The sequence below is a fragment of the Zalophus californianus genome, chromosome 1 (assembly GCF_009762305.2).
Source record: "Zalophus californianus isolate mZalCal1 chromosome 1, mZalCal1.pri.v2, whole genome shotgun sequence".
Taxonomy (NCBI): domain Eukaryota; kingdom Metazoa; phylum Chordata; class Mammalia; order Carnivora; family Otariidae; genus Zalophus; species Zalophus californianus.
In genome coordinates this window covers 71217223-71332598 of record NC_045595.1, presented here as the reverse complement: position 1 = coordinate 71332598, position 115376 = coordinate 71217223, and the positions used below count along the sequence as shown (strand labels likewise).

Genomic DNA, 115376 nt, shown 5'->3' with positions numbered 1-115376 from the left:
AATCCATGCTGTCAAACTCTGGGCTTTGCCATGACACGAGCAATTATACTCACTTTGCCTAAACTAATTCTTGTTACTTGCAACAGCATGCATCCTAACCAGTGCACAGGACATCCTGGCACATGGCTTTCAAGCAAACGTGTAACAACTTGGTTCTGATTTACTTTCTCTAATAGTCGCCACAAGGCTCTAAGGAGATGACAGTAATGATGTTATAAGCAAATGTTAGTACTATTTAGCAATAGAAGGTAGAAAAGGGGGGCGCCTTGGGTGGCACAGTCAGTTAGGCGTCCAACTCTTGGTCTCGCCTCAGGTCATGATTGCAGGTCGTGAGATCGAGCCCTGTGTCGGGCTCCACACTCAGCAGGGATTCTGCTTGAGATTCTCTCTTTCTCCCTCTCCCTCTGCCCCTCCCCCCCACATACTCAAGCTCCCTCTCCCTCCCCCCTCAAATAAATAAATCTTTAAAAAAAAGGGAGGGTAGAAAAAGGAAAATTTGAGAGTCCACTTGAGAGACTGACTCAGGCCTTCCCAAAGCTATTGTTTAAGGATGTTGATAACATGGAAAGATACTAGAAAGAGAAACAGCAGGGGGATGGGGACTCAAAGAGTTTTCATGAACTGACTTTGGTCATTGCAATATTAAGACTGCATGTGAAAGAAACAGGAACAGTATGGCCTCCGATCATTTTAACTTAAAATGAAAACTCTACCTTGTTGTATCTCAAAGACAATTAGTCATCCTTGAGAAATGGCTTCCTTTCTCTGAAAGTAAGTTGGCCCTTAGTACCAAAGAACACTGACCCTATAAGAGTGAGGATTATGCCTCAACTCTTGACAGGAACAAGTTACATATTTTTCTAGTTAAAACCACAATGAGAGGCTATGTCACACTCACCAAAAAGGCTAAAACTAAAAAGACTGGTGGTACCAAGTGTTGACCAGGTCATGGAGACTCTGGAATTCTCATTCATTGCTGGTGGGACTGTAAAATGGTATAATTATTTATAAAGTTAAACATATCATATGACTCAGCAATTCCATTCCTAGGTATTTACCCAAGAGAAATATGTCCACAAAAAGACTTAGTCAAGAATAGCACAGCTGCTGTATTCATAATTGGCCAAACCTGGAAACAACCAAAGTGACTATGAAACAGTGTATTCAAATGATGGTGTATTCGTACAATGGAGTAAGACTCAGCAACGAAAAGAAGCAAACCGGACATGTGCAACATTGTAGATGAATCACTGAAATACTATGCTAAATGAAAGAAACCAGATTTTTATTTTATTTTTATTTTTTTAATTCTTTTTTTTTTAATATTTTATTTATTTATTCATGAGAGACAGAGGGAGAGAGAGAGGGAGAGAGAGAGAGAGAAGCAGAGGGAGAAGCAGGCTCCCAAGGAGCAGGGAGCTCGATGCGGGACTCGATCCCAGGACCCTGGGATCATGACCTGAGCCGAAGGCAGACGCTTAACCATCTGAGCCACCCAGGCACCCAAAAGAAGCCAGATTTTTAAAAAATAATGTTTGATTCTATTGATATGAAATATAAAAAAAAAAGCAGAACAAATCTGTAGTGATAGGAAGCTGACCAGCGGTTGCCTGAGGTTAGAGGTGGAAGGGATTATCTAGAAAGGGGCACAGGGAAATGTTCTGAGAGGACAGAAATAGTGTACATCTTGACTGGTGGGGATTGCATGTGCATATATAATTGCCAAAATTCACAAACTGTTACTTAAGACGTTGTTTTGTTTTATGTAAATTACCCCCTTGATAAAGTTAATTTTATCGGGATGCCTGGCGGCTCATTCGGTTAAGCATCTGCCTTCAGCTCGGGTCATGGTCCCAGGGTCCTGGGATCAAGCCCTGCGTCGGGCTCTCTGCTCAGTGGAGAGTCTGCTTCTCCCTCTGCCCCTCCCCCTGCTTATGCTCTCTTTCTCAAATAAATAAATAAAATCTTTATTTTTTTAAAAAAAGAGAAAGTTAATTTTAAAAGAAAAACACCATGGGGCATTTTGAAATGTCCCAATGGCCCCTCTCCTCCTCTGCCGTGCTGTCGAATGGTTTGTTACCGTCTTCCTCCCATCTGGTTCTGTGATGTGTTGCAGGGGTGGGGTAGTGCATTTTCATCTCCATCTTCCCTTGGGAGCTCAGCACAGTGTGGACCATAGTATGTGTTCAATAAATGCTGGCCGCCGTGAAGATGCTGGAACGTGACCGCCGAGTCCCAGAAGATCTTGAAGGATTCACAGGTTAGAAGACAAAGAGGCCGAGTGTGGCTGTGAAACCAGCACCGGCCGAATGCGAGACTGTTGAGCAGCCGTGGGAGGGAGAGGTGGGCGAGTGAGTGCTCTGCGCATGACAGCGGAGACCCAGCACTGAGCAGGCCACGAGGGACCGACCTGCGGGTGAAGAGCCGAATCCGCCGACCCACTCACGGTGCCGGAAAACAAATGTCAGAAAGCGCTTAGTAATGAGAGCCGCCAGGTGGTTACTGGGCTAGGTACCTGGGAGAACCCACAGCTAGCTGATTGGTTTCTGGAAGGCATAAATGACTAATTGCCTAACAACCTCCAACCACGTAATGATACAGCCTGAGGTTGAACTATATTAAAATTGCCAATATTTGACTCTGACCGACAAAAATTTCATATGAGTCAACTTACAATTTTATATTTGACAGGTCACTTGCATACAGGTGTCGGTGGGTCCTCAGAACATCTGTGTCTTAGGTAAAGCAGGTGTCCACAGCCCCATTTATCTGATAAGGACAGTTGAGACTTCATTAAGTATTAGCGGTTTGTGCAAGGTTATACCACGAGTCTTGGAATAGCTTGGGCTGCCATCATGCAGGTCTTCTTACCCTGGTCTGCAGTTCCTCCAGCCTAGCCGACTGAAAACATCAGTACTGGGAGGGAAAGAAGCAGGTGGAAACTTCATAGGGTGTGGGGATAAAGTGGTACAACATTTCCAGAAATCTATTTGGCATATATATGTAGAGCCTTAAAAACATTCATTCCCTTGGATTTGGGGATGCTTCTCTTGGGAGCCTGAGGTTCATGCACAAAGATGTTAATCCTGGTCTTATGTATAGTAGGAAAACGAAACAAAAACAACCACAGAGGTGCCTGGCTGGCTCAGTCTGTAGAGCATAGAACTCTTGATTGCGGGGTTGTGAGTTCGAGCTCCGCATGTGGCATAGAGATTACTTAAAATAAAAACAAAAATAAACAAAAAAACCCTGCATCAACCTAAAACCCTAACAGAAGAATGGTTAAATAAATAAGTCCATTGAAAGAGCCTTTAGAAATGAATGCACTACAACCCACTCCCTCCCAAGTTTATTCTAAATCAGAATTGATTAGCACCATCATTAATGATTTAATTTTGTATTTTTAACACTTCTCAAGCTGTGCTGAATTGCGGTTGCTAAATTGGCTATTAAATTGAAGATCAGTTGTTAAGGGGCTTTCTAAAATTACATAATGGAGAAAAATAAGTTGTCTATGAACACACAAATGCCACTGAAAACTGTGAGGAATTCTTACTAAAACACGTTGATAGTATAACTTGGAGTTGACAAAAGGCAGAGCAAACCAGACTGTAAAGAGTGGTGGGATCATGGGGTGATTTTTGTTTTCTTCGTTGTTTTGTGAATCTCCCCTAGTCTTCTATAAGGAGCAGGAAATACATTCATAATCAGGAAATAGCAAATATCTTTAAATCGAAGACAAGAGCAGGCAGTGGTTTCAAGGAAGTTGGAAAAACCAGGATCCTCATGATTAGTGGAGAATTAACATCTTCAGGTCCCCTTATGAAGGCGGACCAATGGCCCCCAGAGCAATTGCATAGCAACCATTCGGGGACTATACCCATTGTCTGTCTCCTTTTGAAGGGAAGCAGAGTCCTCTTTGGCCACCATTTCTCTCATTTATGAAAGATTCCATGGATAAAGTAGAAAAAAGAGCCTCTCCCCTCTCCTGATAACTTCACAGAAGGAATACTGATTCTGGTAGAAAACATTAGCATAAAAAGCAAATTATTCTTTATATTTGTATGTTACTTTATTACCAAAGACAGGTGGTACCCATCCACTTCTCAAAGAGGAAGGCTGACCTTCTGACAACCTCACCTCTGGGCAGAGCTGCAGCCAGAGTCCCATCCCCTTACTCCAAAGGTCAAGCAAACGAAACCAGGAGCTTCATGCAGACCCTCCACTGCATAAGGAAATAGGGTGTCCTCCCTCTGTCCCACCTCTCCTAAAATGCACAGTCCCAAAGCATGGGTAAGCCACTCATCAGCAAGTTGCAGCCACTGGGGAGCATTCATGAAGGAGATTGTCTACAGGAAGCCTGCAGTCTACTTGAGACATGGCAAACACATAGGAAATCAACAAAATGAGAGAAAACTCTCAGGCCAGGCTTCACTGCCTGATCACCATATGTCTCCGTGCGCGCACGGGCCAACAGCAAACCTCACCTTGCCAGTCATATTGGAGCAAACATCATCAGCAGCTATCAGTCTGCTCAGTGACAATCCACCATATGGTAGTTTTTCCAGAAACATGCTCGACAGGAGGAGGAGGAGGTAATGAGGAGCCACCTGTGCAATTCAGTGCCAAATTCTCAAATGCAGGCTGGAACGGAGGACAAATGTCTGGAATGGGCCAGCGAATGCTAGCAATGGTTCTTGTCCCTTAGTTATGCACAGACTTCTCTTTTGGGTTTCTGAGGGACATGGCGCAAGGCATATAAACGGGATGAGGGTTATAATAAGCCAAGTGGGCAGACATGAACCAAAGGCAGCCCTGAGGTTTTTGATTTTTGGGGTGTTTGGGTTTTTGCTTTGGTTTGGGTTTTTTTCTTTGGCTAAGTGCTGGCTTAAAGTGCTGTTTGCACCTGTTTGCCCGTGCCCTAACCTGCCAGGCCCAACCAACTTTCGTCCCAGCCTGTTTCACGTTCCACTGACCTGTACCAAATGCCCAAACAAGCTTAATCTCACTTAGTCTAGCCTCACAGCAGCCCTGGGAGGAAAGCTGTGTCCCTTCCACTTTGCAGATACGGAGATTCATGCTCACAGTGGCTGCGAGGCGCCTGGACCCCAAGCCAGGGCTGCTGACTCTGAATCCAATGCTCTTTCCGCGCCGCTCTTTTCTTGACTCTCCGGATATGTTTTCTCTCACTTTTTCCCCATGTCCAAGTAGAGGGTGATTCTGTATGCACAACAAAGAATGCAGATTAAGCATGCATATTCATACTTAATTTTACTTTAATAGAACAGTGAAATTGATCTGACCTGTTTAATGAGAATCACAATTATTCTTGGGCTGCCTGGCAAGTAAACATAAATAAATGGTAAATAGTTTGTCCGGTATCAAATTGAAAAATAACAAAGATGCACTCTTTTGTGCCGGGCATTGTGATTAGTGCTGAGGATGTCAGGATAAAGGCCATGAAGAGCCTGCATACGTCAGAGGACTTGCTATGTGCTTGGCATGGTGCCGAGAGTTTTCCATGCTTTAACTTACCAAATCCTCATGGAAGGCATGGCTTGACAATGTCACCATACAACTTCCTAATCAAATGGTGGAGCTTATTTTACCACCCTCTAGAATCTGGGCAGGTCCTGTGAACTCATTAACCAGTAGAATATGTAGGAATTGATTATGTTCCAGTTCCAGGCATAGCCTTTAACGGCCCTGGCCCCTCGTCCTGCCTCCTGGAATGTACGCTGCAGTGCTCCCTCTCAGAATCCCGCTGTCTTGCTCTGAGAAGCCCAGGCCACATGGAGAGGCCACATGCAGGCACTCCATTTGACAGCCATAGCTGAGCTACCCGTCAGCAGCCAGAATCAATGGCCAGACATGGAGAGAACCTTCTAGGACGTCCAGCACAACCAAGACTTCACATGACTCGAGCCCTGGTACCCATCTGATTCCAATTGTGTGAGACCCTAAGGGAGAACTGCCTGGCTGAGCCAGGTCAAATCACGAGAACCGTATGAGATAGTAATAAATGCTTGTAAGCCCCTAACCTTTGGGGTGGTGCTGCAGATGATAATTGGAAAGGAAGTATAGGTATAAGTTTTCATCCTCATTTTACAGGTAGGGAAACTGAGTCCCAGAGGGGCTCAGAAACTTCCCAAATTCACAGAGTTAGTAGATAGCAGAGTTAGGATTCAAACCCAAGGCAGCATGACCTTGACCGGAGTTTCCACACATAATTTCTTCCCTCTAGAATCTCCCAGTCTGGGAAGAGAGACAGCTAAGCCTGAAGTGTGGTGCATCAGACGTTTGCAGCAGAGGTGCAGGACTGGGTGCACACACAGGAGTGAGGGGCCCACCTGTCTTTGCCATGTTGTCTTGCCACCTCTTCAGCCGCATCTAGCACCTTCCCCTCCTTTGGACCCCCGTGCTCAAACCTCAATAAACTTCATGCCCTCTGATACATCATGCCTCTGAGTATTTCTCTGAACTCACTTCTCCAACCACCAATAGCTCATTATCCTTCCATGGGTGGTTAAGATGGCCCCTCCTCCAGGAAGCCTTCCCTGAGTTGACAATCACAACTCCCTCTGTTACCTGACTCTATTCCCCCATATTGTTATGTGCTCCAAACTCCCTGGGTGAGGGAGTTCCTCTTCTATGAATTGTTCTGCCTGGCATGTGGAAGGGTCATGACACATGAGTCACAGATAACTAGGTGAATCCACTTTCTCCCCCTCCTCCCCCTCCCAGTGAAATTATCCCCCAGTAGCTCCTTCAGTTATTCAGATTGCCTGACATTCTATTACAGATCCAAGAAGTCTTTTATTTCACCCTTAGAAGTGGAGTCTTCTTGTTTAAATACATAAGGATATAAGGAATAATTACTTTTGAATGTTTGGTGGAACTCTCCAATGAAACCATCTGGACCTGGAATTTTCTTTGTCTTTCTTTTGTCTTTTTTATTGTTATGTTAATCACCATACATCATTAGTTTTGGATGTAGTGTTCCATGATTCATTGTTTGTGCATAACACCCAGTGCTCCACGCAAAACGTGCCCTCTTTAATACCCATCACCAGGCTAACCCATCCCCCCACCCCCCTCCCCTCTAGAAACCTCAGTTTGTTTTTCAGACTCCATCGTCTCTCATGGTTCGTCTCCCCCTCCGATTTACTTCCCTTCATTCTTCCCCTCCTGCTATCTTCTTTTTTTTTTCTTAACATATATTGCATTATTTGTTTCAGAAGTACAGATCTGTGATTCAACAGTCTTGCACAATTCACAGTGCTCACCATAGCACATACCCTCCCCAATGTCTATCACCCAGCCACCCCATCCCTCCCACCCCCCACCACTCCAGCAACCCTCAGTTTGTTTCCCGAGGTTAAAAATTCCTCATATCAGCGAGGTCATATGATACATGTCTTTCTCTGATTGACTTATTTCACTCAGCATAACACCCTCCAGTTCCATCCATGTCGTTGCAAATGGCAAGCTCTCATTCCTTTTGATGGCTGCATAATATTCCATTGTGTATATATACCACATCTTCTTTATCCAGTCATCTGTCGATGGACATCTTGGCTCTTTCCACAGTTTGGCTATCGTGGACATTGCTGCTATAAACATTGGGGTGCACGTACCCCTTTGGATCCCTACATTTGTATCTTTGGGGTAAATACCCAGTAGTGCAATTGCTGGATCATATGGTAGCTCTATTTTCAACTATTTGAGGAACCTCCATACTGTTTTCCAGAGTGGTTGCACCAGCTTGCATTCCCACCAACAGTGTAGGAGGGTTCCCCTTTCTCCACATCCCCGCCAACATCTCTCGTTTCCTGACTTGTTAATTCTAGCCATTCTGACTGGTGTGAGGTGGTATCTCATTGAGGTTTTGATTTGGATTTCCCTGATGCCGAGCGATGTTGAGTGCTTTTCCATGTGCCTGTTGGCCATTTGGATGTCTTCTTTCGAAAAATGTCTGTTCATGTCTTCTGCCCATTTCTTGATTGGATTATTTGTTCTTTGGGTGTTGAGTTTGATAAGTTCTTTATAGATTTTGGATACTAGCCCTTTATCTGATATGTCATTTGCAAATATTTTCTCCCATTCTGTCGGTTGTCTTTTGGTTTTGTGGACTGTTTCTTTGGCTGTGCAAAAGCTTTTTATCTTGATGAAATCCCAATAGTTCATTTTTGCCCTGGCTTCCCTTGCCTTTGGCGATGTTTCTAGGAAGAAGTTGCTGCGGCTCAGGTCGAAGAGGGTGCTACCTGTGTTCTCCTTTAGGATTTTGATGGACTCCTGTCTCACGTTTAGGTCTTTCAACCATTTGGAGTCTATTTTTGTGTGTGGTGTAAGGAAATGGTCGTTTCCTTCTTCTGCATGTGGCTGTCTAATTTTCCCAACACCATTTGTTGAAGAGAGTGTCTTTTTTCCATTGGACATTCTTTCCTGTTTTGTCAAAGATTAGTTGACCACAGAGTTGAGGGTCCATTTCTGGGCTCTCTATTCTGTTCCATTGATCTATGTGTCTGTTTTTGTGCCAGTACCATACTGTCTTGATGATGACAGCTTTGTAATAGAGCTGGAAGTCTGGAATTGTAATGCCGCCAGTTTTGCTTTTCTTTTTCAATATTCCTCTGGCTATTCGGGGTCTCTTCTGGTTCCATACAAATTTTAGGATTATTTGTTCCATTTCTTTGAAAAAAGTGGATGGTATTTTGATGGGGATTGCATTGAATGTGTAGATTGCTCTAGGTAGCACTGACATCTTCACAATGTTTGTTCTTCCAATCCATGAGCATGGAACGTTTTTCCATTTCTTTCTGTCTTCTTCAATTTCTTTCATGAGTATTTTATAGTTTTCTGAGTACAGATCCTTTGCCTCTTTGGTTAAATTTATTCCTAGGTATCTTATGGTTTTGGGTGCAATTGTAAATGGGATCGACTCCTTGATTTGTCTCTCTTCTGTCCTGTTGTTGGTGTATAGGAATGCCACTGATTTCTGCATTGATTTTACATCCTGCTCCTTTACTGAATTCCTGTATGAGTTCTAGCAGTTTTGGGGTGGAGTCTTTTGGGTTTTCCACATACAGTATCATATCATCTGCAAAGAGTGAGAGTTTGACTTCCTCTTTGCCGATTTGGATGCCTTTGATTTCTTTGTGTTGTCTGATTGCTGTGGCTAGGACTTCTAATACTATTTTGAATGGCAGTGGTGAGAGTGGACATCCCTGCCGCGTTCCTGACCTTAGGGGAAAAGCTCTCAGCTTTTCCCCATTGAGAATGATATTCGCTGTAGGTTTTTCATAGATGGCTTTTATGATATTGAGGTATGTACCCTCTATCCCTATACTCTGAAGAGTTTTGATCAAGAAAGAATGCTGTACTTTGTCAAATGCTTTTTCTGCCTCTATTGAGAGGATCATATGATTCTTGTTCTTTCTTTTGTTAATGTATTGTATCACGTTGATTGATTTGCGGATGTTGAACCAGCCTTGCAGCCCAGGGATAAATCCCACTTGGTCATGGTGAATAATCCTTTTGATGTACTGTTGGATCCTATTGGCTAGTATTTTGGTGAGAATTTTTGCATCCATGTTCATCAAGGATATTGGTCTGTAATTCTCCTTTTTGATGGGGTCTTTGGTTTTGGGATCAAGGTAATGGTGGCCTCCTAAAATGAGTTTGGAAGTTTTCCTTCCATTTCTATTTTTTGGAACAGTTTCAGGAGAATAGGTATTAATTCTTCTTGAAATGTCTGATAGAATTCCGCTGAGAAGCCATCTGGCCCTGGGCTTTTGTTTGTTGGGAGATTTTTGATGACTGCTTCAATTTCCTTAGTGGCCATAGGTCTGTTCAGGTTTTCTATTTCTTCCTGGTTCAGTTTTGGTAGTTGATACATCCCTAGGAATGCACCCATTTCTTCCAGGTTATCTAATTTGCTGGCATAGAGTTGCTCATAATATGTTCTTATAATTGTTTGTATTTCTTTGGTGTTGGTTGTGATCTCTCCTCTTTCATTCATGATTTTGTTGATTTGGGTCATTTCTCTTTTCTTTTTGATAAGTCTTGCCAGCGGTTTATCAATCTTGTTAATTCTTTCAAAGAACCAGCTCCTAGTTTCGTTGATCTGTTCTACTGTTCTTTTGGTTTCTATTTCATTGATTTCTGCTCTGATCTTTATGATTTCTCTTCTCCTGCTGGGTTTAGGCTTTATTTGCTGTTCTTTCTCTAGCTCCTTTAGGTGTAGGGTTAGGTTGTGTATTTGAGACCTTTCTTGTTTCTTGAGAAAGGCTTGTATTGCTATATACTTTCCTCTCAGGACTGCCTTTGCTGTATCCCAAAGATTTTGAACAGTTGTGTTTTTATTTTCATTGGTTTCCATGAATTTTTTTAATTCTTCTTTAATTTCCTGGTTGACCCATTCATTCTTCAGTAAGATGCTCTTTAGCCTCCATGTATTTGAGTTCTTTCTGACTTTCCTCTTGTGATTGAGTTCTAGTTTCAAAGCGCTGTGGTCTGAAAATATGCAAGGAATAATCCCAATCTTTTGGTATTGGTTGAGAACTGATTTGTGACCTAGGATGTGATCAATTCTGGAGAATGTTCCATGGGCACTAGAGAAGAATGTGTATTCCATTGCTTTGGGATGGAATGTTCTGAATATGTCTGTGAAGTCCATTTGGTCCAGTGTGTCATTTAAAGTCTTTATTTCCTTGTTGATCTTTTGCTTAGATGATCTGTCCATTTCAGTCAGGGGGGTGTTAAAGTCCCCCACTATTATTGTATTGTTGTCAATGTGTTTCTTTGCTTTTGTTATTAATTGCCTTATAAAAGTGGCTGCTCCCATGTTAGGGGCATAGATATTTACAATTGTTAGATCTTCTTGTTGGAGAGACACTTTAAGTAGGATATAGTGTTCTTCTTCATCTCTTATTACAGTCTTTGTTTTAAAATCTAATTTGTCTGATATAAGGATTGCCACCCCAGCTTTCTTTTGGTGTCCATTAGCATGGTAAATGGTTTTCCACCCCCTCACTTTCAATCTGGGGGTGTCTTTGGGTCTAAAATGAGTCTCTTGCAGACAGCATATTGATGGGTCTTGTTTTTTAATCCAATCTGATAGCCTGTGTCTTTTGATTGGGGCATTTAGCCCATTTACATTCAGGGTAACTATTGAAAGGTATGAATTTAGTGCCATTGTATTGCCTGTAAGGTGACTGTGACTGTATATTGTCTGTGTTCCTTTCTGATCTATGCTGCTTTTAGGCTCTCTCTTTGCTTAGAGGAGATATTTCAATATTTCTTTTAGGGCTGGTTTTGTGTTTGCAAATTCCTTTAGTTTTTGTTTGTCCTGGAAGCTTTTTACCTCTCCTTCTATTTTCAATGACAGCCTTGCTGGATATAGTATTCTTGGCTGCATATTTTTCTCGTTTAGTGCTCTAAATATATCATGCCAGTCTTTTCTGGCCTGCCAGGTCTCTGTGGATAGGTCTGTTGCCAATCTAATGTCTCTACCATTGTAGGTTACATATCTCTTCTCCCGAGCTGCTTTCAGGATTTTCTCTTTGTCTCTGAGACTCGTAAGTTTTACTATTAGATGTCGGGGTGTTGACCTATTTTTATTGATTTTGAGAGGGGTTCTCTCTGCCTCCTTGATTTTGATGCCTGTTTCCTTCCTCACATTAGGGAAGTTCTCTGCTATAATTTGCTCCAATATTCCTTCTGCCCCTCTCTCTCTTTCTTCTTCTTCTGGGAATCCCAATTATTCTAATTTTTTTTTGTCTTATCGTATCGCTTATCTCTCGAATTCTGTCCTCGTGATCCAGTAGTTGTTTATCTCTCTTTTTCTCAGCCTCTTTATTTTCCATCATCTGGTCTTCTATATTGCTGATTCTCTCTTCTGCCTCATTTATCCTAGCAGTTAGTGCCCCCATTTTTGATTGCACCTCATTAATAGCCTGTTTGATTTCGACTTGGTTAGATTTTAGTTCTTTTATTTCTCCAGAAAGGGTTTCTCTAATAACTTCCACGCTTTTTTCAAGCCCAGCTAGTATCTTTAAAGTCATGATTCTGAACTCTAGGTCCGACATCGTACTAATGTCCGTATTGAGTAGGTCCCTGGCAGACGGTACTACCTCTTGTTCTTTTTGCTGAGGTGATTTTTTTCGTCTTGTCATTTTGTCCAGAGGAGAACAGATGAATGAGAGAACAAAATGCTAACAGGTTAACAACATCCCCAGCAAATATACTCTATACAAATCAGAAAAGACCTGAAACCAGGGGAAAAGAAAGGGAAAGAAAGAAAAAAGAAAGAGAGAAAAAAGAAAAAGAAAAAGATAAAAACAAAAACAGAACAAAACAAAACAAAAAAACAGAATATGATCAAATATGATCAGGGTAGTGCATAGATCAGTGCCACACACTAGATTTTGGGTGTATTTTGGTCTGTTAGAAGAAAGTGCCTGCTAAAATTTTAAAGGAAGAAAGACTTATATATGTCCAAAATAAGGGTTGATACAATGAAGGGATGGAAGATGAATGTAAAGGTGAAACTTATAAAAGGTTTTATAAACGGAATTGATAAGAAGTTGTTTGAAAGAAGAAAGAAGAAGATTTAGAAAAAAGAAAAGAAAAAAAGATGGGAGAGACGTGATCAGGCAGGAGACTAGAACAAAGCCATACACTAGTGATTTAGGGTATATTTTGATCTGTTAGAAGAAACTGTATATCAAAATTTTAGAGAAGAACTTATATATATATGCCAAAAATAAGGGTAACTACTATGAAGGGATAAAATATGACTCTAAAAATGAAAAATAAAAAATGTTTTTTTAAAAAAGGGATTGATAAGATGTTGGTTGAAAAAGGGAAAAAGAAAAATAAAAAAAACAGTTAAAAATTAACTTTGAAAAACTAATGAATCATGGTAAAAAAGCCATGAATTCTATGTGCAGTATTCCCCTAGCGCTGGAGTTCTCCCGTTCTTCCTTGATTGGTAAACTTGGTCTTGGCTTGCTGGCTGTTCGTGCAGATCTTCTGGGGGAGGGGCCTGTTGCCGTGGTTCCCAAATGTCTTTGTCGGAGGCGGAATTGCCCCACCCTTGTGAGTCCAGGCTAAGCAAGCTGCTAGGGTTTGCTCTCAGGAGCTTTTGTTCCCTGCAAGCTCTCGGCACAGCTTTGGAGGACCAGGGTGAAAATGGTGGCCTCCCACTCTCTGCCCGGAGGAGCTGAGAACTCGGGGTTCCGCTCCTCAGTGTGCCCCCAGAGAAAATCAGTCAATCATCCCGTCTCCCCGGTCTCCGGCCACACTCCGTGCTCACCCGGCCTGTGACCGAGCGTTTCTATCTCTGGCACCCGACACCGTGTGGAGTCTCCAAACCCAGCAGATCCCTGCGGTGCACTCCCGTGCCGCTCCTCCTGGGGAGGGAGGGGAGTCTCCCCAGCTCTGCTGCTTGTTGGGACCCTGCTGGAGGAGCAGTGGCCCGAGTGGGCCGGGGATCACATTTTATGGCCGCCCCGAGCTGCAAGCCCGCGCCTCGGCTCCGTCTCTGCAGCCGGCTTCCCCGCTCCGATACCTGGGAGCTCTGCCGCACTCAGGCACCCCCGGTCTTTCTGTGACCCCGAGGGTCCTGAGTCCACACTGTACCGCGAGGTTTCCACCTCCTGCTTAGTCACTGGAGCGACGTCCCTCAGCGGAGCCGACTTCTAAAAGTTCCGATTTAGTGCTCCGCGGCTCTAGCACTTGCCAGAAGCGGCCGACGGAGGCCCCTCCCCCGCCGTCTATCCTCCCAAATATCGCCTCGGATTCACTTCTCCGCACGTCCTACCTTCCAGTAAGTGGTCGCTTCTCTGTTCAGAGAGTTGTTGCTACTCTCCTCTTCGATCTCCTGTTGAGTTCGTAGGTGTTCAGAATGGTCTGATCCCTATTCAGCTGAATTCCTGAGACCAGACGAAATCCAGGTCTCCTACTCCTCCGCCATCTTGCTCCGCCCCCTTGTCTTTTATTTTTAAGTAATCTCTACACCCAACATAGGGCTCAAACTCACAACCTGGAGATCAGGAGTTGCATGCTCTACCAACTGAGCCAGCCAGGCACTCCTTGAAGTAATAACTTAAAAAAAAAAAGATTCATTTATTTATTGATAGAGCACGTGTGTGCATGTGTGCGTGAGTGGGGGAAGGGGGAAAGGGAGAGAGAGACTCTTCACGCAGACTTCCCCTGAGTTCAGAGCCTGATGGGGCTTGTCCCCACGACCCATGAGATCATGACCTGAGCCGAAACCAAGAGTCAGACACTTAACCAAGTGAGCCACCCAGGCGCCCCTGGAATAATAACTTAAAAAAAATTGTAACATTTATTACTTGAGCCAAACACTATTGGAGGCACTGTCCGTGTATATTATCCCATTCATGTCTTACAGGTGCCCTGAGGGTCAGTTCTGTTGCTCCTCTTTACAGATAAGGAAATGGAAGCTCAGAGAGGTTGGGTAACTTGCCCAAGGACACATATCTACAAGAGATGGCACTGGGAGCCAAACTCTGGTGGCTTAGTTCCAGAGTCCTGCCCCTTGGCCACACAGCAGAGACAAAGGTTTCAGGGTCCCACCCAGAGCCAAGGACCAGATTTCTTGTTGGCCCTCAGTAATGAGCATACACTGCTCTCCATCCACTGGGTTTCAGCCACTCTGTTCCACTCAAGCCTCCTTAGTCCCTGCCATGGCCCTTCAGCCTCACAACTTTTGCCTTCTCTCTTGTGGTCCTTTGGCTTCTGCTTCCTTTCCCTGTTAACTGCTAACCCCTCCCAGTGCCTCGCAAGTCAGACTCCTCAACAGAGAGGATCTGATGGGCTTCTGTTGGGCAAAGCTCACATGTCAGGCTGCTCCAAATGCTGCTGGCCAAACCCTTGGTGGGCTGCTCCTGGCTCATGGGCCATCCTGGTCCAAGTGGATGTGGCCAAGAGGTTAGGGACACCTGATGTTCCCCAGAAGGGCCTGAAAGTCTGGCTGGTTCTCAGAGCCTAAAAACTTCTAAAACTTCAACTCAAAAAGGATTTAAAAGGATTAGAAGAGTGTCACGGACATGGATGCTTTTGCCTTCCTGCCTCAGGTTGGGTTGCCTTAACAAAATACCATAGACTGGGGTCCTTAAACAGCATACATTGCTTTTCTCACAGTCTTGGAGGCTGGGAAGTCCATGGTAAAGGTACTAGCCAATTGTTTCTGGTGAGAGCTCCTTTCCTGGCTTGCAGATAGCAGCCTTCTTGCTGTGTTTTCACATGGCAGAGAAGGAGGGAAAGAACTCTCCGGTGTCTCTTATAAGGGCACTAAGGCCATGGGCACTAATCCCTCATGACCTCATCCAACCCTAATTACCTCCCCAAGGCCCCATCTCCAATACCGAAACACTAGAGGCTAGAGCTTCAATGTATGAATTTGTAGGGGACGCAAACATTCAGTGCATAACACTGCCTAATATTCCTTCCCTTTTCTGGGACCTGCACCCTGATTTTCCTTTTGGGAATCACCCCTCCCCCACTCAGTTCCTGTGGTCCTGGAGAACTACCCACACACAGCTACATGGGTAGGTAGAAATTGCCCTGTCCAATAAAAATATCTACTCCCTGGATATAATGATTGTTTAAAAGATAGAGCCATGACCCATATTTGGACCAATCAGAAGGCCTGCTGTAGACTGAATTATGCCCCTCCAAAATCATATGTTGAAACCCTAGCCCCCAATGTGACTATATTTGGACATGGGGCCTTATGGGAGATCATTAAGGTTAAATGAGATCATAAGGGTGGGACCCCAATCCCATAGTACTGGTGTCCTTATAAGAAGAGGAAGAGACCCCAGATCTCCCCCACCCAGCCCAACTCTCTCTCTCACCCCCTGTCCCCATGCAGAGGGGTGAGGACGTGTGAGGACTCAGTGAGAGGGTAACTGTCTACAATCCAGGAAGAGGGGCCTCACCGGAAATCAGCCCTGATGGCCCCTCGATCTTGGACTTCCAGCCTCCAGAACCATAAGAACATAAGTCCTGACCGTGCCTGATTTGAGCACCTGGATCTACCTGAACTGGGTCTCATGTCTGCATACCGCAGTTACACAAGCCAATGAATTCTCTCTGCTTGAGTTTCATTTCTGTCACTTGCAACCAAAAGCACTGTGACTGATACAGAGTCAAGTCTCATTTTATTATATTCTTTCATTATATCTGACCAGAGATATCATCATAATTACACTGGTGTAAATGAGTTGTGGTCAGACAGTAACAGTCCAATTGAAGCCTTGGAACCTACACTCCCTCGGGGCAGGTGAACAGAGAAGAACTTGGAAATTCTTGAATTCTCACCGGCTACTTGGAGACCGTGCATCTGGTTGGCTTTCTCCTAGAGGGTGAAATCTTTAAGGGGGGTTATGGAGTTCTTTGCCTAAGCCCTTGCTCCTCCAAGGGGCAGCTCTTCTCACCAAAAGGCATCACCCAGTGTAGAAATCTCCATGTGCATGGCAGCAGGTCAGATCTATGGAGGCTTTGCTTGACACCAGGCAGCACATGGCCCTTGTACGGCCAAGCATCTTGCTCAAGCTCTTAATTGATCATGATGCAGTGATTAACTTAGAGTGGCTGCCAGCAGGGATTATTTCCTGTCTGGGCTGGATGGCCACATCAGCCAATAGCAGTCAGAGAAACCCAGCAAATTCTCAACTCCAGTGGCCTCAGGAAATGACAGTGGTTCTCAAACTTCAGCATGCATCTGAATCATGTGGGGGGCGGGGGGAACTTGCCAAAACACAGATTGCTGAGCCTCACCCCCAGAGTTTCTGATTCAGCAGTTCTGGGTGGGGCCTGAGAATTTATATTTCTCGCAAGTTCCCAGGGGAAGCTGGTGCTGCTGGTCTAGGGATGATACACTGAAAATCACTGATTTAGAAGATTGCTGGAGAATTGGATGAAAGCCCCTCAAAGGAGGAGAAATTATTCAGTGCTTGGTTTTTGGGTTTCCCTGAAACCTTCACTCCAACAAAGACCCCCCCTCTATCATCTCCGTTGTGGGTTCTGAAGCCTTGGAAAAGGACGGGAGTGAAAAATGTAAATTTACAGAAAAAACGATATGCAATACCAACTTCATGCTAGTGGGCATAGAGCTGGGAATGTTACGGAATGGTTGTGTGTCTGTCTGTCACAGCCGCTCCTAGGTACATTTACCTTTGTTTCATGGAGAAAGAAGTAGAGGTAGCAGGGGCGCCTGGGTGGTTCAGTCGTTAAGCGGCTGCCTTTGGCTCGGGTCATGGTCCTAGGATCCTAGGATCGAGCCCCGCATCAGGTTCCCTGCTCCGCGGGAAGCCTGCTTCTCCCTCTCCCACTCCCCCTGCTTGTGTTCCCTCTCTTGCTGTGTCTCTCTCCATCAAATAGATAAATAAATTCTTAAAAAAGAAAGAAAAGAAGTAGAGGTAGCAGGCAGTGTTATCTAAAGAGAAGACAGATAATGGAGTTAATTTTTTTTTTTTGGTCATGAAAATTACCAAATGTATACAAAAGTAGAGAAAATAGCATAATGAATCCCCAAATGCCTCAAACTTGGCAATGACAGGTTCTCCAAGTTGAGTGTTCATCAGAATCACCTGGGAGACTTGTCAAAATAGAGATTGGGTGAACATCTCCACATTCTAGAATTATCAAGACTTTGCCACATTGATGGCAGTCTTCCAATTGTACAGCACCGGTATCCTATAATCTCTGAGAGGCAGATTTTTTTGGTCATTCACAAATGAAGTTAGAAGTTCAGCCACAAGGACACTCTGCTCAAAGGGAACACTGATAACATATCTCCCCGTGGTAGCCCCGATTGGGCCTGTCTTCATTCAGAAAATAACCCTGTGTTGGGCTCTGCACTCAGTGTGCAGTCTGCTTGTCCCTCTCAGGAACAGAGGTTCCTTCCCCTGTTTTCTCTTTCTCAAATAAATAAGTAAAATCTTAAATAAATAATAGATAGATAGACAGACAGATAGATAAATAAATAACCAACCAACCCAGAAGGGAAGCAACACAGTCTGACACTTGGATAACTGTTTCACAACTTCTAATGAAAGTAAAGGTGGGCTCACCCTGTGACCCAGTAAATCCACTCATAGGTATTTACCCCAGAGAAAGGAGAGCTTAAGTCCACCAAAACAAACAAAACTTTCCAGAATGTTCACCAGAGCTTTATTAGGTACAACAGGAAGATCTCAAACGCAGAGCTGAGTGAGAGAAGCCGGACACAACTGAGAATATTCAGTACTATTTCAAGTATAGGGCCAAAAACAGGCAAAACGAATCTATAATGACAGAAAGCAGGATATTGTGGTGGCCTCAGGCTTGGGGGTCAGGGGGGTGCTATGAGGGAAGGTAGACTGGGAAGAACCTCGAGGCATCTTTGGGGGGTATTGGCACGTTCTATTAGTTGAGCTGGTGGTGGTTACACAGGTGTGCACATAAAGGAAAATTAATGGAGGGGAACCCGGAGGGTTTGGGCATTTCGGGGCGTGTAAGTTACACTTCGGGCAAGTCCTCTTCCCACACATCCGCAGCCACGCCCACACCAAACCCCAGGAGGCCCAGACCCAGCTGCGGCCCCCGCCTTGCCCAATTCGGAAGGGCCCGGCCCACCGTCCAGGCCAGCTTCCGCGCCTCGGCGAGCGCAGGGAGGCCGCGCCCTCCCGGGAAATCGCCGGGCAGCCCCTCCCCGGCCGGGTCCCGCCCGGGCCGGACCGGGGTCCCCGGCGCGGGTCCCCGACGCGTGCGCCCCGCCCCCACCGGCACCCGGCGACCGCCCGCCCGGGCACGCCCCGCCCCGGCCCCGCCCCCGGCCCGCCCCGCCCCGCTTATCTGGCCGGTCGGCCGCGGCCAGGCAGGCGGCGGACGGGCAGGGGGGCCGCGCGATGTCGCACGGAGCCGGGGTCGTCCGCACCACGTGCAGCAGCGGCGGCGGACCGGGGGCCGGCGCGGGGCAGCCGGGCGCGAGGCCCTCGGAGGGGCTGCTGGACCCCGTCTACCCCCGCACGTACTCGGCCCTGCTGAAAGTGGCGCAGATGGTAAGAGAGGCCCGGGGCGCGGGGCCGGGGTCTCGCGGAGAGGCCTGGCGGGAAGGGGAGCCGGGAGGTGGCGCGCCGGGCGGCTGGAGCCGGGCGGAGCCCGCCGGAGCATCTCGCCGCGGGCGGGGCGGGGGGACTGCGCCGCCACAGTCAAGTTCGGGGAGGGCTTTCCTTCGGAAAGTTGGGTGCGCTGCCCGCGCCCTGGAACTCAGCCCCGACGCCGCCCTTGCACCCACGGACGCAGGTCTCCAGGGTCCCAAGTTTTTTCCAGCCACCCCTCTGCGGGGCCCGACCCGCTTTCCGACAGAAACCACAGGCAAAAGTTGCATTTCCTCTTCCTTCCTCTTCTCCGGGCCGCGCCGCTTCGAACCCGAGCCGCGGGGTGGAAGAGTCGCCCGGGCGGCGCGCTGAGGCGGCGGAACCCGTCCTTCTCCCCCTCGAGGCCTCCTCTCCCCTCCCAACCCAGAGAGCAGGGCTGCCCTGCTCAGGGCGCAGTTTCGCAGAAGAGAGGAAGTCCGAAGTTCTCAGTTCCCTGGTGGGGAAAAGGGATGGGGACCCTGAGGGGCAGCTGCCCTGGACCCCTGCCCCCTCAAGTTCAAGGGAGGGTCCAGGTCTCAGGGGGCCGCTGGAACGCCGAGGATCGATGGGGAAGGTCCGTTTTGAGGAGCCTGTGCACTAACTTGTCCCCTCGCTAACCGTTTGGAGTATCCAACCCTGTATTTACTGTTTTTTCCTATGTGTACATACCTATGATAAAGTTTAATTTATCAATTAGGCGTAATAGGAGATTAACAACGACTAATAATAAAATAGAACAATTATAACTATATACTGTAATAAAAAATATGTAAATGTGGTCTCTTTCTCAAAATGCCTTATTGTACTGAACTCACCCTTCTTGTGATGATGTGAGGTGATAAAATGCCTGACCGATGAGATAAAGGGAGGTGAATGATGTGGGCATTGTGACCTAGCTTTAGGCTGCTATTGATCTTCTGACTACTCAGCAGAACACAGGGTCATCTGCTTCTGCCCTGTGGTTGACTGTGGCTAACTTAGCACAACTGTGGACGGGTGGGGGGTGGGGGGTACTACAGTACTTATTTGGGGGAGCCAGAGTCACCTGAAGTGGGGGTCACCTGTGGAGCCAGGCAGGCTAAAAGTCTGAGCCCTGAGTATGTGTGGTGCAGGAACCTTCCACCAAGGCTGATGTCTGGCCCGTTCTCAAGGTCCCCACTCTTCTTTCTTCCCAGCTTTTTCTTCTTTAAACAAATTTTCGTCTTAAACACCTTTCCCATTAGTTTGACGTGTTTTGTGCCGCTAGGTTGGGCTGTATGTGACTCCACTCATTGTAATGTTTGCGGCAAAAATGGTGGGTGGCGGGGAGTGGTAGTTTGGAAGAGGGGTGTGGAGGAAGGAATGTGGCATAGGAACAAGATTACACATCCAGAAGCTAAGGTGGGCCAGTCGCAGGGTGCTGGATGCAGTGAGAGCTGGTTGTGAATCCATAGCACTGTTGTTCTGGTCTGTGTAGAGGGGGCTGTCATTTCCTGCTTAGGCCAGATCAGAAGGGAGGGGGACTGAGTTCTCTTTTCTCTAAGAAGAGTGTCTGGATGGACCAAAAATTAGGAAGTGTTAGCTACTACCAACAACAGCAAATTGTGCTGAGGAGTGTTGGTTTTGAGCAGGCATTTTTTGGCTCAGGGTAAGACTGCTAATCAGCCAAATAGAGGGGACCAGCCCACCTCTTTGTCCTTAAAAGGTGGGCGGGGGTGAGACAGACCCTAATGGAGCACTGGAAGACATACCATGAATCAAATAATGAGTTCGGTGGACAAAAATTGGAATCAGAAGCCTTCATCTGGTCCTTGAGTTTGATGGACAAAGGTAATGGGGTCAAGAAGGCTCCATGTTGGTCCAGGAGTTTGGTGGATAAGGGTTGTAGAGAAGAGAAAGCTCCATTTCATTGAAAGCTCCTCAGCTAGCCTCTTGCCTGTGTCCCTTAAGTCACAGGGCTTGTTGTTCCATAGAAGGGAACAAAGACCTAGAGAACGGCTTCTCTGTTGTGCCTCTCTTAAAACCAGGCTGTTGGGATTCTTACCCCTTCTTCCTTCCCTGGGGAGGCCCCTGTGATTGCAGGCTGGTTTGAGCAGACCCCTTGGAAGTGAACTTGCCCTTGCAGGGTGGTCATATTGAAAGGCTCTTTAGGGTTGTCCACCTGGGCCTCTTGTCTAACTCTTTCCCATTCTCCTCCTCTTCCTCTTTTCTGGGGCCTGCATGGACATTTGATATTCTTTCATCTCCTTTGCCAGAAACATTTGCATAGCCAGGAGTTAACAACATTGGGGAAGGGCAGATGCAGCTGAAGTGGTACCACCAGTGGGCACTGTATCCATGGGGCTCCGATTTTGACCACTGATGTCTCATTTGCATCCCCAATAGGCTGACCCGTATGTCCTAGACTTCCCATAAAGTGTTTTCCTCCGTCTAATCGACAGACCTGTCAACATATTACCTTAAGAAATAATTGAAAAGGCTGTTCCCTTTTCAATAAGGAACAACTTCCTTTCTTTGCTTTGAGTCTCTCCTGGGTCCACCACCACCAGAAAATGAGGAGAGATAATGGAAGGAAAGTGAATTTCTCAGTGAATGTTGGTACTTTTCTCTTTAACGAATCTTTATAATCTTGTGGCCCCAATAGTTTAGTTTCTTAGGTCTTCCTCTTTAGACCAGAGACTGTCACATTTGTTGGCCCTATAGGAGTGGGTTTCTTTGTTGTTGTTAATAGGTCTATTTTTTGAACCTTACCATTGTTCTTTGTAAGGCACTAGGGAGAGATGACTGGGTGCCTCAGTTGGTTAAGCGTCTACCTTTGGCTCAGGTCACGATCCTAGAGTCCCGGGATCGAGCCTGGCAGCGGGCCCCTTGCTTGGCAGGGAGCCTGCTTCTCCCTCTGTCTGCTGTTCTCCCTACTTGTGCGCTCCCCCGCCCCCCCGACAAATAAATAAATAAAATCTTTAAAAAAAATAAATGATGTACTAGGAATTCCATACTATACATCATGTATGTGTCATTAACTGTTTTTAAGGATCATGTGAAAGAACATGTTTTGACAAAGAAGAAACTGATTGAGAGGTTGAACTAGTAATATCCCACAGCTGTCAGCAGCAGAGCTGGGGCTGACCCAGGCCTGACGGGCTTCGTGTGCCCAGAGACCCTGCAGAGTTGTTGCTTGTTAATAGATCTAGGGAAATCAGTGCCCACTGAGGTACCTCTTCACACCCAGTAGGATGGCAGCAGTAGGAAAGACATGATATCAGGACAGAACAATGTGGAGGACGTGAAGAAATCAGAGCCTTCATACATTGCCAGTTGGCCGGGGGTGTGTAAAAGGGTGCAGACACTTAGGCGAATAGTCTGGCGGTTCCTCAAACAAACATGGAGTTGCTGTATGATCCAACGGTTCTGCTGCTAGGTAGATACTGAAGAGAAGTGCAAACACTTCTCTTAAGTATATTGTGTGAAAACACACAAAAACTTATACACAAAAGTTCATAGCAGCATTATTCATGAGAGCCAAAACGTGGAAACAACCCAAATGTCCTGATGAGGACTGGACTGATGAATGGATAAATAAAATGTGGTGTATTCATGGGATGGAATCTTAGCAGAAAAAAGTATAAAGTACTGACACAGGCTACAACATGGATGATCCTTGAACACACGCTAAATGGAAGAAGCCAGAAACAAAAGACTACATATTCTTTTTTTTTTTTAAAGATTTTTGTTTATTTATTTGATAGAGAGAGCACAAGCAGGGAGAGTGGCAGGCAGAGGGAGAGGGAGAAGCAGGCTCCCCAAGCAGGGAGCCCGATGCAGGGCTCCATCCCAGGACCCTGGGATCATGACTTAAGCCAAAGGCAGACGCCTAACCGACTGAGCCACAAAGGCGCCCCAAGAGACTACATAGTCTATGATTCCACTTAACATGGCATGTCCAGAACAGGCAAATTTCTAGAGACAGAAAGTCAATTAGTGGTTGCTTAGGGCTGGGGAGTTCGGGAGCAATGGAGAGTAGCTGGTAATAGGTAGGTGGTTTTTTTTTTTTTTTTTGGATGATAAAAATGTTCTAAAATGGTCTGTGGTGTTGGTTGCCCAACCCTGTGAATATACTAAAAACCATTGGATTGCACACTTTAAATGTGTGAACTGTATCTCAGTAAAGCTGCCAAAAGGAAATCTAGGGGAGAGTTCAGAGGGGGGTACTCTGCATGACACCACTGGGTGTGGGAGGGCCACAACACAGGAAACTCCCTGGCCATCCTCTCATATCCACTACTAGAGGAAGAGATGTCCCCCTGCAGACCTCACAGAATCTGAGCCTGAGGAGGGGGGTGCCCTGAGGTCTGAAGAGGTCCAGATGGCCCTGTGTGTGACCTCGCCAGCATTCCTCATCAGTTCCGCAGACATTTATGAGTGCCACGTTCATCTTCCTTTCTGCGGGAGCAGGGGGCTGTGACAGAGCCCTTGCCCTCAGGAAGTCTGTGGTTTCACTGACGAGACAGACAAGTCCCAAAATTGACTGGTCGGGGAGATAAAAAAAAGTCTGGTTGCCTGCACTAGGAAGGAAGGAGAGAGGCTTGAAGGTGAAGGTCACATCTGAGTTGAACCTTGAGAGCTGAGTACAGGTTGGTGAGGTTGCGAGTGCACTCTTACCTCTGGAAGGCCTTTGTTCAGTATGTTTAAGTTGGAGATGAGGGATGGATCGGGGGCGTTGGAGGGGAAGAGAATACAGCAGGACGTGAGGACTTGGGCAGTACTGACATCTAGAAAGAGGCATCATCTCATTTCCTGGGTATCTGCTATGTTCTTATGTGAGGCGTGTGGAATACAGCGGTTAACAAGACAGACCCTTTCTGCGTGTGCAGAGAAATGGGGGCTGTGACATTTGCAGTACCATATGGAAGGAAAATCAGAGTGTAGTTTCACAAGCTGCAAAGATGGAAACTTAAACGTCCTCCCGAAGTTTCATTTATTTACTCAGCAAACATTTGAGCACCTGTTGTATGCTAGAATACGGTGGAAAGAAGAGTAAATCAGGCAGATCAGTCCCTGTGCTCCTTATACTCAAACAGGGAAAACAAACATTAATAAAATGATTATTAATCTGTAACTATAAACCGGGACAAAAGCTCGGAAAAAGAGGTATTCAGTGTCATAGAGAATTAACTAGAGAGTCTGACCTGTCTGCAAGGTAAGGAAGGGCTTCCCTAAGGAAGGGATATTTGAAGGAAGAGGGAACAGCATTTCCAGAAGAAGGAAAAGCACAGACAATGACTCAGAGTCTGGAAGGAGGAGTATTGCTGTGGTTGGAGGGGAGGAAACAGAGGTGGGAGTGGTTTGGGTGAGACTGGAGAAATGTGCAAGGGCCAGACTCTGAAGGCCTGCCAGATCATCTGGAGGGTATGGTCCTTCATCTAAGAATATCAGGGAAGCGTCCTGTCACCATCAACCCACCATTTAAGTGGTGGTTTTCAAACCAGGGCTGTACCGCCCCCTAGAGGTTATTTTGGAACTTTATGGAAACTTTTTTTGGTTGTCACAGGGATTGGGATCGTATTATATATACATTTTATTCATTTCAGGATAGTAATGAGGGCATTGCCAATATTTAATATCCTAAAGAGATGTTTTATCTGAAATAAGATTCAAGGAGCCTGGGTGGAAGCTGAGTGGGTGTGTGAATCCAGGGAGAGTACAACTCAGTTTTCTGGCGTGAGAGAGCATTCTAAGTACCCTCCAGCAGGCCAAGGAGATTATGAGCTTCACTCTGGAAATTCAGAGCCCAGTTCCCAAATAGAATTGGACTGAGGGGGGAGCCCAGCCTCTGGTATAGCTGTGAATAGACTTATACGTGGAGAATGACCCAGCATAACCCAGAGCTGTCCACCCCTCTTTGTTCTGCTTTGGGTCTGGGTAGCAGGGGAGCACCAATTTGGTTCCCAAATGCAATCTGCACACCCCTGTCCTCTTTCCTGGAAGCCAGAGGGTTAAAGGCAGCAAAGAACCTCACTGCCAAGATCCCTGTACTCCCGGCCCAGTCCTGATCCAACAACAAGAAACTGCTTTCCATCAATAGCCAAACAAATAAAAATAATAAAACACAACAAGTTATGGGCTTTATTCCCGATGACAGAAGTAATGCTTGCTCGTTGTAGAAATTTGGGGAAACACAAAAAAGAAAGTAGACTCTCCCACTCTCTGTTTCCCAAGATTAGTCTTTAAAGTAAAATTTTATACCATTTCATAGTAGACATCTATAATTTGGGGTGTTTTTGTTTTGTTTTATATAGAAAATTAGGATGGGGCACCTGGGGGGCTCAGTCGGTTAAGCGTCGGCTTTCAGCTCGAGTCATGATCCCGGGGTCCTGGGATCGAGCCCCGCATCGGGCTCCCTGCTCTGCGGGGAGCCTGCTTCTCCCTCTGCCTGCCGCCCCCACTGCTTGTGCATGCTCTCTGTCAAATAAATAAATAAAATCTTGGGAAAAAAAGGAAAATTAGGATGATGTATACCTATTTTGTAAAATGCCTTTATTTTATTTTTTTTTGTTTAATATGCGATGAACGTTTTCTTGTGTCACTTCATGTTTGCAGTTTGGTTTTTCACAGCATCATTGTAGCCAGTCATGGCTGTACCACGGTCTGTGGGACCGGCCCCCTCCCCCTTATTGTGGCTCGAGGGCTTCCAGTTCTGCCTATGTACAAACAAGGCTGTGGTGAACTTCCTTGTGGAGAAGTCCTGGCGTAAATAAACCCTTCCTCAGGATAAATGGCAGTGACCTTTTGCAGAGAGAGAAATGAAGTGCTTTGTGCCCTTCGGAGCATGATGACATTAAGCAGGGATGTAAACGTTTTAATATCTAGAAATCAATGGGTATCCCTTTATCATCCAGGATGATATTCAAGGAGACAAATGTGATGGTGATAACATTTTAAGTCGTAATAGTATTTTTGGTGTCTGATGGTTTGGGAAAGGAACAGTGCCATCGAGGGGCTAGAAGGTTCTGTAGTGCTTTTAAATGCACTTGCGTTTAAGTAATGGCAACAGCATCTGCATAAATTTGAAGAATGATAGTACCACAGCTTATTTATTCAGGCGGCAGAGCATGTGCATTTCTTAACTACTGTCAAGAATTCCCCTCCAGGGCACCCCACAAAACACCTGCCCCCAGATTGGAAACCAGTGGCCAGAGGAGAGGGTGCTGATGAAGACACCAGATGGGGGTCTACCAGGCTGCGGGGGCCGGGGCGGGGGGCAGCACAAGTGGGTGCGTGTGTGGTCCCCCGTGAGTCGGAAGAGAGTCCCCCGGGTTTTCGGGCATTACAGCGGGTATTAAAGACCCTCCAGGGCAATCCTGGGCCTCACTCGGGGGACTCCCTGTGGAGGTCAGGGTGTGGAGGCAAATTCTGGGGTCAGGGAAGCGCTCCTCTCTGCTCCCTTCCTCCCAGGCCCTCGCCCTCCCACCGTGCTCCCAGCGCTTCCTGCCCAGCGCCACTGGACCTCCGTCTGTTTCCTCCCCCTGCCATCTGCCCCAGCGTGCTGCCCATGCAAGCCTCCCTCCGACCCGCCGCCTGCCACAGGCGCGCCACCTCTGTCACCCGTTTGGCTCGGGGCTCCCTCTCCCGCCGCTCACTCTCCAGCATTCCTCACTGGGGCCTTAGCAACTCCTGGCCCCCGAGGCCTGGCACAGAGCCCGGTACTGGCTCCGGCGGGGGAGGACGGGGGAGGACGGGAGGACAGGAAGGGGGAACCTCTCCCCGCCCCATCCCAGCTCCCCTGCGGCCACAGAGAAGCTGCTCCGCCTCCTGCAGAAAAAGCAGTTCACCTGGTCTGTGTTTTAATCAGCAATGATCGGGACATGGCCCTTCCTTTTCCCAGGCAGCCACACTCTTTTCTTCCTTCCTTCCCTTCCTTCCCTTCCTTCCCTTCCTTCCCTTCCTTCCCTCCCTTCCCTCCCTTCCCTCCCTTCCTTCCCTCCCTTCCCTCCCTTCCCTCCCTTCCCTCCCTTCCCTCCCTTCCCTCCCTTCCCTTCCTTCCCTTCCTTCCTTCCCTTCCTTCCTTCCCTTCCTTCCCTTCCTTCCCTTCCTTCCCTTCCTTCCTTCCCTTCCTTCCTTCCCTTCCTTCCCTTCCTTCCCTTCCTTCCCTTCCTTCCTTCCCTTCCTTCCTTCCCTCCCTTCCCTTCCTTCCCTTCCCTCCCTCCCTTCCCTCCCTTCCCTCCCTTCCCTCCCTTCCCTCCCTCCCTTCCCTCCCTTCCCTCCCTTCCCTCCCTTCCCTTCCTTCCCTTCCTTCCCTCCCTTCCCTCCCTTCCCTCCCTTCCCTTCCTTCCCTTCCTTCCCTTCCTTCCCTTCCTTCCTTCCCTCCCTTCCCTCCCTTCCCTCCCTTCCCTCCCTTCCCTCCCTTCCTTCCCTCCCTTCCCTCCCTTCCCTCCCTTCCCTCCCTTCCCTTCCTTCCCTTCCTTCCCTCCCTTCCCTTCCTTCCCTTCCTTCCCTTCCTTCCCTTCCTTCCTTCCCTTCCCTCCCTTCCTTCCCTTCCTTCCCTTCCTTCCCTTCCTTCCTTCCCTTCCCTTCCTTCCCTTCCTTTCCTTCCCTTCCTTCCCTTCCTTTCCTTCCCTTCCTTTCCTTCCTTCCCTCCTTCCTTCCCTCCCTTGACAGGGAAGGAAGAATTGTCTGTAAAGCTGTTTCCATGTATTACCCACGGAAAGGATCACCGTGGAACTTAGGAGAGGTATCATCCTGAGTTTTAAAGATGGAGAAAACGCAGTTCCTTCAGAAGGGGATGGGAAGGCGGAAACAGAGGAGAAATGAATTAAATGCTTCCAGTACAGAGTAAGTTGGAACCTTCTGGAAAGCATGGAGAATTACTAACTACCCTGTGACCGCAATGTAGGTTTACTCACTCTTCCTCATAGGTTTTCTTTATTCCCCTAAGAAGGCGACCGCAATGCTAGTGATTGTGAAGAAGTCTTTTTTTAACTTTTCCTCTCAAGTGATAAAAGTGGTACTTTAATAATAATAATAATAGTGTTGATCACTATTCACGTAGCAGCCGCTGGGCTAGGTGTTTTACATGTGTTACCTCATTTAATCCCCATGATAAGTAGGTCCTATTGTCATCAGCATTTTACAGATGAGGAAACGGAGGCAGGGAGGTTTGGTAACTTGCCCAAAGTCACAGCCATGAAGAGTGAAGCTGGGTTTTGAACCAGCCAGTTGGCGTCCAGATCTTGAGCTCATAAAAGGACAGTTTGGGGTCATTTCATTCTCATTATCAATACACCATGAGGATCATCCCGTGTCATTAAACCTTGTTTGAAAACGATGTGATATGTGCACACGAGGCCATTGTTTGGCTGTACATAATTGATTGCGTTGGCTCCGCGTTGGTGGGCAGGCTGTAGCAGATCTAAAAGGAGGTGCTGTGAGATGCAACAGCAGGTGCTAGTGACAGTTTCACCCTTTGCCAGAGATGAAATCAGCCAGGGTAGGGAAAACCCCTCACTGGGGTATTGAACAGTATGTGTGTAGTATTTTAGAAAGCATATTTACATGTCACCCACAGGGCTGCTGGAAGGCTTAAGAGAAAACCATCGTTCTTATTCTCGTTTGTAAGTCACAAGCTCCTCCTGGAAGGGTTGGGAACAGAGAGGGGGACTAAGGTGTGAGTATCTGCTGTACCATGTCAGGCAATTGTACGTGCAATGTCCCTTTGTTTAACCCTTTCAGTGACTCTGTATTATTTATCTTCCCCTTCTTTTGGTTTGAATGGAGGCTGAGAGGTTTTGTAACTTGCCCAAGGTTCAAAATATTCATTAAATTCTGGAGCCAGCATTTGAACCCATGTGTGGGCAAGGCCTAGCCTTTTGCCACCGTGGTGTGCCATCTCTCCATGTAGGGTGAGCAGGCTCCCAGGCTAGCCCACTGTGGCAGACACTCCCCAGGGTGACCCCCAGTGAGTCACAAGCTTGTGTAATTCCATCCTCTTGAGTGTGGGTGGGCCCTAGGACTTGCTTCTAACCAATAGAATACAGCAAAGGTGATGGGAAGTCTTTCCCGTGGTTATACCATGTCATATGCCAAGGTGAATGGATGTTGCAGATGTAAGTACGGTCCCAGATCAGTTGGATCTGAGTTAATCAAAACGAGATCATCTCCATGTGAAAGTCCTTAAAAGAGGTACTGGGTCTTTCCCAAAGATGGAGATTCTCCTGCTGGTCCTGAGAAGTCAATTGCTTTGGGAGTGGGGCAAGGGCCTGGCAGAGACCCACATGGCAAGCACCTATGGGTTGTGTCTAGAAGCTGAGAGCAGCCCTCAGATGACGGCCAGAAAAACAGAGACCTCCGTCCTACAGCTGCAAGGAACTAAAGTCTGCCAACCACCATGTGACCTTCGAAGAGGACCCCAAGCCTCAGATAAAACCCCAGGCTAGCCAACATCTTGTCTGCAGCCTTGTGAGACCCATAGCAGAGGATTCCCACCTGAGGCTCCTGACCAATGGACGCTGTGACAGGATAAATAAATGTTGTTTTAAGCTACTTAGTTTGTGGTCATTTGTTACACGGCTGTAGATAACTCCTGCACCCACAGAAGCCACTCTTGCAGCTGCTCCCTGGCAAGGGAAGATGGGACAACAGCAGTGCCATCCTTATAATAATAATAACCGTATAATTTTTATATGGGCGATGGTCATACGTCACTGAATTCCTGTGCAGTACATCTGCTGAGCTCTTACTCTGGACGTTGTGCTACGTGCTTGATAGGCAAGAACTCACTTGTCATTACAGCATTTCTGGGAGGTGTCAGTATTCCCATTTTACAGATGGGGAAATATGCGGGGCCTTCTCTGCAGCCTTTAGGCTTGTAAGAACTACCTCCATCTCCCAGCGTTCCTCTTCTCCTCCATGATCCTTTCCGGAGCCATTCTAAAAAATAAAAGTCCTGATCCAAACAGAAAGTATGACTGTGTAATTGCTCAAATTATGTTTACTTTTTAAAAATAGATAACATGATCAGGGTGCTTGGGTGGCTCAGTTAAGTGTCCAACTCATGGTTTTGGCTCAGGTCATGATCTCATGGGTTGTGGGATTGAGCCCTGCATCAGGCTCTGCACTCAGCTGGGAGTCTGCTTGAGATTCTCTCTCACCCTCTGCTCCTCCGCCCACCCCCACCCTCTCTAAAATAAATAAATACATCTTTTAAAAAAACAGATAACATGATCAAGATTTTAAAAGTATAAAAAGTTATCCAATTTCCACTTTCCCTCCCTAGAGGCTACCGGTGATACCAGTTTTTTGTATATCCTTCAGGAATTATTCTGTGCTTCTGCACGTGTGTGTGTGTGTGTGTGTCCACACGCATATGTGCGCATGTGCGTCTCCTTTCTCACCCCTGATGGGAGCATACTTATACTCACTGTTCTGTACTTTCATTACTTAACTTTCCATCTTGGAGATAATTCCACATCCATCCAGAAAGTGTTATTTTCTGTAACAGCTTCATTGCCTTCCAGAGAATGGATTTACCATTGAACTAGTCCCCACTGACAGCACTTAGGTTATTTCCCATCTTTCGTTCTCTCAGAGCTGTGGCAGATACCTTTGTACATAACATAGTTTTACATGTATACGGGGATATCAGAAGGAGAAGTCCTTAAAAATAGAATTCCTGGGCCAAACGTTGCCCGCTCTTGGAAATTTTTCATCTATCCTCAAACTCAGATTTGCAAACATCACCTTGTGATCTTCTCCCACAGGGCTTCAGGGGTCTTCCACATCCACTGACATTGAGAAAGACTTAGCGTTCGGAGTTCCGTGTAACATTGAGATATTAAGAACCTGGGAAAGTTTAGGGGACAAGAAAACTTGTGTGACCAGCATTTTTCTTAGAATTTCCCAACATCCATCACAGGGGGTGTTGAAGTCAGCTTCCGTAGTAGTAGAGCTAGAGATGGAGTTCTTGTGCATTTGGTCAGTTCTGAGTGAGGGACACAGGTAGGGGCAGGAGAAGGAGCTCGACAGAGATGGGTTTTAGAAGTCTAAGCCTCCGTCTGATCTTTCAGGGATCTCTGGAAAGTGAGGTGCACCAGATTCTCCTGTTTTGAGGCAGTGGAACTGGGCTTTTGTGCCCTTCATTGACTACAGACCTGGGGGGTGGGGGGAAGTAGCTAAACTCCCAGGAACCTCTGAGCCGGACAGCTGCAACTGTCCAAAGGGAAATCATTAGCACACGGTTGTACGTGGGCGGAGTTAGCAGCAGCGCCCCCTGCAGTACCTGGGAAGTGGTGCACGGGCCTGGATAAAGGGAGCGCCATTGAGCCGCGCACCAATGGACTGCCTGCTTGTGTTCCTTCGGAGCCCGTCTTTCTGATCTCTGCTGAGGCTCTAAGCTGATGCAGTCTGGGGACTTAACAAACCGGACTGCAGACTCCTTCCACCCGCAAAAGTGGTTTATCAGTATTCTTGCCCAGTCACCCTCTGGATCTGCAATGCCAGGCTGCTCAGCCTTCCAGACCACCCAGGACTTTTGGTGTTGCTTTTTGAGGCCCACTTAACCAGTCCTGTTATTTTTTTTTCCGTTTCCTATTTGAAACAAGAAGAGGGGAAAACAAATCAATGTATACTGAATGAAAAGTAAGCTCAATAGGGAAAAACATTATTTCTGTACCCTTTTATAAGAGAATTACAAGCAATGTCATGGTAGTATAGATAACTTGACCCTGTTTTAACTCCTTGGAAAAACTTCAGAACAGAACCACAGGAAATTCTGGAGAAAAGCAATTTGACTTCAGAGATGAGGCCTCATTGACACATACTGTTGTAAGTTTCACATGGAAAAGGTAAGAGAGGCTCCACTAAACCTTGTATTGACGTGACACTGGGTTTACGAGGGTTCCATAAATATCACTGTTAGTGAGCAGTGCGTCCTGTTTATTGACTGCTGCCGAAGTCAGAGGAAAGAACTCTGCAGCATAATGTGCATCCCCTGGGTCTAATAGAGGCCTCCTTGCTGACCTACTGTCACCACTTGTGGTGACATCAGTCCCATATTTAGAGATGTGATTGCCACTTCAACATACAGTTGTGTTAGTGTGATTTAGGGATGAAAAATTGTTTCCCATTGTAGTGGGTTGAATGCCGGCCCCCAAAATAGATGTCTGCATCCTTATCTTTGGAACCTGTGAACGTTACCTTATTTGGAACAAGGAGGTTTTCAGATGTAATTAAGGGCCTTGAAATGATTATCTGAATTACCTGGGAGGTCCCTAAGTCCAAAGACAAGTGTTTTGATAAGAGAAACACAAGGGAGAAGGTGATGGTGACTGCTGGTTTGAAACCCCCTCCTAGCTTCCCAGGTGTAATCTGAAACCAGCCCCTCCCCCATACTGGGAGGGCAGAGGGAGCAGAGGAAGGAGGCACATTTAATAAGCAAAGGGAACTTACCTACGAGGCTTGTCTTGGGCAGCAGCAAGATGAGTGGATTCTGCACCTGCCCACCACACCTTAAAAGTTTACATCAAGGCCTTAACCGGCTTCAGTCACATATACCGTCCAGATGTTCTCAACACATCACCATCTGAAGGCTGTGTCCTCGGAGCAGCCTCTGGGAGCGGGAAAGGTAAGTGGAACCCACGTTCCAAGGACAGGGAGGGGGCAAGGACCTCCGAGTGCCTGGGTCCCGCTCGCAGGTCAACTGGCGGTCACATCTGTTTGATGACCTTCTCCAACAGTGATGTGAAGATGTGGCGGAGATTGCAGTGATGTGGCCATGAGCCCAAGAACACCAGGACAGCCACCTGAGGCTGGAAGAAGCAATGAATGGATTCTGTCTAGAGTCACCAGAGAGAACTCAGTCCTGCTAACACCTTGGTTTAAGCCCAGTGATACTGATTTCCACTTCTGACTTACAGACTTGTGAAAGAATAAATTTCTGTTATTCTAAGCCACCAACTTTATAGTAATTTTTTACAACAACCACGGGAAACTAGTACAACCAGTTCAAGACTTTCCATTGTGGTCAGATTCTAAAAATCCTCGGCATCATAGACTGTAGACGTTGAATATTTTCTCCTTGTAGAAGCATTGCTCGTCACTAGAACAGTGTTTCAGAGAAGAGATGGCCATCCTAGGACACTCTGGATGGCAATTACATCTCAAGCTTCTTTATTTTGGTACATCTTTTTCCTTAATAGCTTATTCAAAAAGAGAAGCGGTCCTTGAAATTCTGCTGAGAAAAGCAGAATCATAAAGAGAGCAAACATGAACATCGGACAGTCATTCTCAGATGGCAGGGTAGAGACAAAAGATGAAGAGTACATTCCAGAAGAGCTGCTTCTGGCTTTCTGCAGGCATCAAATGAAGTGTCCCCAATTCCCCCAAACCATTAGATTGTCAAATAAATTTTACAGCATTCTAGTAGAATTTTTAAAGATAGGATATTGCAGGCCAAAAGTATGTCTTAAGGAGGTCAAGTTAGCTCTGCTTGTGAAATAGTTGCAATTTTTAAAAAATGTTTGTAGGGGCTCAGTCATTAAGCATCTGCCTTCAGCTCAGGTCATGATCCCGGGTTCCTGGGATCAAGTCCCGCATTGGGCTCCTTGCTCAGCAGGGAGTCTGCTTCTCCCTCTCCTTCTGCCCCTTCCCTTGCTTGTGTTCCCTCTCTCCCTCTCAAATAAAATAAAAATTTTTTAAATCTATAAAAATAAAAAAATGTTTGGAGAAGTGCCCAATGACTTAAGTCTCTAAATTATAAATACTTTTGTACTTTTTATTTATAAATAATTCCAGATTTACAGAAACTTTGCAGGAACAGAGAATTCTCCATATACCTTTCCCCGCAGGTTCTCAACTGTTAACCTTTTAACACACTTGTCTTATCATTTTCCATACACACACACACACACGTTATTTCTTCTTTGAATCAGTTGAGAGTAAGCCACAGACATCATGCTCTTTTGTCCAGAAGTACTCCAGTGTGCATTTCCTAAGTCCTACATAACTTCAGTACAGTTACCTAAATCAGGAAATTATTGACACCAGCCCTATTATCTCCTCTACCAGCCTTATTCAGATTTCGCCAGCTGACCCGTTAATGTCCCTTTTCTCCTCTAGGATCCCATCCTGGATCACGAGTTATATTCACTTATCCTGTTTCCTTAATCTCCTTCAATCTGGAACAGTCCTTCTTGTCTTTCATGACCTTGACATTTCCGAAGAGTCCAGGACAGAGCCACCCCATCATTGGACATTAAAGTTGGTTTGGAGGGCAGTAATTTGTAGCTATAGTTGATGCAAAAGAAGAAGAAGGGGAAGAAAACATGTTTGGATCATGGCACACATCTTATCTCGATTTTAGTGCTTTTGTTCTCACAACAGACCCTTCTATAAACTTCCTATCTGAAGTTAATAGTTAATAGTTCACATGGAGCTTAATTGCATGTCCTAGTCAAAAAAAAAAACAACAAAAAAGAAAGACTTAGCTCAAATGTCACATCCTTGGGACAATGGCTAAAATTAATTGAGGGCTCATCACCTACCAATTCCTAGTCTATGAATTTGACATGAATGTCCTCATTTAATCTTCCCGACAGCCCTATCATTTAGGTACTACTGTTTTTCATATTTCATTGCAAGCATCTGAATTCACAGTAATTATGCAGTCAGTTACCAGGGTACCAGGTTCAACGCGATGACAGATATATAGCTGTTCACTCCAAACTCACGCTCCCTCCTTCACGGTGCGGGGTGCTTCCTGATTGGCAGCTGTGTAGCCAGACATTTCCTGCCGTCTGTGTCGTCTGTGTCCGCGTCGCTCTGTCACTAGTTCTCACCACTGGAGTCAGAGTAGAAGAGGTATTTGTTGCTTCCTGCTGGAGGCTCTTAAGGGGCAGGATTCTCTCCTCTTTCTTTTTCTGTCAGCTATATGTGGAGGCTCCAAGACCCTATTTCTCATCTTTTATAGATCAGGAAACAGAAATAAAGCCAGGGGTAGAGACTGTCTGCCTCCATGCTGGACGGCTCCCTGTCCTGCCCCTGAGGGGCCTTTTCCAAGACCCTAGTGGGAGGTCGTCCCCCTCTAACCCCATCACCCTGTCCTGTCGCCCGGTCCTGATTCCTTCAGAGCAGTTCTTTTTTTTTTTTTTTTTTTTTTAAGGTTTTATTTGACAGAGAGGGAGAAGCTGACTCCCCGCTGAGCAGGGAGCCCGATACGGGGCTCGATCCCAGGACCCTGGGCCGGGTGCCTGGTGTTCTGGTTTCCACTGACTCGCCTAGTCAAAACAGCAGGGTCCTGCTCCAAAGCAAACAGAGAAGCCAAGGGATGAGGGAAGTGTCTGTCAGTTCGTCAAGCTGTCAGGACAGGACTCCGAATTTAACACAACGCCGGGAAACACTGAATAGTGGCATTTACTGTATTGGATTAAAGGCTAAAAGAATCAAAGGCCAGATGTGGCAACCTGAGTGAAGGCAGACGCCCAACCGACTGAGCCACCCAGGCACCCAGTTTTGTTTTTAATGAGTGAAAGTATATTTTCTTGCCAAAGCCCCTGGTAATAGCACTCCTTTCAAAAAAGTCAGCCCAGATGAAATGCTTGAGACCTGGATCTTCCTTGGAAGATGTGGTAATGCGGCGTGGGGAGGTGCCCGTGGAGGGCTGGGGGCGGGGGTGGGCCCCAGTGTGGAAAGGGCCCCTGTGCCAGGCCTGGAAGCACCATGGTGCCTGGGGTGCTAACTTCAGGCCAGAAAGTGGGGAGGGGGGGGCTCCCTGCAGAGGGAGGAGAGGCAGAGGAAGACGCAGGTGGGATGCCAGCAAAGAGAAATTAGGATCCTGGAGTTTCTGATAAAGTCAGAGTGGCCTTTCTTTCTTATTTAGTTGCGGTGAGGTTTCCACTGACTCACCCAGTCAAAACAGCAGGGTCCTGCGCCAAAGCAAACAGAAGCCAAGGGATGAGGGAAGTGTCTGTCTGTCAAGCTGTCAGGACAGGACTCTGAATTTAACACAATGCCGGGAAACACTGAATAGTGGCATTACTGTATTGGATTAAAGGCTAAAAGAATCAAAGGCCAGATGTGGCGAGCTCGCTTTTGGATTTCTATTTCTGGCTCAGATGCTAACCCTGGGGTGTGGCCTTTTGCCTGGCAGGGTGCTATTTCAAGGGACTTCATCAGATAATTAGTGCCTATTCGCTCCCAGCTGGGACCGAGGCTGAGGCTCCAGGGATGAACAAGGCACATCCACCTCTCCCCTGGGGGCAGAAAATCCAGACCCTGAACAGGTGTCATGTTTCATTACCTCTGAGGCACTGCTGTTTTAGGCACTGCTGAGAAAGAAAGAAAATGGTAATTCTTTGACAAATCTCTTATTTAGAATTTTTATTTTATGCTCAATGGAAGTGTTCTTTCATTTTTATTATTTACTTATTTAGGTGAGAGGAAGAGAGAGGGGAGGGGAGGGGCAGAAGGAGAGGGAGAGGGAGAATCCTAAGCAGGCTCCATGCCCAGCGTGGAGTGCGACTTGGGAGTCGGGGGACCCTGAGATCATGACCTGAGCCGAAATCAAGAGTCAGACACTTTAACCAACTGAACCACCCAGGCACCCCTAGAAAAGTTCTTTTAGACTTGATTAAATTGAAATTTTATATGCTTGTGAATATATAAAAAGAAAAATTTGATGAAGGAAAATGAATTGCTTAAGATATTCCTACAACCTCTTTACCGTCAGAGCCTTCCTCTTCTAAATTCCTTTTTTTTTTAAGTATTTTTTTAATGTTTTATTCATGAGAGTCAGAGAGAGAGAGAGGCACAGGCAGAGGGAGAAGCAGGCTCCCCGCTGAGCAGGGAGCCCGATGCGGGACTCGATCCCAGGACCCCGGGATCATGACCTGAGCCGAAGGCAGACGCTTAAGCATCTGAGCCACCCAGGCGCCCCCTTTTTAAGTATTTTTACACACCCCATTTTTCTTTGTGCCATCGAGAGGTGTGAGCAATGGAGCATTCCTTAGAAGAGTCCACAAAAGAACTAAAAGCCATCGGTGCTGGGCTCATAGGCTGGTTTTTGACTCCTGCTCTGGCAGTGATGCTAAACCTCCCTGACTCCCCATTCTGCCATCTCAGCCCCACAAACCTCTGGTTCTCGGGGCTTCAAAGAGTGCGCCACTCCTGTCTCTGGAATGTTCTTCCATTCCACTGACACCCTTCCAAATATTGTGATGCCGGCACATTGGCAGATGGCAGGCAGAGCTAACTAGATACTGGTCTGGCCGACAGTATTTGTAAGTTACAGCCCCAACTCGAGGGAAGTAAAAGTGAGCAAGACTGAGCATCTTTGAGTCAGTGAAGGGTGGTTAGCGTAAGGGTGGTGAGCATCACGAAGCATGAAGTATAGGCCCCTGGGAGCACAGATAACGGGTCCTCTCTAGTCCATAGTCAGACTTTCCTGGGGAAGGAACCTCCTCTGAGTATGGGAAGGGACAAGGTGGGAGTGTCCTGGAGGAGGGAACAGCCTTTGCAAAGGCCCAGCATTGAGAGAGAAGGTAGAGGGTTTGAAAGCTTCTCGGTCAGTCCACAAAATGGGCTTTTTGGTCGTGGTAGAATATGGAATTGCTGCTAGCCACAGAAATTAAAAACAAAATTCACCCATGGCCCCACCATTCCACAAATTCCACAGATGATCTATTTTGGTCCTTGGCTGAGTATGTACATGAAGTTTGCGGAGCTGTAATCCTACTGATTATAATCATGGATTCTGCTTCCTCTCTTTTTTTTAATTACAAAATTCAATATTTAGTAACATGTCTCTGTTGCTCTACAGTCTTCATAATTGTGCATAATATGTACAATCATCTAAACGGATGTTCTTTAATTTACTTAACCATTCACTTTTGAACATGTGGGTTGTTTTTGAGCTTTTAGCCGCTATAAATGATATTACATTGAACATTTGCAGAGGTTGGCAAACTATAGCCCCCCGTCCAAATCTGCCTGCCACCTGTTTTTGTAAATAAAGTTTTATTGGAACACAGCCAAACTCGTTCACTTATGTATATTGCATATGGCTGCTTTTGCACTATGATGGCAGAGATGAGTAGTAACAGAGATTGTATGGCCCTCAAACAAAGATTAATTTGTTAATCTCTCAGGGTGCCTGTGTGGCTCAGTCTTTTGAGCATCCAACTTTTGATTTTGGCTCAGGTCACAATCTCAGCATCGTGAGATTGAGCCCCACGACGGGCTCCATGTTAAGCCTGGAGTCTGCTTAAGATTCTCTCCTTCTCCCTCTGCCCCTCCCCACTTGTGCTCTCTCTCTCTCTCTCTCACACACACACACACACACACACACACACACACACACAAATTGTCAATCTCTGTTTTACAATGGGTACTAGAGCTTTCTTCTGGTTAGCATTCATTTTCTTAAGATAAATTCCGAGAGAGAGGATTATTCACTCAGAGCATAGGTATGTTATTTTGTTGATTTCAGAATGATTTCTAATTTACAGCATGTATATGGTCCATAGAGATAGTGAAATGTCATGGGAGCAAATGAATGAGCTAGTTCATTGACCATTATAAGTTATAATAACTAGAAGCTATTATTAAAACAACTTTGGTCAATTTTGTCTGTATTCAGAGTTTACTGGTTTACATCTCCATTATAACCTTCTTTTCATTCACAGCATTTCTCCCAGCTCTTAACTGTATTAGTGTAACACTAGCTTCTGTAGCAAAGAGACCCTCAATTCCAGTGCCTTCACACAATAGCCCTTGCTCTTCCTTGTTCTCTGGCTAGGCACCACTTCTCACCTACAGCTCTGCACTTTGGAAGGAGTACAGATTTTGATATCACTTAGCCATCTCTGCTACAGTTGCTAGTTTAACATTTTAAATTATTTTAAAAACATATAATATACATATATATAATATATACTCAATATATAGCATATATTATGTATAATTATATATATTCACATAGTTCAGTTCAGAAATCACAAAGTCTAGGGCTGCCTGGGTGACTCAGTCCATTAAGCATCAGATTCTTGATTTCGGCTCAGATCCTGATCTCAGGGTCATGAGATCCAGCCCTGCATTGGGCTCCACACTGGGTGCAGAGTCGGCTTGAGATTCTCCCTCAGCCCCTCCACCCCTCCATTCACGTGCTCTCTCTCTCCAAAAAAAAAAAAAAAAAAAAACCCACAAAGTCTAAAAGGGTAAGTTGGGAAAAGTTTCTATACACCTCTGTTCCATGGCCACCCTTCCCTGTGGCAACATTGTTTCTATAGTTTGCTTATACTTACTGTGGGTATCTTGCTTTTTAAAGTTTTTATTATGGGAAATTTTCAGCATAAGCATGCTGAGAATAGTATAATGACCCCATACCTACCCATCACGCAGCTAGAACAATTATCAATACATGGCCACTCTTGTTTCATCTATGTCTCTGATCTACCCCACGGATTATTTTGGAGCAAATCCTAGACTGCATATTTCAGTATGCATTCTTTTTTAATAACAAACACTTACATTATATTACTATTGTCACAACTTAAAAAACTAACAGTAATTCTTTAACATCATCAATATCCAGTCTGTTCAGGGTTCTTCAATTGTGTGTGTGTGTTTAAACAACTGGTTTGTCAAAATCAAGATCCAAACAAAAACCACACATTGTATTTCATTTATATGTCTCTCATTTCTTTTATTTATTTTTAAATCAATTTTTTTTTTTTTTGAGAGAGAGAGCTAGCATGCATGCGGGAGTCGGGGAGGCAGAGGGAGAGAGACAATCTTAAGCAGGCCCCATGCCCAGCATGGAGCCCAACAAAGGGCTTGATTTCAAGACCCTGAGATCATGACCTGAGCCAAAATCAAGAGTCGGACGCTTAACTGACTGAGCCACCCAGGTGCCGCTCTCAAGTTTCTTTTAATCGGTGCATTCCTCCCCCTCCTTCTTTTTCCTTATAATTTATTTCTTGAATAAACCTACTCATTCATTCCTGTGGTTCATTCCCACTGAGTAAATGTGTCTGAGTTCATCCTTTTGGTGTCATTAATAAGTTCTCCAGTCCTCTGTATTTCTTGCAAATTGGCAATTAGATTTAGAGGTTCATCAGATTCAAATTTGTTTGTTGCAAGACCACATCATGGGTGGTGATGTGTATTTCTATCAGGAGATACATGATCTCTGTTTTCATGGTGTTAAGATCGATCAGTGGGCTTAGGTGTTATCAGCCTGATCCCTCCATTATAAGGTGGGCACCTTGCTTTTTTTGATACTTTTCACCTTGCTTTTTTAATTTAACCGTATATATTAGAAGTCACAACATGGGGTTCTATAATACATAATTTCGTATTTGCTTCTTTCCTCACTCAGTGTCTGCCCCACAATTGCCAATTCGGGCAGGGGACATGTTTCAGAGTCTGTTTCCAGGAAACTCTCTCCACCCCCTCAATCCTAATGACCAACCTAAGCTTTTTCGGTTCAATTTTTATTCTTAAGTTTGCATTCACTTTGCAAGTTTGTACCTGCCTGTTCTTCGTAATGACACTTCAGCACTGCATTCATAGTTCCTATTTGGTGCAAATCTCGGCTCTTCCCCTTCCTATTTGACATTTCTTACTAAGCCCCCTTCTGTTGCCTTCTTCCTTTAGGAAGAGGTAAAGTACAAATTACTGAGATAATAAATATTCAAATTGCACAGACCGTCTGCCCCTGAACAGATGTCTTCTTTAAGTCAATATCCATCTGTGTTCCTTGGGCCCAAGGAGAAAGGTGAAGAAAAATAGAGGTCAAGCATTTCTCCCCACTGGGAAGAAAAGGGAAGCTGATGAAGTGGTGGTTTCTATAGTCTCTCATTCACACACAGAAAGAGACTCTTTCCAGAAAATTCAGTGAAGGAAGAGGCGGTGATAACCCAAGAATGTTATAATACATGGCCTACAGCTTGTTCACAATAATAGAATGTTCCATGGACCCGGTGAGGGTCTTATTTTGCACTTAATACATGTAGATCGTGTAATTTGTGCCCAGCGCTGTGCTCAGTGCTTTTCTAATATTACCTCAGATGAGATAACCCTCTAAATGGGGTACCGTTTGTCATTCCCACTTTCCAGATGGGAAAACTGAGGCTCTGGGAGGGTATGTAGCTTTCCCAGGTCACACAGCGAGTTAAATCCCCACTGCTGGAGTGAGATCCTGGTTTAGTCACCTAATCTCTTTGTGCCTCAGTTTCTTCATCTGTGAAATGGGGATGATGATATCACCTGGCCACTGGGTAGATCCTATTTGAAGTATTTGAGCTCTGAGGAAATGTTAATTATTCTATTACCTCCTCTCAGTGCCTAGTGAGATCTTTAATCCTTTCTCCAGAAATCGATGGCATCTGTTGTGGTTTTTTTTTTTTTTAAGATTGTATTTATTTATTTATTTATTTGACAGAGAGAGAGAGAGACAGACAGACAGACAGCGAGAGAGGGAACACAAGCAGGGGGAGTGGGAGAGGGAGAAGCAGGCTTCCCGCGGAGCAGGGAGCCCGATGCGGGGCTTGATCCCAGGACCCTGGGATCATGACCTGAGCCGAAGGCAGATGCTTAATGACTGAGCCCCCCAGGCGCCCCCAATGGCATCTGTTCTTAATATTCATAATAGTCCTATTTCCTACAAGGTCTTCTTCCTCTTTTCCCCTCTGCGTGTCCCCTTCTTATTTCTTGGAGTCCGTGCTGGTCTTTTTTTTTTTTTCCCTTGGGAAGTTGTTTTTATTGGGATATAAGGGATGGGCTGGCAAAGGTCATGTGGGTTATGCCCCCCACCAGGTAAACGTCCATTCTAATCTTCCTGGGATAGCTTCTGGAGCTTTTTCTTTTTCTTGGAGCTGCTGCTCTTGCTACCAGCAGCCTCTTCAGGTCCACTGCTGAGTGGCTCCTCCTTGGAAGAGAATTTCCTCTTTTTCTTGGGGATGCTCCTATTTGCTGCCTCTTCAGCATCAGTAAGTGGTTCCTCTTTGGGGGCACATTTCTTCCTTTTGGGAAGACTTACACGGGCAGCTGTCTCTTCAAGATCACTACTAACCAGCTCCTCCTTGGAAAAAGATTTCTTTTTCTTGGGTTTGGAGACAGGGACAGATGGGTCTTCCATTCCATTCTCCTGTGGAGTCTCCTGGGCTTTTTGCTTTTTCTTCTTTTTGGGTCTTTCCCTTGTCTCTTCACACTCCTCTGGGGTACTGCTGCTGTTTTCTGAAGATGCGAAGGCCAGGGCGGCCAGCCGTTTCTTCTCCTTCTTCAAGCGTTTCTTCTCCTGCTTCTCCAGCTTCCTGGCCATCTCAGCCACCGCTTCCTCTGCCTGAACCATTGCCTCCTTCATGACATCCAGATTCTTTCGTGGAATCTCTCTGGTCTCATAGAAGGACAGCTGCTCCTCAACTTGCTCTCGAAGCTTCTCCCCAAATACACTTAGGCGCACCTCAGAGAAGCAATCAATTCGCGAGGCAATACTGCATTTGTTTGCCAGGTATTGGGAGATGTGGCCTTTGTTCTTGGCAGCTGCTCGGCCAATGAAGGTGGAGTGGAAAATGAGTCCATATTTTGGGGTGTTACCCCTTGTCTTCAGGGCTCTGGAAATCTGGTCCCTTTCCTGGGCCCTGGGAATCACTCAGACACCAGGACTGGCCACCGTGCTGGTCCTTTTGATAGGAAAGTTAGATTGGCATAGGTCAGTGTCAGAATGTGGAGAAAACTCACTCACCCTCATTCAGGATATGCAGAGCTTTTATTTTGCACTTAGCTATCCAGCATTGAGCATGTCATATGTGCCAGGCTCATATTCTTGACCCAACAGAGAGGTGTTGCGATGATGAAGAAAGAACATAGGCTTGGCTCTTGCCTTTGCCACCTGTAAGCTGAGTAACCCCGAGTCTATCATGCTGCTTTTCTTGGTCCCAGATTTCTCTCCTGTGCAAGGGAAAATGTTCAATATCTCCCACTGTTCTAGGTGTTATGTGTATGGACGTGTGCGCTGGGTCAGAATGTGAATCACTGGGCAAGTTCAAGAACACCTGGGCACTGGTGTGGGTGAGCTGCGAGTGTTGGGGGCTGTGCCATTCCCACAGCAAGGGCATTTCTGGAAGGTTTTTCTGTCGTTACCGATAAAATTCCAGGGCAGAGAAAAGGTCAGATTTCTGAAAAAAGCACCGTGGAAATGCCTCAGTGAGGTCTTTACAAAGTGTAGTGAGGACTGGGGCCTCTGAATTTTTTTTCTCATCCCCAGGCCTCCCACTCTGTGGTTTGGCAGCATCATTGCACCATCTCCCTGCAGGTGTCTTTTTTGGGGTTTTTTTTTTTTTTTTTTTTTTTGGTAATAGCTTTGTTGAGATATAATTCACATACCAGACCATTTAAGGTGTTCAGCTCAGTGGTTTTTTAGTATATTCAGAGAATATGTGCCGCCATCACCACAATTAATATCAGAACTTTTAGAAGAGTTCTGTCTTTTGACAAATGCATAGAGTCATGCCTCTATCACCACAGCATGGTAGAGGACAGCCCCATCACCCCCCAAAATACCCTTGTGCTGTCCCTTTGTAGTCAGTCCCTCTCCCCACATTGTAACCCCTTGCCTTTCCATGTAAATTTTAGAATCAGCTCGTCAATATGTACCCATAAAGCCTGCTGGGGTTTGGTTGGGATTTCGTTGAATCCGTATATCTGAGAGAATTGGCATGTTAGCAATGTTGCTTCTCCCAATCCATGAACATGTTATACCTCTCCGTTTATTTAGGTCTTCTCTGATTTCTTTTATCATTACTGTAGTTTCAGCAGGCTCTAAAGTTAGATTTATACCTAATAAATATTTTTTCTTTTTTTTTTTCGGTGTTCCTGTAAATAGTCCTATGTGTTTCTAATGTTCAATTTCAGTTGTTCATTGCTAATATAGACAAACACATTTGATTTTTGTATATTGATCTTGCAACCTATGACACTGCTAAGCTCATGTATTAGTTCTTGGATCTTTTTATGGAGATTCTTTGGGATTTTCTACATAGGTAATCCTATTGTTTACAAATAAAGAAGTTTTATTTCTTCCTTTTCAATCTATATGTCATTCATTTCTTTTTCTTACCTGAGTGCAGCTTCCAAAAGTACGCAGAATAGGAGTGGTGAGAGATGACAGACAGCCTTTCCTTTTCCCTAGGGGGAAAGCATGCAGCCTCTCATCACGAAATCTGATGTTATCTGTAGATTTTTGCATATGTGCCCTTTATTGGGTTAAGGGAGCTCCCTGTTACCCTCATTTGCTGGAAGTATTTATCACGAATGGGTTTTGAGTTTTGTCATGTACTTTTTTGGCACCAATTGATATGCATGTTTGGTTTTTTGTCTTTGGTCTGTTAATATGACATACACATTGATTTTTAAATGTTGAACCAGCCATGCCTTCCTGGAATAAAGTTTAGTCACTTGTTGTGCATTTATATTTTTTTTATATATTGTTGGATTTGATATGCTAATATTTTGTTGAGGGATTTTGCTAGCCTAGAAAAAGTTTATCCATAAGCTTACTAATGATTCCACCCACTTTCAGTCTGTCCCTTCTGAGTAACCCCGTGGGTTACTCAGAATCTTTGTCTCTCTTTCCTCTTCCTGCGACTGCTGTTCTTTTTGGCTTTACGTATTTCTCACTTCTGCCCACATGTTAAAAAAACAAAACACAACATGAGATTCTGAGCTCAGTTCAGAAACAGGATTTAGGAAGAAGCATTTGAGCCCAGGTCGCTGGATTGAAGTTGAGGGGCCTCGCCTTACTGAGGTGCTAAATGCCCTGTTGCCACGACTGCCCTCGGAGAGCTGTGTGTTTGCGTTGGGTTTATCCGAGTGGGCCCTTCCCCATGGGCAGGTGCGTTGGGGGCGGGGCTTTGTTTAGGCCACGCCCTTTCTGCGTCCTTCAAAGGCATCTGGACCAGGGCCTAAGCAGGGCTGCTTCCTGGGAACTGAAAGGCCCTCTTTGTCTTGTCACCAGGGGGCTTTTGTGGTGGGAAGGAGGACTCACAGTGACCCTGCAGGGCGGGTAAGGGGAAATGCGGAGAGTGGCTGGGTGCCAGCCTTCCTAGGTTATTTTTAATGAGTGAAGGCCAAGCGGGTGGAGAACCTTCTGAAGGGAGGTCTTTGTTTTCAACTGGCCACGAAGATGACTCAGGAGTGAGAGAACAGAGGAGAATGCAGACATCGGAGTAGGGCCTACTTGACACCTGCCTTCTGAAATGACTTCGCTGAACCTGGTGATGGAGGTCACAGTAGTGGCTTTGATCCGGGGACAGGGTAGCCAGAGGAGGGAGGCAGAAAGGGCGAGGTGTCCACACACCCCCTGCTCTGGCCTTTTGGAAGGAGGCGGTTCCCCATGGCAGGCTTTGTGCTCTCTAGAAGTTCAGGCAGCCAGAGGGCAGGCGGGAGAGGGCTTCTCTGGGGGGTGGGGTTGGGGGGGTGCTCTCCAGAAGGGGGTCAGAGAGCAGGAGAGGGGACAGCTAATGGCCTGCAGAAGGGGTGTGAGGCCTAGAAGATTTTTCTTTAATCCATGGTTTCATGTGTGGAAGTGTTTGGACAGATGGAATTGAGAATTTTGAGCATTTTGTCAGCACTCTGAGGAATCTGAGGCAGCTACCTCCCTACCGAGCTAGCAAGGGGAGTTTCCTCTTGGAACTCTCCAGCTGCATGGACCTGGTGGTTGGAGATGGGGGTCTGCTTCCCGCATCATCATGCAGGCTGGGTCCTTGTGGGCCACCTGCTGACCTCCTCCCCCACCTGTCCCCTCTGGTTGGTGCTCTGAGTCTAGTCCTCATTGTCTTGCTGGAACTGACACAACCTCCTCCTGACTGACCGGAGTCTCCTCTCCCCCATCTCCAGTCCACCTGTTACTGGATTCCATGTCCAGAGATACGGTTCTGCCCGTGGCTCTTTTCTGCTCAGTAACCTTCACTGGCTCCCCATTGCCCATCAATAATGTCTACTTTCTCAGCCTGGAATCTGATGCCCACCCTCCCTGCCAGCTTCGTTCCCATCATGCCCCTTTACATGTGGGTGGGGTTTGCTCCAGATGGATGCCTCACCTAGTCCCAAATATGCCCTGTGCTTTTGCACCCCTAGGCCTTCCTCTGTCATGCTCCCTCTTCTGGAAGGCCCCATGTTCCCTTCCCTGTATGTTCAAATCCTACCTCCTACAGAGTCCTTACAAGGGCCATGTCTGCTTCTCGCAGAGGACATGCCTGACCTTCTCCCTTTTCCAAGACCCTTCCTCACAAATTGCACCTCCTGGACTGCATTTGTCCTGTTTTCTTTTAAGGTACTTGTGTCCGGGTCTGAAGCTCCTTACCCTTTAGGACAAGGCGTGTGTCTAAGCTGTCCCTTATACTGTGCACATCTCCAAGGGCCAACACCTTGCATTTAGGTGAATCACTGTTTAAGAGCTGCTCTGTGCTAAGAGCTTCTCAAACATCCCATTTACTCTTCCCAACAAATCCCTGAAAGGACTTTTAATACCTAATCTTTGTTGAGTGTTTACTAGAGATGTTCCAGGCTGTTCTAAACGTTTTGCCCAAATCGGCTCATTTAATCCTTATATCAACTCGGTATGGTAGGTTTTATTATCCCCCCTTTTAAAGACGAGGAAACTGAGTCCCAGAGTGGTTGACTGGCCCACTAATACTTGTGTTTGCTGAGTGACTATTGGACCTGTAGAGGTTGCCAGCCATGCTTTAGTAGCCCCACTCAGCTGTACTTACTCTGATTCGGCACCAGCCTTTGGCCAACACTCAAGACTCCCTTCTCTCCTCCTCCCCTATGATGATCAGACCTCCTTAACAACTGTGGTTTTCCATCAGTGACACATGCTTACAATCCCTTAATGGTTCTTGTATACTTGCCTTGTCATTTTTTATCCCAGACTAATTTCTTCTTCCCCAGGCTGGCACTTCTTTGGCATTACGCTGCCTGGGTTTTTAATCAAGGCCTCCCACGCCCACATTCTCAGATTCAGCAGGCACTCACTTCTGGCACCTGGCCCAGAGCTGGATGCCAGGCCTCCTGCTGAGACTGGCCCCACAGCTTCTCCAAATATTTACTTCCCCAGGACAGCCGCCAAAGTCTGGAGCAGCGTAACCAGTTACCCTGCATCACGGTTTCCTTAGGATTGTCTTTGGCAAAGGGGAGACCAGTGTAGCCTTGTATCCCTTGTGCTGAGCGCAGGGCTGGCAACATGGTTGGTCCTTCCTAAATAATCACTGAATTAATAGCTTTATTCTTCTCTCCATTTTATTTTATTTTTTAAAGATTTATTTCTTTTAGAGAGAGAGAGAGGGCACACGAGCACAAGCAGGGAAGGGGGGCAGAGGGAGAGGGAGAGAGAAACCCAAGCCAACTCCCTGCTGAGCATGGAACCCAACGCAGGGCTCCATCCCAGGACCCTGAGATCATGACCTGAGCTGACATCAAGAGTCGGATGCTCAACCGATTGAGCCACTCAGGCGCCCCTCTTCTTTCCATTTTAAAAAACTAGGGTTGCCTGACTGGGAAACCAGGGTCGTTCTGAAATCAGATGTATGAGTTAGCTTTTGCTGTCTGACGAATAGTCATAAACCTTTGGTGGCATATAACAATAAGTGTTTATTGCTCACGTGACTGAGGTCGGCTGGGGTTGGCCCTGCTAATCATGAACTAGACTTGCTTCCAAGGCTGGGGGTTGGCTTTTGTCATCTGATGTGGGCTGCGTTCCGCTGGGGTCACTGGAGTGACTCAGCACTGTCCACATGTCTCCCATCCTCTGGGCCCCTCAGGCCAGTAGATTGAGTAAAGAAAAGGGGTAGGAGGGCGCCTGGGTGGCTCAGTCGGTTAAGTGTCTGCCGTCAGCTCAGGTCATGATCTCAGGGTCCTGGGATCGAGCCCTGCATCGGGCTCCCTGCTCAGTGAGGAATCTGCTTCTCCCTCTCCCTTTGCCCCTTCCTCTGCTCATGCTCTCCCTCTTTCAAATAAATGAATAAAATCTTAAAGGGGGGGGATGGGAAGATGGCATGGCCATAGAGCACACATTAGGCAGTATGAACGCATCAAACCCAAAACCTACGTGTGCAGCAGCACGTGGAATGCATGTAGATATATTTGGGAGTTGGATCTCGTTTTCAAATGAAGTCGTACTAGGAAGCATACATAGATGATTCCTACAAGCTGAGCTGCTCAGGGCATGTGGAGCTGGTGGTTCTTTGTCCTTCTACTTCTTCCTCATGGATTCACGGCAGCAGGGCGGCCCAAACCAAGAGCTCTCAAAAGTTGCCTCTGACCATCACTGCCATTTTGCATTTACTTCAAGCAAGCTTGGGTCTCCAGATGCAGCGGTTTTAGCTCGGTCAGAGCCTCTAGGCTACAGATGATTGAGGATGAGCATCCACTCAAGGATGCAGGATGGAGGTGGGCTCTATGTCATCCCCACCACGGCGGATTCATTATACGATATTTAGCGGTGAGACTCTCAGGGGTGACAGCTACCTTCCCGCTGAGCCTGGCCCGAGAACATCTCTGCTGAGGGGACATTTAAAAGCCTGAGTCCCAGGTGGGGGTCACAGATGTTGGCTGTCTCTCATCTGCACCCATCGCTGCCCTCTGGACAGATCTCTACTTCCCTGTACAAAGAACCAAAATCCGAAACCCAGAACAATTCATATGCCACTTTTAAAACAGACCAAGCGGGGCCTCTTCTGTTTTTGTTCCTAGTCCAGCTACCCTGGTAGCATATGAAGTTACCCCAGAATTTCGTGGCATAAAACAACCACTTCTTTTCTGGAATTCTGTGGGTCAGGAATTTGGCAGGTCACAGTGAAGAGGGCTTGTCTTTGCTCCGTAGTGATAAGGCCTGGGCTAGGAAGACTTAAAAGCTGGGGCTGGAATGAGCTGATGTCTCACTCTCTCCCATGTCACGGCTAATGCTGGCTGGTGACCGGGGCCCTTAGCTAGGGCTGTGGGCCAGACACCTATGCGTGGCCTCTCCAAGAGGCTGAGCCTCCTCATAACGTGGTGTCAGGGTTCCAGGGGTGAGCGTCCTAAGACAGAGGGCCAGAAGGAAGTCAGTACTAAGATCTGTGACCCAGCTTTGGGAGGCATGCTGTGTGTTTTCCACCACATTCTAGGTGGCCAGCAAGGCTGCTGAGTTTGGGGGAGGGGAAATAGATTCTGCTTCTTGGTGAGAAACAGCAAGGTTCTGGAAGAGTCTATGAGACCGGAAATTTTGCTGTGGCCATTTGAAGGAGACACAGTCAGTGACAGTGCACAGATAGAGCATTGGGTATTCTTTTTACACCTCATTACTAAGGCCAAGGGAATCAGAATATTTGGCTGTAGAGAACTGGGTTAAGCCTTTCACTCCAGTGACCCCAAAAGCCAGTCCTCCCCTCCTCCCCCCCCCCCCGGGACCACTGAGCCCTGGGGAAAGCTTTACAAGTTAGGGCTTTGCTGATGCATTCATCTGCTCAGTCTCACAGCTTGGGAAAAACATAAAAGAGGCAGGAAGCAGTATACTGTCATTAAGAAGTCCATTCTGGAGCCAGATGGAAAACCTGAATCCCACCTCTGTGTATACAGCTCTACGACCTAGGGCAGATGCCTCTTCCATGCCTCAGTTTCCTTGGCTGTGGAATGGGGGCAATAATAGAATTTACCCCCATGCCTAATGAAATTAGCCATTCATAGAAATAGTAAAAAAAACCCACTCAGATCCCAGCAAGGGCTGGAAAGCCCTGCCCCGGCCCCCTTCCTGTCCTGGAGAAAATCCCTTGGCAGTCACACTTTTATTTTGTTAATCACCTCATCAGGGAACCTCTGAGAAACACTAGCTCCTTCTACCGATAAGACCATGGCTACACACAGGGGTCTTACCCAGCTGATTTTATCCAGTTTTTAGGTCTTACAATCTTAAAAAAAAAAAAAGCATTTAATAGATTTTCTATGTTTTCCCATTTCTGAATTAATATGTTGTGTTGTCTTGGTTCTAAGAGCCTGTAAGACCCACCACTGATTTTAGAATCTAGGAGCAGGGGGAGGTCAGGAGCACTAGTCTGTTGTAAATTACATTCCAATCTCAACAGCATCAGTGTGTGTGTGTGTGTGTGTGTGTGTGTGTGTGTGTGTGTGTGTGTTGCGGATTTACAAATTATAATTAAGGGAACACATTATGTTCATTAGAATTTAGAAATATTAGAAAACACAAATGGGAAAATTAGAACCTCTTATAATTAGGTTGAGTGTATAGATTAGCAGAACACTTTTGAGAGCTAAGGGGGACACCAACTGGCCAGGTGGTCTGGAGCATAAACTGGGATTATCCTGAACAAACTAGAGCATCCACACCCCTCACCTAAAACCCTGAGTTACAATGAGAATGAACCACGTGCTAGAGACTTGGCTTCTATTTTTTTCTCTCGGCATACATGCAAGTATATTTTCACATTGTGACCTTTGTCACTTTGGGACCTTTTTTATATTTATTACCATGTTGGGAATATCTTCCCGTGTTATTAAAGCAAGATTGTTTATGTTTGCCATAATTATGAAAGTAATACATCTCAATGTAGACATTTAAAAAAAAATATGAAGAAAACACAGAGGGAATAAAAATCACCCATAATGCCATCACACCAGAATTTTCACAGTTAATATTTTGTCTGTGGTTGTGTCCTTTACATATGTTGTCTCTAGTTTTATTTGTGGGGCAGGTGGTGGCAGGAATCACAGGTTTGTGCCTGATTCTTTTTTTCTTAGCTAGTTGAACATTTTCGTTAATAGGTACATAGTATTTTATCGTGAGGATGAGCCATAATTTAATCAATGTGCTATTGAATATTTAGGTTTTTAAAAATGTTTGCACTTACATAACACTCTGTGTTATTCTTATAAATAAATCTTGGCTTATATCCGTGAGTATTTTTTTTTAATCCATGAGTGTTTTAATAGGACAATTTACTAGAAGTGATGCTGTTGAATCAAAGGATATGCATTTTTATAGATATTTGATGGTTGGGTGTTAAGTCCAGAGGTACATGTGTTCACTGGTTTTTTTCCTCACAATGTCCTTATAAGGTATGCTATCTGGATGAGGAACTTGAGGTGTGAAAAAGCGAGGCCTCACAGCTAGAAAGTGGCAGTAGCCATTGAGCTGAGGCAGTTAGCTGCACCAAAGTCACGCTGCCTGTCAGACATAAAATTGGATTTACGTAGAATAGAACCGATGGCTGGAGCATCCACTCTCTTCTCATATCTCTGGAAGGTCACCAACCTCTCTGGACTATATGAACAGCCATCCCTAGAAGCCCGATATTTAACCCAAGGAGGGACAGAGCACTTGGTGAGTGAGTTCTCTCACCGAATGGTTCCTTTGTGAGATCCGGGGAGGCCCAGACCCTGCCTGGATCTGCCAGGACATTCCATCTTGTGCGGGGCATGAGCCCGGAAAGAGGATATATGGTAGATGGGATGGGAGTGAGGTGCTGGAGGAGGGAGAGGCCTTCAGTCTGGGGAACAGGACAGAGGATGCTTCGTGGACAGTATAGAATTGTATGATATGGTAGCCACTAGGCACATGTGGCTATTTAAATTTAAATCAATTAAACCTAAATTAACAATTCAGTTCCTCAGTCACACCAGCAACATTCCTTTTTTTTTTTTAAGATTTTTTCATTCATTTGAGAGGGAGAAAGAGCAGTAGGGAGGGACAGAGGGAGAAGGAGAGAGAGTCTCAGGCAGACTCCACACTGAGCATGGAACCCGACGTGGGGCTGGATCCCATGACCCTGAGATCACGAGCTGAGCCGAAACCAAGAGTTGGGTGCTTAACTGACTGCACCACCCAGGAGCCCTCTCACCAGCCATGTTTCAAGTACTCCGTGCCCACTCATGGCCATTGCCTACCATACTGCCCAGCACAGGTAGAGAACGTCTCCATCGTCACAGAAAATCCTGTTGGACATCGCTGCCTAGAAGTTTGTGTGTCACCTGACCCTGGATCCAACCGGCTGAAGCAGAGACCGCATTGTCAACAGGACATAAGGGAGATCCAAGGCCCATGTAGTGGCTGGTTCTGGGCGCTGACAGATGGAAAGAGGCTGCTCCCTGTGGAGAGTGTGGGATAAGAGGGGCTCAGCCCTGGAGTGTGCGACACAGTCCTGGGAGGAAGATGCCTACATGTAGGCTGTGCCCTGAGCGATGAGGGCTGCCCCCCAGCTCTTCCTGAGGCCTGTTCGGAGCGGTGCTGAGGTGGCTGCACGTGTCCTTACCCCAAGCACGGTCACCCGAGGTAACCTGGGTGGGTGGCTTGCTCCCTGTAGCCTCAAGCCTGGCTGCCCTGCCTTGAGTTTTCCCTTTATTTCCTTATCTCAGCACTGACGGACTAGGTAGGGGTGTTTCCTAGAGAAGAAGCAAAGATACACAGACCGGAGTTGAAGAGAACTGTCCACCGCGAAAGGGTTTACGAGGTTGTTTAGCTTCTGGAGAGCAAGGGTCTAGAAGCCAAAGGTGTTGGTAAGATCAGGCGGAGGAAAGGTTTTAAAAGAATGAATCTGAGGTGTTATGGGGCAGCTGCCTCGTTAGGGAAGGAACAGGTCTCATCTTAGTGTAAGGCTTCTCACTTCTTTTTCTGCTCACAAAGGCTCTTTGGCTTGTAAAATCACACTGTGCGTTTCCAGACATCTCAGGGTCTTGGATATGCTTCCCACACCCCACTGCCAAGTTGATCGAAGCAGCTTGGCTTTTTTTCCAATCAATCCGGGAAAAACATTGCTCAGGAATGTTCTTTGTTTCTTGGCAGAAGGTTGGCCATGCTGTGTTCAGCCCCCCTTGCACCAAGAACTGTGGAAACCTGCAGGCAGCAGCTGTCCACCTGGGACCAAGTGGTCCCCCCTTCCTTGTCCCCCCCCCATTCTGACCCCGGGGCGCTTGCTTGCCTCGCAGATGATCTCTGCTCTGGTACTTGTGCTGGTGACTTCTGTGAGTGCAGGACTTTATCTCCCCGTCTGCCTGTGGTCGGGATTCGGTTTATTTGAAGAAAGCAAAAACCGTTGTCTGCTCTTGGATGAAGCCTTGTGGCATCACACAGCCAGAATTGCTCATGACATGGGATTATTGCTTTATAGTTTTAAAGATAAAAATAGGGGCGCCTGGGTGGCTCAGTCGTTAAGCATCTGCCTTCGACTCAGGTCATGATCCCAGGGTCCTGGGATCGAGCCCCGCATCGGGCTCCCTGTTCCACGGGAAGCCTGCTTCTCCCTCTCCCACACCCCCTGCTTGGGTTCCCTCTCTCGCTGTGTCTCTGTCAAATAAATAAATAAATAAAATATTTTAAAGATAAAAATAACTGCTCCCTAACTCCCACGGGTGCCTTTATGTAACAGGGATGACTGCAGATTTCAGTTCCTTAGTTATTAGTTTTTTCCCTGAGCTTATTGGGCATTGTATTTTTTAACTCTTTATTATGGGCAATTTCAGACGAACACAACCATAGAGAGACGAGCACGGTGAGTGGTTGTGTAGCCCTCAGCCATGGGCACAATCACCAACCCGTGGCCAGGCCTTATCCCTACCACTTAATCCCCCCATATTATTCTTTAACAGCTTTGTCGAGGTATAATGTACATACCATAAAAGCTCCTGGTTTTATGTGTGCAATTCAGTGATTTTTAGCGAATTGACGGCATTGTGCAGCCCCTCCCATAATCCCATTTTAGGATATTTCCATCACCCCCGAAAGATCCCTTCTGCTCATTTGCTCCCGTATTATTGTGAGGCAGACCTTCTGCTGTGTTTTATCTCATCCATAAATAGTTCAGTATGCGTCTAAATTGCTGGGCATCCTATTCGCTTGTCATGGTGGCATCTGCTCAGGCGGCCCCTCTTCTGCTTATGCCTAAAAGCAAAGCCCTGCATTCAGTGCTGCCTTTTGGTAAGCCCCGGAGAGCCTGAGGGCAAGTGATTCCGGAAAGGAGGCTGTCCTGCCAGCCAGCCATTTTTACCCCAGGAGGGCTGTTGAGAATCCAGCTTAACCCCAGGCTCAGATCTCAGTTTACCACTGAAGGCCTGTGCACTTGGGGATACAACAGGGAATTAGTCGTGGTCTCCACCTGTGTGCCCAGGGCTCAGCCATATACACACTGAGGCATAGGGTGAGCAGGGGCGGCCTCAGCTGGGAGATGAGCTTAAGAGTCAGCTTGTCTCAAACTAAAACATCACTCTGGCGTGATCTACATCTGAACAGGTGCGTGCGTATTCTGTACACTTCCTGATGACCCCTTGCTTCTGGGTTTGAAGCCTCTACTTGTTTCAGGCTGCACAGGAGAAGAGTGTCCTGGTCTCATCCCACGTGTAAAGGTGGGACCTTTCTAGGGTGATACTTTTACTAATTTCCTCTACTCCACTCCCTCCCCCTGCCCCCCTCCACCTCAGTCCCCTTCCAGGCACGAGTTGGGGGGGGGAATGGGGCCCCCCACGGTGCCTGGAACACAGAAGGGTCTCAGATTGTAGTCAGCCATCTGTTCATTCATGTACTCACCAAATATCCATGAGGAACCCAGGTACCATTTAGGGTTCCTGGCTGTGGGGAAACATCCGGACGGTGATTAAAACCCCCAACATCATGGGGCTTACATTTGGGGATGATAGCCAAAAATAATAATAATAAATAGGTAAAAACAAACAGCTTGCTAGGCCATGATAAGAGCTCTGGAGCAGAATAATTGAACAAGTCGCAGCTACAAATGATAAAATGATTATCTTTTTGGAAAGCGGTATATGTACAGTATGAGCCAATCTTTGAAAAGAAAAAATAAAATAATACATATGTTCTTTAAACATACCTAAATTTCCCATGATCCTTGGAAAATCCTGTATGTACATTATACCTCAACAAAGCTGTTAAAGAATAATATGGGGGGATGAAGAAGTGGGTGGCAGCTAGTAGGTGTTCAGTAGGTGAGTGTGCCTGTCACTACTCTGGGTTCCTCACCCCCAAGGGCTCCCAGTTCCCTCCCTGGGCCTCCGTGCCTCCTGGTCCGCCTCAGCCAGGACTTCCCTCGCCCCTTGGGGGTTTTCATGGCAGTGGCCTCCAGACCCTTCAAGCTATATCATATATTATTATATTATATATTCTTTTTTTAAAAGATTTTCTTTATTTATTTGAGAGGGAGAGACAGAGTGAGAGAGAGCACAAACAGGGGGAGTGGGAGAGAGAGAAGCAGACTCCCCGCTGAGCAAGGAGCCCGACGTGGGACTCGATCCCAGGACCCTGAGATCACGACCTGAGCTGAAGGCAGACGCTTAACCATCTGAGCCACCCAGGTGCCCCGAGTTCATCTAAATTTCTTGTGATCTTTGGAACACCCTGTACTTTTCCTTCTGAAAAGTTTATAATGAATTTGTGATGGCGAAGGTGTGGGTGTTTATCTCTTCCTTTAGACTACAGTCTAAAGCCCTCCAGGAGGGCAGGGACTGTGTCTGTTACGTTGATAACGATTCTGTCGATAGTGCCTAGCACAAAGGAGGCAGAAAATAGTTTTCGAATTGTGCATCAACAGAAAGGAGTGTAAGTCGGAACAAAAAAATCCACCCCAGCCATTCCTCTCTGTCCCGTTCACTTTGCTGACACACATTCCGTAGTCAGTGTTGAGGCTGGAGTGCCCTTGGGAGGCGCAGCTCCGGGGCTCCGGCCATCACTGCCATGGCAACGGGATGCTGCAGGTGCTGGGGAGCGCGCGCTGCAGTGGGCAGGCCTGGGTCCCAACCCGGCTCTGACTCGCTAGCTGGGTGATTGGTGCAAAGTGGCTTCCTGTATCTGTAGCTCAGCCTCCTTTCTGTGAACCTACATGATAAAATGGGCAAATGCTCGTCAAGCACTTCGAGCTCGGTGCGTGGTGAGTGCTCAGTGTTAGGTACTGCCTCGGCCCTTCTCATGATGGGGAGCCATGCCGTTAGGCTCTTCTCTTCATGGTTGAACCCTCCCATCCCCTGTGGCGTCTCCACACTGTGTCAGCTGCCCCTGGTCCTCTCTGATGACCCATTTCTCGGGGAGGTGACCACCCCGGCCCAGTCCTTCCGCTTCCATACATAGACAAAGCAGCGTGTCCTCCCCTAGTAATAGCAGGGGCAAGAGGCAGAGGGTGTTGCTTTTGTTCTTGAAATTCAATCAGCCACAGCAGAGACCAGGAAACCGAGTCAGATACTGAAAGAGAAACGAGGTAGAGAAACTATTACTTGGAAACCAAACAAAAATTTGTGGTTTCAGTTTGGTTCAATCTTGGCACCAAACCACCAAGTTTGCCACCGAATAAATATCAGTTGTGCTTCTCTGATCCTTTCTGATAGGATGATATTTTTGACAAGCTGAGCGTTCTGTCTCGGTGGTCTAAGTGTGATCTGATGACCTTTGTCAGCGAAGGGCAGTGGTGACGTGGGTGACAGGATGCTTGCCTAGATTGCCCTCCAGGCTCTGTGGTGGAAAATCGATTAGGGACAAAGGGAGCATGGCCTGGCCTGAATAACAAGCAGAGAATGTTCTGGCTCCATCACGAACGAGGCATCTAGAAACCTTTACACCCCATTCTCTGGGAGAGCCTGAATGCCAGACCTCCTGGGGTGGTTAATGAGCCCATTCAGACAACTTGGAAAGGTGTTCCAGAGTAGCCTCCAAAAGTCAGTCTTTTTTTTTTCCACATGCCAGGCATTGTGCTAGGTTCCTAAGTGAAGTTTAATGAAAAAGCACAATTCTCTTCTCAAAGCACTGGAGGCCAGTAAGAGAGGGAGACATGTATTTCTGGGGGGTTTTGGGTTTTTGGGTTTTAGTGCAGTTGAGTGTCATGGAGCTGTCATGGAGGATGGTAGGATGACCCCAGAAACCATTCATTCACCTGATGTTGAATTCAGTACCTCTCATGTGCAGGGCACTCTGCTAGGAGCAGAGAGAGTTAAGTGTGAAACCAACAGAGTCCCTACTAGAGTAGTTGGGAGAAGAAGCGGTAGTGAACAAGGTAACCAACAAACAAATACACTCTTAACCAACAAACAAGTAGATACAGTATCAGTCGCAGAGGTTCCATCCTAGCAAATACAGGGGCCCCCGAGGGGCAGCCCGTGAGGCACTCTGGGGGCCCAGTGTGCCCAGAGAAGCGGGCCCGGTTGGGACTAGAGGTGACTGTGTCTGCAGGTGGAGTGTCAGACACAAAACCCAGAAGCTACAAAAAATGATGCATAGATTTGACTGCATAAAAAATTTTAATTTCAGTAAAACAAAAAGACTAAAAATAAAGGCGATGGAGAGAATATATTTGCAATATCTGTAACAGACAATAGGTTTATCAGAGTATATCAAATCCATAATAAAAATACAAACAAGAGAAAAATAGGCCAAGAATATGAACAGGCAGTAACCAATAAACTTATGAAAAGATATTCAACCTATTAGTAGTCAAGGAGATGAAGTTTAAATAACAAGATACCATTTCCTTTCTTTTTAAATACCGATAATAATCTGTGTGGAGAAACTCCTCTTTTTCTGGATAGCATTCTGGCAGCAAACATCAAAATGTTCAATGTGAATATGCTTTCACTTAGTCATTTCACTTGTCTGAGAACCTTTCAGAAATGTTCGTACATACAGAAAGAAGCATGCCCGAGGATATTCTTTTGCAGGGTTGTTTGTATTAGTAAAAAACTGGGGATGTGACGAATGCCCATTGGCAAAAAGTTGTTTAAGGTAGTGGCTCCTGACCAGAGGTGGTTTTGCCCCCGAGGACCTTTGCCAACATCTGAGGACATTTTTGGTTCTCTCACCTAGGAAAGTGCTACTGGCATCTCGTGGGTGGAGACCAGGATGCTGCTAACCCTCCTACCGGACAGCCCCTACCAAAAATTACCCAGCCCCAAATGTCAGCAGTGCTGAGGCTGAGAAACACTGGGTCAAATAAAACTGCAGCCAATTGAAAGAAAAGGGTAAATCTGTGCCATTAAAGATCTCCAAGACGTGTCATTTTTTTAAAAAATGCTTTTTTTCACAGCTTAATATGAGATTTTTTTTATAATACAAGAAAATAAAATAGCAAATTTGAAAAACTGCTAAATAATCAGTTCTCCCCAGAGGCGGTCAGTTTCTTATGTGTCCTTCCGGAAATAGTCCCAGCATGGACAAGCATATTTGGTTTTTAATAAGCTGCAGGAACTTTGCTGCATGGTTAGAGTCAGAAACCAGTGCGTTAATTAGCGGGCTGCTCGAGACCTGCACCTGATGACCCCTGACATAATGTTCTTTCGATTATTCCCCCTCCCTTGTGCTTTCAATGGCATTTTTTATTTTTGGATACAGAACAGAACTGTGTGCTGGGGCTTGGGGGGATGGGAAGGAGCCTGTACCAAGAGTCTTATATTGATGAGCGAGGCGGGGATCCAGTGGAAGTAAGCCGGGTGAGGGGTCTCTCTCATGTGGGTGTTAATGAGGTTCCACAAGGGCCTTTATGACCAGCGGGGACTTTAACAGGAAGGTGGGGGGAAATTTCCTTCCACCGCAGGGCAGAATTCAGCCGAAGTTAGAAGCATATCAAATTCTCTTCCTGCCTGCCCACAGCCAAGCAAAGTCATTTATGGGCCCGCTTGCATCTTCAAATGCACTTTGCAATCACTGACTCACCCCATCTCTGACTTTTTTAACAAGCCTGACTTTCATCTCCTGGGCTTTTCCAGAAAAGCCTCTTAGAATTGGGTCTGAGACCTTTTGATGTTGGCTTTCACCAGCTACTTCTCTTTCTCCTGCCTGTCTCCCTCACTGAAACATTATTCCAAGATCAGGATAAAAGCCCCCACAAGAAGGTGGGGTTGGGTGACCTGCCTGCATCCAGCCCGGGGTTCTTGAACCGTAAGGTGTCTGGGGCCATCTTCAGCCAGATGCAGGCACGCTCAGCACACCAGACTTGGCAGGTGCATGGGAAGATCAAGCCTACTTGAAAGAATGTTCCAGGTCACAGACTGCAGGCAGCAGGTGATTTCTTCCTTGAGGCACCCACCCGGGCTGAGAACCTGAGCAAGCTGCCTGGCACCTGGCTGTGGAGACAAGGATATTTTATTTTATTTTATTTTATTTTATTTTATTTTATTTTATTTTATTTTATTTTATTTTATTTTATTTTTAAAGATATTATTTATTTATTTGACACACACACACACACACACACACACACAGAGAGAGAGAGAGCACAAGCAGGGGGAGGGGCAGAGGGAGAAGCAGGCTCCCCGCTGAGCAGGGAGTCCAATGCGGGGCTTGATCCCAGGACCCTGGGATCATGACCTGAGCTGAAGGCAGATGCTTAACTGACTGAGCCACCCAGGTGCCTGAGACTAGGACATTTTAGTTGCAGAGTTGTGGCGGAGGGACATTCGTTTCTCTCAGGTGATGTCGGCCTGCTTCATCTGTAAAATTTAAACCCACTGCTGCTTTCACAAAAATCATCTCTTCTTGCAAGTAAGAAGTCTTATAGAATGAAGTCAGAAATGACAGTTTGGGGGATGAGGGGGTGGTTTCGATCTGAGATGATTCCAGTGATCTGAATGGTGCCACAGCTGGTGTGTGAGACCCTGGCTCTGAGTCGAGGGCACTTGCAACATTACTTTTAAACCCCTGGACGTGTGTGCTAGAGATTTTATTTGCAACTTTCATGGCAGTTCGATATAAAAAAACACACCTTTATGAGGGGAGCTAGAGGGCTCCTGGGGAAACAAGTTAGTCCGTTGGATGGTATCGCATTTAAGTTACTCTAAACAGAACCACGTGTGCCTTCCAGAGACCTCCCAGCCTTCCTCACTCAGCCTTGAAATCAGAACTCCTCCTTCAGGTTGTCTGCGTTCTGCTGTGTTTTGATTTGCTTTTCTAACTGGAAACAAGAAGAGGTCTGAGGGGGCTGTGGTTGTGGCGGGGTGGGGAGGATCCATACCCTAGGGCCTTTTTTCCACGATTGTCTGGCTTGCTCATTCTTCCTCTTCACCTTTCTGCCTGCCCTCTGAGTATTGATCTAGAAGATTCAGGGGTCTCCAGCATTTGCAGAGGTTACCTGCTGGCCTTAGAAGAGTTCTGAAAAGTTTGGTGTCAATTAAAAAAAAAATTTTTTTTTTGAGTGCGCTGGCTAAGATGCTGGCCATTTAAAGTAAGAATGAGTGAATTACTGGACAAAAAGGAAGCTTTTAGTTGCGTGCGTTAGTGTATATCATCTGTGGTCTGCATGAGATTTTCCAAAATTGGGATTCTTGGAAGAAGAGCACATGGTAGGCAGCCTTAGACCGATTGAACAGGATTCAGGAAGTCTTCTTTTACGAGAATGTTTTCCAGGGGGGTCTGAGATGGTTTTGTGATAGAGCAGTAACATCCTTCCTCCCTGCAAGGTCCTCAGCCCTGGGAGCTCAGAGGGGAAGACCTGCACGGACCCCTGTGTTCATTGGGAAACTCCCGCATCTCTGTGTCACCACGAGAGAGAGGTGACTCTGTCACAGATGAAGAGTCGTACAAATTAGTCTAATCTTTGCATTAAATTCGGCACAAATTTGCTTCTCCACCTAGGAATGGCGCTGCACAATTCTGAGTTCTCTGCATTTTAAGGCAGGCCTTGAAGCCCCCGACCCCCCGTGCAAAAAAAAGTCAGCGGGAGGTGGCGAGACCCGTAGACTGAGAGACTGAGGCCTGCGAATAGGGACTGATGAGCGGCAAAACTCTGGTGAAACCGCCCAGTACTGGGTGAAGCAAAGCCCCCCCTCACAGCTTTAAAACAACCTCAAGGCATGAATCATTATATTACCAAGGCTGGCTGGCTTGAGAGGAACCGAAAAAATGAAAATACTCACGTTGCTCATTAGCAAAGGGGAATACGCAAATGTTGAGGGTCCCGTTGTGTCCGAGCCCCGCTGCTGTTTGGGTTTGGCAGGCAGAGCGCTTCTCTTGCACGCGACTTCATCTTCATGCCAGATTCTCTTCTCACCCTTGCGCCTGGTGTGAGGAGTTGGCCAGAGTGGAATGAGGGGCTTGAGAAAACAGAGCGTGTTTCACACTGACCCTTTTAACCAGTGTTCGATCCTTTTTGTGATTTAATGCTTGTTATAGACTCACATTTTCTTTTCTTTTTTTAAGATTTTATTTTATTTTTTTGAGGGAGAGAGAGAGAGAATGAGCAGGGTGAGGGACAGAGGGAGAAGCAGACTCCCCACTGAGGAGGGAGCCGGAGGCGGGGCTCAATCCTGGGACCTGGAATCATGACCTGAGCTGAAGGCAGACGCTTAACCGGGGCACCCCTGGACTCACATCTTCTACAGCAGGTTTCTCCATGATAGCACAATAGTCTCGGCCACTCTTGAAACCAGATGGTTCTTTGTTGTGGGGTGTTCCTGTACATTGTGGGGTGTTCAATGGCACCCCGGCCTCTACCCACTCAATGCCTGCAGCAGCCTCCCATAGTGGTGACAACCAAACTAGACATTGCCGAGTGTCCCATAGGACACAAAATCTCTCTCTCTCTCTCTCTCTCTCTCTCTCTCTCTCTCTCTCACACACACACACACACACACACACACACAGCCTTTGTTCACTGTTCTACAGGAAAGAAGCAGTAAAAAAATCATCTTTGTCCTAAATTAGTTGTACTTTTAAAATAGATCCTAAGGTTTTCCATACATTTAACGCCTGTGTGTTAGTGGTTTATTTCCTATGTGGGGTAAATAAGATTTTATTCTTTTTGAATGGCCTTCACAAAAACTCAGAATCTTCTCTCTCCTCTTCTGATCTGCTCTCCCGTGGGATTCATATGTTGCTAATAATTTACCAGACCTGTTAATTCATTAATAGGTCATTAATTTATTAATCCTGCACATTCATTCATTTGCAACAGTATACTTGGCGAGCTCTCACCACATGCCCAGTGGTGAGCAAGCGCCGCCTTGAATAACCAGGATTCCTTTCTGTTTCATAACATATCCACCTTCCTCGGCTTGCCTCTGAGGAGGGCTTACATTCTTGGAAGGCAAAACTGCATCTGACATGGAGCAACAGGTCCTAGGAGTCAGACAGACTCGGGTTTCGAATCCCACCTCCACTGCTTATGAGCTGGGTAGCCTTGGAACCATTACTGAACCAGTGTACCTCAGTTTCCCAATGTGAACATGGAGGTGATGCCCTCTCCATGGCAGCTTTCTGTGAGGTCTCAAGGAAATCATGTACATCAGGCATCAGTAAATGGTACCTTACTGTCCATCCGCCAGCCGGTAAGTCGTGACATAGGAGCCGCCGTCTTTGTGGGTCCAAAACGGCCAAATAGTGGCAACTTCCTGCAGTTCAACCTAATAGGTAAATAAATGGAATGATTCTGCTTGGTTATTTTCCTGCATTCCCACCCTCTCTCTGAGGAGGCATCCCACTGGCACAACAGAGCGCACTTCAGAGGATAAACCCACTTGGCTGCAGCGACAGCTCACGTGTGTCTTAAAAGCTTGCACTCTGGGAACTGGCACTTTCCCAGCCTTGCAGCCAATTTGTGAGGAGATCACCAGAATTGGAGCAATTTCTCCGTGTGCTGAGGTTGTTTGTTCCCTGGGCGTCCGTCGTGGGCTGGTCTGTGACGCGTCTGCATTTCTGTTCCAGGTCACGCTGCTGATCGCCTTCATCTGCGTCAGGAGTTCTGTGTGGATCAGCTACAGTGCCTACAGCTACTTTGAAGTGGTCACCATTTGCAACTTGATAATGATCCTCGCCTTTTATCTGGTGCACCTCTTCCGCCTCTACCGCTTGCTCACCTGCATCAGCTGGCCACTGTCGGTAAGGGGGTGGCCCAGGGCCCCGAGACCTGACAGACTCCGTCCCATCTGCCCCTCCCCCACAGCCCCCCCTCCTCCATCACCTCTTCCTGCTGCAGCCCTGAACTTCTCACTGTCTGGTGGGCATCTCGGCCCATGTCCCGCTGGTTTCTAAAGCTCACCTTCCAGGGGCGCCTGGGGGGCTCAGTTGGTTAAGCGTCTGCTTTCGGCTCAGGTCATGAGCCCAGGGTCCTGGGATCGAGCCCCGCATCGGCTCCCTGCTCCGCGGGAAGCCTGCTTCTCCCTCTCCCTCTGCTGCTCCCCTTGGCTGTGTTCTCCTGCTCTCTCTGTCAAACAAATAAATAAAATCTTAAAAAAAAAACCCAATTCACCTTCCAGTGACAAGAAAGCTGTGTGTGTGTTTTCTCCAGGGACAGAAAAGGGGCCGACTCTGTGTGTGAGGTAGGAGGAGGAAGCTGATAAAGGCGATGGGTGTTTATACTGTTGTGATAAGATTTGTCAGCTCAAAGGGACTGGGGGAGTCTGAGGAAAGATTCCAGAAGTTTCCAGGATTTTTTTTCTTCCCACTATATTATTATTTAAATAGCTTGATTGACATACAGTTCACATGCCATACAATTGCCCACTTAAAGTGTTCAATTCAACAGATTTTTCCATAGTCCCAGAGTTGTGCAAGCATCACCACAGTCGATTTTAGAACATTTTCCTCGCCTCAAAAAGAAACCCCATCCCCTTTCGCTATCACCTCCCACCTCTCATCTTCTCCAGCCTGAAAGCAACCGTGAATCTACTTGCTGTCTTGTGAATTTTCCTATTCTGGACATTTCCTGTAGGTGGAATCATATGTGTGGTCTTCTGTGACTGGCTTCTTTCACTTAGCAGAGTGTTTTCATGGTTTATCTATGTCGTAGCGTGGGTCAGTACTTCATTTTTTTAATAGCCAGGTCCATTGAAAGGATAGACCACATCTTGTTTATTCGCTTATTGGATGGACATTTGGGTTGTTTCCACCTTTTGGGTATTATGAAGCAGTACGAATAATGCTGCTATGAACATTCGCGTACAAGTTTTTGGTGTGGGCATGTTTTCATTTTGCTTGGGAACATACCTGAGAGTGGAGTTGCGGGGTCCCATGGTAACTATGTCTCATTGTTTGAAGAACGGCCAGACTTTATTCCACACTGGCTGCCCCAGTTGACATTCCCATGGGCAGTGTATGAGGGTTCCAGTGTCTCCATAGCCTTCTCAACACTCATTATTTTCTGACTTTCTGAATTCAGTCACGATAGCGAGTGTGGAGGGGTATCTCATGGTTCTGATTTGCATTTCTCTGATGACTATTGACGTCAGTCATCTTTTGATGAGCTTTTTGGCCATTTGAGTATTTTCTTCAGAGAAAAGTCTGTACAGATCCTTTGCCCATTTTTGGATTAGGTTGTCATTTTATTACTCAATTCTCAATTCTCCTTTGTATATTTTAGTGTCCTTAACCTTGCTGAACTCATTTTAGATCTAACAGATCATTAATGGATTCCTCAGAGTCCTTTGTATATTTTAGTATATTTTAGTTACAAGTCCCTTACCAGATAAATGATTGGCAGATATTTTCTCCCATTCTTTTGGTTGTTTTTCATTTTCTTGATAGTGTCCGTTAAAGCACAAGTTTTTAATTTCAATGAGCTCTAATTTAATTACTTTTCTTTTTTTGGTATAAAAAAAATGTTTGTTTGGTGTTTTGTTTTGTTTTGTTTTTGGTATAAAATCTAAAAGCCATTGCCAAATCCAAGATCATGAAGGTTTGCCTCTATGTTTTCTTCTAAGGAGTTTCATACTTTTAGCTCTTACGTTTAGGTACTCGGTCTATTTTGAATTAATTTTTGTGTCTAGTGTGAGGTAAGGATTCAACTTCATTCTTTTGCAGGTAAATATCCAGTTGTCCCAGCACCATCTGGTGGGAAGACCATTCTTTCCCCCATTGAATTGACTTGTCATCCTTGCTGAAAATTAGTTGACCGTAAACACATGGATTTACATCTGGCCTCTCAATTGCATTGATCTTACCCCACTGTCTTGATTGCCATAGATATGTAACCAGTTTTGAAATTAGGAATTATGAATCTTCCCATTTTTTTTCAGGATTGTTTTGGATTTTTGCAATTTCATATGAATTTTAGAATCAGCTTTTTAGTTTCTACGAAAAAGTCAGCTGGGATTCTAATACAAACCATTGAATCTATAGATCGATTTGGAGAATATTGCCATTTTAACAATATTAAATCTTGTGACCTAAGAACATGGAAGGTTTTCCCATTTATTTAGATCTTTAATTTCTTTCAACAGTGCTTTGTAGTTTTCAGAGGGTAAGCTTTGCGCTTTTTGGAGGGGGGAGCTTAAATTTGTTCCTAGGTTTCTTACTCTTTTTGATGACATCCCAAATGTAATTATTTTCTTAATTTCGTTTTGGGATTGTTCATTGCAAGTGGACAGAAATACAAGAGATTTTTGTATATTGATCTTGTGTCCTTAACCTTGCTGAACTCATTTTAGATCTAACAGATCGTTAATGGATTCCTTAGGATTTTCTATACAAGATTATGCCATCTATGAATAGAGGTAGTTTTATATTCCCCTCCAATCTGAATGCCTTTTATTTCATTTTCTTATCTCACTGCAAGAAATTAGTTGAATATTGAAGTGGCAAGACCACACATCATTATCTTGTTCCTGATCTTAGGAGGAAAGCATTCCATCTTTCATCATTAAATATGATGTTATGGATTTTTTAGATGCCATTTATCAGATTGAAGAAGTTAACTTCCAGTCCTACTTTGTTGAGTGTTTTTATCATGAAAAGGTATTAGATTTTGTCAAATGCTTTTTCTTTGTTGAGATAATCATGTTTGTTTTCCCCTTAATATTCTGTTAATATGGTGTATCACATTGATTTTCATATGTGAAACTAACATTTGCATCCCTGGGATAATTTCTGTTTGGTCATGATATATAATTCAGTTTATGTGTAGCTGGATTTGGTTTGCTAGTATATTGTTGAGGATTTTTATATTTGTATTCATAAGAGATATTGGTCTGTAGTTTTCTTGTGATGTCTTTGGTTTTGTTATCAGGGTAATACTGGTCTCATGGAGTGATTTGGGAAGTGTTACCACCTCTTATATTTTTTAGAAGAGTTTGTGAAGAACTGGTATTAATTCTTCTTTAAATGTTTGGTAGAATTTTGCAACGAAGGCATCTGAGCCTGGGTTTTTCTTGTGGGTAATTTATTATTATTATTAATTCAAACTTGACTTGTTATAGATCTATTCAGATTGTTTATTTCTGCCCAAGTCATTTTCAGTGGTGTGTCCTTAGAGGAATATGTCTATTTCATCTAAGTTTTCTAATTTACTAGTATATAGTTGTTCATAGTATTCCCTTAAAATCCTTTTACTTCTGTAAGATCCATAGTGATGTCCCCTCCTTCATTTCTAATTTACTAGTATATAGTTGTTCATACTATTCCCTTAAAATCCTTTTACTTCTGTAAGATCCATAGTGATGTCCCCTCCTTCATTTCTAATTCTGGTCATTTGAATCTCGTCATCTTCTCTCTTTTTTTTCTTGATCAGTCTAGCTAAAGGTTTGGCTATTTTGTTGATCTTTTCAAAGAACCAGTATTGGTGTCACTATTTTCCCTATTGTTCTTCTGTTCCCTATATCATAGTTTCTGCTTCAATCTTTTTTTCCTTCTTTCTCCTTGCTTTAGGTTTAGTTTGTTCTTTTTCCAGTGTCTTAAGGTGAAGATTAGGTTATTAATTTGAAACCTTTCTTCCTTTTTAATGTTAGGTATGTATAGCTATAAATTTCTTTCTGAGTACTGCTTTAGTTGCATCCCATAATTTTAGTATATTATATCATCATCTTCATTCATCTCCGGGTACTTTCTAATTTCCCTTGTGATTTCGCATTTGATTGACCCAGTAGTTAGGAATGTGTTAATTTCTATGTATTTGTGGGTTTCCCAAAATTCTTTCTGCTATTGCTTTCTAATTTCATTCTGTTGTAGCTGAAGAACATACTTCATATGATTTCAGTCCTTCACATTTATTGAGGTTTGTTTTATGGCTTAGCATATAGTGTCTCCTGGGGAATATTTTGTGTGCATTTGAGAAGAATGTATATTCTGTTGTTGGGTAGAGTGTCTTATACATGTCTGTTAGGTCTAGTTGTCTTATAGCATTGAGTCTTCTATTTCCTTGTTGGTCTTCTCCCTAGTTGTTCTACACATTATTGAAAGTGGGGTATTGAAGTCTCCAACTAGTATTTTTGGATTACCCATTTTTTGCTTCATGTATTTTGTTGCTTTGTTATTAGGTGCATACGTGTTTGTAATTATTCTGTCTTCCTGATAGATTGCCGTTTTTGTCATTGTAAAATGTCCCTCTTTGGTAACATTTTTGTTTTAAAATCCATTTCACCTGATACTAGTATAACCACTCCAGCTTTCTTTTGGTTGCTGTTTGAATGACCTGTCTTTTCCTTCTTTCTGCTGTCAGTCTATCCGTATCTTTGAGCATAAAGTGTTTCTCCAATAGACAGCATGTAGTTGGATTTTCTTTTTCTTTAAGTAGGCTCCACGCCCAGTTGGATCCCAACATGGGGCTTGAACTCATGACTCTGAGATCAAGACCCGAGCTGAGACAATTAACCCAACTGAGCCACCCAGACACCCCTGTATCTTTTTTTTTTTTAATCCAGTCTGACAACCTCTGGATTGTTTAATTATTCACATTTAATGTTATTACCTGCTGTGTTATTTTGAGAGACATTTCTTTTGTGTTCCTAAGGTAAAGACCCCCTTTCAAAGTTATGGCACCTTTCTGCTTCTTTTGAGAGCAAGGTCCTCTGGTAGTGATGCTGATACTGAAACACTCTGAGGAGAGAGAAAGGTTGGGGGCAGGGATGGGGGTGGGTGGAGAGGGGAGTGCATGTTGGGGGGTAAGCTCAGCCCCACATTTTTGATGGGGTACTGTCGAGGCACTTTCCATCTGGGACTCTCTCAAGTCGGTTTCCTCGACCCCACGTCTTATTCCTCTTTCTTCATGGGTGAGCACCTCGGAGGTAGGGAACCCTTAAGCTACCGATCCGCTCTTCAGTCAACATCTCTGTGGTCTACCTTCTGATATTCCTTTCTAGTCGCTAAAGGAGAAACTGGGGCCTTTGATTTCGCACAGCTTTCAGAGGAGCTGCAGGTTAAAAGTGGAATGCTTTTCCAGAATTTAATAGGTGCCTGCCCTTATGGGCAGGACTTCACGGAGGACTAATTTCTGAGTCCTCATGGAAGACAACTGAAAATGAATACACTCTGGATCCAGAGGGAGTCCTCTCGTGGCCCTAAGCCCCAGTTCTCCTCTGATCTGGTGTTTAATGGGGAGGAAGAAGGAAGAAGGTGGAAGCCTTACCCTGCTCCTGAATGACAGAGGTTCAGCCTCATTCAGGGCCTGCAGAGAGGGCATTTTAAGCCCGGAGGGTGAATGGGGTGCAGATGGATGGAAGCAGAGGTGGAATCTGCCCTGCTAGCAAACTCCTCAGCAGTGTGGCCTGAGGGCACACTCCCAGACAGCAGAGAGAAGACGAAATGAGGACAAAGCGAGGAGGCTTATTAGGAGCCAGAAAGTCAGCTCCCCCCCCCCCCCGCCCCCAATAAGCACTTCACAGAAGGCTGCTGACCTCACCCTGGGCTGTGACTCCAGATCTGAGGGGGGCCAGCGCCTCCAGACTGCACCTAAAACTGTTCACAGAGTGGGCAGGCACTCCAGGCAGCCACCAAAGCTAGCACGTTGTTAGCCCAGAACTTTCTCTGAAGCAGAAATGAGAGGTACACATCTCTTGAAGGGGCTCTGCTTCTCAGAGCTGGAGCTTCCTTTAAACTCTGCGAGTTGTGGGAAGCTGTTGGCTGGAGGTCCGGGTGCTGTCTACAGATCGCTCTCAGGAGGGGAGCAGTCCTTAGTGGGTATCTCTCCTCACATGACAAGTGTCCTTTCTCCCTGTCACCTCTCTGGCTGCCTGCCCGGCTCCTTTTCTGTTTTGCGGGGCCTCATCCTGGCCGGCCTCCTGCAGCTGCTGCCTGTGAGCGAACTTCTCTGTCAGGATGTCATGAGGAGAAGACGAGGTGCCACTCCCTCCCCTCTGTTCCTGTCTTCTGTGCCCAGTTGCCTCTGAGAACCAGGAGTGGACCTCCCGACCCACAGCTTTGCTTTGTTTTTGTCCCCAGGAACTTCTGCACTATTTAATCGCTACCCTGCTCCTCCTAATCGCCTCCATTGTGGCAGCCTCCAAGAGTTACAGCCAGAGCGGACTGGTAGCTGGAGCGGTGAGGACAGTCTCGGGGAACCTTCACGAATGAGTTCACTTCTAGCGCATTTTATTCCTGATGGGCAGCGAGGGGATTGTTTCCGGGGCCCTTCCTTTCCCAGAAAAGCACCCATCAGAACCCACCCGGATCCAGCCAACAGCAGCCTCCAAAGAGCCGGGTCCACAACAGAGGGTCTCAGCAGGTGGATGGTCAGGGTTCCTGGCACACTCAGATGGCCCCACCGGCCCAGCCCTCCCTCAGACAGCCACTCCTCACATCAGGGGGCCAGTCGGTCTTAATGCACATGCCCGTTCGGGCCATTCGTTGGTGGCTGCCTCAGAGCTATGCAAAGATCCTGAGGCCTCTTTGGGGCCCAGGAAAAGAGCATGTGATCAGTTAGTGATACCTGCCATGAGCGGCAGCTCTGCTGGTCCTGATTTGTAACAGTATTCAGGCCGGGAAACAACACTGCTAGACCTTGCAAAGGTGAAAATTAATCCATCTGATAGCCTGAATAGAAGGATGGAAATGTATAAAAATATAGTGCTGTGGGAGCTGTGTTTACCACACATATGCAAATATATATACATGGGTGTGTTCACGTGTATGTATTTATTTTTAAAAGACACAGATTCCTGCCATCTGACTTCTGATTTAGCTAATTGGTTACAGTTTGGTGGCAATACCGATTTGCCTCACTGATGAGCAGATGAAATTTTTTAAACGAGGGTTTTTGTTTTGTTTTGTTTTGTATTTTTAGTGAGAGGGAGAGAGAAGCAAGTGGGTGCGAGGGCAAGGAGGGGCAGAGGGAGAGAGAATCTTAAGCGGGTTCCGTGTCGGCACGGGGTTCCATCTCATGACCCTGAGATCATGACCTGAGCCACAATCAAGAATCAGACGCTTAATTGACTGAGCCACCCAAACACCTCAATTTTTAAAATGAGTTTTAAGAAAAGCTCTATGAGACAGTCACTCTTTCATTTATATGTTAGCAAAATTGTCCAGACTTTGGGCTAGGAGTGGGTTAATGCCTGGAATTCCACCGAGGGGTGGGGTCTGTCCTCCAAAGGTGGGCACGGGGCAGCCAAGCCTTTGAACACTCATGGGCTTAAATGCCTCCCCCTGCAGTTCCCAAGCAGAGGGGTGGGCACCACCTATAGCTTACCACCCGCCCGACTACAGGCAGGCTGGTGAGGGAGACACAGAGGAAACCGGTGCCCATTGTGTTTCGGGACCACATGGAGAGGTTCTCCCTGGGTTTTATGATTCAGGTTGCACATAACCATGTTTCTTAGCCCCAGAATCCCAATAAGCCCCATTTATCATACACCATCTTGGTGCCTAGGACCAAGCCTCGGCCATGGGGGGGTCCAGAGGAAAGAAAAAGATACAGTCCTTGTTTATGAGAAAGTGGTCATCCAGTTTAGGAGTCAAGGCCAAGGCCCATGAAACAATTAGCAAACAAGGCTCTTCATCCAGAAGAGCACTATGTAGCAATATAATAAACTGTTCAATTATGCAGTGCAGACAGTAGGAGACCGGGATGGTATCTAATGTGCTAATTGTGCAGAACAGACAATGAGGGGCCAGGACAGGCTCCAATAGGCTAATTATGCGGTGCAGACAATCGGTGCAAAAGGAGCCAAGGAAAGGGACCTGGGGGAGGGGAAGGCGGATGTGGGCCTGTGGGGGCAGCCTCCTCTGTAAACCAGCAGCCAGGCTTGAAAAGCAAACCAAACCCTTGGAGACCGTGCCCTTTGTCTGGCTGCTCCCGGGCTGTGCCTACTGCACGTCAGCCCGTGGTTGTGGCCACGTCGCCAACCGGAGGCCATTTGCAAGTCCAGGAACATCTGGGCAAAAATCGAGCAGGGCTCTGGAGCCAGATTCCTAGGGCGCACATCCCATGTCCGGCCCTCGCTGGCTCGTGGCCCTGGGCAAACTAGCTGACTTGCTGTCCCTCCGTGTCTTTAGCTGCCAGATGAGGGAGACAGGAGGTAAGAGCAGCACCCACCTGGCAGTGGGGTGGGAGTTGAAGGGACCAGCACACCTAATGGGCTTAGAACCCGGGCGGGCACATAGTCGGTGGTCAGTAAGTTATAGCTCCTGCGTTGCTGTTCACAGGTCAGGAACTGGCTTCAGGCTTCCAAGTGCCAGACAGACACCAGAGTGTGTGCCTGCTTCTCTCTGGACCATCGGATGAGCCCCACCCGAGGCCCTTTTCCTCCCTGGCCGCCCTGTTCCTCATCTTTAAATGAAGCTGGACGGGGCTGGGTCAGCTTTCCTAGGTCAGCGAGATCAGCCACTTGAGCACTGGGTAGATCCTCAGAAAGGGAAGGAGCACTACCTTCACTGATTTTAGTCTAAGATTGTTGAAATATGTGCAAACATAAAACTGTATATCAAGGCCTCAGCTTCTGGCTATTACACAGCTATAAAGTGAGACAGAACAGAAAGCCATTAAGAGTGAAATGCAACGCTGCCCCATCCAGTAAAATCCATTTGAACGTTAGAAATTTAAAAACCCCTACTGAAATGTACAGTTCCACCCTTTTCTCTTTCATTAGCCCAGATAATTGTCTTGTACAGACAGCGCCTTGGCCTCAGCTCAGTTGTAAATACGAACCCCAACATGGGCCCTGAAGTTGCCTAGAGTGAGGAGGGCCAGGAGGTGGAGCCCAGAGCCTGAGGGCCAGGCCTGAGCTAGGGCCCTGCACCTGAGCAAGGACCAGGTGGTCAGGTCACTCGGTTCCCCAGGCTCCCCCTGGGCCACAGCTGAGACAGGGATGAGAAACATAAAGGACAGCCTGAGTGATTGGCCCTTGGCCTGGGAACCTCCTTTCTTCTCTGTCCTGTGCAGGTCTTCGGTTTCGTGGCCACCTTCCTCTGCCTGGCGAGCATCTGGATGTCCTACAAGATCTCGTGTGTGACCCAGTCAGCAGGTGAGTTCCGGTTGTCGGAGCACAGGCGATCTCTGAAAGTTCCCTCTGCCGGGGAACAGGGGGACGGCCTGTTGTGGAGTTCAGCAACAGGGAAGGGGCCCCACTGCAGGGGAGGCCTTGAGGGGTAGGGGCCCAGGTGGAGAGGCGGAACCCAAGGCCCTCTGCTCTTGTCCTGTTGCCGTAGCCCGGGACATCCTCACGTGTCCGCCGCTGATGCTGAACCATTTTCTTTAAATCCATTTCCTAATGACAAAAATGAAGTGTAGGGAATTTAGAAAGTGCACATAAAGAAAAAGAAAAAATTTTTCATGAAAACCATCCGTCATCACATTACCCAAAATAGCACCTGCTGGGTGTCTGTCCTTCCAGTATTTCCTCTCTCTGGATGGATGGATGGACAGATATAAACATACATAGATATATATGTTGCTTTTATTAAAGGATCCGACTTTATGTGTTATTTGTAACCTGCTCTTGTTCCCCTACTTAACCACCAATCAGGCATTTTCCCCACATGGTTGGGGATTCTTCTCCAACATGTTGGTTTTTTTTTTAAGAGTTTATTTATGAATTCATTCATTCATTCATTTTTAAGATTTTATTTTTAAGTAATCTCTACACCCACCGTGGGGCTCGAACTCACACTCTCCACTGACTGAGCCAGGCGGGGCCCCTCTTCTCCCTCACTTTTAATGGCTCCGTGCCTTGGTGTGCAGTTCACTGCAGTTCCCCTGCACGTCTGTATCATAGTTTACTTGCCTCCTATCTGGGGTCATTATGTTTTGTTTTTTTAATTCTTTGCTACTAAACAGTGTTGTAAAGAACAGCCTTGTAAATACAACCCCACACTCATCCCTAATACCCTTTCTCTTTAGAATGCATTTCTAGAAGTAACACTGCTAAGAGCTGTTTTGATTAGTCTACTTCTCTACTCCAGCCCTTCCTTTCTTTGTTCTTCTACACTACAAAATATCAGAGCATGCACGGCCTGTGGGCTGAGCTGCCCCGCAGAAGGGTTGTTTCATCAGAGCTTCCATTTCCTTCCAGAAGCTACTGACGCTGAGGGCAGGGAGCCAGTCACAAAAGACCACAGACTGTAGGATCCCACTGATGGGAAATGTGTCGAATGGGCTCATCCCAAGAGGCAGAAAGAAGATGGTGGGGGGGCGGGGGGTGTTGCCAGGGGCTGGGGGACGGGATGGCAGATGGGCAGGGGCCCTCTTTTGGAAGTGATGAAATATTCTCACATTGTGGTGGTCAGTGCTTGAGCCATCCTATGAATATTTGAAAACCTTGGAAGTGTACAATTTAGACGGATTTAGTGGATTGTATGGTATGTGGAGTCTATCTCGGCCAAGCTGTTTAAAGAAAAAAAAAATGAATGATGAAAAGTAGAGAACGTGAAAGAGAGTTACTAGGTAACAGCTAAAGGTGGTATGTGTGTAAATATTGGCAGAAACATACGGCTTAAAATTCACAAAGGAAGAGCCAAAAGGCACTTCAAGTCCCCCTGAGGATGGGCTGGTTCAGCTTGGTCGCGGCCAGGCTGAACCAAGCGGGGCGGGGGGGGGGGGGGCGGCGAGGGGGTGAGGGGGAGAGCAGGGATGGAAATCCTCCCCGCACTACTGAATTTTTTTCTCTTTGAGAAGTGTACTTAGAAAGGCTAAAATCATTCCAAGGGCGGTGGGTGCGGGGTGGAGAAAGGAGGAAGTGCACTGAGCCGAACCAGGTCAGCCCCCTGCTGTGTGGCTTCTGCGTGGGCCCTGCCCTGCCAGCCGGCCTAACTCTGCCATTTCCCTCCCAAGATGCAGCTGTGTGATGCCAACCCAGGCCCGGCCCCGCGGGGGGCCCTGCGGACAGGAGGGTCAGTGGGCCAGCCCCCACGAAGGGCTTCTGACCCTGTGCTCTTCTGCCAGAGTCCCGTCCACGCGGGTGGGCGCAGGAGGGGGGCTTCGGCGTCCTCCAGGGCTCCTGAGCCGCGCGGAGCCTCTCTTCCCAGTCCTCCTTGGAGAAGAGTCCTCCCCGCCTGGGAAAGAAAAGCAGCCTCCAGGGAAATGTGGTCTCTCCCTCCTGCTTTGAGAACCACCTGCCTCAGGGACTGATGACCCCACTTAACCCACGAGGGAGGGGTTTCTGAAAACTCCTGCCTAACTCTGCTTCTACTTCACATTCCTCAGGGGAGTGAAGCTGCCTTAAGTCCTCTTATAGAAACCAAGCCATCTCCTAATTTATCTAGCTTGGAAAGCCTCTCTGGAGAGACCCTCTTCCTTTAAGTGAGGCGTGTCTGCAGAAGCACTCTGTGGTCAGCCTGTCCCCAGATAGGAGATCCTGGCTCCTTTCGGGCCTCAGCCTTAATTCCCATTGTGTGTGTGTGTGTGTGTGTGTGTGTGTGTGTGTGTGTGTGTGTGTGTGTGTGTGTGTCTGTGTGTCTGTGTCCATGTGTGTGTTGTATGTGTGTGTCGATGTGTGGGCATGTGTGTGTGTTGTAATAAAATATTGACTTGGCCAATTGCACAAGGATTTCTTATTAACTGAGGCTGTCGACCAGGAGTAAAGTGATGGGGCCCACAAAGCTCATGGGGAAGACTGGGGGCCCACCCCTGTGTGTGCACACCACCCCTTCCCCGGAGGTGAGAACAGCAAAGGATGCAGAAGATACGGGCCACTCAAGATTTGCATATTTTCAGAGTAAATTGGTGGTGAAGGGTGGAAGCCAGTACTGTTCACACAAGACAGAAAGTAGTACTCAAGAGCAACACAGGCAGCCCTAAAAAAAAAAAAAAGGGGGGGGTAGAAAATTCTGGTACCTACTACAACACGGATGAAGCTGGAAGACATGATGCTGAGTGAAATAAGCCAGACACCCCAGGACGAGTACTGTCCAATTCCATTTACAGGAGGTTCCTAGAGAAGTTACAATTCAGAGACAGAAAGTCGAAGGGTGGTGGCCGGGGCCCCGGGGCAGGGGACTGGGGAGTTCGTGTGTCCCTTTGGGAAGATGGAGATGTTCTGGAGATGGATGGCGGTGGCTGCCCAACAACATTTATAATACCACTGCACGGCGCACCTAAAAATTGTAAAATTGGTACGTTTTATGTATCTTTTACCACAATTTTTTAAAAAAGCAATACAAGACATTCTGTCTAGGCACCTCCACAGCTGGAAGAGCCTCTTGGGGCGTGGGGGAAGACCGAGACCCAGGTCACACCCAGCCCAAGGCCAGCAGCATGGCCGGCACCATGTTCTAGTGGGTGCTAGAGAATCCAGGCTGTGGGACGCAGGTGTCCTCCCTGAACCAGGCCCTCCCTGGGACTGCTCAGCCCAGGGCCCATACCCCTGTGTAACCCAAACTCCATACCCAGCTCCCCAGCTCCCAGCACCGGGGAGGTGGCCCACAGGGCAGTCGCGGCCAGGCTGAACCAAGTAAAGAGAGGAGGGAAGACTGGACCCTGGAGGGAGGACAGGGCGTCAGGGGCCAACCTGAGCACCCCCCCCCCGGGGGGGGCGGCACTGGGAGACCAGGCCAAAGCTGGTCTGCCCACATCCTCCCCCACAGGCAGCCGGGTCCCTGGTGGGCAGAGCCTCCCTGGGGAGGGAGGGAAGATGGAGGGTGGCGCTCTCCCTTGGGGAAGCCTCTGCCACCCACAAGAAAAACCTGCTCAGACCTTGGTGGGGTTCTCTCCAGCGGGCTGGTGTGAGCAGCAATAAAACTGCCCCACACCTACCTTGAGCGGGCTGGCAGTGCAGCGGGGACCCAAGGAGAAAGCCGAGTGGGAAGCCAGGCTGGCGACAGAGCTGGGATTTGAGTCCGGGTCCGGCCCTCCCCTGGGCCTGACGTGTGACCACCGTACCCAGGAATGGCCAGGCCGGGGCTGGCCTGGGCCAACTGGCTTCGTCCACAGGCAGTTGGCTCTGGTGTCTGCAGACGGGCCCAGAGAAGGAAACAAGTGTGTTCCTGAGGGAGGTCCTGCCAGGGCCTGACACATTCCTTGTGCTTGCAGCCGTGTGCTAGAAGCTTCTCTTCCAGACACCTTTACCTGCTCAGCCCTCCAGCCAGGATGCTAAGATGACCCAGAGCTGGCCCATTCCCTGTACCACCATCTCCCACCCAGGCCTCCTCCCCAGCATGAAAAGCTGACTCTGTTGCCATGGAAACACAAGGGCCTTTGGGGCCTCTCCTCAGCAACCAGCACTTTGAACATCCTGTGAACTCTCAGGGGTGCTTCAGGGGGATCGTGGCTGTCTGATTTTATGCACAAAATAGGTTAACCCCTTAAACCACACACTCTCCTGCTCTCAGTAGCAAACACACTGGAAACCCTCGACCCTCCCGCCCGGTGCCCCCCCCCCCCAGCCTCCCTCACCTTGGGCAGCCTCAGGGGACCCTGGCCTTGCGCCTCCAGGTGAGTGTCTCTGAACCTGCCGCATCCTGGGTGTCCTGGGTGGAGCCGGGATTTCTCTGACCCGCACAGCCAAGACAAAGCAGGGGAATGAATCCAGAGATGAGGCTACAACCCCAGTGGTCTTACTCCAAACGGTGGGCTTCTCAAATTAATTCCATTCTTAAGAGACTGACCTTACAGTAAGTATATAGAACTGTAAGCTGGCCATTTATATGGATATCCTATTTCCTGTTTTACATAGTGGACTTTCGTATGGTTTAGATTGAAAAGGGGGGGGGGGGTTCTCTGTTTCAAAACAAAACAACAAAAAATGTTCAGAAGCCCCCGAGAGGCAGGTTGCTGCCAGGCTGGGCACCAGGGGCCTGGCTAGAGCAACCACCCAGGCTGGGGGAGGGGACATGGAGGGGCCTCCTCACGAAGACCACCAGGAGGGTAACTGGAGCGTTTGGACCTTGCGAGGTGGAGGCAACTGGTGGCTCGCTGGGGTTTTATTGTAATTTTCTCTGTCCAGGAGAATTACGCAAATGAGAAAGACCACAGTTAACTCCACGCAGGGTTGTGCAAAAAAGGAAATGAGGTATCAAGTGTGCCCCTTGGCTCAGGTAACAGCCAGAATAATGGTCCCGCTGAATGTCCATCTGACCAAAACGATGAAAACCCCTCCTTGCCCGGGGCACGGGGTGCTTGGGGGCGGGGAGGAAGCACCCCAGGGCTGCCAGATGCCCCAAGTGCCCGAGAGGCGGGGAAGTCTGGACTTTTAGACTCCACATTTCCCGAGTTTAAAAAGGCTGCCAAACAAACTTTTAAAAGAGACGCTTCAGGCCGAACCAAGCCCGTGCGGAGGCTCTGCGCCGCCCGCGGGCCCTGGGTTTGCCACCCTGCGGGGCCTGCGGGCGCCGGGGACCGAGGGTGTCTGCTGGGCCCCAGGAAGTCAGGGCTGAGGCCGCAGCGCGCTGACGCTTCGCGGGCCGGCACCTGCTTCCTCCCGAAACCCGAGGGCAGCGCACGGGGCGGGGGCCCTCCCCGGGGAGTCCCCGGGGTCCCCTGCCAGCAGCCGCGCCCGCTGGTGCCCTGCCACCCCTCTCGCAGCTGGCCTCAACTTTCCTTTTTTGCGAAAACAAAACCCTGCGGCGGCGCACGTGGCCGCCGGGAGCGTCCTCACCTAGCAGCGCGCGCCCTCTTGTGGCAGCGGGGCGCAGCGCGGCTTTTAATTAACCTTGAACTGTGTGCAAACTTCCCGTTTCCTCACCCCTCCGCATCTCTCCTCTCCCAGCGTAACTTCCCGACCCTCCCATTCACCGCATCTTTGCTTTTCTTATTATATAGCTCTATTAATATAGAGCTATATATATAGCTCTATTAAAGTTATATGGATTGCCTAGAAAGCGCAGACAACTACAGTAGTTCTTTGTAATTAAATGAAATGGTCACCGCGCCAAACGAAATCATTCACTTACCATTATGTAGCGGTAACAGACATCCCCTTTCCCCCTTTATGCAACACTTTACATCCTCTGGGCCTCACGAGTCTCTTGATCCAGCCACCACTGCAGTGCCGGTCCTGCAAGGGCTGTGACCGATTTCATGCTGTCGTAACCACACAGCTGACGCCTGTGGACTCTCAGGTGGGAGCTTTCCTGTGGACGCTGCCAGGGTTCCCAGCCAGCACCCTCACTGTGCAACCCGCAAGTGCAGGAGAGTGCCTGCCCTGGGGGGTAGTAGCCGATGGGACACAGGAGTCAGTGGATACGTCTGTTCTTCTCTCCCGGGACAAACTGTCCTGAGACAGGTTTTACATCACTTCTCCAAGACGGTTCCGTGGGACTGATGAAGTTTTAGAATATAAGTGAGGTCCGGAGCCCACGACCAAGAACAAATTCTTGAGACGTCTCTGGGGCAAAAAGGTGATTTTATTAAAGCCTGGGGACAGGACCCGTGGGCAGAAAGAGATGTTGCCCTGGGGTTGTGAGGGGTGGCTGATTATATACTTGCGAGTTGGGGAAGGTAAGGAAAACGGAGGTTTCAAAAGGATTTTTGTCTGTTAAAGAAGACTCACAGGCTACCAGAGGCCTTGCCATGGTCAAGTTAAGGTTGTTTTTCCTTCTAGTAAGCATAGATAAGTAAGATAGTTGGGAGCTTCCTGGAGAAACATTACACTTTGCCCTCTTCAAGTATCTGTCAATGGGCTGCAAATTATAAGGACATTTAATTTATCTACATTCCCTTCTGGAAGCTAGGCCATTGATAGAAATGCTTTGTCCTTGTAAATTACTAAGACTTTTGTAAACTGAAGGAGACTCCTGTCTTGCAAGACTGTGATTTCTATCAGTTAACCATTCGTTTTTCCTTTAGGGCAGCCAGGAGTGCCTGAGGAATGTCACACATACCATGTGATGTGTGTGTGTGTGTGTGTGTGTGTGTGTGTGTGTGTGTGTGTGTGTGTGTGTGTGTGTGTAGGGTGTCAGCTTCTGCTTTGTTCGTTGGGCTGGATACATGGGCACAAGAAGCAGGAAATACGTGGTGGCTGCATGAATAGCCTTACTCAGGGGGTGGCCTTGGAAGACAGGAGTGAGGGGAAATAACTCCAAAGGTCAGAGCTCCACTTGGGTGGAAGTGGCCCAAGGACCAAGTATAGCGCCTTGGGGAGAGGTGAATGGCCAGGGGTCTGGAGAGAGAAAGATCAGGAAAGTCCTGAGGGGCGTGCGGGACAGAAAGCCACCAAAACTCTCAAACAGGCAAGTCATTTTAACAAGACGTGGATTTCCTACAAAATAAAAATCCTGGGTAATGAGGCCACTGAATGCCAGGAAAAAAAAGGCAGCGCAGGGGAAAAAAACAAAAAACCTTGCCCATGCCCAGATATTTTAGGACTAAGAGGCAAGGGAGGACAGCCTGAAGAGGCCGGACGGGCGGAGCTCGGCTGGCTGGGGGCTGCCAGGGCGCGCAGAACAGCAGAAGCGAAAACCTGGGGCGGATTTCACAGGTCCCGTGGAGCAAAGCCCTCAATCTGAGCTGGTCCCATTCCGACTGCACCAATTAGCCGCACCACAAGGAGGGACAAAACTCAGGAATGGGACGGGGTCTCCAGATTCTACCCCACTCTGGAGGAAGCCCCAAATATTCCCCAACTTACTGGATCCTGGCTGTAGTTTTGTGATTTCGTGGGCGTTTTGTTTTTTGGTCTGGACTGTGCTCGCTGCTCTTTTGCAAGAACCCGCTCACAGGACACACTCATGGCGACCTCTATTACAAGGTCCAGTCAGAGGCCGAGCCGAGAATGGTGTTTACCCAACCGTGCCTTTTCCTGGGAGAAGAAGAAGTACATTGTCTTCGCGCACAAGGTTTCATCTAGCCAGGGGTGCCGTGCAAAGCTTCAGAGCTTCCTTTCAGTGGAATACCTGGCCAGCCAGTGGAAACAGGCTTCACCGTAGACTGTGGAAGCTTAAAGAACACGGTCTTGGTCCATTTCCACAGTGCGCGGCATTATCAAAGTGAATGGATGTGTTGCTACCATCATACCTGGTTCTTGGTTTGCAGCTGATGGCGTTGCTAATATTTGATTTTCAGATCTTGTTAGGAGTGGGGAAATGTGCCTTCCCCTGACAGCATACACTTGTATTGCTCCGAATTCTCCGGTGACAGAGCATCAGTGCATGGGACATAGCTAGCATAATGTGAACTTCCGGTGATTATGCATTTCCATAATACCCCATGGAGAAAACTGCTTTTGCTGCATTACATGCCACCCAAGCACAGCTGCTGAAAGCCAGATGGGCCCTAAATGAGGATGGAATCCAAGTGTCCTGCCTTTCAAGTGATCATCTTGGAAGCTGTGTCACAGCTCAAGGAGCTATTTCACAATCAAGTTAGGACAAACTGGGTGGCTCAGTCGGTTAAGCGTCTGCCTTCGGCTCAGGTCATGATCTCAGGGTCCTGGGATCGAGCCCCGCATCGGGGTCCCTGCTCCGTGGGGAGACTGCTTCTCCCTCTGCCTCTGTCTCTGTCTCTCATGAATAAATGAATAAAATCTTAAAAAAAAGTTAGGACAAATTTTGTAGTAGCCACCAACTACAAAAGCAGCAGCCCCACACCCAAACTGGCTGCTTTGCATATTAGCTATCAGGGATAGTACATCCCAAAACTGGGACTATTCCTCCAGCCTCCACCACAAGTCACCAGACATGTGTCCATTTGAGTGAAAGCCCCAACAAGGAAACTGTAGGGGCAATTCGGGCAGCAGTAAATGCCTTCCCCTAAAGCCTCTGTCTCCCTCAGACCTTGAGGAACTAGAGGTGTCTGACTGATCACCCAGCTGACTGGTGCCTCTAGCAATGAAAACTCCACCTCTGGGCCTGTGAGCTTTGGAATTTGAGGACTTCCTCTTGCTGCTGAAGAGTCAACTGGCTAGCATTACTGGGCCCTAAATCAAACCGTTTCCAATTTGACATTCTCATCTGGCAATTCTGAACTAGATTCCATAGGTGAGAAAAGATCTGGAAAGTCCTCTCCTGAGAAGAAAGTGGATCTTCTGATGAGGGGCCAAACCCTGAGCCTTTAACCATCTTCACAAACAGGTGGTTGCCCACCCATTAGATAGAAATAGTGTTTTCCCTAATGAACTGCTGGTTTAATGAAGGTCTCCTCTACCAAATAAGCCAGCTGACAAGAATCTGTGATGAAAGAGCCCGTCCACCTCCAAGGCGAGCCGGTCCTCTGCAATGCTGTAGCCATCCAGGGGTGGTAAATGGGTCATGGCCCACAGCTGTGGACACCCCGTGCAATGGGCTGAACATGTGGGACTTCTAGCCAGAGTTCACCTCCCCGAGATCTAGTGAACAACATCTGTACGCCGGCTCATGGGCTCTCACTAATGGCCTAGCCGTATGGTCTGGTGTTTGGGCCACCCAGGACTGGACTAGTGACGACATAATACATTGAATGTGGCCCCCATGGAAACACAAAACTAGTTAATTACAGGCACAATATTTATGTTATATCCATGGTTATGCGAAGCAACCACATCTAGAGAAAAGCACTGAGACGAACTCGTGGAAGGCAAAGGAGGTGTTAAAACACGATTGAGCGAAAACGACTAGGCCATTAACAGTGCAGTGGACAGGAAGAACTGATGGGCATTACTTCTAAGGACTTAGTATTGTTCAGGAGACGAGTAGGAGTACCGATTACCGTTGGTTTTAGAACGTCAAATATGTGTGCTACAAGTGTGAAGAGCGTTACTGAAGAATTTTAGCTAGTAAAAGTGGCAGGAATGACAGTCACCATTTTGCAACTTCTGATAATAGACGTAGAGAAAGGTCAAGGGATGGAACCTTTGAACTACAAAGTTGATTGTAGCCTTGATGGTGGGAGGGATCCGATGTCAGCCCCCCAACCACAAAGGGTACAGTTAGTGCAGGCCTGCTCGAGAGCCTGGTGAAGTCCACAGCATCACCCGCCAGAAAACGTTAAGAAAAGGAAAAGACTAATCTGATTTTAAGCAAGCCTTTAGAGCTCTCTTTCAGTTAGAGGAAACACAGGGAAGAGAGGAACAGGTTAAATGACACAAGGACACAAATAAATCCAGGATGTGAAACATCCTACAGGAATCCAGAAATTCTCAGAGGTAACAAGAGATGCCAGCAACAGTGCTGGATACAAGATCAATAACAATCTATCACAATCCCATCCCACTATTCTAATCAGAATATGTAATTTTTAAAATAAAGATTCCATTCTGGAAACCTGCAGAAATAAAGTATCTAGGATAAATCTGACAAAAGACGTGCAGGACCTTTATGAAGAAAACCATCAGACTTTACTGAAAAACAATAAAAGACCCAAATCAGTGGAGATTCTAGGTTCATGATGAAGTTTAATCATAAATCATTCCCCCAAAATTAATCTATAAATTCAATGCAATTCCAAGAAAAAATTAATGAGGGCTTTCTATGGAACTTGCTAAACCTATCTTAAAATTTTAGAGTAAAAAGTCAAGTACCTCTGTAACCTTTCTCTCAATTCTACTGCAAACCTATAACTATTCTTTAAAAAGTCTTTAAAATAGAGGTGCCTGGGCAGCTCAGTTGGTTAAGCATCTGCCTTTGGCTCAGGTCATGGTCCCAGGGTCCTGGGATCAAGCCCCACATCGGGCTGCAGTGGGGAGTCTGGTTCTCCCTCTCCCTCTGCCCCCACACAACCCGCTCGTGCCATCTCAAATAAGTAAATAAAATCTTTTTAAAAAAGTGCCAAGGATAGAACAATTTTGAACTTGTCCTATTAGATATTAACACTTTATCAAGACTGTGGTATTAGCCTAGGTATGGAAAAACAGCCCAAGAAAGCCAGCCCTGGACCCGCACATATACATAAACCTGGTAAGTGACAGAAGGGGCACTGTCTCTTAGAGGAGCCAAGAGTCACTTGCTAACACGAGAAATCAGATGGCATGCGGTATTCACAACACACACAGAAATCAAGGTACATTCAAGTACTAAATATAAAATGCAAATCTTTAAACATTTTAGAAAGCAGAGAACATCTCTGACCTTGAGGTAACAAGAATCAATAAGCAAAGACACAAAGTTAAAATACACAGACGCTGAGAAGATATTTCCAAGGCTTATTACTAACAAAGGATAACATCCGTATGTCAAAAATTCTCAAATGAGTTAAAAAAAAAAAAAAACTTCAATGTGAAAGAAAGGCAAAGGATATGAACAAGCAACTCTTTGATGTGGGGAAGTCTAAAAGGTCAACAACCAAATGAGAAGATGATCAGGCTCACCCATAATAAGGAGAGTGTACAATCAAATGAGAGACCACTTCCATCCTAGCTCAGAACTGTTCAGCCGAACTAACACTCAGTGCAAGACAAGAATAATGAAACAAGCACCCCCGTACCCTGCTGAGAAGTCTCCACTTTGGAGACCATTTGGGAATATTTTGCCGTGTTGGAATTGCACACAACCTGTGACCCAACAGTTTTATTTCTAAGTACACACTCTACATATAACTCTTGCACATATGCGTGAGATGTTCAAATACGTTTGTTCACTGCAACACTGGTTGAAACGGTCAAGAATAAACCACATTAAAAGTTTTCTATCAACAGAGGAGAGGTAAGTAAATCTGGCATATCCATTCAATGGAATTCCAAGGAGTAGTTAAAGTGAACGAACTAGAGCTGCATGTATCAGATACATTTCAAAATACTACTGAGTGAAGAAAGCCATCTGTAAAAGGATAAGGCATAGGTACCACGTTGTACATTGCTTGTGGGTACATCTCTATTGAGAACACAGATGACAAAGCAGGAAAGATAGCCACCAAATTCAAGGTAGTGTTTGTCTTTGGAAAAGTAAAAAGAACAAAATTTGAGGTGGTGGTACTTCACAAGTGAAACTTCGTCTGTTTTAAACAAGGACCTTTCAAGAAAATCTGGTAAAAAGTTAGGATCTACTAAAGCTGGGTGGTGTCCACAACAGGGTAATATCTTCCGTACTTCCGGTGCTTGACGTAGTTCCACAATTAAAAGTGAAGATCTCAGGAAAAGAATAATACTTACCATCTTTTATTAAACCAATTTTCTATGGTACCCATTACTTGTACAACTATAATTTAGTCTAAACATCAAAACCGTTCATTTTTCTATTTTAAATTGTTTTGTGGTAGTCAGGCCTGCGAAATGTTCTTAAATGGGAATTTTATTTCCCCTAGCTGGGGCCCGATCCTCAAACTGCTTATGACAGACACTGCTGAACGCCAGGCCAGTGGCCCTTCTCCCGCTACAGAACCAATCTGTTTGGGTAATGGAAGGCTATATGCTTCCAAGGGTGTTCCCATCTAAGGAGAGGAATCTGGATTACTTTAGGCCCTTTCTTCAGTAATGCCATTCTCCAGGTCAGTAAGCGATTTAGAAATGGGCATTTAAAGTCTTCCAGTAAAAGACAAGTAGGTGAAGTCCACTGAGGGGCTTCTGGGAAAAAGGAACACCTTAGGGACAGAGAAATACACAATCTCTTCCCTTCGGGCCTTTGGACATTGTCGTGCAAGTGGACGATGTCTGGACATGTTGCCTCCATCTTGCTATACCATAAAAGGTCAATCCTGAGGATAAAAACTCACAGAAGATGGATGGGCAGAAAAACATGGAAAGAGTCTGGGACCCTGATAATACCACTGAGCCACTGAACTCTGACCAGTCACAGAACTGCTCTGCCTGGGCTTCTTAGGAAAGACATTTTCCTTACTGGTTAAGACCTATTTATTTATTTATTTTTTAATTTTTTTATTGTTATGTTAATCACCATATATTACATCATTAGTTTTTGGTGAAGTGTTCCATGATTCATTGTCTGTTCACAACACCCAGTGCTCCATGCAGAACGTGCCCTCCTCAATACCCATCACCAGGCTAACCCATTCCCCTACCCCCCTCCCCTCTAGAACCCTCAGTTTGTTTTTCAGAGTCCATCATCTCTCATGGTTCGTCTCCCCCTCTGACATACTCCTTTTCTTCCTCTCCTGTTACCTTCTTCTTTTTCTTTTTTCTTAAAATATGTTGCGTTATTTGTTTCAGAAGTACAGATCTGTGATTCAACAGTCTTGCACAATTCACAGCGCTCACCGTAGCACATACCCTCCCCAATGTCTATCACCCAGCCACCCCATCCCTCCCACCCCCAACCACTCCAGTAACACTCAGTTTCTTTCCTGAGATTAAGAATTCCTCATATCAGTGAGGTCATGTGATACATGTCTTTCTCTGATTGACTTATTTCACTCAGCATAACACCCTCCAGTTCCATCCACGGGTTAAGACCTATTTAAATCAGGTTTTTTGTTCCTCGAAGTTGACTGCACGTTGATACACAATGTTCTTTATCAAAACAAAACACAAAACTCTGAAGAACGTACAAATTCCAGTGAGTTCTTGATAACAATAAAGATCTTGTTCTTCTCGTCCAGACCAGAAGCAGAAATTCTGCAAATGACACAGATAGTTGCAGCTTTTCCAGAACCACCCTGGTTTTGCTTCACACTGCCCAGTCACTGGACAGTCTGAAAGAGAACGTGCCTATTTTGTTTTTAGCATTGTTTAGACACATCGAGAAATGTGATGGGAGAGTCCCAATGTGCTTCTTTGCAAGTATTTCAAGGTGTTTATTACTTTGTGACTTTTCCTATATGGCTCCTTAAAAATACCGTTTGAAGGTGTGTTCCATCTTGGCAACGGGAGGAGCGGCCCCTGGGTAGGAAGAGGGTTTGTTTCCTGTGCCCCACACCTGGGCGGACCCACAGTTCAGTGTTCGACACAGGGACTTACCACAGTTGTAGAGCCAACTCCTAGAACTCTGGAGAAAGTTTTCATCTCAGCATCAGGCTTCTTTTTTTTTAAGATTTTATTTATTTATTTGAGGCAGAGAGACAGAGAGAGAGAAAGCGCGCGCAGGAGAGGGGGTAGGGGCAGAGGGAGAAGCAGACTCCCCGCTGAGCAGGGAGCCCGACGTGGGGCTGGATCCTGGGACTCCAGGATCATGACCGGAGCTGAAGGCAGCCGCCTGACTGACTGAGTCACCCAGGCACCCTGAGCATCAGGCTTCTGAAGTAACAATGAAATGGCTACAAAGGCAGACAATAAAATGGATTTATTTAAAAAGAAGACTACAAAATTTGACACTGAGCGAGATAAAAAAAAAGACACAAAGGATTTAAATTGATAAATACAAAAGCGATTGGCTATAAACAATGTAAAAATACATTTTCCAGTCGCCAAACAGAACATAATTTAAGTACAGCAATTATAAAATTTTTATACTGTATGTGCATTTCCCTTATAATTTTTAAGAACCACTCTAAATAGTTTATTTGTATAAAATATAACAAATTAAGTCTAACATGGCTGTTAATAAAAAATTATGGTAACTTTCAGTTTATTGAATGTGCCCTGTTTTGGACATAGGAGGGGTTTTGGTCCCAAGTTCTCCTTGAAAACTTTTTATTTTCCACATGGTCTTTTTCCTCTCATTCCTTCTACAACAGAAGAGGGAGGCTAATCAGTCATGAGTCCCATAACAAACAATATGAAGAAAAGTTCTAGAGTGACCAAAAGAACTAGTGAATATATGATCTTCCCGAAAAGGGAAGGATTAAGTGGCAGCTATGAGGCCCACTTGGGCTCCAATCAAACAAATGGAAGCAAAGCCTCAGAGCAAGCAGAGCTGAAGCTCAATGTCAACGCGCTCCATGTGTGAGGCCGGTGGGGACTTGTCCATCAACCTCAACTAAGCCCATGCGTGCGGGAGGCTGCTGAGGTAGCCCAGGCCATTTGCTGCGACACCCAGCTGGGTCTCAATGGTATTTCAAATGACAGTGGTACAGTTAGATGGGAAATTCCAGAACCTGACGACCAGAAGCGAGTTATTTTTGCACCACTCTTTATTCTTGGAGCCCAGACCCAGGCTATTTCTCCTCTCTTGGATGGTATGCCCAGTAATGACAGCATCAGTGATCGGTTTCGTTATCTCCCAGGGAGGAGGCAGTGGTGACTACCCACCAGAACTAGCTAGCACCCGAGCTCTGGTACAAAGGGATAAGGTCCTGCGTCAGTAAAGACACAGGACAAGCTGTGTCTAGCCATAATGATGAATTCTGACCACCACATTCGCCACATCGACAACACATAAATGAGAAATTTAAAAAGGACAGGGTCACTAAATTGTCTCACTGGAAACATGATTCCACTCCTTCCAATAGATAACCCAGCCCAGCTAGCCCAGGAGACCTCCACCAAAGTCCTGAAGTACCTTACGCATGGGCTCATTGCCTTAACTCTAGAGTCCTGAGTCAAAAATCCAAGAGGAGGACAAGAGAGGTCTACCCTGTGAACCACTTGGTCAGAAAGGTCCTGTCTTGAGTGCCTTGTCTGGCTGGGTCTAAGACAACCTGCCAGCAAGAGACAATGCTCCCAAATTATCAGAACTAGTTATGAAGTGTCTCTTGAGACTGGGTAGACTACTCCCTTACACCGACATCAGTATTAACCTGGGCAGGATTTGCTAGATGCTCACTTTCTTAAGAAGGGCTCCCCCAAAGAGAAGTTAGAGTAATGCCCAATGTGGGAACAAGAACCCTAAAGATCCTGCTACATATTCTATGCAATTAAAAGGGCCCCAAATTTTGGACCACCTAAGACCACTGCCATCAAGCAAGAGTCAGGGCTGGAGGCTCACCTCTGTCGGGTGATGAAGCAGCGTATGGACCATGTGGATAGAGAGACTGAAAAGGGAAAATCTCAAATAGATGAAAAATCAAAGGCTGGGGTTTTAAAAAGAGGGGAGGCTTCAAAGAAAACTCTGAATGGGACCTGCAGAGCCGTATTAACTTCAGTAGAAATAACCACATGCCAGTAAGGGAATGGACCAATTTCTAACTCATAGTATGAACTCATCTCTTCAGACAGTGGTAAATGGTTGAAGGCTGTTTTTATAATCACTTTCACTGTATTGTGCAAAAAGTCTATCTTCTTTATCTTTGGTCCTTAGCCATGAGAGTTTCTTCCATTTTTCTATGTGTTACAGAAACTTTTTTTTGCTTATCAACAACCACCAAAGTGCAGTAAAAACATGTGGTTTCTGATGTTGTTGCTTTTATACATATAAAATACCAACACCTCCCATACAGTTTCTATCAGGCTATAAAAGGTCTCAGAAAGAGTTATTATCCTAAAATGTAACAATATAATTTTAAGGCTGAGATACAGTAAAGCCTGGGTATTACATTTTTAAGGGAAAAAAAAATCTAGACCAATATTTTAAATAATGATCTCTTAAATATACATTAAATTTTATCTGATCATCAAAAAAAAAAAAATCCCGGCTAAGCAAATTAATTTAAAAATAAAACAATTTCTAAATGGATGAACTTAATCATGCTGGCTGTACAGCCTTAATTTGAAAGCTAGGCCTAGTAACAATGACAGAATAAATTATCATCAGTTGAGCTATGTGATTTAAAGAAACAACTGTCCTCACCTCCAAAACAAAAACAGAACCATTTCATGTGACAGAAGTTTTAACTGTTATTTAAAAAAAAAATTTTTAAACCCAAAAACTCTCTGGCCTAATTTGTGGTGACTGACACACAGGCCAATGTTAATAAAACTGCCTTCCTGCCCTTCCCTTTGCTCTCCAAAAGAAGTGGTTTAACAATTACACAAATTCTACACAAGCGGCCAGGGCTCAGGCACCACACAGTCAATACCTTATGTAACACCCGGTCCCCAAAGTCCTTAAGCATTAAGGGGTTCTGTGAGGGCCCCTGCCCTCCTGGTAGCCTCTGGTTTCCTCATCTGGGATTCCTGTCGTCTCTCAGAGAACATAATGACAACGTCAGACAGGAACATAATACTTGCTAGAAATCCAAACACCTGAGGAGAAAGAAGAACAAGGGTTTATATGACAGATTTTGGAATATAATCTCACATTTCCTACTTGGCTCTGGGAGTGTTTTATACAAGCAAGACGACTCATCAATTTTATCCACATTCGTCTTTTTTTTTAAAGATTTTATTTATTTATTTGAGAGAGAGTGCAAAGAGAGAGAGAGAACACGCGAGCAAGAGAGCACTAGAGCGAGTGAGCATGAGCGGGGGAGGGGCAGGGAGGGAGGGAGGGAGAGAGGGAGAGAGAGAGAGAGAGAGAGAGAGAGAGAGAGAGAGAGAGAGCACAAGTGGGGGGAGGGGCAGAGAGCAAAGCAGACGCCCCACGGAGCAGGGAGCCTGACGCAGGGCTCAATCCCAGGACCCCAGGATCATGACCTGAGCCGAAGGCAGGTGCTTAACTGACTGAGCCACCCAGGCGCCCCAATCTTATACACATTATTCTTAACCTTAGTAATAAAAGACTTTTTAAGGGCATCAAAAAATAGATGTAACAAAAGAAATTCTAGAATAATGGCTATTAGTTGGAGTTTCCCAAAACAGAGATGTCCTGTCTTACGTGTGCATATGCATGTGTATGTGTGGGGTGCCAATCTGTGAAACTAAGGTTAATAGAGGAAAAGCAAAATCCTATAAAATGATACAAAACACAAGATTATTAGCAACAGTTAGACTGACCCACAGAAGAGGTCAGGTACATGAGTGAGTAGGGAGCTGAGCACAGGTGACAACGGCAAGAAGTAATCAATATCCATTGAATGATCAACAGAAATTCTATTTTGAAGATACTTTTAGGTTAAATTACCTAAAAAATATTTTCCAGTTAACTGTCACACTGTAATAATGACACAGCAACATGATACCACTACCTACTTCCTCTTCCTTTAAATCACTTCCTCATTGTACTCTTCTAACATAGGATCAAACATTCTGAGAATTCTGTCAAGAAGAGCTCTTCACTAGCAAAACCATTAAAGGAATGGGGGCCAAAGAACTGCTCTGTTAAAAGAGAAAATTGATGTAGGTAATGGCTGAAGTCCCTTCCACCTCTATCACCCCATCTCTCCATGCTTTTTATTAGTGTTTGTTTTTATTTATATTCCAGTTAACATACAGCATAATATTAGTTTCAGGTGTACAATATTGTGATTCGGCACCTCCATACATCACCCTGTGCTCATCACGACAAGTCACTCCTTCATCCCCATCACCTATTTACCCATCCCCTCACCCATCTCCCCTCTGGTAACCAGCAGTTTGTTCTAGATTTTTTTTTTTTAAAGATTTTATTTATTTGACAGAGAGAGACACAGTGAGAGAGGGAACACAAGCAGAGGGAGAGGGAGAAGCAGGTTTCCGGCGGAGCAGGGAGCCCGACGCGGGGCCCAATCCCACGACCCTGGGATCACGACCTGAGCCGAAGGCAGATGCTTAACTACTGAGCCACCCAGGCGCCCCTCTAGATTTTTTTTTAAAGATTTACTTGACACAGACAGAAGAGGGGGAAAGAGTGCGCACAAGCAGGGAGAGCGGCAGGCAGAGGGAGAGGGAGAAGCAGACTCCCCGCCGAGCAGGGAGCCGGACGTGGGACTCGATCCCAGGACCCTGGCATCATGACCTGAGCCGAAGGCAGATGCTTAACTGACTGAGCCACCCAGGCGCCCCTGTTCTAGATTTTTAACATCTTGTTGTCATCTGCTCCAGTTTCTTGACCCTTCACACCCAACCCCTCTATCCTTAAGAATATGCGTTCTGCCTCATCTCACGGTAAAGCAAACTCAACTCCAAATTCATTGTTTCACCCCAATAGTCCCAACACATCCGACCTACATTTAATTACCAATCCCACATCTCCAAACCCAAGGCACTTCTCCCCTCTGGAGTCTTCATTTTGGCTTGATGGCATCTATCCCTTTCTTTGCCTGGCAAACATATTACATGCTCTAAGGACAGACCAGACGTCACCCTGTCTGTGAAGCCATCCCTAACCCCCTCGAGAGCTTTAGTCCAAGCAGCGCCCTCTACGCCATATCATCCAAATGATCTTCCAGAGCTTTTGCTCACATACTTCACAATTTCTTTTTTTTTAAATGGATTCCCTCACTCAAGTCTGTAAATGTTTTCATAATTTAAATAGTTACAAAGGGTAACTTCCAGCATATTATAAATACTGAGTTTTTAAACTACCATTAACTCTTAAATATATCCAATGAAATCTAAATACTGCACTGATCTAACACATCACCTAATTGTCACATACCAATAAGCTCTGTTTTAATAGCTGGTAATTTCATGCCATGCTCTCTTTCCCCCTTCAACTCAACTTTCCTCAACTCTATTTCACTTCCTCCAAGGATCTTATTTTATTTTTTAAAGATTTATTTATTTTAGAAAGAGACAGAGCAAGCAAGCTGGGGGAGGAGCAGAGGGAGAGGGAGAGAATCTCAAGCAGACTCCCCGCTGTGCCCGGAGCCCAAGGCAAGGGCTCAAACTCACAACCCTGAGATCAGGACCTGAGCCCAAAGCAAGAGTCAGCCACTCATCTGACTGAGCCAACCAGGTGCCCCCCTCCAAGGATTTTATAGTAATACATTTCCACACCGCAAAACATTTTACTGATCACCCTTATTAATACTCCTCCACAACAAAAATTTGTATATAAACTGAAATTAACCAAAGGGTCTGTTAAAACTTTGACTTTTCTCTTCATGTACCCATTGGTTCATGTGCCCATGCAGAAATATTACTTACTGCTGGAATGAGTCAAGGTTCAGCATTAATTTAATTTCTGTTTTATGTTTTACACGTGTGTTAATAAACTGTGCTCATGTGAACAGGTAGATAGAACCATGCAAGGCTCTGAACTCCTTTTGAGTTGTTCTGTAATTAAAAGTAGTTTTAATGATCTACTAGCTGACAAGTCAATTAATTATAACTTCAGTTTTGTCATGAACCAAGGATTAATTGGAACCCAGCTGACGTGCAAGCGGATTTGTTACTCAGTTATCAGTTATACGCATTCACAACACTGGTACCAATTCAGGTGCATGATCCTTGATTTGTAATTCTCAAATCCGGAAAGCTACAAAAGTAAAGTTTTCATAATTTACTGGGCTCAAAAGTGGCACGAGGTAAAACTACTTACAGTCTTTATCCTTTTTACTGTGAATATTCATGCTTCAGAAATATTAACATGTTGGATTATACGGTGCTGCCCCAGGTCCTCTGAAGTTGTCATATGATATGTGTTAAGATTACCTTTCTAAAAACCAGAATATTCTGAATTCTAAACAAAACAAAACTGCCCCCTCCCCAAGGATTTCAGATAAAGACATTTACTTATCTATCTCTTTTATTATAAAGGCCGAACCTTTGGATCATTTCTCCTGTGTATTCTCTACACCTAGAACAGCACCTGGCATGTAGGCATATTTTTGCTGACCGCAAAGTAGAAAAGGACGGGATAATAAAGTCAATTCTACCACTTCCATTAGCAGTGACACGTTCATATGTGGAGTAAATGGGTTTTTATTCTAAAGTCTAAAGACAGGTTCTCGGTTTCTAAGGCTATCCTATTTATTTGCTCTTCGGTCCTCTGTTCAAAATTACACTAAAAAATTACAAGATAAACTACTCTCCCATATTGTATCACCTGTCAAGTACTTTCCAAGTTCCATATTTCTAAGGAAACAAAACTAAGCAAGGGTTCGAAATACAAGGTACTCACAGTTGCAGCGATCTCAGCTTTGGTCCTGTCATGTGTGGAAACGAAAATGATGGATGCCAACAAGAACACGCATCCTGTTCCCATAGTAATATAAAAATCCTATAACGAGTGCATAAAGAACATGGTTAGGTTGATGAAACAAATGCTTTTGTTTTTTACTTTTAAAAACGTTTGTGACACAGTTTTTCTTCATACAGCCCAAACCTACATACTTCAGCTTCTAACTTTTCCATAAATCTGGCATTCACTACCCCCCCATAAAGGAACACTATCCACACTTTGCACAGGGCATATTCAAAGTACATGACAAGATAATCTTTTAATAAGAGCAGTTCCCCAAAAGGTCGTGTGTGTGTGTGTGTGTGTGGTCTTTTTCTCAAGGACATATTAAATTATCAAAGCCAAAGGTTTATTAAATCATCTTACTGCCAGCAGAAAAACCCAAAAACTAGAAACAAAAAACTTTTTCTTCCCTTTCAAAGTACAGATGGCCCCTGACTTACAATGGTTGTACTTATGATGTTTAACTTTAAATGTTGCAAAAATGTTACACGTTCAGGAGAAACTGTACTTCAAACTGTGACTCTGGATGCTGTCTCAGGCTAGCACTGTGTGGGACGATCCTCCATTGTGATGCTGCGCAGTGGGAGCAGCTCCTGGTCAATCCACCAATCACGAGGGTAAACAACAGGTACGCTGACAACCCTTCTGTACCCACACGACCATTTTGTTGGTCACTTTCAGTACAGTATCCAATTATATGAGTCAACACTTTACTATCAGACAGCCTTTGTGGTAGATGATTTTGCCCAAATGCAGGTTTTATAAGTGTTCCGAGCACACTGAAGGTAGGCTAGGCTAAGCTATGCTGTTTAGGAGGCTAAGTGTATTAAATGCACTTTCGACTCAGGGTCTTTTCAACTTATGATGGGTTTGTTGGGATGTAATAACCCCACTGTAAGTCGAGGAAGATCTGTATTCTATGCTAGGATGGCCTCTCTGAGGGTACTTCGGTGCTTTGAAAGCACTCTGGAAAAGAGAGAATCAGAAGAACCACCCGTCATTAACTACATAAAATATGCCAATAGTATGTTTTCTGGACACTTAAGCTTTCTGCAGTAACATATTGCTTCCAATTGTTCCAAGTGAGTAACCCAAAATGAGCTTGTATCATGAGTTTATCTACTCTACAAAAGCTTCCATATCTCCGCATAACGCAGCTCATGACATGAAGTTCTCCCTGGGTTTCCAAGGGTTCTCTCAGGCACACTCTTGTCAGGCTCCTCCCAGATGCCAAGTGAAACCAGTGCTTGACATGCACACTTGACTCAGAGGAGAAACTGGTAAAATGATGGCCATTCCAAAGGGTTTTAAGTCTGATACTTTCGGGGTTTTCTGAAGTGCAATCTCCACTAAACCTAGTATCAATAACCCATCCAATACAGAATTCCTGTACTGTCAATTGTACACTTAACATTTATAAAACAAATTAAGAGATTTTCTCTTTGCTTCTAAAAGAGGTGGTTTTTCTGCAGTATTCTGTTTTTCCTTTTCCTTTGAATATTATTTCAAATCTGTGACATACAAATAAAACTCCATTTACTAATATCTGGAGTACATTCAAGGAGGTATTAAACAAGACAACCATTTTGAGGCATACTAATGTGGTGTTCAAGAAACATGGATTCTAGAACCAGACTATCTGAGTTCAAATCCCAGTTATGCTACTTCTTGGCTCTATTGACTTTGAATTCGTTACTTAACATCTGTCTTCCTGAGTTTCTTCATCTGCAAAATGGGAGTAATAACAGTCAGTATCTTCTTCAGAGGTGATTCTAAAGATTAGAGTTAATCGGTAGAAAGTGCTTAGATCAGTGCCAGGCACAGAGTCAATGTCCTGTAAGTGTTGGCTGTTGTTACTCTTGACAGAATCTGAGCCACAACAGCATGGAACAGAAAAGATTCTCCCTTCAAAAAGCTTACCCCTCCCACTCCCTGGGCACTACCACCACCACCGCCCTCTCAAAACATTTTCTGCAAAACAGAAAACTTCTCTGACATTAAAAAGTATTTAAGTACATTAATAGTTGAGAGTAAAAGTGATTTTTAAGCCTTTTAAACAAACATGAAATCCTTATGTTAGGTGCAAAGTACAGCCTATATGACTTTTAATCACCTATGAAGAGACAAAAAAGACCCAAAAGAGATATAGTAGAATATTGACAAAAGCTGTTTTAGGATGAAATGACTGATTTATTCCCCGCTCCAATATTTTAAGATCAGTACTTACTCTAAAATAATGTTTTTTTAATTACTTTTAAATGCTCCTCTGATGTAATAAATGTTTTACATTTTGTTTAGTTTAGTTAAATCATTAAACTGGAAAATATTGTTTCTTGTCAAAAAGATCAATGTTTCTTGTCAAAAGATCAATGTTCTTAAACATGACAGATGCAACACTAAAGACTCAACATTTCCAAAAGTATTTTTATGGACAGTGATACTGTTTTGCCACTGAGAGATAAGAAAAAATAATTTCGATCTTTAATGTTTAAAATATAAATTTATACACTGGAACTACAAATCAATCAGCTCAAATATACTAGTAAACTTTTCACTCATCCAAAAATCTTACCGAATACCTCTCTGTAAAAAGGAAGAAGTTACAAAGATTACAAATAAAATTAACAAAAATTCTAAGGTATTCTCTGCATCCTCTTAATATGCATTCCATACAATAAATGGGTTCTGCTATTGTCATCATTACAGGGAGATCCCTGAGGTGATGACATTTGCCATGAGAGCATCAAAAGTTGGTAGGGCGCTGGTACCAACAGGATTCGGGGGAGGTCAGAGAATGGAATGCCGAGTGTTGAGGGCTTTCCTGGGTTCCAGTCTCAGTTTATTTTTACCCTAGCTGTGTAACTTTGGACAAGGTATGTAACCACGCTGAACCCAAATTTCCTCAACAGGAAAATGGAGCATTATGGTGTGAGGATTCTAAATCACAGTACATAAAGTGTCTGGCACAAGTCCATGCTGATAGCAACTATTATCAGGAAGGGTAATGGTCAGTCCTATATCAGCCATACCAAGAGCTGCATGTATGTGCTCATCAAAGGCTTGGTGGATGTGATTCAGCTCCAATCTGTTTTTCAAGGTTATTTTTTTTAACTGTTGTGGTATCAACTTTTTTTTTGCTTTTTAATTTTTAAACTTAAAATATTCTGTTAAAAGAAGGTAAGGGATTCTTAGAGCACCAGATTTAAAAGGCACCAAAGTGTATATAGAAAAAAGTAAATCTCTTAGGTGTATATTAATATCTGACCCGACGCTTACTTTGCATTAATTTAAAAAATTAACAGAATCTTACTGCTTTGTATTGATCTTATTATCCTCCATTCTTAATAGTTAAAAACTCACCCTAATTTGTATCTTTTCCCTCAGAGGTGTGACTGCTTTTATATGTCAACCCTGACATGTATAATTTGTCACAAACCACTATTAGTTCCAACACTACTGAAGAAGGAAACCGCTCAATTCTTTCTTCAAGTGCAGTAAACATGTGAATCACCTCATGTGTCATCTCACAAATCCACACTATACTCAAACACGCGCACCAGCAGACTGTCTGTAGAAAGTTATGCATCACTAATTCTGTGAAAACAAAATTCTCATGTGCGCTTTCATTAAAAGGGAAATTTCTGAACAGTGAATTCAACAAGTGCCTGAATTCACTTACTGATAACTTCTTTCATAATATAAAACTCAAAACAAAATAGGTAGCATTATGTGGTGCTTTATTTGAAAAGCTCCAGAGATACATCACATTAGTTCATCACTCTCTCTAATATCTAGCATAATGCCCAGCGCAGAGCAGGTACACAATGGACAACTGCAGAACCCAAGAGTGACGCTCTGAAATGTGAGAAATCAGAAGGGACAAAAATCCTAGTTTTTAAAAAATACCTCGCGTTTAAATAAATAAATAAATAAAAATAAATACCTCGTGTGAATAAGATTAAACCACCAATTAGCTGTAAACCCCTGACCGCGTCTGTCTCCCCCTTTCTTATTTCACTTTCACCCTCTGCCACCCTGCTTGGCAGGGAAAATGGAATTGCTCAGGGGCAGAACTGGAACCATGGAGAGTGTCTTCTCGTGCTACGGAGTTCTGAAAGCAGCACTCTTCTGAAGAGTAAAACTACGCAAGATTCCAAAAGAGCCATGTTCTTTGTAAAGGGATTCTACTTTTCTCACACTTACCGACTGCTTGACTTTGGTAGAATCGACTTGCTCATAAACGGGAGTGCAGTACACAATCAGGATGAGGAGACTCAGAAGAAAGGCACTGCAGCTCACGAATTCAAAAAAGTAAAGTCCTCCACACAGTGTACACTGTGACACGACTTCCTCGCAGACAAAGGCCAGCAGGGACAGCAACTACAAAAGAAACCAAGCTGTTTACTCGAGTGTTTTCCAGAGAAACCTACAGTATTCAGAACACTCATCTGTTCACTCCACTCTCTGGAAAGTAGAGACTGTGGCAAACACGATTACTGACCAGACCCCATCTCTACAGAACTTCACAATCTGATTGCCTTGAAGGGAATCCACGTACACAAATAATTAACTACCCAGTGCTAAATGCTAGACTTGGGGAAAATACGGGGTGTTGCTGGCACCCTCCCGCCTCAAGGCAGGCAGAGATCCCACCACCCCCGCTGAGCCGAGAGAGAGAGTTCAGTCAACATGGTTCAAGCACCCAGTGTGAAGGAAGGGGATGGCAACACGAAAATAATGAGACGAGACTAGAGAGGTAAGCGGAGGCTAGATCTAAGTGTCCTCGCTTCCTAGTTTAAAAAAAAAAAAATCTGGATTGTAAGGGTTTTAAAGCAAAGGGGCGAGAACATTCAGGCTTCCAGTCGGGAAGCTGATGGAAGAAACCAGGGGAAGACAGTGAGCTGGGAAGACAGTGGTGATGGAGAACAGTGTCTGCAATCACTGCGAGAGGCAAGAAGCGGCAGAAGCCCTTATCAGGACCAATACAAACAGAGTAGGAAACAAGATAACAGACGTGAATGCTTTATTTTAACTTAAAGCAAAAAGGCACGTTTATTCACCAATCTTTGGAAATAGGGCTTTTCTCTGGGTTTGAGCCTACTGATTGGAATTCCACGTCATGTTTTCTGCACTAATCACTTTCATCATCTATAATTACCACTTGCAGACTAATGTTTAGTTGAAGTGGAGCAAGATCTTGGACACTTGAGAAGCGGAGGGCAGAATCCTTCTAGATTTGGACTAGTTTTACTAGCCCTTTATGGTTACCTCGCTCTCACTCAATTCCACAGCAAATATTTTAGTAATTTATTTTCTGGACTTTCCAAAGCGTTCAACTTAGTTTTCACAAAAACAATTCCTTTTCCCACTCAATTTCAGTCTGTGTGGTATTTAATTAAATGTCTGACCATAAAAGTATAATTGGTAGTAGTGGGAATAACCCAAGTCAACTGATGGCAGGGGTAAAAGTGCTCAGACAGGCGTGGGTCAGAATGCCGTGCACTGAATGCACAATGGTAAGGTCCGGTGAATTTGGCAACTCAATTAAATGCAAGCAAGTGGGATTTAATAGCACTCCCACTGTCATATATAAGGTACTAACATACTGGAGCTCCACTGCAGGAAAAAGAGTTGGGGTTCTTTTTTGTCTTTTTTTTAAGAGGCAAGGATGCTGGGAAGAGAATACATTGTTTTAAATGTGCTGTGTATGAGGGGGCTGCAAAAGAGTTAAGGGAGGTGTCTAGGAGGCAAAAGGATATACAGGTCTGCAGCTCAGGGGAGAGGTCTAGGGTGGAGATGAAGACGTGGGCATCGGCCAGTGAGATCACCCAGAATGAGGAAAGCCAGCTTCATGCAGAACTCTGAGCAAACCCAAGATTTAAGGGATGTGCAGAGGGGGTGACATCAGCAAAGGACAATTAGGAGCAGCAGTCCAAGGAGGTAGCAGACCAAGGAAAAAGTATTTCTACCAAGAGAAAGTAAGCATGGGTAATGAATGCTACTCAGAGGTCGGGTAAGAACATTGAGACACCGACATCAGACTGAGCTACAATAAGGCTGCCGGTGACATCAGCAAGCCCATGTCAGTGTAGTCACCCAGGGAGGCTGAGATTACAGTACTGTATGGTGGGAAGTGAGGGGAAGACAAAGCAATGGGAGTCAGCAGAGTCAAGAGGTATAGCGTGGGAAGAGTGGCCAGATAGGGAAGTAGTGGACGAGGTCAAAGGGAAGGGAATTTCAAGATAGGAGAGAACTGAGCATGATTAAATACTTAGGCAGAAACCAATAAGATGGGTGGGTCTAAAGACAAGGAAGAAAAGAGGCTCTCTATAGATAGGATTCAGGGCCCAGGTTTGGGGCTAACTCTTCTCCAGAAATAGGAAGAGAGAGAAGAGAGGTTCACTTGGGCAGCTAGTGTGGGTTTTGTGCAAGCCAAGGGAGTTTCCTTCAAGCATTAAGACCATCAAAATGACTGGTGACCTAAATCAAAGCCTATCGGGAAATGCCATTTTGCCCCTCAGATCAGTAGCAGCAACCAGATATATTAATGGCAAAAGTGTGCTACCAAAATCAGCAGATACATTGCATATTATAAAAATGTTATCCTGGGCACCTGGGTGGCTCAGTCGTTAAGCGTCTGCCTTTGGCTCAGGTCATGATCCCGGGGTCCTGGGATCGAGCCCTGCATCAGGCTCCCCACTCAGCAGGAAGCCTGCTTCTCCCTCTCCCACTCTCCCTGCTTGTGTTCCCTCTCTCGCTGTGTGTCTCTCTCTGTCAAATAAATAAATAATTTAAAAAAATGTTATCCTACAAAATATTTTCGTTTTTAAAAAAGATTCTATTTATTTAGAGAGTGAGAAAGAAAGCATGAGTCGGAGGAGGGTCAGAGGGAGAGCGAGAACCTCAAGCAGACTCCCCACTGAGCGTGGAGCCCAACGCGGGGCTCAATCCCGCGACCCTGAGATCATGACCTGAGCCGAAACCAAGAGTCAGGATGCTTAACCGACTGAACCACCCAGGCTACAAAATATTTTCATCAAACAGAAGTCAATGGTACACCACTCTGAAAAACAATGGAGCAGTTTCTTAAAAACTAAACACACCACCACTGTATGACCCAGCAACCGCATTCCCACATTCTGCCTACAACCAGGAGAAATGAAAACATGTCTGTGCAAAAACTGACACATGAATGTTCATAACAGTTTCATTCATAACAGCTCCGGAATCTGGACACCATGCAGATGTCCCTCTTTGGTTAAGCAAACTGTGCTACATCCATACCATGGAATACTACTTAGCAGTAAAAAGGAGCAAACTCACATATGCAACAATGTAGATAAATGTCCAAATTATGCAGTGAAAGAACTCCAAAACTCAAAGGTTACATACTACATGATTCCATTTATTTACGTTTTTAAAGATTTATTTATTTATCTTGGGGGGGAGGGGCAGAGGGCGAGGGAGAGAGAATTCCAAGCATTCTCCGTGCTGAGTGTGGAGCCCCACTCAGGGCTCGATCTCACGACCCCAAGATCACGACCTGAGCTGAAACCAAGAGTCAGTGGCTTAACTGCTCCACCCAGACACCCCCATGATTCCATTTATATAGCATTCTTCAAATAACAAACTACAAAGCTGGAGAACTAAATAGTGGTGGCCAGGGAAGAGGGGAAAGGTGTGGTTATAAAGGGGTGGCATGAGGGAACCCTGTGGTGATAGGATGGTTCTGGAACAGTTGTGGTAGTGACTCTAGGAAGCTACACAGGTCACACACACACATACACAAAGTGCAGAGGATCTCCCTGTATGTTTTGTTTTGCAAATTCCTGTGAATCTATAATTATTTCAAAATAAAAAGTTAAAAAAAATGGTCAAATCTAAATTGGTATGAAGGTCTCTAATTTTTCCCTCTCCAACCAGTTAATACAAAATTTCATATATCCCACAACTGAAAAGAATCTATATAAGGATGAAAACAGAGCCTACTGGTATGATTTCCTACAAGTTAGTAAGACATAAAATAGTCCAGCATATCCCAAACAACCGCCTTCAGACAGATGTTAGGTTAGGTAAGGTGTTCCCAATTATTATACCATAGGATACAAAAGTGACACATCAAGACAAATCTCAGAAAGTCATTGTGTAAAGGTACTTCCTTAGTCTCCTGTAATTATAATTACAGGGTGAGTTTTTACATGACTACAGTATAATAAAATACTAAACGTCTAATATTCCATTTGCTTTATTCTTGCCTCTATGTTAAATCTTATGCGACTTTTTAGGAGTTTCTCTATGACAAATTTGCAAAATATACTTCAGGTATACAAAAGCCAATTAACTGTGAGAAGGTATCAGCCTAAAGCTCTAACTGGGGTCTGAGACTAGTTGATCGTGGGCCATTCTTATCTCAATAATTAGGTTATCAGGAATGCTCATCTGTGTAAGCCATATGACAATAAAATCTTTTCGGTAGAGATACATACTGCTTGTCTATTCTCAGTAAGAAAGGGGCAGCACCCAGCTCAACCAGCAGCAGTCAGGGTCTTTCTAACCAGTCCTGTTCCAAAGTTACGAACAGGAGTCAAGCCTCAGAGCAGTATTAAGAGGCATATTCTACCCAGACATCCTGAGAGATTAAAGGGGTACGATATCAAGTTTGGACATTTACTAGTTCCTATTCCCAGTTTAAGACCAAGAAATCAGCACTACAAACTATATTCAGTATGAAGTTTTTTCCTGGCTCCTCCCATCTGTCTGATGCTCCGAACCTTCCTATATAATCTCCCACAGCACTCTACAGTATCTTTACTACGTTGTACATCTGACACCAATACATGTCAGTTATACCTCAATTACAAAAATCTTTTTTAAGAAGTGCATTTGGGTATTATGTATCCAACACTGTAATATGTATAGGAACATGTAATGACACAGCAACAAGATCAAAGTATAAGAAAACAATACACCTCATAACTGACCATCCATTATATGTAGATTCAGGAAATCTCAGGAAAATGCTCGGATCCACCTGGACTAACAGTAGCTAGAGAAGGATAAGTGGAAAAGCAAGACTCAAAGCAGGGCTAAGAGATACATAGGATCTGGAAAGGCAGAGAACATTCCAGGTGGAGGACAAAAAAGAACAGACTCATGAAGGCAAAGAACTTGCATGGTAAACCCCACAGGGATAATAAGGCAACTGACCTGAATGGGGAGTGATGATGAAAATGTTCAAGGAGCTGGGTGTGGTTATGTGGTGATCAGGCCAGGGAGTATGGACTTTCGGATGAAAGCAACAGGGATTACCTGCCTGGTTTGGCCGGTTAGAAGACAGGAGGAGCAGAGGACTGGGTGGGGCCTGAGTAGGAGGGAAAAGAGTAACTCACACCTGACAAGCAAGTCACAGGGGGTCTAACACTTCTTAGGAAGACTCTTTAATAAGCAAGTGAACATACTCCAAATCATTAATTTAAACAGTGATGGGGGGGGTAAAGCATGGCTGATTTTAATCATATTTCCTAATTTATATATATTTTTTGGTAAACAAACTTTTTGTATTAAAAAAGAAAAAAAATTAAGTGTAAAAGGGAAGGAATAATTTCAAGAAATGGGTAGTCACCAGCATTAAATACCAAAGTGGTGAAGGATAAAAGAGGTAAGGTCACTGGGTAAGGAAATCATAATGAATGTTAAAAGTTGAAAGACTCAATTATTATTTTCTGGTAAATAGTTTTACTCTCAGTAGCATGAAGCCCTCACATTAAATACCGCTTACTGACTATTAAGAACCTAATGACATTACACCCAATGTGACTGCTTCTGATGACATAAAATTTTGCCCAAATAAAAAACTATGGAAATTGTCAAGCCTTTGGAGCTGGGAGGTCCTTGGAGGGCACAGTCTCCCACCCTTGTGACTACAGGCGATGGAGGAAGGAATCTCTGACAGCCAGGTCCCACCCTGGCCAGGCACAGCCCAAAACCCAGGTCTCCTGACTCCCACTTTGTGCTTGTTCCCCTCCCCCAACTCCAAAAAATGTTTTGTTTTGTTTTTTAAAGATTTATTTATTTATTTATTTGACAGAGAAAGAGCCAGCTAGAGAGGGAACACAAGCAGGGGGAGTGGGAGAGGAAGAAGCAGGCCCCCCCGCAGAGCAGGGAGCCCATGACCTGAGCTGAATTAAAGGCAGACGCTTAACGACTGAGCCACCCAGGCGCCCCCCAAACACTGTTTATTAAGCTCAATTTACAGCTACGTATGTTTGTGTGGGTATTCCCTTAAGACTGGATTTTTGAAGTTACAATCAGAGTTTTGTGCATTTCCCCTTTTTAAATTTTACATTAAAACCAATGTGCTAGGGTCAACACATTTGGGAAATCTTAGTGACTAAAACGTGGCTTACTCACAGTTCTGGTGATTTAAACATTCAGATAGTGACTACCCTGTCTCTCTCCTCATTTCAGTTTCACTACCCCTTCTGAAACGTCCGTCTTCCTTAACATTAACACTTTATATTAAACACAAATTCTCCATCATTGGTCTTTGTTAAAGTCTCCTACTAAAACATTTCTTATAAAAAGAACTTTTTAATGTTTGCCATTCATTATAAGGCCCCCCTACAAAATTATATTAATTTGTGAATTAATGAACTTGCTACTAAAACCTGTAGTCCTATGTAAGGTCCAACTAAACAAATCCATCAGTCAGCCTGAAGTTAGTCTACGCCTCCCTTGCCTTAGGCAAATATTTACTCTTACAAAGGTTCAAAGATATAATTTGCTGACCTTATGGATCTTCCTCAAGGTTAAAAAGAGGATTTCAATTTACAGATCAATTTTCACATTGAAATAATGAAGAGAGCACCAATATAAGAGAAACTGCTTCTAAGTGACTTGTTTCTTGGAACTTACAGAGTAACATTATTTTATAATTTGATAAATTTAAATCACTGGTGAATTCTAAATCAAACTGTCTGCCTGAAGAGTCATTATATTCACAGTACTGAGAGGCCATCAGGACATTCAACTGGTACCATAAACACAATGTCAGCTTGTACACATATTCAGATCATTGCACCAGCTTACCGGCAAGTAATTAAGTTGCCCAATGTCAATTTTCCCCTGAAAACAAAAACAAACTCCCTCAAAAATAACAACAAAAACTTCACACATACACACAAATATACATATTTGTGTGTATGTGTGTGTGTGTGTGTATGCGCATAAGGAACAATCTAAGGATAAAATAAACTGATAAAGAAATAAACTGCATAAATTTAGGACTGCAATGACTCCTTACATTGCATTCCCAGCTGAGTATTTCTTCTTCAGCTCTGGAAGGGCAGATGGTAGTTAAGGGATGCTTAGGTTTTGGACAAGCCTTTGACAAAATTAAGGTTTTATCTGCATAGTAGCAGACAGCTATATAATTCCAGGGGTATGTAACTCAAGAGATAGTTATGCTCCTTTATCTCTAACCTCTCCTGTTTGTAGGCTCCACTCTCTACTGGTTTGGTGTTCAGCTCTGTACCAGCACACCCCAGAGAGCCTCAGAGATTTGTAAAAATCTTAAATAGTGAGAAGAACCTCGGAGGAAATCCAATTCAATCTCCTTGGACTCTAAGAATTTCCTAAGTACACAGAGTCTGATTTTTTAAGTTTTAGAATAAGGTTCCTTTTTCTTCTGGGGTGTTGAGACTGTAATAAGATTTATGGGTCTAGAATAATATACCCAAACACAGAAATGCACCACATTTTGGATAAAATGTCACAGGGCTTGCTTGTCCCTTATTAAAGTACCTCCTCTTCTGATTATGGGCTTCTACATTACAGTTGTTTCCTTATTGGAGCTCTGCAAATCTAATTAAAAAAAATAAGTTATCTAAAGTAAAACAACCTAAAGGCAGAATATGACTTAAGGCAAGACTGCCTGTTGCCCCAGGCTGGATGACAGCTTTAATTTATTTCATTATAACTTCCTTGGAACTTTCTGGGTAACTCCTGTAATATACACTATTGTGAAAAGATTAGAGGCCATTCACTCAAACAAACAAAGCAGGAACTAAAAGACAACAATCAAAATGGAAAGCAATAATGAAATATTTTTAGAAATCTATATTAAAGAAAGCTTATAACATTACAAGTTCCCCATAAATAAACGCGTACCTATTTTACTGTACTTTGCTTTACTGCATTTCATAGATAATTAACATTTTTCAAATTGAAGGTTTGTGGCAACACTGAGTCAAGCAAGTCTATTGGTACCATTTTTCCAACAGCATTTGCTCACTTCATGTCTCTGTCACATTTCAGTAATTCTTGCAGTATTTCAAACATTTTCATTATTATACTTGCTATGGTGATATGATCAATGATTACAACTCGCTGAAAGCTCAGAAAATGGTTGGAATTTTTTTGCAATAAAATATTTTAAATTAAGGAGCCTGCGTGGCTCAGTCTGTTGAGCACCTGACTCTTGGTTTCAGCTCAGGTCATAATCCTGGAGTCCTGGGATTGAGACCCTTGTCCGGCTCTGCGCTCAGGGCAGAGTCGGCTTACCCTTCTCGCTCCCTCTCTACTCCTCCCCCTGCTCCTGCTCTCCCTCTCAAAAAAATACATTTTGAATTAAAGTATGCACATTTTTTTAGACATAATGTTATTGAACACTTAACAAACTACAGTATAGTGCAAACATAACTTTTATATGCACTGGAAAACCAAAACATTCATTAGGCTCGCTTTATTGTGATACTCGCTTTATTGCGGTGGTCTGGAACCCAACCTGCAGTAAGATTAAGCCTGTAAATGGATTTCAAGAAGAGACATTAGTTTTTATTCTTTCCCTCTTTCTCCTTATGATGGGGAACAAGCTGGAACAGTCTACCAACCCCTGCAAGGCAAATTCATCCCCCGCCTTCTCCACATCTAAGTAAAAAGTCTATCACCAAAATTTCTGGTTGTATGTCTATTCCAAGGACATGGAACTACAGTTTATTAAACTACAAATAAGGTAATGGGAAATTTTACTTCAGCTTTGCCATTTCTGATGAGAAAAGAAAGACAGCTGCAAATGAGATTTAACAGGCAAAACACCAATATTGATGATGTTTGTAGAGCAGCAAGAATACTTCAGATATAGATACTAATCTTTTCTGTTCTAAAGAGTTCTACTATTTGTGCAGAAACACTTGAGCTCCACTGCAGAGAACACCACTGATATCTAAAAGTCCTGTTAGAACTGACAAGAACAGAAAGAAGCACCTCTGGGTAGAAGGAGCACATGATACAAAGGAACAATGGCAGGAGCAAGCCCCTTATGGCTGGTAACAACTGAAAGGCGGAACTACCTAAAAGGAGGCTGGAGAGATAGAGCCAGACCCTCTTGGGTTCCACAGGCCACACCGTCACCTGCCTCCAGGTGATTTCCAAACTATTCCCAGATGTGATCATTTTGACAACCAGAAAGTAGTGCCAGTTTTCTGAGAGCTACTTTTTTATTTAATAAAAGTAGGTCATCTGGGCGCCTGGGTGGCTCAGTTGGTTGGGCAACTGCCTTCGGCTCAGGTCATGATCCCGGAGTCCCGGAATCGAGTCCCACATCGGGCTCCCTGCTCAGCGGGGAGTCTGCTTCTCCCTCTGACCCTCTTCCCTCTCGTGCTCTCTCTCTCATTCTCTCTCTCTCAAATAAATAAATAAAATCTTTAAAAAAAAGTATTTATAAAAAATAAATAAATAAATAAATAAAAGTAGGTCATCTGAGCTCTAAGAATGTAAGTTCTGGTTATCGGAGTTCTAAGAATTTAAGTTCGTCCCAAGGAAACCAACTGGCTATTTTTACTTGAGATGACTAAACGCAAAAAAAAAAAAAGCCCAAGCAAAACCAACTTAGGAACATTCTACGCAGTCTGATTTTTCCTCTGGCAGAAAATGTACATCGCTTCTTAAAACAGAACATAGTATATCAGTATGTGCGTGACTGGAAATCCAAAGATGTTCTGGTATTTTCACTACGAGGTTTAAGGTACCTTTACTGCCTAAAGTAAACTAAAACTCAATGAAATTCAGAGAGGGGTAAACCATGCCCTACTTTTGCTACCTGCACGCAAATACAAGCTGTCCTTTTCTCTATGTACTTCGTACACACATATTGCTCAGAGGTAATTCTTTTCCAGTCAATATAAAACACTTGGGAGACAATTTATTGTAAACACCCATCTCAATGCCGTGCGTGGTAACCGAAGGCTTCGTCCAACAAATTAAACTGCCCCCCCGCGGGCTCGTGCCAGGAAAACCACAGGAACCAGAGAAAGATAAAAAGCACTTGGGAATCTAAATACAGGCACTTTGGGCGATAATGCAGAGTAACAGCTGGGAGAGGAGACGAAGGTCTTAACAGAGGATGGAGTGAAAGAAGTCTGAGCGGTTGACTTGGGTTTCCGAAGCATTTCCTGGACCCGCGCAACACGCTCGGGGGCCCTAGGTCGTCATCGGGCACCCAGCGGGGGTGAGACTCGGGTGGAGAGGCCGCCCGGCGGCGGGAGGTAACGCCCCCCTTTCCAGCCGAGAGAGAAGGAACTAGGGGTGTGGAAACCGCCGCTTCCTGAACAAACAGGTCGAGGAGAAGCAGCTCGGCAGCCTCCCAAGCCCGCAGGCCGGCGGCTCCGGGGCCAGACCCCCTGTCTTCCGGGCCCGGCTCGCCCACCCCGGCCGCGGACTTACGAGCTGCAAGACTTTGAGCACGAGCCGACGCAACTGAAGCCGGCCGAGGGAGAAGCAGGAGGCGAGGCCTCTCCGGGCGCCCCTGCCTGGGCCCGGGTCCTCCTCCGTGGTGGGGCCGTACACCGCTCCATTCTCCATCGCCCAGGAAAGCGGTGGCCGCAGAGGTGGCGCCGCGGACTTCACCCACACCGGGACCACCAACAGGGCCGTCACTTCCTGGGTCTCCGCCCACGCTTCCGCCCCACCCCGCCTCGCCCCGCCCCGCCTCCGCTCTAGCTCCGCCCCCCCACCCCCGCGCCTTAGCCACGCCTCAAACTTGCTAAAGATCTGGAGAGAAAATTTCACGCAGAGAGAACAGCATGTCCTAAGGACCGAGAAAGGGAGGCGAGGAGAGGAAGTTGGAGATGTAGGCAAGAGTCCACATAACGTAGGCGCCTTGCAGAGCAAGGAAAGAAATTAGGTTTCATTTTGAGGGCAGTGCGTTGTGTGAAAGGACTTTCAGGATTGCTCCCTCCTGCACCTATCTGAATTCCTTTTAGTCTTAACTTGTCAAAACCATTTAGTTTACCTGTTTCTTCCTTGTGCACCAACTCCCGCAGTCATATATGTTAATTTTGTGTGAACTTAAGGAAATCATACTTTTATATTTTATTTTAGCAACTGAAGTTGAATGCGTTACGTGTCAGCCACACCTATTTTCTCCTGAACAGTGTAATGTAGGTACTATCATTACTTTCATTTTACAGATGAGCAAACTGAGACGAAGAGGCGGAATATATCCAAGGGCAAACAGCTAAGGGTAGCTGGAATGCAGACCTACACAGTCTGACTCACAACCTTGTTGCTAACATGAACCCAGCAAACCTCAGCCTCTAACCCATCTCTCCATTAGAGCCTCAAAACCCATGGAAGAGAAGAGGGGAGGGGCCACTGCTGCCACCTACTTCCATGTTTTTTTAAAATATTTTATTTATTTGTTTGACAGAGAGAGACACACAGCGAGAGAGGGAACACAGGCAGGGGGAATGGGAGAGGGAGAACCAGGCTTCTCGCGGAGGGGGGAGCCCGATACGGGGCTCGATCCCAGGACTCTGGGACCGTGGCCTGAGCCGAAGGCAGACGCTTAAGGACTGAGCGGCCCAGGCGCCCCCACCTACTTCCATATTTAATCTACTCTCCTCCATGGCCCCAAATCTCCCTTTCTTCCTCTGGTAACAGAACAAAAGCTCCTATTCAAATGAATAGAGACAAGTAGATACTACTCTGCGGGGCTGTCTGTACAGCCAGCCCAAACTACCCTCTGTCTTTGACTAAATGCATTCTAAATGTCCTGCCAAGCAGCCACAGATCCTGTTCAATAAAACGAAGCCACTGTGTTTTCACCAGGGCTCCAAGGACTCACTGCCCTGTTGTTCTTCAAGTCGCCATAATCCCAAATCAGACATTACCGAGGTCTGAATTTTACTTCGAAATTCATCCAAAAAAGTAAGACAGTAGAGGAGCAGAGAGAAGGATAAAAGAATAAGCTTGTGTTAAAGCAACCGCTGTAACATGTTAACGGGGTAGTATATGGGTGACTACTGTGCTGGTTTCTTAATTCAACTTTTCTGCATGTTTGAACATTTTCAAGATAAAATACTGAGGGGAAGTTTTGTTTAAAAACTTTGAGCAAGGAGAAAAGATGGACAGCTTCTCACAACCCTCTCGGTTTATTTAAGGTGCACTTGGGCAATGCTCTAGGGGGTCTCTACTTCTCTTTGAATTCAAAAGAGGATAAAAATTCAGCTCATGATTCACAAACTTGGGGATGCCTAAGAATCATCTGGGAGGTTAACTAAAAATAAAGATTCTTGGAGATCTGCCCCAAAGTTTCTGAATTTGGGTGGGTCTTGGGGATATACTTTTGTAACTAGCTCTCCAGAAGATACTGGTGAGAAATCCATGCATATGAAGGAACACTGTTTTATGGTGTGATAAGAATGAAAGCCATTATGAAGGAGACGGCAGATGTACCATAATTTCCTTTGTCCTGATTGATTTAGGGGTGTCCAAATCAATTAGACTAAGGCACTAATATTCCTCCCAGTTAAAAAAAACAACAACAACTGTGCATTGCTTAAGTTTTCTTAATAAAAGACCAGCTAAAGAGTTTAGGGCTTCATGAACAAACACTTGTATTAGGGACCCCATTTGATGGGTGCATCCGCTAGGAAAACTGTCATGTTTGTTCATGAATAAACAACACTGAATAGTTACATGCCACAGCAAAATGAGAAATCTTATTTATGGAGAAAAGATATACCAAAGAGAAAAAAGGAAGGCTCATTGAAGTTTTGAAGAATATTCATTTTTCTCATTCAATATTGTATAGTTAATATGTTTTTAAATGAGGAATAGGAAACATTCACAAAAAGTGATAGTTTGGGAAAATATACTTTGATGAGATTTTAGACATTCAAAAAATAATTTGGTGCTACTTTTTTCAGTTGAGATTTTGATTTTTCAGCAGCCCCTACTCAAAAACTTTTACTGGCTTTCTTATCTGTTTTACCACAGTTAGGCAATAACGTGGTTACAAAGTTGAATCACAGATGAAGTCCTACAATAAGGCCACAGAAATTTCCATAAAGGACCATGTCATAAAACAGAAAGTGATATTTGCCATAAAAGAGATACACATTAAATGTGCTGGGAATGCAGAGAGAAATCACTTGCAACTAAAGGATCAGTGTGGTGGAGTTTCAAGCTGGGGGTTAAAGGATATTTAGGTTTGGATATGCAGCAAACAGGATGGAGGACACTGTAGGCAGAGGGGCAATAGGAAGGAAAGCAAAGAAAGTGCACACAGGCACAGAGAATGGAAGGAAGGAAAGACAAAGAGGAGTCAAGGAACACAAGCTTGGAGTCAAATATTGGACGGCCTTAAAAATCAGGCTAAAGAACTAGGGCTTTCCTTTATTGTTGAACAGTGAAGAACCACCAAAAGGTTTTAGGTTAGGGAAGTAAAATGACCAGAGTTCTTCCTTGGGGATGTTTTTCTAGCAGCCTGATGTAGACTGGATAGGTTACAAAGAGCGAGGTAGGGGCTGTTATAAAAGTTCAGGAAAGAGGGACAGGAGCTTCAACTCAGAAAGTAAGTCATGGAAATAGAGGAGAGAGAATGGCTTGAAGAGAAGCTGTGGGAGGTAAAATCAGTGAGATTTGGAGACTGGTTTGTTTGAAGAGGAAGGAGGCGTTAACCCTTGTCAGTGTCAAAGTATAAATTTCAAAGAATTAAAAAGATGACTCTCATACAATTATACAGTAAGCAGGCTTCAAAGATTTACTTTATTAGTAAAGTCATCAGGAGAAAGTAAAACTGGTTCAGAGGAGGATGTAAGAGACCGGGGTATGTGTGTATCTGCATATCTGCATACATATGGATGGATGTACAGTGTTTAAAAATATACAGTGATAGGGAAAAAATGCTGGAATATGGTTAGTAGGTTAGACTCAAAATTGACTAACCTTCTACAAGGCCAATAAAATTGTTGCCTTTGTGATGAACTCTAGCAGAGAGAAATCATTTTCACCTCTCTCAGCAAACATCATTTGTGGCTTATCAATGTTCTATAATTAACACCTAACTGCACAGACTCTGGGTCCAACTCAGTAATAAATAGTAAGTCACATAAAATTATCTTTCAACCAACAATGACCCGTAAGACGGTTTGGTAGATGATGTGTTGCTGGTCCAGGGATTGGCAAACTTTTTCTGTAAAGGGCCAGATAGTAAGTCTTTCGGATTATGAAGGACGTATAAGTCTCTGTCGCAACCACTCAACTCAATCCTGCTGTTATAGAGTGAAAGCAGCCATGAATGATACAGAATTAAATGCCATAACGCCGTCATAATCCAGAAAACTTCATGAAAACAGGCATTGGGCTGGATTTGGCTCATAGTTCGCCAGCTGCGTTCCTGTTCAGTATTTCTCGAACTTGAGTGATCATCATACTCACTGGAGGGCTTGTTAAACCACAGACTTCTGGGCCCCTCCTCCACAGTTTTCTCCTTGGTAGATCTTGAGTAGAACCCAAGAATTTACATTTCTAACAAGTTCCCAGGTGATGCCTGATGCTGCTGGTCTAAGACCATACTTTGAGAACACTCCTCTAGTATGACATGGAAAGGGCACTCAATAATCCGTTTGCCTTATTTCCAGGTTTTGGATCATTTATCTTAACAAAAGGAAGATGAAGAACTCTGATTAGGACAGAGGTTTCAGGGGCAGAGGGCATGAAGTAGAGTTCCTGATAAGTCGTTTTAAATATGGATCTAGAGCATTGGAATAAGGCATTTGGGGGATACACATAGAACTGACAGAACCATACAAATGTTAAGGGGAAGCTCCTATAGAAAGAAAAGGATTTAGGCTAGAACTTCGGAGGGGGTGGGAGAGAGAAGGTAAGGAGGAGGCAGAGAAATAAAGGGGTTTTTATAGACAGCAGGAGAACACAGGAAGTGGTGCTATGGAAGGCAAAGAAAAAGTCTTACGTTTTCCTTGCCAACATTTCCAAACATTGCAGAGTGGACAACGATGCCAGGTATGCGAAGAAAAGTTTGGATCGGAGATCTTCTTGGGGTGATAGCTTATCAAGTTCCTCTCCCAACAAAACTAGAATAGAGAGGATAAGCAATCAACATGGTCAGTCTCCACATTTCATTTATTACCAGCAGAGGGCTGCAAGGGCAAAGGAATGTTAATAATGCTTTTTGGTCGACGGTTTCTGCCCTCTGCAGGGAGTTAATTCCACAGTGGTATTTGGCTTGGGGGGCGAGGTGGACACCATGGATCACTTAGCCTGTTTGCTCTCGTTATCAGCTGGGTATTTTTTTTTTTAAGATTTTATTTATTTGTTTATTTATTTGAGAGAAAGAGATCACGAGCAGGGGGGAGGGGTAGAGGGAAAAGCAGGCTCCCTACTGAACAGGGATCTCAATATGGGACTCCATCCCAGGACCCTGGGATTATGACCTGAGCCAAAGGCAGATGCTTAACTGACTGAGTCACCCAGGTGCCCCATCAGTTGGGTATTTTAGTACAGGACAGTTTGATTAGTTGGGTGACAGATGTGATGAAGAAGGTAGAAGATTTTGACCGGGGGAAAGAGAGGGTGGGATCCAGTTTGGGATTTGGATTACAGGGAGTCCCTGTCATCACAAGGCAACCCTTAACACAAGACTTTCCCTCATAGCCCATAGTGTCATTAAAGATTATAGAAAACCGTCTTAGAGGGGCGCCTGGGTGGCTCAGTTGGTTGGGCGACTGCCTTCAGCTCGGGTCATGATCCTGGAGTCCCAGGATTGAGTCCCGCATCGGGCTCCCTGCTCGGCAGGGAGTCTGCTTCTCCCTCTGACCCTCCCCCCTCTCATATGCTCTCTCTCTCTCTCTCAAACAAATAAATAAAATCTTAAAAAAAAAAAAAAAAAGAAAACCCTCTTAGAGGTTTTTTGTTTTGTTTCTTAAAGATTTATTTATTTTAGAGACCGAGAGAGCATGTGAGCAGGGGAGGGACAGAGGGAAAGGGGCAAACTGACTCTCGGATGAGCATGGAGCCCAGTGTGGAGCTCGGTCCCAGGACCCTGAGATCACAATCTGAGCCAAAATCAAGAGTCAGATGTTCAACCAACTGCACCACCCAGACGCCCCCGTCTTAGAGTTTTTTCATCGTTGTTGATTAAATATGATTATTATTATTTTTTAAACAGAATGCCAGACTCTTTTTTATTTTAAGATTTTATTTATTTGACAGAGAGAGACACAGGGAGAGAGGGAACACAAGCAGGGGGAGTGGGAGAGGGAGAAGCAGGCTTCCCGCAGAGCAGGGAGCCCGATGCGGGGCTCGAGCCCAGGACCCTGGGATCATGACCTGAGCTGAAGGCAGACACTTAACCACTGAGCCACCCAGGTGCCCCTAAATATTATTTTTTGAAAATGTGAAAAATTAACAAAGATCTCAAAGGAAAAACATACAAAAGGGTGTATTTAGAGAAGTGCTGCTTAGCCTTTATATCTTCCATCTCATTCCACCCAACCACCCTCCACAGGTAACAAATTGTGATTGTTTCTGGTGATCTTTCCTGTGTCTCTTCAGTGGAAAAAGACAGATACCATCCTGGAAGTATCATTTCATGGAAACCAGCTTCATTTTTTTTTTCTGAATAATTGCATAGTACACCATTGTGTGGTTGTCCTGCAGTTTATTCATCCAATTTTCCATGTACAGGCATTTAGGTTGTTTCCAATACTTTGCAATTACAAATAATGCCACACTGAATAACTGTGTGAATACTATTTTTGTATTGTCAGATATGAAAGTTTAGGGTAAGTTCTAAGATTGCTGAGTTTGAGTGTGTAGTTTCATTAAATACGGCAAATGTCCCTCACTAGAGGTTAAGCTGTTTTGTACTCCCAGGAGCCGTGACTGAATACATCTATTTCTTTTTTCTTTTTTTTTAAAGATTTTATTTATTTATTTGACAAAGAGAGACATATCGAGAGAGGGAACATAAGCAGGGGGAGTGGGAGAGGGAGAAGCAGGCTTCCCACTGAGCAGGGAGCCCGATGTGGGGCTCGATCCCAGGACCCTGGCATCAGGGCCCGAGCGCAAGGCAGACGCCCAAGGACTGAGCCACCCAGGTGCCCCAATACGTTTATTTCTGCATCACCTCTCCAACAAAGTGTTGTCAAGTTTTTGAATTTTTCTCATTCTAATAGGAAGAAATAATATTTCAGGGTAGTTTTGATTTGCATTTCTTCCTAGGCAAAGTTAAACATATTTATATATGTTCAAGGGCTATTTTCATATTATTTTTTACTTGTCTGTTCATGTCTTTTACCTATTTATTTATATTCTATAGGGATTTTGGTTCCCCACGTCTATTTTAAGAGTTCTTCCTGTATTAGGAATATTAGCTCTTTATCTGTGATATATTACAAATATTCTCTCTCTACATTTTTATTCACCTTTTGGCTCTGTTATGGTGCTTTTTGTCATCGTGTATTCTTCAATCATTTTTATGTACTTGAATTTAAATTTTTTTTATTACATGTGGATTGAATTAAAGTTAGAAAGTCTTTTTCCTCTCAGATGTAAAAGAATTTTCTATTTTATTTTAGGACTTGTATGGTTTCATATTTTATATTTAGGTCTGATACATTTGGAGTTTATTCTTGTGACTGATGTCAGGTATGGATCTAATTTCATCTTTACAAACAGCTAGCAGTTGATCTAGTATTATTACATATATATATATATATAATCTTTTTTTTTTTTAGAAACAAGCACACAAGGCAGCAGGCTTTTCAGAAGTGGTCTAATTACACTAATACATTTAGGGTAATATCTAAAAATGCTCGCTTGAATCATTTATGCATCGGACTAGTATATATGAAGTTTATGTAAATTAAAATGCCTTCCTGGGACGCCTGGGTGGCTCAGTCGTTAAGCGTCTGCCTTCGGCTCAGGTCATGATCCCAGGGTCCAGGGATCGAGCCCGGCTCCGCGGGAAGCCTGCTTCTCCCTCTCCCACTCGCCCTGCTTGTGTTCCTGCTCTCGCTGTGTCTCTCTCTGTCAAATAAATAAAATCTTTAAAAAAATAAAATAAAATAAAATAAAACGCCTTCCTCCGTGGCGATAAAAATTTAAATTTGTGTACACTTTACAGTTCATATGGCACCTCTACACCCTCCATCTTGTTTATCCTCACTTGTAACTACACC

At 45.3% G+C, this 115376-nt stretch overlaps 2 protein-coding genes across 3 annotated transcripts; one reads left to right on the top strand and one right to left on the bottom strand.

Annotated features, from left to right (window-relative positions):
* The first annotated feature begins 18845 nt into the window (after positions 1-18845).
* Positions 18846-75674, top strand: CMTM7 (CKLF like MARVEL transmembrane domain containing 7). Of its 2 annotated transcripts, XM_027585585.2 has the most exons (5): positions 18847-19076; positions 62797-62970; positions 69241-69339; positions 72179-72260; positions 74066-75670. In XM_027585585.2, the coding sequence occupies exons 1-5, from the start codon at positions 18924-18926 to the stop codon at positions 74077-74079; spliced, it is 522 nt and encodes a 173-aa protein (XP_027441386.1). In that variant the 5' UTR covers positions 18847-18923; the 3' UTR covers positions 74080-75670. The 2 variants fall into 2 exon arrangements, with proteins under 2 accessions (XP_027441387.1, XP_027441386.1); XM_027585586.2 differs by lacking the exon at positions 69241-69339 and having other exon boundaries at positions 18846-19076; positions 74066-75674.
* A 10618-nt stretch (positions 75675-86292) lies between these two features.
* Positions 86293-107846, bottom strand: CMTM6 (CKLF like MARVEL transmembrane domain containing 6). The gene is made up of 4 exons (XM_027586127.2): positions 107614-107846; positions 97096-97272; positions 92830-92928; positions 86293-89090 (listed from the first exon to the last, which is right to left on the bottom strand). The coding sequence occupies exons 1-4, from the start codon at positions 107749-107751 to the stop codon at positions 88953-88955; spliced, it is 552 nt and encodes a 183-aa protein (XP_027441928.1). The 5' UTR covers positions 107752-107846; the 3' UTR covers positions 86293-88952.
* Positions 107847-115376: the final 7530 nt, after the last annotated feature.

Bases quoted from the DNA above. Each gene is read 5' to 3' on its own strand.
- CMTM6 (XM_027586127.2), bottom strand. From the start codon at position 107,751: ATGGAGAATGGAGCGGTGTACGGCCCCACCACGGAGGAGGACCCGGGC. The intron at 97,273-107,613 runs GTAAGTCCGCGG...TTTCTTTTGTAG, and splicing joins TGCTCAAAGTCTTGCAGCTC to TTGCTGTCCCTGCTGGCCTT. The intron at 92,929-97,095 runs GTAAGTGTGAGA...CACTCGTTATAG, and splicing joins CTACCAAAGTCAAGCAGTCG to GATTTTTATATTACTATGGG.
- CMTM7 (XM_027585585.2), top strand. From the start codon at position 18,924: ATGTCGCACGGAGCCGGGGTCGTCCGCACCACGTGCAGCAGCGGCGGC. The intron at 19,077-62,796 runs GTAAGAGAGGCC...TTTCTGTTCCAG, and splicing joins TGCTGAAAGTGGCGCAGATG to GTCACGCTGCTGATCGCCTT. The intron at 69,340-72,178 runs GTGAGGACAGTC...TGTCCTGTGCAG, and splicing joins GCGGACTGGTAGCTGGAGCG to GTCTTCGGTTTCGTGGCCAC.